At 42.9% G+C, this 120,757-nt stretch overlaps 29 non-coding genes across 29 annotated transcripts; all 29 read right to left on the bottom strand.

Moving 5' to 3' along the window:
• Window positions 1–374: 374 nt before the first annotated feature.
• TRNAL-UAG (transfer RNA leucine (anticodon UAG)) lies at window positions 375–456 on the bottom strand. Its single transcript has one exon. It is a non-coding gene; the product is annotated as a tRNA-Leu (tRNA).
• A 4,120-nt stretch (window positions 457–4,576) lies between these two features.
• TRNAL-UAG (transfer RNA leucine (anticodon UAG)) lies at window positions 4,577–4,658 on the bottom strand. The gene has a single exon. It is a non-coding gene; the product is annotated as a tRNA-Leu (tRNA).
• A 4,122-nt stretch (window positions 4,659–8,780) lies between these two features.
• Window positions 8,781–8,862, bottom strand: TRNAL-UAG (transfer RNA leucine (anticodon UAG)). Its single transcript has one exon. It is a non-coding gene; the product is annotated as a tRNA-Leu (tRNA).
• A 4,120-nt stretch (window positions 8,863–12,982) lies between these two features.
• TRNAL-UAG (transfer RNA leucine (anticodon UAG)) lies at window positions 12,983–13,064 on the bottom strand. The gene has a single exon. It is a non-coding gene; the product is annotated as a tRNA-Leu (tRNA).
• A 4,122-nt stretch (window positions 13,065–17,186) lies between these two features.
• Window positions 17,187–17,268, bottom strand: TRNAL-UAG (transfer RNA leucine (anticodon UAG)). Its single transcript has one exon. It is a non-coding gene; the product is annotated as a tRNA-Leu (tRNA).
• A 4,120-nt stretch (window positions 17,269–21,388) lies between these two features.
• TRNAL-UAG (transfer RNA leucine (anticodon UAG)) lies at window positions 21,389–21,470 on the bottom strand. Its single transcript has one exon. It is a non-coding gene; the product is annotated as a tRNA-Leu (tRNA).
• Window positions 21,471–25,592: 4,122 nt separating this feature from the next.
• Window positions 25,593–25,674, bottom strand: TRNAL-UAG (transfer RNA leucine (anticodon UAG)). The gene has a single exon. It is a non-coding gene; the product is annotated as a tRNA-Leu (tRNA).
• A 4,120-nt stretch (window positions 25,675–29,794) lies between these two features.
• On the bottom strand, window positions 29,795–29,876 carry TRNAL-UAG (transfer RNA leucine (anticodon UAG)). The gene has a single exon. It is a non-coding gene; the product is annotated as a tRNA-Leu (tRNA).
• A 4,122-nt stretch (window positions 29,877–33,998) lies between these two features.
• On the bottom strand, window positions 33,999–34,080 carry TRNAL-UAG (transfer RNA leucine (anticodon UAG)). The gene has a single exon. It is a non-coding gene; the product is annotated as a tRNA-Leu (tRNA).
• A 4,120-nt stretch (window positions 34,081–38,200) lies between these two features.
• Window positions 38,201–38,282, bottom strand: TRNAL-UAG (transfer RNA leucine (anticodon UAG)). The gene has a single exon. It is a non-coding gene; the product is annotated as a tRNA-Leu (tRNA).
• Window positions 38,283–42,404: 4,122 nt separating this feature from the next.
• Window positions 42,405–42,486, bottom strand: TRNAL-UAG (transfer RNA leucine (anticodon UAG)). Its single transcript has one exon. It is a non-coding gene; the product is annotated as a tRNA-Leu (tRNA).
• Window positions 42,487–46,606: 4,120 nt separating this feature from the next.
• Window positions 46,607–46,688, bottom strand: TRNAL-UAG (transfer RNA leucine (anticodon UAG)). Its single transcript has one exon. It is a non-coding gene; the product is annotated as a tRNA-Leu (tRNA).
• A 4,125-nt stretch (window positions 46,689–50,813) lies between these two features.
• Window positions 50,814–50,895, bottom strand: TRNAL-UAG (transfer RNA leucine (anticodon UAG)). Its single transcript has one exon. It is a non-coding gene; the product is annotated as a tRNA-Leu (tRNA).
• A 4,120-nt stretch (window positions 50,896–55,015) lies between these two features.
• On the bottom strand, window positions 55,016–55,097 carry TRNAL-UAG (transfer RNA leucine (anticodon UAG)). Its single transcript has one exon. It is a non-coding gene; the product is annotated as a tRNA-Leu (tRNA).
• Window positions 55,098–59,219: 4,122 nt separating this feature from the next.
• On the bottom strand, window positions 59,220–59,301 carry TRNAL-UAG (transfer RNA leucine (anticodon UAG)). The gene has a single exon. It is a non-coding gene; the product is annotated as a tRNA-Leu (tRNA).
• Window positions 59,302–63,421: 4,120 nt separating this feature from the next.
• TRNAL-UAG (transfer RNA leucine (anticodon UAG)) lies at window positions 63,422–63,503 on the bottom strand. Its single transcript has one exon. It is a non-coding gene; the product is annotated as a tRNA-Leu (tRNA).
• A 4,122-nt stretch (window positions 63,504–67,625) lies between these two features.
• Window positions 67,626–67,707, bottom strand: TRNAL-UAG (transfer RNA leucine (anticodon UAG)). Its single transcript has one exon. It is a non-coding gene; the product is annotated as a tRNA-Leu (tRNA).
• Window positions 67,708–71,826: 4,119 nt separating this feature from the next.
• Window positions 71,827–71,908, bottom strand: TRNAL-UAG (transfer RNA leucine (anticodon UAG)). Its single transcript has one exon. It is a non-coding gene; the product is annotated as a tRNA-Leu (tRNA).
• Window positions 71,909–76,030: 4,122 nt separating this feature from the next.
• TRNAL-UAG (transfer RNA leucine (anticodon UAG)) lies at window positions 76,031–76,112 on the bottom strand. The gene has a single exon. It is a non-coding gene; the product is annotated as a tRNA-Leu (tRNA).
• Window positions 76,113–80,234: 4,122 nt separating this feature from the next.
• Window positions 80,235–80,316, bottom strand: TRNAL-UAG (transfer RNA leucine (anticodon UAG)). Its single transcript has one exon. It is a non-coding gene; the product is annotated as a tRNA-Leu (tRNA).
• A 4,120-nt stretch (window positions 80,317–84,436) lies between these two features.
• Window positions 84,437–84,518, bottom strand: TRNAL-UAG (transfer RNA leucine (anticodon UAG)). The gene has a single exon. It is a non-coding gene; the product is annotated as a tRNA-Leu (tRNA).
• A 4,122-nt stretch (window positions 84,519–88,640) lies between these two features.
• TRNAL-UAG (transfer RNA leucine (anticodon UAG)) lies at window positions 88,641–88,722 on the bottom strand. The gene has a single exon. It is a non-coding gene; the product is annotated as a tRNA-Leu (tRNA).
• A 4,122-nt stretch (window positions 88,723–92,844) lies between these two features.
• On the bottom strand, window positions 92,845–92,926 carry TRNAL-UAG (transfer RNA leucine (anticodon UAG)). The gene has a single exon. It is a non-coding gene; the product is annotated as a tRNA-Leu (tRNA).
• A 4,120-nt stretch (window positions 92,927–97,046) lies between these two features.
• Window positions 97,047–97,128, bottom strand: TRNAL-UAG (transfer RNA leucine (anticodon UAG)). The gene has a single exon. It is a non-coding gene; the product is annotated as a tRNA-Leu (tRNA).
• A 4,120-nt stretch (window positions 97,129–101,248) lies between these two features.
• Window positions 101,249–101,330, bottom strand: TRNAL-UAG (transfer RNA leucine (anticodon UAG)). The gene has a single exon. It is a non-coding gene; the product is annotated as a tRNA-Leu (tRNA).
• Window positions 101,331–105,452: 4,122 nt separating this feature from the next.
• On the bottom strand, window positions 105,453–105,534 carry TRNAL-UAG (transfer RNA leucine (anticodon UAG)). The gene has a single exon. It is a non-coding gene; the product is annotated as a tRNA-Leu (tRNA).
• A 4,120-nt stretch (window positions 105,535–109,654) lies between these two features.
• Window positions 109,655–109,736, bottom strand: TRNAL-UAG (transfer RNA leucine (anticodon UAG)). Its single transcript has one exon. It is a non-coding gene; the product is annotated as a tRNA-Leu (tRNA).
• Window positions 109,737–113,858: 4,122 nt separating this feature from the next.
• TRNAL-UAG (transfer RNA leucine (anticodon UAG)) lies at window positions 113,859–113,940 on the bottom strand. The gene has a single exon. It is a non-coding gene; the product is annotated as a tRNA-Leu (tRNA).
• Window positions 113,941–118,062: 4,122 nt separating this feature from the next.
• On the bottom strand, window positions 118,063–118,144 carry TRNAL-UAG (transfer RNA leucine (anticodon UAG)). The gene has a single exon. It is a non-coding gene; the product is annotated as a tRNA-Leu (tRNA).
• Between the last annotated feature and the right edge of the window lie 2,613 nt (window positions 118,145–120,757).

Consider the following 120,757-nt stretch of genomic DNA (forward strand, 5'->3'; position numbering starts at 1 on the left):
TTATTTTAAACCTGATATTTAAAATAACTGTGAAGAACACATTTACCAACTTTATTTGGGAAGATAGATAATTTGCTTTAAATCTTTATTTAACAGAGGTTCGATTTTATTTTGCAGAGAGAAGAGCGGGGTGACCGCGTGGGGAGAACAAATTATTTGTTAAACCTTCCATTTGAAGGTGATCTAAGCAGAATGAAGGAAAACAACAGCAGCGCCCATCAGCCGATTTCTTGGGAGTCCACGGTTTAGGAGTTTACTTAGAAGGAGACTGTAAAAGAGTTTTAAAATTAGGGACCTATTGGTAGAGTCACTGTGCATGCAAATTGAAGGGGCAGGAGGGAGATGCGTCATTAAGATCTGATAAAATCCATCTCTGGCAGCGGTGGGATTCGAACCCACGCCTCCAAAGAGACTGGAGCCTAAATCCAGCGCCTTAGACCGCTCGGCCACGCTACCTTCAGTTTTCTGTGTGTCTGTGCACTTCATGAGCACCGAAACCCTGCGTCTTGGCACTCAGTGTGGAAAGTCGAGTCGATAAACCGTTTAAAGGACATGATTACAATGTCGGGAGGGTGATGTGGTAATTGAAGGTTATCTCTCTTACTCAGTCACTGCACAAGTCTTCTCCCACCTGCTCGGACCTAGTGCAATCACCTTAAAAGACAACACTCTCCGAGCAATGACTTCCAACCAAGGTATAAGCACCTGCTCTACATAGGCAATGTGACTCCATCATTTTCTAATGAAACAAGTGTTTATACTGGTGGGGTCATTTCTTTGGGTGGGATCTAATGAATGAGCAGTTCATTCAAAAATAACCGAGGAGTTGCACGTATTCATGACATTAGCCCTATTGCCGCACCCAGTATCCCCAACATACTGTTTAGCTTTCCAGTGACGTCATGTCTTGTGTGGCCTATTCACATTCCGCTGTTAATATTTTTTAGCCAACAGAATTCCACACTTCCCGGTCTTTGAGCTCACATTGAAAAGGCACAAGTCCCAAAATGCAACCGGGTGCTGTTTAAAACTCCAGCACTGGTGGGCGGAGCTCCAGGTGACATGGGGCCCACCTGGATGCTCTGACTGCCTTTCACGTGACAGTCACAGACACACACAGGACAGAGGTTCAAAAGCTATTCTGAAAGAAGTAAGCACAACAGGCCCACGTGAAACTAAACTTTTTAAATAGATGATTTTTGTTTCTATTGACCGGGTTCTCACTCGTTCTGCGCGCCAAGTCAAATGTAAATGAGCCTCGCAATAAAAATGCACAGAGGATGGTAAAATTCACTTCACTCTGCGCTCGTTGATGCTGAGAGCATGGTTGTCAGCCCGCACGCTTGTTATTTTGATGTGGAATTACTTGATTGCTTTGTGATAATTTTCATTACTCCGAATTGGAAGCTCCCCTACCCCAGTAATAACGTTTGAGGTATTACCTCCCTACCACACCAACAAGGCCACCCTCTGACCAAGTCCTTTGCCTCTCTTCAGAACTACCATAAGGCCCTCCATGCACTAGGAACTTTTTGCTTGACGACCATGTAGGCGTCCTTGGAATATTGATATTTAGAAGTAACAATGTTTGTTTATTTTAACTTACTGACCTTTTTAGGGTCTCGCTTGATAGACTCTGTAGTATTCAGTAAAGTGCTTGGAGCCCGCATGTCTCTCACCATTTTTTTATTTATGTGGCACTCTTCTTTACAGTTTCTTAATTCATCAAGGCATGTCTTGCATCATTTCCGTTCCTCTCTGTAGAGCAGCGACCAAGCGTTGATTGATTCAGCTTAATCAGTGCCTGACCGCTGCTCCCCACCTGATCAAGGTACTATTTTTTCCTTTTACCTTCTAGTGCCCTGCAAACAGAAGGCTTGTGACTGGCAAAAACATGACCAGCAGGTCAACCAAAACTGTTAAATTTTAAATTTAAATCGAACTTTCTTTTATTTTGCCAAATCGTCTTTTCCCACGTTCCACGCATGTTTTCTTTTGTTTTTGTTCGTGGGCGCTCTTCTCAAAAGATGACGATTAGCTTGTTTAAGATATTGCAAAACAACAGTGTTTCTTTATTATGTGTAAATTCTGAAATTATGCTTTGACACATAATCCTGCGGAATACTTCAATCCACCCCACTCCAATCTGCCCCACTACAATCCACCCCCATCCAGACCACTTCACCCACACTAATCCACCTCACTCCAGTCCAAATCACTCACCCGAATCCAATCCACTCTAACTCATCCCACTCCAACCCTCTCCAGCCACCCCTATCAAATCTGTCTCACTCCAATTTGCCCCACTCTAATAAAAAACAATCTGCACCACTCCAAAACAATCTGTCCTACTCCGATCCAAAACAATCTGACCCACTCCAATCTGCCCGACTCCACTTCAAAACAATCTCCCCTACTCCAATTCAAAACAATCTACCCCACTGCAATCTTCTGCACTCCAATCCAAAACAAACTACCACACTGCAATCCAAAACAATCTGCCATACTGCAATCGAAAACAATCTGTCCCACCCCAGGCAATGGTGGCTGGTGCACTTTGAAAGGAGGGGGTGGGAGGGAACAATAGTTAATCTGAAGCTAAGTGAAGAAATTGGAATAAAATAGTGCATTTTAACCCCTTCGCTGCCAGGCCTTTTCCCCCTCAGGTGCCAGGCATTTTTTTGGCTATTTGGGGCAGGACGCGCTTAGGCCATCATACATTTTTGTCCACATAAGCTACCCACGCCAAATTTGTGTCCTTTTTTTGCAACATCCTAGGGATTCTAGAGGTACCCAGACTTTGTGGGTTCCCCTGAAGGAGACCAAGAAATTAGCCAAAATACAGTAAAAATGTATTTTTAAAAAAATAAATGGAAAAAAGGGCTGGAGAAGAAGGCTTGTGGTTTTTGTCCCTGAAATTGGCATCCACAAAGGGTTTGCAGTGCTAAAATCACCAGCATCCCAGCTTTCAGGGACAGGCAGACTTGAATCAGAAAACCCAATTTTTCAACTCAATTTTGGCATTTTACTGGGACATACCCCATTTTTACGATTTTGTGTGCTTTTAGCCTCCTTCCAGTCAGTGACAGAAATGGGTGTGAAACCAATGCTGGATCCCAGTAACCTAAACATTTGTGAAAAGAAGACAACATTCTGAATTCAGCAATGGGTAACTTGTGTAGATCTTACAACGGTTTCCTACAGAAAATAACAACTGAACTAAAAAAAAATATTGAAATTGAGGTGAAAAAAACAGCCATTTTTCTCTACGTTTTACTCTGTAACTTTTTTCTGCAATGTCAGAATTTTGAAAGCAATATACCGTTACGTCTGCTGGACTCTTCTGGTTGCGGGGATATATTGGGCTTGTAGGTTCATCAAGAACCCTAGGTATCCAGAGAAAATAAATGAGCTGCACCTTGCAGTGGGTTTTCTTTCTATACCGGGTATACAGCAATTAATTTGCCGAAGTATAAAGAGTGAAAAATAGGTATCAAGAAAACCTTTCTATTTCCAAAATGGGCACAAGATAAGGTGTTGAGGAGCAGTGGTTATTTGCACATCTCTGAATTCTGGGGTGCCCACACTAGCATGCGAATTAAAGGGCATTTCTCATGTAGACGTCTTTTTTACACACTGTCTTATATTTGGAAGGAAAAAATGTAGATAAAGACAAGGGGCAGTAACACTTGTTTTGCTATTCTATGTTTCCTCAAGTCTCCCGATAAAAATGGTACCGCACTTGTGTGGGTAGGCCTACCGCCCGCGACAGGAAGTGCCCCAAAACACAACGTGGACACATACAATTTTCCCAAGGAAAACCAAAACCTAGGTAAAAGACATTGTCATTTGCAACGCCAATAGCTCTAACTCTCCCAAATGTGAGACCTTTCGCATTGCAAATGCTTGTTTTTTTGTGCAGACAAGTATTCGTGGAGCCTGCTTTGGTTCTTAAGACCTCAGACCTAAAGCAAAGCTTAGACAGAAACATAGCAATGTGCCCTTTGCACACAGTTAGAGATACAACTACATGGAGTTATATATAGGTGTGCACGGCCATTGTGCACAATTCTGTTGTGATATAAAGTTTCGGTATGGGTTATTGAGAGCTCGTAGTTATGGCCGAGTGGCTAAGGTGATGAGCTTGAAATTCATTGGGGGTTCCTTGCGCAGGTTCGAATCCTGCCGAGTACGTCACTTGTTTATTTTAAACCTGATATTTAAAATAACTGTGAAGAACACATTTACCAACTTTATTTGGGAAGATAGATAATTTGCTTTAAATCTTTATTTAACAGAGGTTCGATTTTATTTTGCAGAGAGAAGAGCGGGGTGACCGCGTGGGGAGAACAAATTATTTGTTAAACCTTCCATTTGAAGGTGATCTAAGCAGAATGAAGGAAAACAACAGCAGCGCCCATCAGCCGATTTCTTGGGAGTCCACGGTTTAGGAGTTTACTTAGAAGGAGACTGTAAAAGAGTTTTAAAATTAGGGACCTATTGGTAGAGTCACTGTGCATGCAAATTGAAGGGGCAGGAGGGAGATGCGTCATTAAGATCTGTTAAAATCCATCTCTGGCAGCGGTGGGATTCGAACCCACGCCTCCAAAGAGACTGGAGCCTAAATCCAGCGCCTTAGACCGCTCGGCCACGCTACCTTCAGCTTTCTGTGTGTCTGTGCACTTCATGAGCACCGAAACCCTGCGTCTTGGCACTCAGTGTGGAAAGTCGAGTCGATAAACCGTTTAAAGGACATGATTACAATGTCGGGAGGGTGATGTGGTAATTGAAGGTTATCTCTCTTACTCAGTCACTGCACAAGTCTTCTCCCACCTGCTCGGACCTAGTGCAATCACCTTAAAAGACAACACTCTCCGAGCAATGACTTCCAACCAAGGTATAAGCACCTGCTCTACATAGGCAATGTGACTCCATCATTTTCTAATGAAACAAGTGTTCATACTGGTGGGCTCATTTCTTAGGGTGGGATCTAATGAATGAGCAGTTCATTCAAAAATAACCGAGGAGTTGCACGTATTCATGACATCAGCGCTATTGCCGCACCCAGTCTCCCCAACATACTGTTTAGCTTTCCAGTGACGTCATGTCTTGTGTGGCCTATTCACATTCCGCTGTTAATATTTTTTAGCCAACAGAATTCCACACTTCCCGGTCTTTGAGCTCACATTGAAAAGGCACAAGTCCCAAAATGCAACCGGGTGCTGTTTAAAACTCCAGCACTGGTGGGCGGTGCCCCAGGTGACATGGGGCCCACCTGGATGCTCTGACTGCCTTTCACGTGACAGTCACAGACACACACAGGACAGAGGTTCAAAAGCTATTCTGAAAGAAGTAAGCACAACAGGCCCACGTGAAACTAAACTTTTTAAATAGATGATTTTTGTTTCTATTGACCGGGTTCTCACTCGTTCTGCGCGCCAAGTCAAATGTAAATGAGCCTCGCAATAAAAATGCACAGAGGATGGTAAAATTCACTTCACTCTGCGCTCGTTGATGCTGAGAGCATGGTTGTCAGCCCGCACGCTTGTTATTTTGATGTGGAATTACTTGATTGCTTTGTGATAATTTTCATTACTCCGAATTGGAAGCTCCCCTACCCCAGTAATAACGTTTGAGGTATTGCCTCCCTACCACACCAACAAGGCCACCCTCTGACCAAGTCCTTTGCCTCTCTTCAGAACTACCATAAGGCCCTCCATGAACTAGGAACTTTTTGCTTGACGACCATGTAAGCGTCCTTGGAATATTGATATTTAGAAGTAACAATGTTTGTTTATTTTAACTAACTGACCTTTTTAGGGTCTCGCTTGATAGACTCTGTAGTATTCAGTAAAGGGCTTGGAGCCCGCATGTCTCTCACCATTTTTTTATTTATGTGGCACTCTTCTTTACAGTTTCCTAATTCATCAAGGCATGTCTTGCATAATTTCCGTTCCTCTCTGTAGAGCAGCGACCAAGCGTTGATTGATTCAGCTTAATCAGTGCCTGACCGCTGCTCCCCACCTGATCAAGGTACTATTTTTTCCTTTTACCTTCTAGTGCCCTGCAAACAGAAGGCTTGTGACTGGCAAAAACATGACCAGCAGGTCAACCAAAACTGTTAAGTTTTAAATTTAAATCGAACTTTCTTTTATTTTGCCAAATCGTCTTTTCCCACGTTCCACGCATGTTTTCTTTTGTTTTTGTTCGTGGGCGCTCTTCTCAAAAGATGACGATTAGCTTGTTTAAAATATTGCAAAACAACAGTGTTTCTTTATTATGTGTAAATTCTGAAATTATGCTTTGACACATAATCCTGCGGTACACTTCAATCCACCCCACTCCAATCTGCCCCACTACAATCCACCCCCATCCAGACCACTTCACCCACACTAATCCACCTCACTCCAGTCCAAATCACTCACCCGAATCCAATCCACTCTAACTCATCCCACTCCAACCCTCTCCAGCCACCCCTATCAAATCTGTCTCACTCCAATTTGCCCCACTCTAATAAAAAACAATCTGCACCACTCCAAAACAATCTGTCCTACTCCGATCCAAAACAATCTGACCCACTCCAATCTGCCCGACTCCACTTCAAAACAATCTCCCCTACTCCAATTCAAAACAATCTACCCCACTGCAATCTTCTGCACTCCAATCCAAAACAAACTACCACACTGCAATGTAAAAAAATCTGCCATACTGCAATCGAAAACAATCTGTCACACCCCAGGCAGTGGTGGCTGGTGCACTTTGAAAGGAGGGGGTGGGAGGGAACAATAGTTCATCTGAAGCTAAGTGAAGAAATTGGAATAAAATAGTGCATTTTAACCCCTTCGCTGCCAGGCCTTTTCCCCCTCAGGTGCCAGGCATTTTTGTTGGCTATTTGGGGCAGGACGCGCTTAGGCCATCATACATTTTTGTCCACATAAGCTACCCACGCCAAATTTGTGTCCTTTTTTTTGCAACATCCTAGGGATTCTAGAGGTACCCAGACTTTGTGGGTTCCCCTGAAGGAGACCAAGAAATTAGCCAAAATACAGTAAAAATTTATTTTTTTAAAAATAAATGGAAAAAAGGGCTGGAGAAGAAGGCTTGTGGTTTTTGTCCCTGAAATTGGCATCCACAAAGGGTTTGCAGTGCTAAAATCACCAGCTTCCCAGCTTTCAGGGACAGGCAGACTTGAATCAGAAAACCCAATTTTTCAACTCAATTTTGGCATTTTACTGGGACATACCCCATTTTTACGATTTTGTGTGCTTTTAGCCTCCTTCCAGTCAGTGACAGAAATGGGTGTGAAACCAATGCTGGATCCCAGTAACCTAAACATTTGTGAAAAGAAGACAACATTCTGAATTCAGCAATGGGTAACTTGTGTAGATCTTACAAGGGTTTCCTACAGAAAATAACAACTGAACTAAAAAAAAATATTGAAATTGAGGTGAAAAAAACAGCCATTTTTCTCTACGTTTTACTCTGTAACTTTTTTCTGCAATGTCAGAATTTTGAAAGCAATATACTGTTACGTCTGCTGGACTCTTCTGGTTGCGGGGATATATTGGGCTTGTAGGTTCATCAAGAACCCTAGGTATCCAGAGAAAATAAATGAGCTGCACCTTGCAGTGGGTTTTCTTTCTATACCGGGTATACAGCAATTAATTTGCCGAAGTATAAAGAGTGAAAAATAGGTATCAAGAAAACCTTTCTATTTCCAAAATGGGCACAAGATAAGGTGTTGAGGAGCAGTGGTTATTTGCACATCTCTGAATTCTGGGGTGCCCACACTAGCATGCGAATTAAAGGGCATTTCTCATGTAGACGTCTTTTTTACACACTGTCTTATATTTGGAAGGAAAAAATGTAGATAAAGACAAGGGGCAGTATCACTTGTTTTGCTATTCTATGTTTCCTCAAGTCTCCCGATAAAAATGGTACCGCACTTGTGTGGGTAGGCCTAGCGCCTGCGACAGGAAGTGCCCCAAAACACAACGTGGACACATACAATTTTCCCAAGGAAAACCAAAACCTATGTAAAAGACATTGTCATTTGCAACGCCAATAGCTCTAACTCTCCCAAATGTGAGACCTTTCGCATTGCAAATGCTTGTTTTTTTGTGCAGACAAGTATTCGTGGAGCCTGCTTTGGTTCTTAAGACCTCAGACCTAAAGCAAAGCTTAGACAGAAACATAGCAATGTGCCCTTTGCACACAGTTAGAGATACAACTACATGGAGTTATATATAGGTGTGCACGGCCATTGTGCACACTTCTGTTGTGATATAAAGTTTCGGTATGGGTTATTGAGAGTTCGTAGTTATGGCCGAGTGGCTACGGTGATGAGCTTGAAATTCATTGGGGGTTCCTTGCGCAGGTTCGAATCCTGCCGAGTACGTCACTTGTTTATTTTAAACCTGATATTTAAAATAACTGTGAAGAACACATTTACCAACTTTATTTGGGAAGATAGATAATTTGCTTTAAATCTTTATTTAACAGAGGTTCGATTTTATTTTGCAGAGAGAAGAGCGGGGTGACCGCGTGGGGAGAACAAATTATTTGTTAAACCTTCCATTTGAAGGTGATCTAAGCAGAATGAAGGAAAACAACAGCAGCGCCCATCAGCCGATTTCTTGGGAGTCCACGGTTTAGGAGTTTACTTAGAAGGAGACTGTAAAAGAGTTTTAAAATTAGGGACCTATTGGTAGAGTCACTGTGCATGCAAATTGAAGGGGCAGGAGGGAGATGCGTCATTAAGATCTGTTAAAATCCATCTCTGGCAGCGGTGGGATTCGAACCCACGCCTCCAAAGAGACTGGAGCCTAAATCCAGCGCCTTAGACCGCTCGGCCACGCTACCTTCAGCTTTCTGTGTGTCTGTGCACTTCATGAGCACCGAAACCCTGCGTCTTGGCACTCAGTGTGGAAAGTCGAGTCGATAAACCGTTTAAAGGACATGATTACAATGTCGGGAGGGTGATGTGGTAATTGAAGGTTATCTCTCTTACTCAGTCACTGCACAAGTCTTCTCCCACCTGCTCGGACCTAGTGCAATCACCTTAAAAGACAACACTCTCCGAGCAATGACTTCCAACCAAGGTATAAGCACCTGCTCTACATAGGCAATGTGACTCCATCATTTTCTAATGAAACAAGTGTTTATACTGGTGGGGTCATTTCTTTGGGTGGGATCTAATGAATGAGCAGTTCATTCAAAAATAACCGAGGAGTTGCACGTATTCATGACATTAGCCCTATTGCCGCACCCAGTATCCCCAACATACTGTTTAGCTTTCCAGTGACGTCATGTCTTGTGTGGCCTATTCACATTCCGCTGTTAATATTTTTTAGCCAACAGAATTCCACACTTCCCGGTCTTTGAGCTCACATTGAAAAGGCACAAGTCCCAAAATGCAACCGGGTGCTGTTTAAAACTCCAGCACTGGTGGGCGGTGCCCCAGGTGACATGGGGCCCACCTGGATGCTCTGACTGCCTTTCACGTGACAGTCACAGACACACACAGGACAGAGGTTCAAAAGCTATTCTGAAAGAAGTAAGCACAACAGGCCCACGTGAAACTAAACTTTTTAAATAGATGATTTTTGTTTCTATTGACCGGGTTCTCACTCGTTCTGCGCGCCAAGTCAAATGTAAATGAGCCTCGCAATAAAAATGCACAGAGGATGGTAAAATTCACTTCACTCTGCGCTCGTTGATGCTGAGAGCATGGTTGTCAGCCCGCACGCTTGTTATTTTGATGTGGAATTACTTGATTGCTTTGTGATAATTTTCATTACTCCGAATTGGAAGCTCCCCTACCCCAGTAATAACGTTTGAGGTATTGCTTCCCTACCACACCAACAAGGCCACCCTCTGACCAAGTCCTTTGCCTCTCTTCAGAACTACCATAAGGCCCTCCATGCACTAGGAACTTTTTGCTTGACGACCATGTAGGCGTCCTTGGAATATTGATATTTAGAAGTAACAATGTTTGTTTATTTTAACTTACTGACCTTTTTAGGGTCTCGCTTGATAGACTCTGTAGTATTCAGTAAAGTGCTTGGAGCCCGCATGTCTCTCACCATTTTTTTATTTATGTGGCACTCTTCTTTACAGTTTCTTAATTCATCAAGGCATGTCTTGCATCATTTCCGTTCCTCTCTGTAGAGCAGCGACCAAGCGTTGATTGATTCAGCTTAATCAGTGCCTGACCGCTGCTCCCCACCTGATCAAGGTACTATTTTTTCCTTTTACCTTCTAGTGCCCTGCAAACAGAAGGCTTGTGACTGGCAAAAACATGACCAGCAGGTCAACCAAAACTGTTAAGTTTTAAATTTAAATCGAACTTTCTTTTATTTTGCCAAATCGTCTTTTCCCACGTTCCACGCATGTTTTCTTTTGTTTTTGTTCGTGGGCGCTCTTCTCAAAAGATGACGATTAGCTTGTTTAAGATATTGCAAAACAACAGTGTTTCTTTATTATGTGTAAATTCTGAAATTATGCTTTGACACATAATCCTGCGGAATACTTCAATCCACCCCACTCCAATCTGCCCCACTACAATCCACCCCCATCCAGACCACTTCACCCACACTAATCCACCTCACTCCAGTCCAAATCACTCACCCGAATCCAATCCACTCTAACTCATCCCACTCCAACCCTCTCCAGCCACCCCTATCAAATCTGTCTCACTCCAATTTGCCCCACTCTAATAAAAAACAATCTGCACCACTCCAAAACAATCTGTCCTACTCCGATCCAAAACAATCTGACCCACTCCAATCTGCCCGACTCCACTTCAAAACAATCTCCCCTACTCCAATTCAAAACAATCTACCCCACTGCAATCTTCTGCACTCCAATCCAAAACAAACTACCACACTGCAATCCAAAACAATCTGCCATACTGCAATCGAAAACAATCTGTCCCACCCCAGGCAATGGTGGCTGGTGCACTTTGAAAGGAGGGGGTGGGAGGGAACAATAGTTAATCTGAAGCTAAGTGAAGAAATTGGAATAAAATAGTGCATTTTAACCCCTTCGCTGCCAGGCCTTTTCCCCCTCAGGTGCCAGGCATTTTTTTGGCTATTTGGGGCAGGACGCGCTTAGGCCATCATACATTTTTGTCCACATAAGCTACCCACGCCAAATTTGTGTCCTTTTTTTGCAACATCCTAGGGATTCTAGAGGTACCCAGACTTTGTGGGTTCCCCTGAAGGAGACCAAGAAATTAGCCAAAATACAGTAAAAATGTATTTTTAAAAAAATAAATGGAAAAAAGGGCTGGAGAAGAAGGCTTGTGGTTTTTGTCCCTGAAATTGGCATCCACAAAGGGTTTGCAGTGCTAAAATCACCAGCATCCCAGCTTTCAGGGACAGGCAGACTTGAATCAGAAAACCCAATTTTTCAACTCAATTTTGGCATTTTACTGGGACATACCCCATTTTTACGATTTTGTGTGCTTTTAGCCTCCTTCCAGTCAGTGACAGAAATGGGTGTGAAACCAATGCTGGATCCCAGTAACCTAAACATTTGTGAAAAGAAGACAACATTCTGAATTCAGCAATGGGTAACTTGTGTAGATCTTACAACGGTTTCCTACAGAAAATAACAACTGAACTAAAAAAAAATATTGAAATTGAGGTGAAAAAAACAGCCATTTTTCTCTACGTTTTACTCTGTAACTTTTTTCTGCAATGTCAGAATTTTGAAAGCAATATACCGTTACGTCTGCTGGACTCTTCTGGTTGCGGGGATATATTGGGCTTGTAGGTTCATCAAGAACCCTAGGTATCCAGAGAAAATAAATGAGCTGCACCTTGCAGTGGGTTTTCTTTCTATACCGGGTATACAGCAATTAATTTGCCGAAGTATAAAGAGTGAAAAATAGGTATCAAGAAAACCTTTCTATTTCCAAAATGGGCACAAGATAAGGTGTTGAGGAGCAGTGGTTATTTGCACATCTCTGAATTCTGGGGTGCCCACACTAGCATGCGAATTAAAGGGCATTTCTCATGTAGACGTCTTTTTTACACACTGTCTTATATTTGGAAGGAAAAAATGTAGATAAAGACAAGGGGCAGTAACACTTGTTTTGCTATTCTATGTTTCCTCAAGTCTCCCGATAAAAATGGTACCGCACTTGTGTGGGTAGGCCTACCGCCCGCGACAGGAAGTGCCCCAAAACACAACGTGGACACATACAATTTTCCCAAGGAAAACCAAAACCTAGGTAAAAGACATTGTCATTTGCAACGCCAATAGCTCTAACTCTCCCAAATGTGAGACCTTTCGCATTGCAAATGCTTGTTTTTTTGTGCAGACAAGTATTCGTGGAGCCTGCTTTGGTTCTTAAGACCTCAGACCTAAAGCAAAGCTTAGACAGAAACATAGCAATGTGCCCTTTGCACACAGTTAGAGATACAACTACATGGAGTTATATATAGGTGTGCACGGCCATTGTGCACAATTCTGTTGTGATATAAAGTTTCGGTATGGGTTATTGAGAGCTCGTAGTTATGGCCGAGTGGCTAAGGTGATGAGCTTGAAATTCATTGGGGGTTCCTTGCGCAGGTTCGAATCCTGCCGAGTACGTCACTTGTTTATTTTAAACCTGATATTTAAAATAACTGTGAAGAACACATTTACCAACTTTATTTGGGAAGATAGATAATTTGCTTTAAATCTTTATTTAACAGAGGTTCGATTTTATTTTGCAGAGAGAAGAGCGGGGTGACCGCGTGGGGAGAACAAATTATTTGTTAAACCTTCCATTTGAAGGTGATCTAAGCAGAATGAAGGAAAACAACAGCAGCGCCCATCAGCCGATTTCTTGGGAGTCCACGGTTTAGGAGTTTACTTAGAAGGAGACTGTAAAAGAGTTTTAAAATTAGGGACCTATTGGTAGAGTCACTGTGCATGCAAATTGAAGGGGCAGGAGGGAGATGCGTCATTAAGATCTGTTAAAATCCATCTCTGGCAGCGGTGGGATTCGAACCCACGCCTCCAAAGAGACTGGAGCCTAAATCCAGCGCCTTAGACCGCTCGGCCACGCTACCTTCAGCTTTCTGTGTGTCTGTGCACTTCATGAGCACCGAAACCCTGCGTCTTGGCACTCAGTGTGGAAAGTCGAGTCGATAAACCGTTTAAAGGACATGATTACAATGTCGGGAGGGTGATGTGGTAATTGAAGGTTATCTCTCTTACTCAGTCACTGCACAAGTCTTCTCCCACCTGCTCGGACCTAGTGCAATCACCTTAAAAGACAACACTCTCCGAGCAATGACTTCCAACCAAGGTATAAGCACCTGCTCTACATAGGCAATGTGACTCCATCATTTTCTAATGAAACAAATGTTCATACTGGTGGGCTCATTTCTTAGGGTGGGATCTAATGAATGAGCAGTTCATTCAAAAATAACCGAGGAGTTGCACGTATTCATGACATCAGCGCTATTGCCGCACCCAGTCTCCCCAACATACTGTTTAGCTTTCCAGTGACGTCATGTCTTGTGTGGCCTATTCACATTCCGCTGTTAATATTTTTTAGCCAACAGAATTCCACACTTCCCGGTCTTTGAGCTCACATTGAAAAGGCACAAGTCCCAAAATGCAACCCGGTGCTGTTTAAAACTCCAGCACTGGTGGGCGGTGCCCCAGGTGACATGGGGCCCACCTGGATGCTCTGACTGCCTTTCACGTGACAGTCACAGACACACACAGGACAGAGGTTCAAAAGCTATTCTGAAAGAAGTAAGCACAACAGGCCCACGTGAAACTAAACTTTTTAAATAGATGATTTTTGTTTCTATTGACCGGGTTCTCACTCGTTCTGCGCGCCAAGTCAAATGTAAATGAGCCTCGCAATAAAAATGCACAGAGGATGGTAAAATTCACTTCACTCTGCGCTCGTTGATGCTGAGAGCATGGTTGTCAGCCCGCACGCTTGTTATTTTGATGTGGAATTACTTGATTGCTTTGTGATAATTTTCATTACTCCGAATTGGAAGCTCCCCTACCCCAGTAATAACGTTTGAGGTATTGCCTCCCTACCACACCAACAAGGCCACCCTCTGACCAAGTCCTTTGCCTCTCTTCAGAACTACCATAAGGCCCTCCATGCACTAGGAACTTTTTGCTTGACGACCATGTAAGCGTCCTTGGAATATTGATATTTAGAAGTAACAATGTTTGTTTATTTTAACTAACTGACCTTTTTAGGGTCTCGCTTGATAGACTCTGTAGTATTCAGTAAAGGGCTTGGAGCCCGCATGTCTCTCACCATTTTTTTATTTATGTGGCACTCTTCTTTACAGTTTCCTAATTCATCAAGGCATGTCTTGCATAATTTCCGTTCCTCTCTGTAGAGCAGCGACCAAGCGTTGATTGATTCAGCTTAATCAGTGCCTGACCGCTGCTCCCCACCTGATCAAGGTACTATTTTTTCCTTTTACCTTCTAGTGCCCTGCAAACAGAAGGCTTGTGACTGGCAAAAACATGACCAGCAGGTCAACCAAAACTGTTAAGTTTTAAATTTAAATCGAACTTTCTTTTATTTTGCCAAATCGTCTTTTCCCACGTTCCACGCATGTTTTCTTTTGTTTTTGTTCGTGGGCGCTCTTCTCAAAAGATGACGATTAGCTTGTTTAAAATATTGCAAAACAACAGTGTTTCTTTATTATGTGTAAATTCTGAAATTATGCTTTGACACATAATCCTGCGGTACACTTCAATCCACCCCACTCCAATGTGCCCCACTACAATCCACCCCCATCCAGACCACTTCACCCACACTAATCCACCTCACTCCAGTCCAAATCACTCACCCGAATCCAATCCACTCTAACTCATCCCACTCCAACCCTCTCCAGCCACCCCTATCAAATCTGTCTCACTCCAATTTGCCCCACTCTAATAAAAAACAATCTGCACCACTCCAAAACAATCTGTCCTACTCCGATCCAAAACAATCTGACCCACTCCAATCTGCCCGACTCCACTTCAAAACAATCTCCCCTACTCCAATTCAAAACAATCTACCCCACTGCAATCTTCTGCACTCCAATCCAAAACAAACTACCACACTGCAATGTAAAAAAATCTGCCATACTGCAATCGAAAACAATCTGTCACACCCCAGGCAGTGGTGGCTGGTGCACTTTGAAAGGAGGGGGTGGGAGGGAACAATAGTTCATCTGAAGCTAAGTGAAGAAACTGGAATAAAATAGTGCATTTTAACCCCTTCGCTGCCAGGCCTTTTCCCCCTCAGGTGCCAGGCATTTTTGTTGGCTATTTGGGGCAGGACGCGCTTAGGCCATCATACATTTTTGTCCACATAAGCTACCCACGCCAAATTTGTGTCCTTTTTTTTGCAACATCCTAGGGATTCTAGAGGTACCCAGACTTTGTGGGTTCCCCTGAAGGAGACCAAGAAATTAGCCAAAATACAGTAAAAATTTATTTTTTTAAAAATAAATGGAAAAAAGGGCTGGAGAAGAAGGCTTGTGGTTTTTGTCCCTGAAATTGGCATCCACAAAGGGTTTGCAGTGCTAAAATCACCAGCTTCCCAGCTTTCAGGGACAGGCAGACTTGAATCAGAAAACCCAATTTTTCAACTCAATTTTGGCATTTTACTGGGACATACCCCATTTTTACGATTTTGTGTGCTTTTAGCCTCCTTCCAGTCAGTGACAGAAATGGGTGTGAAACCAATGCTGGATCCCAGTAACCTAAACATTTGTGAAAAGAAGACAACATTCTGAATTCAGCAATGGGTAACTTGTGTAGATCTTACAAGGGTTTCCTACAGAAAATAACAACTGAACTAAAAAAAAATATTGAAATTGAGGTGAAAAAAACAGCCATTTTTCTCTACGTTTTACTCTGTAACTTTTTTCTGCAATGTCAGAATTTTGAAAGCAATATACTGTTACGTCTGCTGGACTCTTCTGGTTGCGGGGATATATTGGGCTTGTAGGTTCATCAAGAACCCTAGGTATCCAGAGAAAATAAATGAGCTGCACCTTGCAGTGGGTTTTCTTTCTATACCGGGTATACAGCAATTAATTTGCCGAAGTATAAAGAGTGAAAAATAGGTATCAAGAAAACCTTTCTATTTCCAAAATGGGCACAAGATAAGGTGTTGAGGAGCAGTGGTTATTTGCACATCTCTGAATTCTGGGGTGCCCACACTAGCATGCGAATTAAAGGGCATTTCTCATGTAGACGTCTTTTTTACACACTGTCTTATATTTGGAAGGAAAAAATGTAGATAAAGACAAGGGGCAGTATCACTTGTTTTGCTATTCTATGTTTCCTCAAGTCTCCCGATAAAAATGGTACCGCACTTGTGTGGGTAGGCCTAGCGCCTGCGACAGGAAGTGCCCCAAAACACAACGTGGACACATACAATTTTCCCAAGGAAAACCAAAACCTATGTAAAAGACATTGTCATTTGCAACGCCAATAGCTCTAACTCTCCCAAATGTGAGACCTTTCGCATTGCAAATGCTTGTTTTTTTGTGCAGACAAGTATTCGTGGAGCCTGCTTTGGTTCTTAAGACCTCAGACCTAAAGCAAAGCTTAGACAGAAACATAGCAATGTGCCCTTTGCACACAGTTAGAGATACAACTACATGGAGTTATATATAGGTGTGCACGGCCATTGTGCACAATTCTGTTGTGATATAAAGTTTCGGTATGGGTTATTGAGAGTTCGTAGTTATGGCCGAGTGGCTACGGTGATGAGCTTGAAATTCATTGGGGGTTCCTTGCGCAGGTTCGAATCCTGCCGAGTACGTCACTTGTTTATTTTAAACCTGATATTTAAAATAACTGTGAAGAACACATTTACCAACTTTATTTGGGAAGATAGATAATTTGCTTTAAATCTTTATTTAACAGAGGTTCGATTTTATTTTGCAGAGAGAAGAGCGGGGTGACCGCGTGGGGAGAACAAATTATTTGTTAAACCTTCCATTTGAAGGTGATCTAAGCAGAATGAAGGAAAACAACAGCAGCGCCCATCAGCCGATTTCTTGGGAGTCCACGGTTTAGGAGTTTACTTAGAAGGAGACTGTAAAAGAGTTTTAAAATTAGGGACCTATTGGTAGAGTCACTGTGCATGCAAATTGAAGGGGCAGGAGGGAGATGCGTCATTAAGATCTGATAAAATCCATCTCTGGCAGCGGTGGGATTCGAACCCACGCCTCCAAAGAGACTGGAGCCTAAATCCAGCGCCTTAGACCGCTCGGCCACGCTACCTTCAGTTTTCTGTGTGTCTGTGCACTTCATGAGCACCGAAACCCTGCGTCTTGGCACTCAGTGTGGAAAGTCGAGTCGATAAACCGTTTAAAGGACATGATTACAATGTCGGGAGGGTGATGTGGTAATTGAAGGTTATCTCTCTTACTCAGTCACTGCACAAGTCTTCTCCCACCTGCTCGGACCTAGTGCAATCACCTTAAAAGACAACACTCTCCGAGCAATGACTTCCAACCAAGGTATAAGCACCTGCTCTACATAGGCAATGTGACTCCATCATTTTCTAATGAAACAAGTGTTTATACTGGTGGGGTCATTTCTTTGGGTGGGATCTAATGAATGAGCAGTTCATTCAAAAATAACCGAGGAGTTGCACGTATTCATGACATTAGCCCTATTGCCGCACCCAGTATCCCCAACATACTGTTTAGCTTTCCAGTGACGTCATGTCTTGTGTGGCCTATTCACATTCCGCTGTTAATATTTTTTAGCCAACAGAATTCCACACTTCCCGGTCTTTGAGCTCACATTGAAAAGGCACAAGTCCCAAAATGCAACCGGGTGCTGTTTAAAACTCCAGCACTGGTGGGCGGAGCTCCAGGTGACATGGGGCCCACCTGGATGCTCTGACTGCCTTTCACGTGACAGTCACAGACACACACAGGACAGAGGTTCAAAAGCTATTCTGAAAGAAGTAAGCACAACAGGCCCACGTGAAACTAAACTTTTTAAATAGATGATTTTTGTTTCTATTGACCGGGTTCTCACTCGTTCTGCGCGCCAAGTCAAATGTAAATGAGCCTCGCAATAAAAATGCACAGAGGATGGTAAAATTCACTTCACTCTGCGCTCGTTGATGCTGAGAGCATGGTTGTCAGCCCGCACGCTTGTTATTTTGATGTGGAATTACTTGATTGCTTTGTGATAATTTTCATTACTCCGAATTGGAAGCTCCCCTACCCCAGTAATAACGTTTGAGGTATTACCTCCCTACCACACCAACAAGGCCACCCTCTGACCAAGTCCTTTGCCTCTCTTCAGAACTACCATAAGGCCCTCCATGCACTAGGAACTTTTTGCTTGACGACCATGTAGGCGTCCTTGGAATATTGATATTTAGAAGTAACAATGTTTGTTTATTTTAACTTACTGACCTTTTTAGGGTCTCGCTTGATAGACTCTGTAGTATTCAGTAAAGTGCTTGGAGCCCGCATGTCTCTCACCATTTTTTTATTTATGTGGCACTCTTCTTTACAGTTTCTTAATTCATCAAGGCATGTCTTGCATCATTTCCGTTCCTCTCTGTAGAGCAGCGACCAAGCGTTGATTGATTCAGCTTAATCAGTGCCTGACCGCTGCTCCCCACCTGATCAAGGTACTATTTTTTCCTTTTACCTTCTAGTGCCCTGCAAACAGAAGGCTTGTGACTGGCAAAAACATGACCAGCAGGTCAACCAAAACTGTTAAGTTTTAAATTTAAATCGAACTTTCTTTTATTTTGCCAAATCGTCTTTTCCCACGTTCCACGCATGTTTTCTTTTGTTTTTGTTCGTGGGCGCTCTTCTCAAAAGATGACGATTAGCTTGTTTAAGATATTGCAAAACAACAGTGTTTCTTTATTATGTGTAAATTCTGAAATTATGCTTTGACACATAATCCTGCGGAATACTTCAATCCACCCCACTCCAATCTGCCCCACTACAATCCACCCCCATCCAGACCACTTCACCCACACTAATCCACCTCACTCCAGTCCAAATCACTCACCCGAATCCAATCCACTCTAACTCATCCCACTCCAACCCTCTCCAGCCACCCCTATCAAATCTGTCTCACTCCAATTTGCCCCACTCTAATAAAAAACAATCTGCACCACTCCAAAACAATCTGTCCTACTCCGATCCAAAACAATCTGACCCACTCCAATCTGCCCGACTCCACTTCAAAACAATCTCCCCTACTCCAATTCAAAACAATCTACCCCACTGCAATCTTCTGCACTCCAATCCAAAACAAACTACCACACTGCAATCCAAAACAATCTGCCATACTGCAATCGAAAACAATCTGTCCCACCCCAGGCAATGGTGGCTGGTGCACTTTGAAAGGAGGGGGTGGGAGGGAACAATAGTTAATCTGAAGCTAAGTGAAGAAATTGGAATAAAATAGTGCATTTTAACCCCTTCGCTGCCAGGCCTTTTCCCCCTCAGGTGCCAGGCATTTTTTTGGCTATTTGGGGCAGGACGCGCTTAGGCCATCATACATTTTTGTCCACATAAGCTACCCACGCCAAATTTGTGTCCTTTTTTTGCAACATCCTAGGGATTCTAGAGGTACCCAGACTTTGTGGGTTCCCCTGAAGGAGACCAAGAAATTAGCCAAAATACAGTAAAAATTTATTTTTAAAAAAATAAATGGAAAAAAGGGCTGGAGAAGAAGGCTTGTGGTTTTTGTCCCTGAAATTGGCATCCACAAAGGGTTTGCAGTGCTAAAATCACCAGCATCCCAGCTTTCAGGGACAGGCAGACTTGAATCAGAAAACCCAATTTTTCAACTCAATTTTGGCATTTTACTGGGACATACCCCATTTTTACGATTTTGTGTGCTTTTAGCCTCCTTCCAGTCAGTGACAGAAATGGGTGTGAAACCAATGCTGGATCCCAGTAACCTAAACATTTGTGAAAAGAAGACAACATTCTGAATTCAGCAATGGGTAACTTGTGTAGATCTTACAACGGTTTCCTACAGAAAATAACAACTGAACTAAAAAAAAATATTGAAATTGAGGTGAAAAAAACAGCCATTTTTCTCTACGTTTTACTCTGTAACTTTTTTCTGCAATGTCAGAATTTTGAAAGCAATATACCGTTACGTCTGCTGGACTCTTCTGGTTGCGGGGATATATTGGGCTTGTAGGTTCATCAAGAACCCTAGGTATCCAGAGAAAATAAATGAGCTGCACCTTGCAGTGGGTTTTCTTTCTATACCGGGTATACAGCAATTAATTTGCCGAAGTATAAAGAGTGAAAAATAGGTATCAAGAAAACCTTTCTATTTCCAAAATGGGCACAAGATAAGGTGTTGAGGAGCAGTGGTTATTTGCACATCTCTGAATTCTGGGGTGCCCACACTAGCATGCGAATTAAAGGGCATTTCTCATGTAGACGTCTTTTTTACACACTGTCTTATATTTGGAAGGAAAAAATGTAGATAAAGACAAGGGGCAGTAACACTTGTTTTGCTATTCTATGTTTCCTCAAGTCTCCCGATAAAAATGGTACCGCACTTGTGTGGGTAGGCCTACCGCCCGCGACAGGAAGTGCCCCAAAACACAACGTGGACACATACAATTTTCCCAAGGAAAACCAAAACCTAGGTAAAAGACATTGTCATTTGCAACGCCAATAGCTCTAACTCTCCCAAATGTGAGACCTTTCGCATTGCAAATGCTTGTTTTTTTGTGCAGACAAGTATTCGTGGAGCCTGCTTTGGTTCTTAAGACCTCAGACCTAAAGCAAAGCTTAGACAGAAACATAGCAATGTGCCCTTTGCACACAGTTAGAGATACAACTACATGGAGTTATATATAGGTGTGCACGGCCATTGTGCACAATTCTGTTGTGATATAAAGTTTCGGTATGGGTTATTGAGAGCTCGTAGTTATGGCCGAGTGGCTAAGGTGATGAGCTTGAAATTCATTGGGGGTTCCTTGCGCAGGTTCGAATCCTGCCGAGTACGTCACTTGTTTATTTTAAACCTGATATTTAAAATAACTGTGAAGAACACATTTACCAACTTTATTTGGGAAGATAGATAATTTGCTTTAAATCTTTATTTAACAGAGGTTCGATTTTATTTTGCAGAGAGAAGAGCGGGGTGACCGCGTGGGGAGAACAAATTATTTGTTAAACCTTCCATTTGAAGGTGATCTAAGCAGAATGAAGGAAAACAACAGCAGCGCCCATCAGCCGATTTCTTGGGAGTCCACGGTTTAGGAGTTTACTTAGAAGGAGACTGTAAAAGAGTTTTAAAATTAGGGACCTATTGGTAGAGTCACTGTGCATGCAAATTGAAGGGGCAGGAGGGAGATGCGTCATTAAGATCTGTTAAAATCCATCTCTGGCAGCGGTGGGATTCGAACCCACGCCTCCAAAGAGACTGGAGCCTAAATCCAGCGCCTTAGACCGCTCGGCCACGCTACCTTCAGCTTTCTGTGTGTCTGTGCACTTCATGAGCACCGAAACCCTGCGTCTTGGCACTCAGTGTGGAAAGTCGAGTCGATAAACCGTTTAAAGGACATGATTACAATGTCGGGAGGGTGATGTGGTAATTGAAGGTTATCTCTCTTACTCAGTCACTGCACAAGTCTTCTCCCACCTGCTCGGACCTAGTGCAATCACCTTAAAAGACAACACTCTCCGAGCAATGACTTCCAACCAAGGTATAAGCACCTGCTCTACATAGGCAATGTGACTCCATCATTTTCTAATGAAACAAGTGTTCATACTGGTGGGCTCATTTCTTAGGGTGGGATCTAATGAATGAGCAGTTCATTCAAAAATAACCGAGGAGTTGCACGTATTCATGACATCAGCGCTATTGCCGCACCCAGTCTCCCCAACATACTGTTTAGCTTTCCAGTGACGTCATGTCTTGTGTGGCCTATTCACATTCCGCTGTTAATATTTTTTAGCCAACAGAATTCCACACTTCCCGGTCTTTGAGCTCACATTGAAAAGGCACAAGTCCCAAAATGCAACCGGGTGCTGTTTAAAACTCCAGCACTGGTGGGCGGTGCCCCAGGTGACATGGGGCCCACCTGGATGCTCTGACTGCCTTTCACGTGACAGTCACAGACACACACAGGACAGAGGTTCAAAAGCTATTCTGAAAGAAGTAAGCACAACAGGCCCACGTGAAACTAAACTTTTTAAATAGATGATTTTTGTTTCTATTGACCGGGTTCTCACTCGTTCTGCGCGCCAAGTCAAATGTAAATGAGCCTCGCAATAAAAATGCACAGAGGATGGTAAAATTCACTTCACTCTGCGCTCGTTGATGCTGAGAGCATGGTTGTCAGCCCGCACGCTTGTTATTTTGATGTGGAATTACTTGATTGCTTTGTGATAATTTTCATTACTCCGAATTGGAAGCTCCCCTACCCCAGTAATAACGTTTGAGGTATTGCCTCCCTACCACACCAACAAGGCCACCCTCTGACCAAGTCCTTTGCCTCTCTTCAGAACTACCATAAGGCCCTCCATGCACTAGGAACTTTTTGCTTGACGACCATGTAAGCGTCCTTGGAATATTGATATTTAGAAGTAACAATGTTTGTTTATTTTAACTAACTGACCTTTTTAGGGTCTCGCTTGATAGACTCTGTAGTATTCAGTAAAGGGCTTGGAGCCCGCATGTCTCTCACCATTTTTTTATTTATGTGGCACTCTTCTTTACAGTTTCCTAATTCATCAAGGCATGTCTTGCATAATTTCCGTTCCTCTCTGTAGAGCAGCGACCAAGCGTTGATTGATTCAGCTTAATCAGTGCCTGACCGCTGCTCCCCACCTGATCAAGGTACTATTTTTTCCTTTTACCTTCTAGTGCCCTGCAAACAGAAGGCTTGTGACTGGCAAAAACATGACCAGCAGGTCAACCAAAACTGTTAAGTTTTAAATTTAAATCGAACTTTCTTTTATTTTGCCAAATCGTCTTTTCCCACGTTCCACGCATGTTTTCTTTTGTTTTTGTTCGTGGGCGCTCTTCTCAAAAGATGACGATTAGCTTGTTTAAAATATTGCAAAACAACAGTGTTTCTTTATTATGTGTAAATTCTGAAATTATGCTTTGACACATAATCCTGCGGTACACTTCAATCCACCCCACTCCAATCTGCCCCACTACAATCCACCCCCATCCAGACCACTTCACCCACACTAATCCACCTCACTCCAGTCCAAATCACTCACCCGAATCCAATCCACTCTAACTCATCCCACTCCAACCCTCTCCAGCCACCCCTATCAAATCTGTCTCACTCCAATTTGCCCCACTCTAATAAAAAACAATCTGCACCACTCCAAAACAATCTGTCCTACTCCGATCCAAAACAATCTGACCCACTCCAATCTGCCCGACTCCACTTCAAAACAATCTCCCCTACTCCAATTCAAAACAATCTACCCCACTGCAATCTTCTGCACTCCAATCCAAAACAAACTACCACACTGCAATGTAAAAAAATCTGCCATACTGCAATCGAAAACAATCTGTCACACCCCAGGCAGTGGTGGCTGGTGCACTTTGAAAGGAGGGGGTGGGAGGGAACAATAGTTCATCTGAAGCTAAGTGAAGAAATTGGAATAAAATAGTGCATTTTAACCCCTTCGCTGCCAGGCCTTTTCCCCCTCAGGTGCCAGGCATTTTTGTTGGCTATTTGGGGCAGGACGCGCTTAGGCCATCATACATTTTTGTCCACATAAGCTACCCACGCCAAATTTGTGTCCTTTTTTTTGCAACATCCTAGGGATTCTAGAGGTACCCAGACTTTGTGGGTTCCCCTGAAGGAGACCAAGAAATTAGCCAAAATACAGTAAAAATTTATTTTTTAAAAAATAAATGGAAAAAAGGGCTGGAGAAGAAGGCTTGTGGTTTTTGTCCCTGAAATTGGCATCCACAAAGGGTTTGCAGTGCTAAAATCACCAGCTTCCCAGCTTTCAGGGACAGGCAGACTTGAATCAGAAAACCCAATTTTTCAACTCAATTTTGGCATTTTACTGGGACATACCCCATTTTTACGATTTTGTGTGCTTTTAGCCTCCTTCCAGTCAGTGACAGAAATGGGTGTGAAACCAATGCTGGATCCCAGTAACCTAAACATTTGTGAAAAGAAGACAACATTCTGAATTCAGCAATGGGTAACTTGTGTAGATCTTACAAGGGTTTCCTACAGAAAATAACAACTGAACTAAAAAAAAATATTGAAATTGAGGTGAAAAAAACAGCCATTTTTCTCTACGTTTTACTCTGTAACTTTTTTCTGCAATGTCAGAATTTTGAAAGCAATATACTGTTACGTCTGCTGGACTCTTCTGGTTGCGGGGATATATTGGGCTTGTAGGTTCATCAAGAACCCTAGGTATCCAGAGAAAATAAATGAGCTGCACCTTGCAGTGGGTTTTCTTTCTATACCGGGTATACAGCAATTAATTTGCCGAAGTATAAAGAGTGAAAAATAGGTATCAAGAAAACCTTTCTATTTCCAAAATGGGCACAAGATAAGGTGTTGAGGAGCAGTGGTTATTTGCACATCTCTGAATTCTGGGGTGCCCACACTAGCATGCGAATTAAAGGGCATTTCTCATGTAGACGTCTTTTTTACACACTGTCTTATATTTGGAAGGAAAAAATGTAGATAAAGACAAGGGGCAGTATCACTTGTTTTGCTATTCTATGTTTCCTCAAGTCTCCCGATAAAAATGGTACCGCACTTGTGTGGGTAGGCCTAGCGCCTGCGACAGGAAGTGCCCCAAAACACAACGTGGACACATACAATTTTCCCAAGGAAAACCAAAACCTATGTAAAAGACATTGTCATTTGCAACGCCAATAGCTCTAACTCTCCCAAATGTGAGACCTTTCGCATTGCAAATGCTTGTTTTTTTGTGCAGACAAGTATTCGTGGAGCCTGCTTTGGTTCTTAAGACCTCAGACCTAAAGCAAAGCTTAGACAGAAACATAGCAATGTGCCCTTTGCACACAGTTAGAGATACAACTACATGGAGTTATATATAGGTGTGCACGGCCATTGTGCACACTTCTGTTGTGATATAAAGTTTCGGTATGGGTTATTGAGAGTTCGTAGTTATGGCCGAGTGGCTACGGTGATGAGCTTGAAATTCATTGGGGGTTCCTTGCGCAGGTTCGAATCCTGCCGAGTACGTCACTTGTTTATTTTAAACCTGATATTTAAAATAACTGTGAAGAACACATTTACCAACTTTATTTGGGAAGATAGATAATTTGCTTTAAATCTTTATTTAACAGAGGTTCGATTTTATTTTGCAGAGAGAAGAGCGGGGTGACCGCGTGGGGAGAACAAATTATTTGTTAAACCTTCCATTTGAAGGTGATCTAAGCAGAATGAAGGAAAACAACAGCAGCGCCCATCAGCCGATTTCTTGGGAGTCCACGGTTTAGGAGTTTACTTAGAAGGAGACTGTAAAAGAGTTTTAAAATTAGGGACCTATTGGTAGAGTCACTGTGCATGCAAATTGAAGGGGCAGGAGGGAGATGCGTCATTAAGATCTGTTAAAATCCATCTCTGGCAGCGGTGGGATTCGAACCCACGCCTCCAAAGAGACTGGAGCCTAAATCCAGCGCCTTAGACCGCTCGGCCACGCTACCTTCAGCTTTCTGTGTGTCTGTGCACTTCATGAGCACCGAAACCCTGCGTCTTGGCACTCAGTGTGGAAAGTCGAGTCGATAAACCGTTTAAAGGACATGATTACAATGTCGGGAGGGTGATGTGGTAATTGAAGGTTATCTCTCTTACTCAGTCACTGCACAAGTCTTCTCCCACCTGCTCGGACCTAGTGCAATCACCTTAAAAGACAACACTCTCCGAGCAATGACTTCCAACCAAGGTATAAGCACCTGCTCTACATAGGCAATGTGACTCCATCATTTTCTAATGAAACAAGTGTTTATACTGGTGGGGTCATTTCTTTGGGTGGGATCTAATGAATGAGCAGTTCATTCAAAAATAACCGAGGAGTTGCACGTATTCATGACATTAGCCCTATTGCCGCACCCAGTATCCCCAACATACTGTTTAGCTTTCCAGTGACGTCATGTCTTGTGTGGCCTATTCACATTCCGCTGTTAATATTTTTTAGCCAACAGAATTCCACACTTCCCGGTCTTTGAGCTCACATTGAAAAGGCACAAGTCCCAAAATGCAACCGGGTGCTGTTTAAAACTCCAGCACTGGTGGGCGGTGCCCCAGGTGACATGGGGCCCACCTGGATGCTCTGACTGCCTTTCACGTGACAGTCACAGACACACACAGGACAGAGGTTCAAAAGCTATTCTGAAAGAAGTAAGCACAACAGGCCCACGTGAAACTAAACTTTTTAAATAGATGATTTTTGTTTCTATTGACCGGGTTCTCACTCGTTCTGCGCGCCAAGTCAAATGTAAATGAGCCTCGCAATAAAAATGCACAGAGGATGGTAAAATTCACTTCACTCTGCGCTCGTTGATGCTGAGAGCATGGTTGTCAGCCCGCACGCTTGTTATTTTGATGTGGAATTACTTGATTGCTTTGTGATAATTTTCATTACTCCGAATTGGAAGCTCCCCTACCCCAGTAATAACGTTTGAGGTATTGCTTCCCTACCACACCAACAAGGCCACCCTCTGACCAAGTCCTTTGCCTCTCTTCAGAACTACCATAAGGCCCTCCATGCACTAGGAACTTTTTGCTTGACGACCATGTAGGCGTCCTTGGAATATTGATATTTAGAAGTAACAATGTTTGTTTATTTTAACTTACTGACCTTTTTAGGGTCTCGCTTGATAGACTCTGTAGTATTCAGTAAAGTGCTTGGAGCCCGCATGTCTCTCACCATTTTTTTATTTATGTGGCACTCTTCTTTACAGTTTCTTAATTCATCAAGGCATGTCTTGCATCATTTCCGTTCCTCTCTGTAGAGCAGCGACCAAGCGTTGATTGATTCAGCTTAATCAGTGCCTGACCGCTGCTCCCCACCTGATCAAGGTACTATTTTTTCCTTTTACCTTCTAGTGCCCTGCAAACAGAAGGCTTGTGACTGGCAAAAACATGACCAGCAGGTCAACCAAAACTGTTAAGTTTTAAATTTAAATCGAACTTTCTTTTATTTTGCCAAATCGTCTTTTCCCACGTTCCACGCATGTTTTCTTTTGTTTTTGTTCGTGGGCGCTCTTCTCAAAAGATGACGATTAGCTTGTTTAAGATATTGCAAAACAACAGTGTTTCTTTATTATGTGTAAATTCTGAAATTATGCTTTGACACATAATCCTGCGGAATACTTCAATCCACCCCACTCCAATCTGCCCCACTACAATCCACCCCCATCCAGACCACTTCACCCACACTAATCCACCTCACTCCAGTCCAAATCACTCACCCGAATCCAATCCACTCTAACTCATCCCACTCCAACCCTCTCCAGCCACCCCTATCAAATCTGTCTCACTCCAATTTGCCCCACTCTAATAAAAAACAATCTGCACCACTCCAAAACAATCTGTCCTACTCCGATCCAAAACAATCTGACCCACTCCAATCTGCCCGACTCCACTTCAAAACAATCTCCCCTACTCCAATTCAAAACAATCTACCCCACTGCAATCTTCTGCACTCCAACCCAAAACAAACTACCACACTGCAATCCAAAACAATCTGCCATACTGCAATCGAAAACAATCTGTCCCACCCCAGGCAATGGTGGCTGGTGCACTTTGAAAGGAGGGGGTGGGAGGGAACAATAGTTAATCTGAAGCTAAGTGAAGAAATTGGAATAAAATAGTGCATTTTAACCCCTTCGCTGCCAGGCCTTTTCCCCCTCAGGTGCCAGGCATTTTTTTGGCTATTTGGGGCAGGACGCGCTTAGGCCATCATACATTTTTGTCCACATAAGCTACCCACGCCAAATTTGTGTCCTTTTTTTGCAACATCCTAGGGATTCTAGAGGTACCCAGACTTTGTGGGTTCCCCTGAAGGAGACCAAGAAATTAGCCAAAATACAGTAAAAATGTATTTTTAAAAAAATAAATGGAAAAAAGGGCTGGAGAAGAAGGCTTGTGGTTTTTGTCCCTGAAATTGGCATCCACAAAGGGTTTGCAGTGCTAAAATCACCAGCATCCCAGCTTTCAGGGACAGGCAGACTTGAATCAGAAAACCCAATTTTTCAACTCAATTTTGGCATTTTACTGGGACATACCCCATTTTTACGATTTTGTGTGCTTTTAGCCTCCTTCCAGTCAGTGACAGAAATGGGTGTGAAACCAATGCTGGATCCCAGTAACCTAAACATTTGTGAAAAGAAGACAACATTCTGAATTCAGCAATGGGTAACTTGTGTAGATCTTACAACGGTTTCCTACAGAAAATAACAACTGAACTAAAAAAAAATATTGAAATTGAGGTGAAAAAAACAGCCATTTTTCTCTACGTTTTACTCTGTAACTTTTTTCTGCAATGTCAGAATTTTGAAAGCAATATACCGTTACGTCTGCTGGACTCTTCTGGTTGCGGGGATATATTGGGCTTGTAGGTTCATCAAGAACCCTAGGTATCCAGAGAAAATAAATGAGCTGCACCTTGCAGTGGGTTTTCTTTCTATACCGGGTATACAGCAATTAATTTGCCGAAGTATAAAGAGTGAAAAATAGGTATCAAGAAAACCTTTCTATTTCCAAAATGGGCACAAGATAAGGTGTTGAGGAGCAGTGGTTATTTGCACATCTCTGAATTCTGGGGTGCCCACACTAGCATGCGAATTAAAGGGCATTTCTCATGTAGACGTCTTTTTTACACACTGTCTTATATTTGGAAGGAAAAAATGTAGATAAAGACAAGGGGCAGTAACACTTGTTTTGCTATTCTATGTTTCCTCAAGTCTCCCGATAAAAATGGTACCGCACTTGTGTGGGTAGGCCTACCGCCCGCGACAGGAAGTGCCCCAAAACACAACGTGGACACATACAATTTTCCCAAGGAAAACCAAAACCTAGGTAAAAGACATTGTCATTTGCAACGCCAATAGCTCTAACTCTCCCAAATGTGAGACCTTTCGCATTGCAAATGCTTGTTTTTTTGTGCAGACAAGTATTCGTGGAGCCTGCTTTGGTTCTTAAGACCTCAGACCTAAAGCAAAGCTTAGACAGAAACATAGCAATGTGCCCTTTGCACACAGTTAGAGATACAACTACATGGAGTTATATATAGGTGTGCACGGCCATTGTGCACAATTCTGTTGTGATATAAAGTTTCGGTATGGGTTATTGAGAGCTCGTAGTTATGGCCGAGTGGCTAAGGTGATGAGCTTGAAATTCATTGGGGGTTCCTTGCGCAGGTTCGAATCCTGCCGAGTACGTCACTTGTTTATTTTAAACCTGATATTTAAAATAACTGTGAAGAACACATTTACCAACTTTATTTGGGAAGATAGATAATTTGCTTTAAATCTTTATTTAACAGAGGTTCGATTTTATTTTGCAGAGAGAAGAGCGGGGTGACCGCGTGGGGAGAACAAATTATTTGTTAAACCTTCCATTTGAAGGTGATCTAAGCAGAATGAAGGAAAACAACAGCAGCGCCCATCAGCCGATTTCTTGGGAGTCCACGGTTTAGGAGTTTACTTAGAAGGAGACTGTAAAAGAGTTTTAAAATTAGGGACCTATTGGTAGAGTCACTGTGCATGCAAATTGAAGGGGCAGGAGGGAGATGCGTCATTAAGATCTGTTAAAATCCATCTCTGGCAGCGGTGGGATTCGAACCCACGCCTCCAAAGAGACTGGAGCCTAAATCCAGCGCCTTAGACCGCTCGGCCACGCTACCTTCAGCTTTCTGTGTGTCTGTGCACTTCATGAGCACCGAAACCCTGCGTCTTGGCACTCAGTGTGGAAAGTCGAGTCGATAAACCGTTTAAAGGACATGATTACAATGTCGGGAGGGTGATGTGGTAATTGAAGGTTATCTCTCTTACTCAGTCACTGCACAAGTCTTCTCCCACCTGCTCGGACCTAGTGCAATCACCTTAAAAGACAACACTCTCCGAGCAATGACTTCCAACCAAGGTATAAGCACCTGCTCTACATAGGCAATGTGACTCCATCATTTTCTAATGAAACAAGTGTTCATACTGGTGGGCTCATTTCTTAGGGTGGGATCTAATGAATGAGCAGTTCATTCAAAAATAACCGAGGAGTTGCACGTATTCATGACATCAGCGCTATTGCCGCACCCAGTCTCCCCAACATACTGTTTAGCTTTCCAGTGACGTCATGTCTTGTGTGGCCTATTCACATTCCGCTGTTAATATTTTTTAGCCAACAGAATTCCACACTTCCCGGTCTTTGAGCTCACATTGAAAAGGCACAAGTCCCAAAATGCAACCGGGTGCTGTTTAAAACTCCAGCACTGGTGGGCTGTGCCCCAGGTGACATGGGGCCCACCTGGATGCTCTGACTGCCTTTCACGTGACAGTCACAGACACACACAGGACAGAGGTTCAAAAGCTATTCTGAAAGAAGTAAGCACAACAGGCCCACGTGAAACTAAACTTTTTAAATAGATGATTTTTGTTTCTATTGACCGGGTTCTCACTCGTTCTGCGCGCCAAGTCAAATGTAAATGAGCCTCGCAATAAAAATGCACAGAGGATGGTAAAATTCACTTCACTCTGCGCTCGTTGATGCTGAGAGCATGGTTGTCAGCCCGCACGCTTGTTATTTTGATGTGGAATTACTTGATTGCTTTGTGATAATTTTCATTACTCCGAATTGGAAGCTCCCCTACCCCAGTAATAACGTTTGAGGTATTGCCTCCCTACCACACCAACAAGGCCACCCTCTGACCAAGTCCTTTGCCTCTCTTCAGAACTACCATAAGGCCCTCCATGCACTAGGAACTTTTTGCTTGACGACCATGTAAGCGTCCTTGGAATATTGATATTTAGAAGTAACAATGTTTGTTTATTTTAACTAACTGACCTTTTTAGGGTCTCGCTTGATAGACTCTGTAGTATTCAGTAAAGGGCTTGGAGCCCGCATGTCTCTCACCATTTTTTTATTTATGTGGCACTCTTCTTTACAGTTTCCTAATTCATCAAGGCATGTCTTGCATAATTTCCGTTCCTCTCTGTAGAGCAGCGACCAAGCGTTGATTGATTCAGCTTAATCAGTGCCTGACCGCTGCTCCCCACCTGATCAAGGTACTATTTTTTCCTTTTACCTTCTAGTGCCCTGCAAACAGAAGGCTTGTGACTGGCAAAAACATGACCAGCAGGTCAACCAAAACTGTTAAGTTTTAAATTTAAATCGAACTTTCTTTTATTTTGCCAAATCGTCTTTTCCCACGTTCCACGCATGTTTTCTTTTGTTTTTGTTCGTGGGCGCTCTTCTCAAAAGATGACGATTAGCTTGTTTAAAATATTGCAAAACAACAGTGTTTCTTTATTATGTGTAAATTCTGAAATTATGCTTTGACACATAATCCTGCGGTACACTTCAATCCACCCCACTCCAATCTGCCCCACTACAATCCACCCCCATCCAGACCACTTCACCCACACTAATCCACCTCACTCCAGTCCAAATCACTCACCCGAATCCAATCCACTCTAACTCATCCCACTCCAACCCTCTCCAGCCACCCCTATCAAATCTGTCTCACTCCAATTTGCCCCACTCTAATAAAAAACAATCTGCACCACTCCAAAACAATCTGTCCTACTCCGATCCAAAACAATCTGACCCACTCCAATCTGCCCGACTCCACTTCAAAACAATCTCCCCTACTCCAATTCAAAACAATCTACCCCACTGCAATCTTCTGCACTCCAATCCAAAACAAACTACCACACTGCAATGTAAAAAAATCTGCCATACTGCAATCGAAAACAATCTGTCACACCCCAGGCAGTGGTGGCTGGTGCACTTTGAAAGGAGGGGGTGGGAGGGAACAATAGTTCATCTGAAGCTAAGTGAAGAAATTGGAATAAAATAGTGCATTTTAACCCCTTCGCTGCCAGGCCTTTTCCCCCTCAGGTGCCAGGCATTTTTGTTGGCTATTTGGGGCAGGACGCGCTTAGGCCATCATACATTTTTGTCCACATAAGCTACCCACGCCAAATTTGTGTCCTTTTTTTTGCAACATCCTAGGGATTCTAGAGGTACCCAGACTTTGTGGGTTCCCCTGAAGGAGACCAAGAAATTAGCCAAAATACAGTAAAAATTTATTTTTTTAAAAATAAATGGAAAAAAGGGCTGGAGAAGAAGGCTTGTGGTTTTTGTCCCTGAAATTGGCATCCACAAAGGGTTTGCAGTGCTAAAATCACCAGCTTCCCAGCTTTCAGGGACAGGCAGACTTGAATCAGAAAACCCAATTTTTCAACTCAATTTTGGCATTTTACTGGGACATACCCCATTTTTACGATTTTGTGTGCTTTTAGCCTCCTTCCAGTCAGTGACAGAAATGGGTGTGAAACCAATGCTGGATCCCAGTAACCTAAACATTTGTGAAAAGAAGACAACATTCTGAATTCAGCAATGGGTAACTTGTGTAGATCTTACAAGGGTTTCCTACAGAAAATAACAACTGAACTAAAAAAAAATATTGAAATTGAGGTGAAAAAAACAGCCATTTTTCTCTACGTTTTACTCTGTAACTTTTTTCTGCAATGTCAGAATTTTGAAAGCAATATACTGTTACGTCTGCTGGACTCTTCTGGTTGCGGGGATATATTGGGCTTGTAGGTTCATCAAGAACCCTAGGTATCCAGAGAAAATAAATGAGCTGCACCTTGCAGTGGGTTTTCTTTCTATACCGGGTATACAGCAATTAATTTGCCGAAGTATAAAGAGTGAAAAATAGGTATCAAGAAAACCTTTCTATTTCCAAAATGGGCACAAGATAAGGTGTTGAGGAGCAGTGGTTATTTGCACATCTCTGAATTCTGGGGTGCCCACACTAGCATGCGAATTAAAGGGCATTTCTCATGTAGACGTCTTTTTTACACACTGTCTTATATTTGGAAGGAAAAAATGTAGATAAAGACAAGGGGCAGTATCACTTGTTTTGCTATTCTATGTTTCCTCAAGTCTCCCGATAAAAATGGTACCGCACTTGTGTGGGTAGGCCTAGCGCCTGCGACAGGAAGTGCCCCAAAACACAACGTGGACACATACAATTTTCCCAAGGAAAACCAAAACCTATGTAAAAGACATTGTCATTTGCAACGCCAATAGCTCTAACTCTCCCAAATGTGAGACCTTTCGCATTGCAAATGCTTGTTTTTTTGTGCAGACAAGTATTCGTGGAGCCTGCTTTGGTTCTTAAGACCTCAGACCTAAAGCAAAGCTTAGACAGAAACATAGCAATGTGCCCTTTGCACACAGTTAGAGATACAACTACATGGAGTTATATATAGGTGTGCACGGCCATTGTGCACACTTCTGTTGTGATATAAAGTTTCGGTATGGGTTATTGAGAGTTCGTAGTTATGGCCGAGTGGCTACGGTGATGAGCTTGAAATTCATTGGGGGTTCCTTGCGCAGGTTCGAATCCTGCCGAGTACGTCACTTGTTTATTTTAAACCTGATATTTAAAATAACTGTGAAGAACACATTTACCAACTTTATTTGGGAAGATAGATAATTTGCTTTAAATCTTTATTTAACAGAGGTTCGATTTTATTTTGCAGAGAGAAGAGCGGGGTGACCGCGTGGGGAGAACAAATTATTTGTTAAACCTTCCATTTGAAGGTGATCTAAGCAGAATGAAGGAAAACAACAGCAGCGCCCATCAGCCGATTTCTTGGGAGTCCACGGTTTAGGAGTTTACTTAGAAGGAGACTGTAAAAGAGTTTTAAAATTAGGGACCTATTGGTAGAGTCACTGTGCATGCAAATTGAAGGGGCAGGAGGGAGATGCGTCATTAAGATCTGTTAAAATCCATCTCTGGCAGCGGTGGGATTCGAACCCACGCCTCCAAAGAGACTGGAGCCTAAATCCAGCGCCTTAGACCGCTCGGCCACGCTACCTTCAGCTTTCTGTGTGTCTGTGCACTTCATGAGCACCGAAACCCTGCGTCTTGGCACTCAGTGTGGAAAGTCGAGTCGATAAACCGTTTAAAGGACATGATTACAATGTCGGGAGGGTGATGTGGTAATTGAAGGTTATCTCTCTTACTCAGTCACTGCACAAGTCTTCTCCCACCTGCTCGGACCTAGTGCAATCACCTTAAAAGACAACACTCTCCGAGCAATGACTTCCAACCAAGGTATAAGCACCTGCTCTACATAGGCAATGTGACTCCATCATTTTCTAATGAAACAAGTGTTTATACTGGTGGGGTCATTTCTTTGGGTGGGATCTAATGAATGAGCAGTTCATTCAAAAATAACCGAGGAGTTGCACGTATTCATGACATTAGCCCTATTGCCGCACCCAGTATCCCCAACATACTGTTTAGCTTTCCAGTGACGTCATGTCTTGTGTGGCCTATTCACATTCCGCTGTTAATATTTTTTAGCCAACAGAATTCCACACTTCCCGGTCTTTGAGCTCACATTGAAAAGGCACAAGTCCCAAAATGCAACCGGGTGCTGTTTAAAACTCCAGCACTGGTGGGCGGTGCCCCAGGTGACATGGGGCCCACCTGGATGCTCTGACTGCCTTTCACGTGACAGTCACAGACACACACAGGACAGAGGTTCAAAAGCTATTCTGAAAGAAGTAAGCACAACAGGCCCACGTGAAACTAAACTTTTTAAATAGATGATTTTTGTTTCTATTGACCGGGTTCTCACTCGTTCTGCGCGCCAAGTCAAATGTAAATGAGCCTCGCAATAAAAATGCACAGAGGATGGTAAAATTCACTTCACTCTGCGCTCGTTGATGCTGAGAGCATGGTTGTCAGCCCGCACGCTTGTTATTTTGATGTGGAATTACTTGATTGCTTTGTGATAATTTTCATTACTCCGAATTGGAAGCTCCCCTACCCCAGTAATAACGTTTGAGGTATTGCTTCCCTACCACACCAACAAGGCCACCCTCTGACCAAGTCCTTTGCCTCTCTTCAGAACTACCATAAGGCCCTCCATGCACTAGGAACTTTTTGCTTGACGACCATGTAGGCGTCCTTGGAATATTGATATTTAGAAGTAACAATGTTTGTTTATTTTAACTTACTGACCTTTTTAGGGTCTCGCTTGATAGACTCTGTAGTATTCAGTAAAGTGCTTGGAGCCCGCATGTCTCTCACCATTTTTTTATTTATGTGGCACTCTTCTTTACAGTTTCTTAATTCATCAAGGCATGTCTTGCATCATTTCCGTTCCTCTCTGTAGAGCAGCGACCAAGCGTTGATTGATTCAGCTTAATCAGTGCCTGACCGCTGCTCCCCACCTGATCAAGGTACTATTTTTTCCTTTTACCTTCTAGTGCCCTGCAAACAGAAGGCTTGTGACTGGCAAAAACATGACCAGCAGGTCAACCAAAACTGTTAAGTTTTAAATTTAAATCGAACTTTCTTTTATTTTGCCAAATCGTCTTTTCCCACGTTCCACGCATGTTTTCTTTTGTTTTTGTTCGTGGGCGCTCTTCTCAAAAGATGACGATTAGCTTGTTTAAGATATTGCAAAACAACAGTGTTTCTTTATTATGTGTAAATTCTGAAATTATGCTTTGACACATAATCCTGCGGAATACTTCAATCCACCCCACTCCAATCTGCCCCACTACAATCCACCCCCATCCAGACCACTTCACCCACACTAATCCACCTCACTCCAGTCCAAATCACTCACCCGAATCCAATCCACTCTAACTCATCCCACTCCAACCCTCTCCAGCCACCCCTATCAAATCTGTCTCACTCCAATTTGCCCCACTCTAATAAAAAACAATCTGCACCACTCCAAAACAATCTGTCCTACTCCGATCCAAAACAATCTGACCCACTCCAATCTGCCCGACTCCACTTCAAAACAATCTCCCCTACTCCAATTCAAAACAATCTACCCCACTGCAATCTTCTGCACTCCAATCCAAAACAAACTACCACACTGCAATCCAAAACAATCTGCCATACTGCAATCGAAAACAATCTGTCCCACCCCAGGCAATGGTGGCTGGTGCACTTTGAAAGGAGGGGGTGGGAGGGAACAATAGTTAATCTGAAGCTAAGTGAAGAAATTGGAATAAAATAGTGCATTTTAACCCCTTCGCTGCCAGGCCTTTTCCCCCTCAGGTGCCAGGCATTTTTTTGGCTATTTGGGGCAGGACGCGCTTAGGCCATCATACATTTTTGTCCACATAAGCTACCCACGCCAAATTTGTGTCCTTTTTTTGCAACATCCTAGGGATTCTAGAGGTACCCAGACTTTGTGGGTTCCCCTGAAGGAGACCAAGAAATTAGCCAAAATACAGTAAAAATGTATTTTTAAAAAAATAAATGGAAAAAAGGGCTGGAGAAGAAGGCTTGTGGTTTTTGTCCCTGAAATTGGCATCCACAAAGGGTTTGCAGTGCTAAAATCACCAGCATCCCAGCTTTCAGGGACAGGCAGACTTGAATCAGAAAACCCAATTTTTCAACTCAATTTTGGCATTTTACTGGGACATACCCCATTTTTACGATTTTGTGTGCTTTTAGCCTCCTTCCAGTCAGTGACAGAAATGGGTGTGAAACCAATGCTGGATCCCAGTAACCTAAACATTTGTGAAAAGAAGACAACATTCTGAATTCAGCAATGGGTAACTTGTGTAGATCTTACAACGGTTTCCTACAGAAAATAACAACTGAACTAAAAAAAAATATTGAAATTGAGGTGAAAAAAACAGCCATTTTTCTCTACGTTTTACTCTGTAACTTTTTTCTGCAATGTCAGAATTTTGAAAGCAATATACCGTTACGTCTGCTGGACTCTTCTGGTTGCGGGGATATATTGGGCTTGTAGGTTCATCAAGAACCCTAGGTATCCAGAGAAAATAAATGAGCTGCACCTTGCAGTGGGTTTTCTTTCTATACCGGGTATACAGCAATTAATTTGCCGAAGTATAAAGAGTGAAAAATAGGTATCAAGAAAACCTTTCTATTTCCAAAATGGGCACAAGATAAGGTGTTGAGGAGCAGTGGTTATTTGCACATCTCTGAATTCTGGGGTGCCCACACTAGCATGCGAATTAAAGGGCATTTCTCATGTAGACGTCTTTTTTACACACTGTCTTATATTTGGAAGGAAAAAATGTAGATAAAGACAAGGGGCAGTAACACTTGTTTTGCTATTCTATGTTTCCTCAAGTCTCCCGATAAAAATGGTACCGCACTTGTGTGGGTAGGCCTACCGCCCGCGACAGGAAGTGCCCCAAAACACAACGTGGACACATACAATTTTCCCAAGGAAAACCAAAACCTAGGTAAAAGACATTGTCATTTGCAACGCCAATAGCTCTAACTCTCCCAAATGTGAGACCTTTCGCATTGCAAATGCTTGTTTTTTTGTGCAGACAAGTATTCGTGGAGCCTGCTTTGGTTCTTAAGACCTCAGACCTAAAGCAAAGCTTAGACAGAAACATAGCAATGTGCCCTTTGCACACAGTTAGAGATACAACTACATGGAGTTATATATAGGTGTGCACGGCCATTGTGCACAATTCTGTTGTGATATAAAGTTTCGGTATGGGTTATTGAGAGCTCGTAGTTATGGCCGAGTGGCTAAGGTGATGAGCTTGAAATTCATTGGGGGTTCCTTGCGCAGGTTCGAATCCTGCCGAGTACGTCACTTGTTTATTTTAAACCTGATATTTAAAATAACTGTGAAGAACACATTTACCAACTTTATTTGGGAAGATAGATAATTTGCTTTAAATCTTTATTTAACAGAGGTTCGATTTTATTTTGCAGAGAGAAGAGCGGGGTGACCGCGTGGGGAGAACAAATTATTTGTTAAACCTTCCATTTGAAGGTGATCTAAGCAGAATGAAGGAAAACAACAGCAGCGCCCATCAGCCGATTTCTTGGGAGTCCACGGTTTAGGAGTTTACTTAGAAGGAGACTGTAAAAGAGTTTTAAAATTAGGGACCTATTGGTAGAGTCACTGTGCATGCAAATTGAAGGGGCAGGAGGGAGATGCGTCATTAAGATCTGTTAAAATCCATCTCTGGCAGCGGTGGGATTCGAACCCACGCCTCCAAAGAGACTGGAGCCTAAATCCAGCGCCTTAGACCGCTCGGCCACGCTACCTTCAGCTTTCTGTGTGTCTGTGCACTTCATGAGCACCGAAACCCTGCGTCTTGGCACTCAGTGTGGAAAGTCGAGTCGATAAACCGTTTAAAGGACATGATTACAATGTCGGGAGGGTGATGTGGTAATTGAAGGTTATCTCTCTTACTCAGTCACTGCACAAGTCTTCTCCCACCTGCTCGGACCTAGTGCAATCACCTTAAAAGACAACACTCTCCGAGCAATGACTTCCAACCAAGGTATAAGCACCTGCTCTACATAGGCAATGTGACTCCATCATTTTCTAATGAAACAAGTGTTCATACTGGTGGGCTCATTTCTTAGGGTGGGATCTAATGAATGAGCAGTTCATTCAAAAATAACCGAGGAGTTGCACGTATTCATGACATCAGCGCTATTGCCGCACCCAGTCTCCCCAACATACTGTTTAGCTTTCCAGTGACGTCATGTCTTGTGTGGCCTATTCACATTCCGCTGTTAATATTTTTTAGCCAACAGAATTCCACACTTCCCGGTCTTTGAGCTCACATTGAAAAGGCACAAGTCCCAAAATGCAACCCGGTGCTGTTTAAAACTCCAGCACTGGTGGGCGGTGCCCCAGGTGACATGGGGCCCACCTGGATGCTCTGACTGCCTTTCACGTGACAGTCACAGACACACACAGGACAGAGGTTCAAAAGCTATTCTGAAAGAAGTAAGCACAACAGGCCCACGTGAAACTAAACTTTTTAAATAGATGATTTTTGTTTCTATTGACCGGGTTCTCACTCGTTCTGCGCGCCAAGTCAAATGTAAATGAGCCTCGCAATAAAAATGCACAGAGGATGGTAAAATTCACTTCACTCTGCGCTCGTTGATGCTGAGAGCATGGTTGTCAGCCCGCACGCTTGTTATTTTGATGTGGAATTACTTGATTGCTTTGTGATAATTTTCATTACTCCGAATTGGAAGCTCCCCTACCCCAGTAATAACGTTTGAGGTATTGCCTCCCTACCACACCAACAAGGCCACCCTCTGACCAAGTCCTTTGCCTCTCTTCAGAACTACCATAAGGCCCTCCATGCACTAGGAACTTTTTGCTTGACGACCATGTAAGCGTCCTTGGAATATTGATATTTAGAAGTAACAATGTTTGTTTATTTTAACTAACTGACCTTTTTAGGGTCTCGCTTGATAGACTCTGTAGTATTCAGTAAAGGGCTTGGAGCCCGCATGTCTCTCACCATTTTTTTATTTATGTGGCACTCTTCTTTACAGTTTCCTAATTCATCAAGGCATGTCTTGCATAATTTCCGTTCCTCTCTGTAGAGCAGCGACCAAGCGTTGATTGATTCAGCTTAATCAGTGCCTGACCGCTGCTCCCCACCTGATCAAGGTACTATTTTTTCCTTTTACCTTCTAGTGCCCTGCAAACAGAAGGCTTGTGACTGGCAAAAACATGACCAGCAGGTCAACCAAAACTGTTAAGTTTTAAATTTAAATCGAACTTTCTTTTATTTTGCCAAATCGTCTTTTCCCACGTTCCACGCATGTTTTCTTTTGTTTTTGTTCGTGGGCGCTCTTCTCAAAAGATGACGATTAGCTTGTTTAAAATATTGCAAAACAACAGTGTTTCTTTATTATGTGTAAATTCTGAAATTATGCTTTGACACATAATCCTGCGGTACACTTCAATCCACCCCACTCCAATCTGCCCCACTACAATCCACCCCCATCCAGACCACTTCACCCACACTAATCCACCTCACTCCAGTCCAAATCACTCACCCGAATCCAATCCACTCTAACTCATCCCACTCCAACCCTCTCCAGCCACCCCTATCAAATCTGTCTCACTCCAATTTGCCCCACTCTAATAAAAAACAATCTGCACCACTCCAAAACAATCTGTCCTACTCCGATCCAAAACAATCTGACCCACTCCAATCTGCCCGACTCCACTTCAAAACAATCTCCCCTACTCCAATTCAAAACAATCTACCCCACTGCAATCTTCTGCACTCCAATCCAAAACAAACTACCACACTGCAATGTAAAAAAATCTGCCATACTGCAATCGAAAACAATCTGTCACACCCCAGGCAGTGGTGGCTGGTGCACTTTGAAAGGAGGGGGTGGGAGGGAACAATAGTTCATCTGAAGCTAAGTGAAGAAATTGGAATAAAATAGTGCATTTTAACCCCTTCGCTGCCAGGCCTTTTCCCCCTCAGGTGCCAGGCATTTTTGTTGGCTATTTGGGGCAGGACGCGCTTAGGCCATCATACATTTTTGTCCACATAAGCTACCCACGCCAAATTTGTGTCCTTTTTTTTGCAACATCCTAGGGATTCTAGAGGTACCCAGACTTTGTGGGTTCCCCTGAAGGAGACCAAGAAATTAGCCAAAATACAGTAAAAATTTATTTTTTTAAAAATAAATGGAAAAAAGGGCTGGAGAAGAAGGCTTGTGGTTTTTGTCCCTGAAATTGGCATCCACAAAGGGTTTGCAGTGCTAAAATCACCAGCTTCCCAGCTTTCAGGGACAGGCAGACTTGAATCAGAAAACCCAATTTTTCAACTCAATTTTGGCATTTTACTGGGACATACCCCATTTTTACGATTTTGTGTGCTTTTAGCCTCCTTCCAGTCAGTGACAGAAATGGGTGTGAAACCAATGCTGGATCCCAGTAACCTAAACATTTGTGAAAAGAAGACAACATTCTGAATTCAGCAATGGGTAACTTGTGTAGATCTTACAAGGGTTTCCTACAGAAAATAACAACTGAACTAAAAAAAAATATTGAAATTGAGGTGAAAAAAACAGCCATTTTTCTCTACGTTTTACTCTGTAACTTTTTTCTGCAATGTCAGAATTTTGAAAGCAATATACTGTTACGTCTGCTGGACTCTTCTGGTTGCGGGGATATATTGGGCTTGTAGGTTCATCAAGAACCCTAGGTATCCAGAGAAAATAAATGAGCTGCACCTTGCAGTGGGTTTTCTTTCTATACCGGGTATACAGCAATTAATTTGCCGAAGTATAAAGAGTGAAAAATAGGTATCAAGAAAACCTTTCTATTTCCAAAATGGGCACAAGATAAGGTGTTGAGGAGCAGTGGTTATTTGCACATCTCTGAATTCTGGGGTGCCCACACTAGCATGCGAATTAAAGGGCATTTCTCATGTAGACGTCTTTTTTACACACTGTCTTATATTTGGAAGGAAAAAATGTAGATAAAGACAAGGGGCAGTATCACTTGTTTTGCTATTCTATGTTTCCTCAAGTCTCCCGATAAAAATGGTACCGCACTTGTGTGGGTAGGCCTAGCGCCTGCGACAGGAAGTGCCCCAAAACACAACGTGGACACATACAATTTTCCCAAGGAAAACCAAAACCTATGTAAAAGACATTGTCATTTGCAACGCCAATAGCTCTAACTCTCCCAAATGTGAGACCTTTCGCATTGCAAATGCTTGTTTTTTTGTGCAGACAAGTATTCGTGGAGCCTGCTTTGGTTCTTAAGACCTCAGACCTAAAGCAAAGCTTAGACAGAAACATAGCAATGTGCCCTTTGCACACAGTTAGAGATACAACTACATGGAGTTATATATAGGTGTGCACGGCCATTGTGCACACTTCTGTTGTGATATAAAGTTTCGGTATGGGTTATTGAGAGTTCGTAGTTATGGCCGAGTGGCTACGGTGATGAGCTTGAAATTCATTGGGGGTTCCTTGCGCAGGTTCGAATCCTGCCGAGTACGTCACTTGTTTATTTTAAACCTGATATTTAAAATAACTGTGAAGAACACATTTACCAACTTTATTTGGGAAGATAGATAATTTGCTTTAAATCTTTATTTAACAGAGGTTCGATTTTATTTTGCAGAGAGAAGAGCGGGGTGACCGCGTGGGGAGAACAAATTATTTGTTAAACCTTCCATTTGAAGGTGATCTAAGCAGAATGAAGGAAAACAACAGCAGCGCCCATCAGCCGATTTCTTGGGAGTCCACGGTTTAGGAGTTTACTTAGAAGGAGACTGTAAAAGAGTTTTAAAATTAGGGACCTATTGGTAGAGTCACTGTGCATGCAAATTGAAGGGGCAGGAGGGAGATGCGTCATTAAGATCTGTTAAAATCCATCTCTGGCAGCGGTGGGATTCGAACCCACGCCTCCAAAGAGACTGGAGCCTAAATCCAGCGCCTTAGACCGCTCGGCCACGCTACCTTCAGCTTTCTGTGTGTCTGTGCACTTCATGAGCACCGAAACCCTGCGTCTTGGCACTCAGTGTGGAAAGTCGAGTCGATAAACCGTTTAAAGGACATGATTACAATGTCGGGAGGGTGATGTGGTAATTGAAGGTTATCTCTCTTACTCAGTCACTGCACAAGTCTTCTCCCACCTGCTCGGACCTAGTGCAATCACCTTAAAAGACAACACTCTCCGAGCAATGACTTCCAACCAAGGTATAAGCACCTGCTCTACATAGGCAATGTGACTCCATCATTTTCTAATGAAACAAGTGTTTATACTGGTGGGGTCATTTCTTTGGGTGGGATCTAATGAATGAGCAGTTCATTCAAAAATAACCGAGGAGTTGCACGTATTCATGACATTAGCCCTATTGCCGCACCCAGTATCCCCAACATACTGTTTAGCTTTCCAGTGACGTCATGTCTTGTGTGGCCTATTCACATTCCGCTGTTAATATTTTTTAGCCAACAGAATTCCACACTTCCCGGTCTTTGAGCTCACATTGAAAAGGCACAAGTCCCAAAATGCAACCGGGTGCTGTTTAAAACTCCAGCACTGGTGGGCGGTGCCCCAGGTGACATGGGGCCCACCTGGATGCTCTGACTGCCTTTCACGTGACAGTCACAGACACACACAGGACAGAGGTTCAAAAGCTATTCTGAAAGAAGTAAGCACAACAGGCCCACGTGAAACTAAACTTTTTAAATAGATGATTTTTGTTTCTATTGACCGGGTTCTCACTCGTTCTGCGCGCCAAGTCAAATGTAAATGAGCCTCGCAATAAAAATGCACAGAGGATGGTAAAATTCACTTCACTCTGCGCTCGTTGATGCTGAGAGCATGGTTGTCAGCCCGCACGCTTGTTATTTTGATGTGGAATTACTTGATTGCTTTGTGATAATTTTCATTACTCCGAATTGGAAGCTCCCCTACCCCAGTAATAACGTTTGAGGTATTGCTTCCCTACCACACCAACAAGGCCACCCTCTGACCAAGTCCTTTGCCTCTCTTCAGAACTACCATAAGGCCCTCCATGCACTAGGAACTTTTTGCTTGACGACCATGTAGGCGTCCTTGGAATATTGATATTTAGAAGTAACAATGTTTGTTTATTTTAACTTACTGACCTTTTTAGGGTCTCGCTTGATAGACTCTGTAGTATTCAGTAAAGTGCTTGGAGCCCGCATGTCTCTCACCATTTTTTTATTTATGTGGCACTCTTCTTTACAGTTTCTTAATTCATCAAGGCATGTCTTGCATCATTTCCGTTCCTCTCTGTAGAGCAGCGACCAAGCGTTGATTGATTCAGCTTAATCAGTGCCTGACCGCTGCTCCCCACCTGATCAAGGTACTATTTTTTCCTTTTACCTTCTAGTGCCCTGCAAACAGAAGGCTTGTGACTGGCAAAAACATGACCAGCAGGTCAACCAAAACTGTTAAGTTTTAAATTTAAATCGAACTTTCTTTTATTTTGCCAAATCGTCTTTTCCCACGTTCCACGCATGTTTTCTTTTGTTTTTGTTCGTGGGCGCTCTTCTCAAAAGATGACGATTAGCTTGTTTAAGATATTGCAAAACAACAGTGTTTCTTTATTATGTGTAAATTCTGAAATTATGCTTTGACACATAATCCTGCGGAATACTTCAATCCACCCCACTCCAATCTGCCCCACTACAATCCACCCCCATCCAGACCACTTCACCCACACTAATCCACCTCACTCCAGTCCAAATCACTCACCCGAATCCAATCCACTCTAACTCATCCCACTCCAACCCTCTCCAGCCACCCCTATCAAATCTGTCTCACTCCAATTTGCCCCACTCTAATAAAAAACAATCTGCACCACTCCAAAACAATCTGTCCTACTCCGATCCAAAACAATCTGACCCACTCCAATCTGCCCGACTCCACTTCAAAACAATCTCCCCTACTCCAATTCAAAACAATCTACCCCACTGCAATCTTCTGCACTCCAATCCAAAACAAACTACCACACTGCAATCCAAAACAATCTGCCATACTGCAATCGAAAACAATCTGTCCCACCCCAGGCAATGGTGGCTGGTGCACTTTGAAAGGAGGGGGTGGGAGGGAACAATAGTTAATCTGAAGCTAAGTGAAGAAATTGGAATAAAATAGTGCATTTTAACCCCTTCGCTGCCAGGCCTTTTCCCCCTCAGGTGCCAGGCATTTTTTTGGCTATTTGGGGCAGGACGCGCTTAGGCCATCATACATTTTTGTCCACATAAGCTACCCACGCCAAATTTGTGTCCTTTTTTTGCAACATCCTAGGGATTCTAGAGGTACCCAGACTTTGTGGGTTCCCCTGAAGGAGACCAAGAAATTAGCCAAAATACAGTAAAAATGTATTTTTAAAAAAATAAATGGAAAAAAGGGCTGGAGAAGAAGGCTTGTGGTTTTTGTCCCTGAAATTGGCATCCACAAAGGGTTTGCAGTGCTAAAATCACCAGCATCCCAGCTTTCAGGGACAGGCAGACTTGAATCAGAAAACCCAATTTTTCAACTCAATTTTGGCATTTTACTGGGACATACCCCATTTTTACGATTTTGTGTGCTTTTAGCCTCCTTCCAGTCAGTGACAGAAATGGGTGTGAAACCAATGCTGGATCCCAGTAACCTAAACATTTGTGAAAAGAAGACAACATTCTGAATTCAGCAATGGGTAACTTGTGTAGATCTTACAACGGTTTCCTACAGAAAATAACAACTGAACTAAAAAAAAATATTGAAATTGAGGTGAAAAAAACAGCCATTTTTCTCTACGTTTTACTCTGTAACTTTTTTCTGCAATGTCAGAATTTTGAAAGCAATATACCGTTACGTCTGCTGGACTCTTCTGGTTGCGGGGATATATTGGGCTTGTAGGTTCATCAAGAACCCTAGGTATCCAGAGAAAATAAATGAGCTGCACCTTGCAGTGGGTTTTCTTTCTATACCGGGTATACAGCAATTAATTTGCCGAAGTATAAAGAGTGAAAAATAGGTATCAAGAAAACCTTTCTATTTCCAAAATGGGCACAAGATAAGGTGTTGAGGAGCAGTGGTTATTTGCACATCTCTGAATTCTGGGGTGCCCACACTAGCATGCGAATTAAAGGGCATTTCTCATGTAGACGTCTTTTTTACACACTGTCTTATATTTGGAAGGAAAAAATGTAGATAAAGACAAGGGGCAGTAACACTTGTTTTGCTATTCTATGTTTCCTCAAGTCTCCCGATAAAAATGGTACCGCACTTGTGTGGGTAGGCCTACCGCCCGCGACAGGAAGTGCCCCAAAACACAACGTGGACACATACAATTTTCCCAAGGAAAACCAAAACCTAGGTAAAAGACATTGTCATTTGCAACGCCAATAGCTCTAACTCTCCCAAATGTGAGACCTTTCGCATTGCAAATGCTTGTTTTTTTGTGCAGACAAGTATTCGTGGAGCCTGCTTTGGTTCTTAAGACCTCAGACCTAAAGCAAAGCTTAGACAGAAACATAGCAATGTGCCCTTTGCACACAGTTAGAGATACAACTACATGGAGTTATATATAGGTGTGCACGGCCATTGTGCACAATTCTGTTGTGATATAAAGTTTCGGTATGGGTTATTGAGAGCTCGTAGTTATGGCCGAGTGGCTAAGGTGATGAGCTTGAAATTCATTGGGGGTTCCTTGCGCAGGTTCGAATCCTGCCGAGTACGTCACTTGTTTATTTTAAACCTGATATTTAAAATAACTGTGAAGAACACATTTACCAACTTTATTTGGGAAGATAGATAATTTGCTTTAAATCTTTATTTAACAGAGGTTCGATTTTATTTTGCAGAGAGAAGAGCGGGGTGACCGCGTGGGGAGAACAAATTATTTGTTAAACCTTCCATTTGAAGGTGATCTAAGCAGAATGAAGGAAAACAACAGCAGCGCCCATCAGCCGATTTCTTGGGAGTCCACGGTTTAGGAGTTTACTTAGAAGGAGACTGTAAAAGAGTTTTAAAATTAGGGACCTATTGGTAGAGTCACTGTGCATGCAAATTGAAGGGGCAGGAGGGAGATGCGTCATTAAGATCTGTTAAAATCCATCTCTGGCAGCGGTGGGATTCGAACCCACGCCTCCAAAGAGACTGGAGCCTAAATCCAGCGCCTTAGACCGCTCGGCCACGCTACCTTCAGCTTTCTGTGTGTCTGTGCACTTCATGAGCACCGAAACCCTGCGTCTAGGCACTCAGTGTGGAAAGTCGAGTCGATAAACCGTTTAAAGGACATGATTACAATGTCGGGAGGGTGATGTGGTAATTGAAGGTTATCTCTCTTACTCAGTCACTGCACAAGTCTTCTCCCACCTGCTCGGACCTAGTGCAATCACCTTAAAAGACAACACTCTCCGAGCAATGACTTCCAACCAAGGTATAAGCACCTGCTCTACATAGGCAATGTGACTCCATCATTTTCTAATGAAACAAGTGTTCATACTGGTGGGCTCATTTCTTAGGGTGGGATCTAATGAATGAGCAGTTCATTCAAAAATAACCGAGGAGTTGCACGTATTCATGACATCAGCGCTATTGCCGCACCCAGTCTCCCCAACATACTGTTTAGCTTTCCAGTGACGTCATGTCTTGTGTGGCCTATTCACATTCCGCTGTTAATATTTTTTAGCCAACAGAATTCCACACTTCCCGGTCTTTGAGCTCACATTGAAAAGGCACAAGTCCCAAAATGCAACCCGGTGCTGTTTAAAACTCCAGCACTGGTGGGCGGTGCCCCAGGTGACATGGGGCCCACCTGGATGCTCTGACTGCCTTTCACGTGACAGTCACAGACACACACAGGACAGAGGTTCAAAAGCTATTCTGAAAGAAGTAAGCACAACAGGCCCACGTGAAACTAAACTTTTTAAATAGATGATTTTTGTTTCTATTGACCGGGTTCTCACTCGTTCTGCGCGCCAAGTCAAATGTAAATGAGCCTCGCAATAAAAATGCACAGAGGATGGTAAAATTCACTTCACTCTGCGCTCGTTGATGCTGAGAGCATGGTTGTCAGCCCGCACGCTTGTTATTTTGATGTGGAATTACTTGATTGCTTTGTGATAATTTTCATTACTCCGAATTGGAAGCTCCCCTACCCCAGTAATAACGTTTGAGGTATTGCCTCCCTACCACACCAACAAGGCCACCCTCTGACCAAGTCCTTTGCCTCTCTTCAGAACTACCATAAGGCCCTCCATGCACTAGGAACTTTTTGCTTGACGACCATGTAAGCGTCCTTGGAATATTGATATTTAGAAGTAACAATGTTTGTTTATTTTAACTAACTGACCTTTTTAGGGTCTCGCTTGATAGACTCTGTAGTATTCAGTAAAGGGCTTGGAGCCCGCATGTCTCTCACCATTTTTTTATTTATGTGGCACTCTTCTTTACAGTTTCCTAATTCATCAAGGCATGTCTTGCATAATTTCCGTTCCTCTCTGTAGAGCAGCGACCAAGCGTTGATTGATTCAGCTTAATCAGTGCCTGACCGCTGCTCCCCACCTGATCAAGGTACTATTTTTTCCTTTTACCTTCTAGTGCCCTGCAAACAGAAGGCTTGTGACTGGCAAAAACATGACCAGCAGGTCAACCAAAACTGTTAAGTTTTAAATTTAAATCGAACTTTCTTTTATTTTGCCAAATCGTCTTTTCCCACGTTCCACGCATGTTTTCTTTTGTTTTTGTTCGTGGGCGCTCTTCTCAAAAGATGACGATTAGCTTGTTTAAAATATTGCAAAACAACAGTGTTTCTTTATTATGTGTAAATTCTGAAATTATGCTTTGACACATAATCCTGCGGTACACTTCAATCCACCCCACTCCAATCTGCCCCACTACAATCCACCCCCATCCAGACCACTTCACCCACACTAATCCACCTCACTCCAGTCCAAATCACTCACCCGAATCCAATCCACTCTAACTCATCCCACTCCAACCCTCTCCAGCCACCCCTATCAAATCTGTCTCACTCCAATTTGCCCCACTCTAATAAAAAACAATCTGCACCACTCCAAAACAATCTGTCCTACTCCGATCCAAAACAATCTGACCCACTCCAATCTGCCCGACTCCACTTCAAAACAATCTCCCCTACTCCAATTCAAAACAATCTACCCCACTGCAATCTTCTGCACTCCAATCCAAAACAAACTACCACACTGCAATGTAAAAAAATCTGCCATACTGCAATCGAAAACAATCTGTCACACCCCAGGCAGTGGTGGCTGGTGCACTTTGAAAGGAGGGGGTGGGAGGGAACAACAGTTCATCTGAAGCTAAGTGAAGAAATTGGAATAAAATAGTGCATTTTAACCCCTTCGCTGCCAGGCCTTTTCCCCCTCAGGTGCCAGGCATTTTTGTTGGCTATTTGGGGCAGGACGCGCTTAGGCCATCATACATTTTTGTCCACATAAGCTACCCACGCCAAATTTGTGTCCTTTTTTTTGCAACATCCTAGGGATTCTAGAGGTACCCAGACTTTGTGGGTTCCCCTGAAGGAGACCAAGAAATTAGCCAAAATACAGTAAAAATTTATTTTTTTAAAAATAAATGGAAAAAAGGGCTGGAGAAGAAGGCTTGTGGTTTTTGTCCCTGAAATTGGCATCCACAAAGGGTTTGCAGTGCTAAAATCACCAGCTTCCCAGCTTTCAGGGACAGGCAGACTTGAATCAGAAAACCCAATTTTTCAACTCAATTTTGGCATTTTACTGGGACATACCCCATTTTTACGATTTTGTGTGCTTTTAGCCTCCTTCCAGTCAGTGACAGAAATGGGTGTGAAACCAATGCTGGATCCCAGTAACCTAAACATTTGTGAAAAGAAGACAACATTCTGAATTCAGCAATGGGTAACTTGTGTAGATCTTACAAGGGTTTCCTACAGAAAATAACAACTGAACTAAAAAAAAATATTGAAATTGAGGTGAAAAAAACAGCCATTTTTCTCTACGTTTTACTCTGTAACTTTTTTCTGCAATGTCAGAATTTTGAAAGCAATATACTGTTACGTCTGCTGGACTCTTCTGGTTGCGGGGATATATTGGGCTTGTAGGTTCATCAAGAACCCTAGGTATCCAGAGAAAATAAATGAGCTGCACCTTGCAGTGGGTTTTCTTTCTATACCGGGTATACAGCAATTAATTTGCCGAAGTATAAAGAGTGAAAAATAGGTATCAAGAAAACCTTTCTATTTCCAAAATGGGCACAAGATAAGGTGTTGAGGAGCAGTGGTTATTTGCACATCTCTGAATTCTGGGGTGCCCACACTAGCATGCGAATTAAAGGGCATTTCTCATGTAGACGTCTTTTTTACACACTGTCTTATATTTGGAAGGAAAAAATGTAGATAAAGACAAGGGGCAGTATCACTTGTTTTGCTATTCTATGTTTCCTCAAGTCTCCCGATAAAAATGGTACCGCACTTGTGTGGGTAGGCCTAGCGCCTGCGACAGGAAGTGCCCCAAAACACAACGTGGACACATACAATTTTCCCAAGGAAAACCAAAACCTATGTAAAAGACATTGTCATTTGCAACGCCAATAGCTCTAACTCTCCCAAATGTGAGACCTTTCGCATTGCAAATGCTTGTTTTTTTGTGCAGACAAGTATTCGTGGAGCCTGCTTTGGTTCTTAAGACCTCAGACCTAAAGCAAAGCTTAGACAGAAACATAGCAATGTGCCCTTTGCACACAGTTAGAGATACAACTACATGGAGTTATATATAGGTGTGCACGGCCATTGTGCACCATTCTGTTGTGATATAAAGTTTCGGTATGGGTTATTGAGAGTTCGTAGTTATGGCCGAGTGGCTACGGTGATGAGCTTGAAATTCATTGGGGGTTCCTTGCGCAGGTTCGAATCCTGCCGAGTACGTCACTTGTTTATTTTAAACCTGATATTTAAAATAACTGTGAAGAACACATTTACCAACTTTATTTGGGAAGATAGATAATTTGCTTTAAATCTTTATTTAACAGAGGTTCGATTTTATTTTGCAGAGAGAAGAGCGGGGTGACCGCGTGGGGAGAACAAATTATTTGTTAAACCTTCCATTTGAAGGTGATCTAAGCAGAATGAAGGAAAACAACAGCAGCGCCCATCAGCCGATTTCTTGGGAGTCCACGGTTTAGGAGTTTACTTAGAAGGAGACTGCAAAAAAAGAGTTTTAAAATTAGGGACCTATTGGTAGAGTCACTGTGCATGCAAATTGAAGGGGCAGGAGGGAGATGCGTCATTAAGATCTGTTAAAATCCATCTCTGGCAGCGGTGGGATTCGAACCCACGCCTCCAAAGAGACTGGAGCCTAAATCCAGCGCCTTAGACCGCTCGGCCACGCTACCTTCAGTTTTCTGTGTGTCTGTGCACTTCATGAGCACCGAAACCCTGCGTCTTGGCACTCAGTGTGGAAAGTCGAGTCGATAAACCGTTTAAAGGACATGATTACAATGTCGGGAGGGTGATATGGTAATTGAAGGTTATCTCTCTTACTCAGTCACTGCACAAGTCTTCTCCCACCTGCTCGGACCTAGTGCAATCAACTTAAAAGACAACACTCTCCGAGCAATGACTTCCAACCAAGGTATAAGCACCTGCTCTACATAGGCAATGTGACTCCATCATTTTCTAATGAAACAAGTGTTCATACTGGTGGGGTCATTTCTTTGGGTGGGATCTAATGAATGAGCAGTTCATTCAAAAATAACCGAGGAGTTGCACGTATTCATGACATTAGCCCTATTGCCGCACCCAGTATCCCCAACATACTGTTTAGCTTTCCAGTGACGTCATGTCTTGTGTGGCCTATTCACATTCCGCTGTTAATATTTTTTAGCCAACAGAATTCCACACTTCCCGGTCTTTGAGCTCACATTGAAAAGGCACAAGTCCCAAAATGCAACCGGGTGCTGTTTAAAACTCCAGCACTGGTGGGCGGTGCCCCAGGTGACATGGGGCCCACCTGGATGCTCTGACTGCCTTTCACGTGACAGTCACAGACACACACAGGACAGAGGTTCAAAAGCTATTCTGAAAGAAGTAAGGACAACAGGCCCACGTGAAACTAAACTTTTTAAATAGATGATTTTTGTTTCTATTGACCGGGTTCTCACTCGTTCTGCGCGCCAAGTCAAATGTAAATGAGTCCCGCAATAAAAATGCACAGAGGATGGTAAAATTCACTTCACTCTGCGCTCGTTGATGCTGAGAGCATGGTTGTCAGCCCGCACGCTTGTTATTTTGATGTGGAATTACTTGATTGCTTTGTGATAATTTTCATTACTCCGAATTGTAAGCTCCCCTACCCCAGTAATAACGTTTGAGGTATTACCTCCCTACCACACCAACAAGGCCACCCTCTGACCAAGTCCTTTGCCTCTCTTCAGAACTACCATAAGGCCCTCCATGCACTAGGAACTTTTTGCTTGACGACCATGTAGGCGTCCTTGGAATATTGATATTTAGAAGTAACAATGTTTGTTTATTTTAACTTACTGACCTTTTTAGGGTCTCGCTTGATAGACTCTGTAGTATTCAGTAAAGTGCTTGGAGCCCGCATGTCTCTCACCATTTTTTTATTTATGTGGCACTCTTCTTTACAGTTTCTTAATTCATCAAGGCATGTCTTGCATCATTTCCGTTCCTCTCTGTAGAGCAGCGACCAAGCGTTGATTGATTCAGCTTAATCAGTGCCTGACCGCTGCTCCCCACCTGATCAAGGTACTATTTTTTCCTTTTACCTTCTAGTGCCCTGCAAACAGAAGGCTTGTGACTGGCAAAAACATGACCAGCAGGTCAACCAAAACTGTTAAGTTTTAAATTTAAATCGAACTTTCTTTTATTTTGCCAAATCGTCTTTTCCCACGTTCCACGCATGTTTTCTTTTGTTTTTGTTCGTGGGCGCTCTTCTCAAAAGATGACGATTAGCTTGTTTAAGATATTGCAAAACAACAGTGTTTCTTTATTATGTGTAAATTCTGAAATTATGCTTTGACACATAATCCTGCGGAATACTTCAATCCACCCCACTCCAATCTGCCCCACTACAATCCACCCCCATCCAGACCACTTCACCCACACTAATCCACCTCACTCCAGTCCAAATCACTCACCCGAATCCAATCCACTCTAACTCATCCCACTCCAACCCTCTCCAGCCACCCCTATCAAATCTGTCTCACTCCAATTTGCCCCACTCTAATAAAAAACAATCTGCACCACTCCAAAACAATCTGTCCTACTCCGATCCAAAACAATCTGACCCACTCCAATCTGCCCGACTCCACTTCAAAACAATCTCCCCTACTCCAATTCAAAACAATCTACCCCACTGCAATCTTCTGCACTCCAATCCAAAACAAACTACCACACTGCAATCCAAAACAATCTGCCATACTGCAATCGAAAACAATCTGTCCCACCCCAGGCAATGGTGGCTGGTGCACTTTGAAAGGAGGGGGTGGGAGGGAACAATAGTTAATCTGAAGCTAAGTGAAGAAATTGGAATAAAATAGTGCATTTTAACCCCTTCGCTGCCAGGCCTTTTCCCCCTCAGGTGCCAGGCATTTTTTTGGCTATTTGGGGCAGGACGCGCTTAGGCCATCATACATTTTTGTCCACATAAGCTACCCACGCCAAATTTGTGTCCTTTTTTTGCAACATCCTAGGGATTCTAGAGGTACCCAGACTTTGTGGGTTCCCCTGAAGGAGACCAAGAAATTAGCCAAAATACAGTAAAAATGTATTTTTAAAAAAATAAATGGAAAAAAGGGCTGGAGAAGAAGGCTTGTGGTTTTTGTCCCTGAAATTGGCATCCACAAAGGGTTTGCAGTGCTAAAATCACCAGCATCCCAGCTTTCAGGGACAGGCAGACTTGAATCAGAAAACCCAATTTTTCAACTCAATTTTGGCATTTTACTGGGACATACCCCATTTTTACGATTTTGTGTGCTTTTAGCCTCCTTCCAGTCAGTGACAGAAATGGGTGTGAAACCAATGCTGGATCCCAGTAACCTAAACATTTGTGAAAAGAAGACAACATTCTGAATTCAGCAATGGGTAACTTGTGTAGATCTTACAACGGTTTCCTACAGAAAATAACAACTGAACTAAAAAAAAATATTGAAATTGAGGTGAAAAAAACAGCCATTTTTCTCTACGTTTTACTCTGTAACTTTTTTCTGCAATGTCAGAATTTTGAAAGCAATATACCGTTACGTCTGCTGGACTCTTCTGGTTGCGGGGATATATTGGGCTTGTAGGTTCATCAAGAACCCTAGGTATCCAGAGAAAATAAATGAGCTGCACCTTGCAGTGGGTTTTCTTTCTATACCGGGTATACAGCAATTAATTTGCCGAAGTATAAAGAGTGAAAAATAGGTATCAAGAAAACCTTTCTATTTCCAAAATGGGCACAAGATAAGGTGTTGAGGAGCAGTGGTTATTTGCACATCTCTGAATTCTGGGGTGCCCACACTAGCATGCGAATTAAAGGGCATTTCTCATGTAGACGTCTTTTTTACACACTGTCTTATATTTGGAAGGAAAAAATGTAGATAAAGACAAGGGGCAGTAACACTTGTTTTGCTATTCTATGTTTCCTCAAGTCTCCCGATAAAAATGGTACCGCACTTGTGTGGGTAGGCCTACCGCCCGCGACAGGAAGTGCCCCAAAACACAACGTGGACACATACAATTTTCCCAAGGAAAACCAAAACCTAGGTAAAAGACATTGTCATTTGCAACGCCAATAGCTCTAACTCTCCCAAATGTGAGACCTTTCGCATTGCAAATGCTTGTTTTTTTGTGCAGACAAGTATTCGTGGAGCCTGCTTTGGTTCTTAAGACCTCAGACCTAAAGCAAAGCTTAGACAGAAACATAGCAATGTGCCCTTTGCACACAGTTAGAGATACAACTACATGGAGTTATATATAGGTGTGCACGGCCATTGTGCACAATTCTGTTGTGATATAAAGTTTCGGTATGGGTTATTGAGAGCTCGTAGTTATGGCCGAGTGGCTAAGGTGATGAGCTTGAAATTCATTGGGGGTTCCTTGCGCAGGTTCGAATCCTGCCGAGTACGTCACTTGTTTATTTTAAACCTGATATTTAAAATAACTGTGAAGAACACATTTACCAACTTTATTTGGGAAGATAGATAATTTGCTTTAAATCTTTATTTAACAGAGGTTCGATTTTATTTTGCAGAGAGAAGAGCGGGGTGACCGCGTGGGGAGAACAAATTATTTGTTAAACCTTCCATTTGAAGGTGATCTAAGCAGAATGAAGGAAAACAACAGCAGCGCCCATCAGCCGATTTCTTGGGAGTCCACGGTTTAGGAGTTTACTTAGAAGGAGACTGTAAAAGAGTTTTAAAATTAGGGACCTATTGGTAGAGTCACTGTGCATGCAAATTGAAGGGGCAGGAGGGAGATGCGTCATTAAGATCTGTTAAAATCCATCTCTGGCAGCGGTGGGATTCGAACCCACGCCTCCAAAGAGACTGGAGCCTAAATCCAGCGCCTTAGACCGCTCGGCCACGCTACCTTCAGCTTTCTGTGTGTCTGTGCACTTCATGAGCACCGAAACCCTGCGTCTTGGCACTCAGTGTGGAAAGTCGAGTCGATAAACCGTTTAAAGGACATGATTACAATGTCGGGAGGGTGATGTGGTAATTGAAGGTTATCTCTCTTACTCAGTCACTGCACAAGTCTTCTCCCACCTGCTCGGACCTAGTGCAATCACCTTAAAAGACAACACTCTCCGAGCAATGACTTCCAACCAAGGTATAAGCACCTGCTCTACATAGGCAATGTGACTCCATCATTTTCTAATGAAACAAGTGTTCATACTGGTGGGCTCATTTCTTAGGGTGGGATCTAATGAATGAGCAGTTCATTCAAAAATAACCGAGGAGTTGCACGTATTCATGACATCAGCGCTATTGCCGCACCCAGTCTCCCCAACATACTGTTTAGCTTTCCAGTGACGTCATGTCTTGTGTGGCCTATTCACATTCCGCTGTTAATATTTTTTAGCCAACAGAATTCCACACTTCCCGGTCTTTGAGCTCACATTGAAAAGGCACAAGTCCCAAAATGCAACCGGGTGCTGTTTAAAACTCCAGCACTGGTGGGCGGTGCCCCAGGTGACATGGGGCCCACCTGGATGCTCTGACTGCCTTTCACGTGACAGTCACAGACACACACAGGACAGAGGTTCAAAAGCTATTCTGAAAGAAGTAAGCACAACAGGCCCACGTGAAACTAAACTTTTTAAATAGATGATTTTTGTTTCTATTGACCGGGTTCTCACTCGTTCTGCGCGCCAAGTCAAATGTAAATGAGCCTCGCAATAAAAATGCACAGAGGATGGTAAAATTCACTTCACTCTGCGCTCGTTGATGCTGAGAGCATGGTTGTCAGCCCGCACGCTTGTTATTTTGATGTGGAATTACTTGATTGCTTTGTGATAATTTTCATTACTCCGAATTGGAAGCTCCCCTCCCCCAGTAATAACGTTTGAGGTATTGCCTCCCTACCACACCAACAAGGCCACCCTCTGACCAAGTCCTTTGCCTCTCTTCAGAACTACCATAAGGCCCTCCATGCACTAGGAACTTTTTGCTTGACGACCATGTAAGCGTCCTTGGAATATTGATATTTAGAAGTAACAATGTTTGTTTATTTTAACTAACTGACCTTTTTAGGGTCTCGCTTGATAGACTCTGTAGTATTCAGTAAAGGGCTTGGAGCCCGCATGTCTCTCACCATTTTTTTATTTATGTGGCACTCTTCTTTACAGTTTCCTAATTCATCAAGGCATGTCTTGCATAATTTCCGTTCCTCTCTGTAGAGCAGCGACCAAGCGTTGATTGATTCAGCTTAATCAGTGCCTGACCGCTGCTCCCCACCTGATCAAGGTACTATTTTTTCCTTTTACCTTCTAGTGCCCTGCAAACAGAAGGCTTGTGACTGGCAAAAACATGACCAGCAGGTCAACCAAAACTGTTAAGTTTTAAATTTAAATCGAACTTTCTTTTATTTTGCCAAATCGTCTTTTCCCACGTTCCACGCATGTTTTCTTTTGTTTTTGTTCGTGGGCGCTCTTCTCAAAAGATGACGATTAGCTTGTTTAAAATATTGCAAAACAACAGTGTTTCTTTATTATGTGTAAATTCTGAAATTATGCTTTGACACATAATCCTGCGGTACACTTCAATCCACCCCACTCCAATCTGCCCCACTACAATCCACCCCCATCCAGACCACTTCACCCACACTAATCCACCTCACTCCAGTCCAAATCACTCACCCGAATCCAATCCACTCTAACTCATCCCACTCCAACCCTCTCCAGCCACCCCTATCAAATCTGTCTCACTCCAATTTGCCCCACTCTAATAAAAAACAATCTGCACCACTCCAAAACAATCTGTCCTACTCCGATCCAAAACAATCTGACCCACTCCAATCTGCCCGACTCCACTTCAAAACAATCTCCCCTACTCCAATTCAAAACAATCTACCCCACTGCAATCTTCTGCACTCCAATCCAAAACAAACTACCACACTGCAATGTAAAAAAATCTGCCATACTGCAATCGAAAACAATCTGTCACACCCCAGGCAGTGGTGGCTGGTGCACTTTGAAAGGAGGGGGTGGGAGGGAACAATAGTTCATCTGAAGCTAAGTGAAGAAATTGGAATAAAATAGTGCATTTTAACCCCTTCGCTGCCAGGCCTTTTCCCCCTCAGGTGCCAGGCATTTTTGTTGGCTATTTGGGGCAGGACGCGCTTAGGCCATCATACATTTTTGTCCACATAAGCTACCCACGCCAAATTTGTGTCCTTTTTTTTGCAACATCCTAGGGATTCTAGAGGTACCCAGACTTTGTGGGTTCCCCTGAAGGAGACCAAGAAATTAGCCAAAATACAGTAAAAATTTATTTTTTTAAAAATAAATGGAAAAAAGGGCTGGAGAAGAAGGCTTGTGGTTTTTGTCCCTGAAATTGGCATCCACAAAGGGTTTGCAGTGCTAAAATCACCAGCTTCCCAGCTTTCAGGGACAGGCAGACTTGAATCAGAAAACCCAATTTTTCAACTCAATTTTGGCATTTTACTGGGACATACCCCATTTTTACGATTTTGTGTGCTTTTAGCCTCCTTCCAGTCAGTGACAGAAATGGGTGTGAAACCAATGCTGGATCCCAGTAACCTAAACATTTGTGAAAAGAAGACAACATTCTGAATTCAGCAATGGGTAACTTGTGTAGATCTTACAAGGGTTTCCTACAGAAAATAACAACTGAACTAAAAAAAAATATTGAAATTGAGGTGAAAAAAACAGCCATTTTTCTCTACGTTTTACTCTGTAACTTTTTTCTGCAATGTCAGAATTTTGAAAGCAATATACTGTTACGTCTGCTGGACTCTTCTGGTTGCGGGGATATATTGGGCTTGTAGGTTCATCAAGAACCCTAGGTATCCAGAGAAAATAAATGAGCTGCACCTTGCAGTGGGTTTTCTTTCTATACCGGGTATACAGCAATTAATTTGCCGAAGTATAAAGAGTGAAAAATAGGTATCAAGAAAACCTTTCTATTTCCAAAATGGGCACAAGATAAGGTGTTGAGGAGCAGTGGTTATTTGCACATCTCTGAATTCTGGGGTGCCCACACTAGCATGCGAATTAAAGGGCATTTCTCATGTAGACGTCTTTTTTACACACTGTCTTATATTTGGAAGGAAAAAATGTAGATAAAGACAAGGGGCAGTATCACTTGTTTTGCTATTCTATGTTTCCTCAAGTCTCCCGATAAAAATGGTACCGCACTTGTGTGGGTAGGCCTAGCGCCTGCGACAGGAAGTGCCCCAAAACACAACGTGGACACATACAATTTTCCCAAGGAAAACCAAAACCTATGTAAAAGACATTGTCATTTGCAACGCCAATAGCTCTAACTCTCCCAAATGTGAGACCTTTCGCATTGCAAATGCTTGTTTTTTTGTGCAGACAAGTATTCGTGGAGCCTGCTTTGGTTCTTAAGACCTCAGACCTAAAGCAAAGCTTAGACAGAAACATAGCAATGTGCCCTTTGCACACAGTTAGAGATACAACTACATGGAGTTATATATAGGTGTGCACGGCCATTGTGCACACTTCTGTTGTGATATAAAGTTTCGGTATGGGTTATTGAGAGTTCGTAGTTATGGCCGAGTGGCTACGGTGATGAGCTTGAAATTCATTGGGGGTTCCTTGCGCAGGTTCGAATCCTGCCGAGTACGTCACTTGTTTATTTTAAACCTGATATTTAAAATAACTGTGAAGAACACATTTACCAACTTTATTTGGGAAGATAGATAATTTGCTTTAAATCTTTATTTAACAGAGGTTCGATTTTATTTTGCAGAGAGAAGAGCGGGGTGACCGCGTGGGGAGAACAAATTATTTGTTAAACCTTCCATTTGAAGGTGATCTAAGCAGAATGAAGGAAAACAACAGCAGCGCCCATCAGCCGATTTCTTGGGAGTCCACGGTTTAGGAGTTTACTTAGAAGGAGACTGTAAAAGAGTTTTAAAATTAGGGACCTATTGGTAGAGTCACTGTGCATGCAAATTGAAGGGGCAGGAGGGAGATGCGTCATTAAGATCTGTTAAAATCCATCTCTGGCAGCGGTGGGATTCGAACCCACGCCTCCAAAGAGACTGGAGCCTAAATCCAGCGCCTTAGACCGCTCGGCCACGCTACCTTCAGCTTTCTGTGTGTCTGTGCACTTCATGAGCACCGAAACCCTGCGTCTTGGCACTCAGTGTGGAAAGTCGAGTCGATAAACCGTTTAAAGGACATGATTACAATGTCGGGAGGGTGATGTGGTAATTGAAGGTTATCTCTCTTACTCAGTCACTGCACAAGTCTTCTCCCACCTGCTCGGACCTAGTGCAATCACCTTAAAAGACAACACTCTCCGAGCAATGACTTCCAACCAAGGTATAAGCACCTGCTCTACATAGGCAATGTGACTCCATCATTTTCTAATGAAACAAGTGTTTATACTGGTGGGGTCATTTCTTTGGGTGGGATCTAATGAATGAGCAGTTCATTCAAAAATAACCGAGGAGTTGCACGTATTCATGACATTAGCCCTATTGCCGCACCCAGTATCCCCAACATACTGTTTAGCTTTCCAGTGACGTCATGTCTTGTGTGGCCTATTCACATTCCGCTGTTAATATTTTTTAGCCAACAGAATTCCACACTTCCCGGTCTTTGAGCTCACATTGAAAAGGCACAAGTCCCAAAATGCAACCGGGTGCTGTTTAAAACTCCAGCACTGGTGGGCGGTGCCCCAGGTGACATGGGGCCCACCTGGATGCTCTGACTGCCTTTCACGTGACAGTCACAGACACACACAGGACAGAGGTTCAAAAGCTATTCTGAAAGAAGTAAGCACAACAGGCCCACGTGAAACTAAACTTTTTAAATAGATGATTTTTGTTTCTATTGACCGGGTTCTCACTCGTTCTGCGCGCCAAGTCAAATGTAAATGAGCCTCGCAATAAAAATGCACAGAGGATGGTAAAATTCACTTCACTCTGCGCTCGTTGATGCTGAGAGCATGGTTGTCAGCCCGCACGCTTGTTATTTTGATGTGGAATTACTTGATTGCTTTGTGATAATTTTCATTACTCCGAATTGGAAGCTCCCCTACCCCAGTAATAACGTTTGAGGTATTGCTTCCCTACCACACCAACAAGGCCACCCTCTGACCAAGTCCTTTGCCTCTCTTCAGAACTACCATAAGGCCCTCCATGCACTAGGAACTTTTTGCTTGACGACCATGTAGGCGTCCTTGGAATATTGATATTTAGAAGTAACAATGTTTGTTTATTTTAACTTACTGACCTTTTTAGGGTCTCGCTTGATAGACTCTGTAGTATTCAGTAAAGTGCTTGGAGCCCGCATGTCTCTCACCATTTTTTTATTTATGTGGCACTCTTCTTTACAGTTTCTTAATTCATCAAGGCATGTCTTGCATCATTTCCGTTCCTCTCTGTAGAGCAGCGACCAAGCGTTGATTGATTCAGCTTAATCAGTGCCTGACCGCTGCTCCCCACCTGATCAAGGTACTATTTTTTCCTTTTACCTTCTAGTGCCCTGCAAACAGAAGGCTTGTGACTGGCAAAAACATGACCAGCAGGTCAACCAAAACTGTTAAGTTTTAAATTTAAATCGAACTTTCTTTTATTTTGCCAAATCGTCTTTTCCCACGTTCCACGCATGTTTTCTTTTGTTTTTGTTCGTGGGCGCTCTTCTCAAAAGATGACGATTAGCTTGTTTAAGATATTGCAAAACAACAGTGTTTCTTTATTATGTGTAAATTCTGAAATTATGCTTTGACACATAATCCTGCGGAATACTTCAATCCACCCCACTCCAATCTGCCCCACTACAATCCACCCCCATCCAGACCACTTCACCCACACTAATCCACCTCACTCCAGTCCAAATCACTCACCCGAATCCAATCCACTCTAACTCATCCCACTCCAACCCTCTCCAGCCACCCCTATCAAATCTGTCTCACTCCAATTTGCCCCACTCTAATAAAAAACAATCTGCACCACTCCAAAACAATCTGTCCTACTCCGATCCAAAACAATCTGACCCACTCCAATCTGCCCGACTCCACTTCAAAACAATCTCCCCTACTCCAATTCAAAACAATCTACCCCACTGCAATCTTCTGCACTCCAATCCAAAACAAACTACCACACTGCAATCCAAAACAATCTGCCATACTGCAATCGAAAACAATCTGTCCCACCCCAGGCAATGGTGGCTGGTGCACTTTGAAAGGAGGGGGTGGGAGGGAACAATAGTTAATCTGAAGCTAAGTGAAGAAATTGGAATAAAATAGTGCATTTTAACCCCTTCGCTGCCAGGCCTTTTCCCCCTCAGGTGCCAGGCATTTTTTTGGCTATTTGGGGCAGGACGCGCTTAGGCCATCATACATTTTTGTCCACATAAGCTACCCACGCCAAATTTGTGTCCTTTTTTTGCAACATCCTAGGGATTCTAGAGGTACCCAGACTTTGTGGGTTCCCCTGAAGGAGACCAAGAAATTAGCCAAAATACAGTAAAAATGTATTTTTAAAAAAATAAATGGAAAAAAGGGCTGGAGAAGAAGGCTTGTGGTTTTTGTCCCTGAAATTGGCATCCACAAAGGGTTTGCAGTGCTAAAATCACCAGCATCCCAGCTTTCAGGGACAGGCAGACTTGAATCAGAAAACCCAATTTTTCAACTCAATTTTGGCATTTTACTGGGACATACCCCATTTTTACGATTTTGTGTGCTTTTAGCCTCCTTCCAGTCAGTGACAGAAATGGGTGTGAAACCAATGCTGGATCCCAGTAACCTAAACATTTGTGAAAAGAAGACAACATTCTGAATTCAGCAATGGGTAACTTGTGTAGATCTTACAACGGTTTCCTACAGAAAATAACAACTGAACTAAAAAAAAATATTGAAATTGAGGTGAAAAAAACAGCCATTTTTCTCTACGTTTTACTCTGTAACTTTTTTCTGCAATGTCAGAATTTTGAAAGCAATATACCGTTACGTCTGCTGGACTCTTCTGGTTGCGGGGATATATTGGGCTTGTAGGTTCATCAAGAACCCTAGGTATCCAGAGAAAATAAATGAGCTGCACCTTGCAGTGGGTTTTCTTTCTATACCGGGTATACAGCAATTAATTTGCCGAAGTATAAAGAGTGAAAAATAGGTATCAAGAAAACCTTTCTATTTCCAAAATGGGCACAAGATAAGGTGTTGAGGAGCAGTGGTTATTTGCACATCTCTGAATTCTGGGGTGCCCACACTAGCATGCGAATTAAAGGGCATTTCTCATGTAGACGTCTTTTTTACACACTGTCTTATATTTGGAAGGAAAAAATGTAGATAAAGACAAGGGGCAGTAACACTTGTTTTGCTATTCTATGTTTCCTCAAGTCTCCCGATAAAAATGGTACCGCACTTGTGTGGGTAGGCCTACCGCCCGCGACAGGAAGTGCCCCAAAACACAACGTGGACACATACAATTTTCCCAAGGAAAACCAAAACCTAGGTAAAAGACATTGTCATTTGCAACGCCAATAGCTCTAACTCTCCCAAATGTGAGACCTTTCGCATTGCAAATGCTTGTTTTTTTGTGCAGACAAGTATTCGTGGAGCCTGCTTTGGTTCTTAAGACCTCAGACCTAAAGCAAAGCTTAGACAGAAACATAGCAATGTGCCCTTTGCACACAGTTAGAGATACAACTACATGGAGTTATATATAGGTGTGCACGGCCATTGTGCACAATTCTGTTGTGATATAAAGTTTCGGTATGGGTTATTGAGAGCTCATAGTTATGGCCGAGTGGCTAAGGTGATGAGCTTGAAATTCATTGGGGGTTCCTTGCGCAGGTTCGAATCCTGCCGAGTACGTCACTTGTTTATTTTAAACCTGATATTTAAAATAACTGTGAAGAACACATTTACCAACTTTATTTGGGAAGATAGATAATTTGCTTTAAATCTTTATTTAACAGAGGTTCGATTTTATTTTGCAGAGAGAAGAGCGGGGTGACCGCGTGGGGAGAACAAATTATTTGTTAAACCTTCCATTTGAAGGTGATCTAAGCAGAATGAAGGAAAACAACAGCAGCGCCCATCAGCCGATTTCTTGGGAGTCCACGGTTTAGGAGTTTACTTAGAAGGAGACTGTAAAAGAGTTTTAAAATTAGGGACCTATTGGTAGAGTCACTGTGCATGCAAATTGAAGGGGCAGGAGGGAGATGCGTCATTAAGATCTGTTAAAATCCATCTCTGGCAGCGGTGGGATTCGAACCCACGCCTCCAAAGAGACTGGAGCCTAAATCCAGCGCCTTAGACCGCTCGGCCACGCTACCTTCAGCTTTCTGTGTGTCTGTGCACTTCATGAGCACCGAAACCCTGCGTCTTGGCACTCAGTGTGGAAAGTCGAGTCGATAAACCGTTTAAAGGACATGATTACAATGTCGGGAGGGTGATGTGGTAATTGAAGGTTATCTCTCTTACTCAGTCACTGCACAAGTCTTCTCCCACCTGCTCGGACCTAGTGCAATCACCTTAAAAGACAACACTCTCCGAGCAATGACTTCCAACCAAGGTATAAGCACCTGCTCTACATAGGCAATGTGACTCCATCATTTTCTAATGAAACAAGTGTTCATACTGGTGGGCTCATTTCTTAGGGTGGGATCTAATGAATGAGCAGTTCATTCAAAAATAACCGAGGAGTTGCACGTATTCATGACATCAGCGCTATTGCCGCACCCAGTCTCCCCAACATACTGTTTAGCTTTCCAGTGACGTCATGTCTTGTGTGGCCTATTCACATTCCGCTGTTAATATTTTTTAGCCAACAGAATTCCACACTTCCCGGTCTTTGAGCTCACATTGAAAAGGCACAAGTCCCAAAATGCAACCCGGTGCTGTTTAAAACTCCAGCACTGGTGGGCGGTGCCCCAGGTGACATGGGGCCCACCTGGATGCTCTGACTGCCTTTCACGTGACAGTCACAGACACACACAGGACAGAGGTTCAAAAGCTATTCTGAAAGAAGTAAGCACAACAGGCCCACGTGAAACTAAACTTTTTAAATAGATGATTTTTGTTTCTATTGACCGGGTTCTCACTCGTTCTGCGCGCCAAGTCAAATGTAAATGAGCCTCGCAATAAAAATGCACAGAGGATGGTAAAATTCACTTCACTCTGCGCTCGTTGATGCTGAGAGCATGGTTGTCAGCCCGCACGCTTGTTATTTTGATGTGGAATTACTTGATTGCTTTGTGATAATTTTCATTACTCCGAATTGGAAGCTCCCCTACCCCAGTAATAACGTTTGAGGTATTGCCTCCCTACCACACCAACAAGGCCACCCTCTGACCAAGTCCTTTGCCTCTCTTCAGAACTACCATAAGGCCCTCCATGCACTAGGAACTTTTTGCTTGACGACCATGTAAGCGTCCTTGGAATATTGATATTTAGAAGTAACAATGTTTGTTTATTTTAACTAACTGACCTTTTTAGGGTCTCGCTTGATAGACTCTGTAGTATTCAGTAAAGGGCTTGGAGCCCGCATGTCTCTCACCATTTTTTTATTTATGTGGCACTCTTCTTTACAGTTTCCTAATTCATCAAGGCATGTCTTGCATAATTTCCGTTCCTCTCTGTAGAGCAGCGACCAAGCGTTGATTGATTCAGCTTAATCAGTGCCTGACCGCTGCTCCCCACCTGATCAAGGTACTATTTTTTCCTTTTACCTTCTAGTGCCCTGCAAACAGAAGGCTTGTGACTGGCAAAAACATGACCAGCAGGTCAACCAAAACTGTTAAGTTTTAAATTTAAATCGAACTTTCTTTTATTTTGCCAAATCGTCTTTTCCCACGTTCCACGCATGTTTTCTTTTGTTTTTGTTCGTGGGCGCTCTTCTCAAAAGATGACGATTAGCTTGTTTAAAATATTGCAAAACAACAGTGTTTCTTTATTATGTGTAAATTCTGAAATTATGCTTTGACACATAATCCTGCGGTACACTTCAATCCACCCCACTCCAATCTGCCCCACTACAATCCACCCCCATCCAGACCACTTCACCCACACTAATCCACCTCACTCCAGTCCAAATCACTCACCCGAATCCAATCCACTCTAACTCATCCCACTCCAACCCTCTCCAGCCACCCCTATCAAATCTGTCTCACTCCAATTTGCCCCACTCTAATAAAAAACAATCTGCACCACTCCAAAACAATCTGTCCTACTCCGATCCAAAACAATCTGACCCACTCCAATCTGCCCGACTCCACTTCAAAACAATCTCCCCTACTCCAATTCAAAACAATCTACCCCACTGCAATCTTCTGCACTCCAATCCAAAACAAACTACCACACTGCAATGTAAAAAAATCTGCCATACTGCAATCGAAAACAATCTGTCACACCCCAGGCAGTGGTGGCTGGTGCACTTTGAAAGGAGGGGGTGGGAGGGAACAACAGTTCATCTGAAGCTAAGTGAAGAAATTGGAATAAAATAGTGCATTTTAACCCCTTCGCTGCCAGGCCTTTTCCCCCTCAGGTGCCAGGCATTTTTGTTGGCTATTTGGGGCAGGACGCGCTTAGGCCATCATACATTTTTGTCCACATAAGCTACCCACGCCAAATTTGTGTCCTTTTTTTTGCAACATCCTAGGGATTCTAGAGGTACCCAGACTTTGTGGGTTCCCCTGAAGGAGACCAAGAAATTAGCCAAAATACAGTAAAAATTTATTTTTTTAAAAATAAATGGAAAAAAGGGCTGGAGAAGAAGGCTTGTGGTTTTTGTCCCTGAAATTGGCATCCACAAAGGGTTTGCAGTGCTAAAATCACCAGCTTCCCAGCTTTCAGGGACAGGCAGACTTGAATCAGAAAACCCAATTTTTCAACTCAATTTTGGCATTTTACTGGGACATACCCCATTTTTACGATTTTGTGTGCTTTTAGCCTCCTTCCAGTCAGTGACAGAAATGGGTGTGAAACCAATGCTGGATCCCAGTAACCTAAACATTTGTGAAAAGAAGACAACATTCTGAATTCAGCAATGGGTAACTTGTGTAGATCTTACAAGGGTTTCCTACAGAAAATAACAACTGAACTAAAAAAAAATATTGAAATTGAGGTGAAAAAAACAGCCATTTTTCTCTACGTTTTACTCTGTAACTTTTTTCTGCAATGTCAGAATTTTGAAAGCAATATACTGTTACGTCTGCTGGACTCTTCTGGTTGCGGGGATATATTGGGCTTGTAGGTTCATCAAGAACCCTAGGTATCCAGAGAAAATAAATGAGCTGCACCTTGCAGTGGGTTTTCTTTCTATACCGGGTATACAGCAATTAATTTGCCGAAGTATAAAGAGTGAAAAATAGGTATCAAGAAAACCTTTCTATTTCCAAAATGGGCACAAGATAAGGTGTTGAGGAGCAGTGGTTATTTGCACATCTCTGAATTCTGGGGTGCCCACACTAGCATGCGAATTAAAGGGCATTTCTCATGTAGACGTCTTTTTTACACACTGTCTTATATTTGGAAGGAAAAAATGTAGATAAAGACAAGGGGCAGTATCACTTGTTTTGCTATTCTATGTTTCCTCAAGTCTCCCGATAAAAATGGTACCGCACTTGTGTGGGTAGGCCTAGCGCCTGCGACAGGAAGTGCCCCAAAACACAACGTGGACACATACAATTTTCCCAAGGAAAACCAAAACCTATGTAAAAGACATTGTCATTTGCAACGCCAATAGCTCTAACTCTCCCAAATGTGAGACCTTTCGCATTGCAAATGCTTGTTTTTTTGTGCAGACAAGTATTCGTGGAGCCTGCTTTGGTTCTTAAGACCTCAGACCTAAAGCAAAGCTTAGACAGAAACATAGCAATGTGCCCTTTGCACACAGTTAGAGATACAACTACATGGAGTTATATATAGGTGTGCACGGCCATTGTGCACCATTCTGTTGTGATATAAAGTTTCGGTATGGGTTATTGAGAGTTCGTAGTTATGGCCGAGTGGCTACGGTGATGAGCTTGAAATTCATTGGGGGTTCCTTGCGCAGGTTCGAATCCTGCCGAGTACGTCACTTGTTTATTTTAAACCTGATATTTAAAATAACTGTGAAGAACACATTTACCAACTTTATTTGGGAAGATAGATAATTTGCTTTAAATCTTTATTTAACAGAGGTTCGATTTTATTTTGCAGAGAGAAGAGCGGGGTGACCGCGTGGGGAGAACAAATTATTTGTTAAACCTTCCATTTGAAGGTGATCTAAGCAGAATGAAGGAAAACAACAGCAGCGCCCATCAGCCGATTTCTTGGGAGTCCACGGTTTAGGAGTTTACTTAGAAGGAGACTGTAAAAGAGTTTTAAAATTAGGGACCTATTGGTAGAGTCACTGTGCATGCAAATTGAAGGGGCAGGAGGGAGATGCGTCATTAAGATCTGTTAAAATCCATCTCTGGCAGCGGTGGGATTCGAACCCACGCCTCCAAAGAGACTGGAGCCTAAATCCAGCGCCTTAGACCGCTCGGCCACGCTACCTTCAGTTTTCTGTGTGCCTGTGCACTTCATCAGCACCGAAACCCTGCGTCTTGGCACTCAGTGTGGAAAGTCGAGTCGATAAACCGTTTAAAGGACATGATTACAATGTCGGGAGGGTGATATGGTAATTGAAGGTTATCTCTCTTACTCAGTCACTGCACAAGTCTTCTCCCACCTGCTCGGACCTAGTGCAATCACCTTAAAAGACAACACTCTCCGAGCAATGACTTCCAACCAAGGTATAAGCACCTGCTCTACATAGGCAATGTGACTCCATCATTTTCTAATGAAACAAGTGTTCATACTGGTGGGGTCATTTCTTTGGGTGGGATCTAATGAATGAGCAGTTCATTCAAAAATAACCGAGGAGTTGCACGTATTCATGACATTAGCCCTATTGCCGCACCCAGTATCCCCAACATACTGTTTAGCTTTCCAGTGACGTCATGTCTTGTGTGGCCTATTCACATTCCGCTGTTAATATTTTTTAGCCAACAGAATTCCACACTTCCCGGTCTTTGAGCTCACATTGAAAAGGCACAAGTCCCAAAATGCAACCGGGTGCTGTTTAAAACTCCAGCACTGGTGGGCGGTGCCCCAGGTGACATGGGGCCCACCTGGATGCTCTGACTGCCTTTCACGTGACAGTCACAGACACACACAGGACAGAGGTTCAAAAGCTATTCTGAAAGAAGTAAGGACAACAGGCCCACGTGAAACTAAACTTTTTAAATAGATGATTTTTGTTTCTATTGACCGGGTTCTCACTCGTTCTGCGCGCCAAGTCAAATGTAAATGAGTCCCGCAATAAAAATGCACAGAGGATGGTAAAATTCACTTCACTCTGCGCTCGTTGATGCTGAGAGCATGGTTGTCAGCCCGCACGCTTGTTATTTTGATGTGGAATTACTTGATTGCTTTGTGATAATTTTCATTACTCCGAATTGGAAGCTCCCCTACCCCAGTAATAACGTTTGAGGTATTACCTCCCTACCACACCAACAAGGCCACCCTCTGACCAAGTCCTTTGCCTCTCTTCAGAACTACCATAAGGCCCTCCATGCACTAGGAACTTTTTGCTTGACGACCATGTAGGCGTCCTTGGAATATTGATATTTAGAAGTAACAATGTTTGTTTATTTTAACTTACTGACCTTTTTAGGGTCTCGCTTGATAGACTCTGTAGTATTCAGTAAAGTGCTTGGAGCCCGCATGTCTCTCACCATTTTTTTATTTATGTGGCACTCTTCTTTACAGTTTCTTAATTCATCAAGGCATGTCTTGCATCATTTCCGTTCCTCTCTGTAGAGCAGCGACCAAGCGTTGATTGATTCAGCTTAATCAGTGCCTGACCGCTGCTCCCCACCTGATCAAGGTACTATTTTTTCCTTTTACCTTCTAGTGCCCTGCAAACAGAAGGCTTGTGACTGGCAAAAACATGACCAGCAGGTCAACCAAAACTGTTAAGTTTTAAATTTAAATCGAACTTTCTTTTATTTTGCCAAATCGTCTTTTCCCACGTTCCACGCATGTTTTCTTTTGTTTTTGTTCGTGGGCGCTCTTCTCAAAAGATGACGATTAGCTTGTTTAAGATATTGCAAAACAACAGTGTTTCTTTATTATGTGTAAATTCTGAAATTATGCTTTGACACATAATCCTGCGGAATACTTCAATCCACCCCACTCCAATCTGCCCCACTACAATCCACCCCCATCCAGACCACTTCACCCACACTAATCCACCTCACTCCAGTCCAAATCACTCACCCGAATCCAATCCACTCTAACTCATCCCACTCCAACCCTCTCCAGCCACCCCTATCAAATCTGTCTCACTCCAATTTGCCCCACTCTAATAAAAAACAATCTGCACCACTCCAAAACAATCTGTCCTACTCCGATCCAAAACAATCTGACCCACTCCAATCTGCCCGACTCCACTTCAAAACAATCTCCCCTACTCCAATTCAAAACAATCTACCCCACTGCAATCTTCTGCACTCCAATCCAAAACAAACTACCACACTGCAATCCAAAACAATCTGCCATACTGCAATCGAAAACAATCTGTCCCACCCCAGGCAATGGTGGCTGGTGCACTTTGAAAGGAGGGGGTGGGAGGGAACAATAGTTAATCTGAAGCTAAGTGAAGAAATTGGAATAAAATAGTGCATTTTAACCCCTTCGCTGCCAGGCCTTTTCCCCCTCAGGTGCCAGGCATTTTTTTGGCTATTTGGGGCAGGACGCGCTTAGGCCATCATACATTTTTGTCCACATAAGCTACCCACGCCAAATTTGTGTCCTTTTTTTGCAACATCCTAGGGATTCTAGAGGTACCCAGACTTTGTGGGTTCCCCTGAAGGAGACCAAGAAATTAGCCAAAATACAGTAAAAATGTATTTTTAAAAAAATAAATGGAAAAAAGGGCTGGAGAAGAAGGCTTGTGGTTTTTGTCCCTGAAATTGGCATCCACAAAGGGTTTGCAGTGCTAAAATCACCAGCATCCCAGCTTTCAGGGACAGGCAGACTTGAATCAGAAAACCCAATTTTTCAACTCAATTTTGGCATTTTACTGGGACATACCCCATTTTTACGATTTTGTGTGCTTTTAGCCTCCTTCCAGTCAGTGACAGAAATGGGTGTGAAACCAATGCTGGATCCCAGTAACCTAAACATTTGTGAAAAGAAGACAACATTCTGAATTCAGCAATGGGTAACTTGTGTAGATCTTACAACGGTTTCCTACAGAAAATAACAACTGAACTAAAAAAAAATATTGAAATTGAGGTGAAAAAAACAGCCATTTTTCTCTACGTTTTACTCTGTAACTTTTTTCTGCAATGTCAGAATTTTGAAAGCAATATACCGTTACGTCTGCTGGACTCTTCTGGTTGCGGGGATATATTGGGCTTGTAGGTTCATCAAGAACCCTAGGTATCCAGAGAAAATAAATGAGCTGCACCTTGCAGTGGGTTTTCTTTCTATACCGGGTATACAGCAATTAATTTGCCGAAGTATAAAGAGTGAAAAATAGGTATCAAGAAAACCTTTCTATTTCCAAAATGGGCACAAGATAAGGTGTTGAGGAGCAGTGGTTATTTGCACATCTCTGAATTCTGGGGTGCCCACACTAGCATGCGAATTAAAGGGCATTTCTCATGTAGACGTCTTTTTTACACACTGTCTTATATTTGGAAGGAAAAAATGTAGATAAAGACAAGGGGCAGTAACACTTGTTTTGCTATTCTATGTTTCCTCAAGTCTCCCGATAAAAATGGTACCGCACTTGTGTGGGTAGGCCTACCGCCCGCGACAGGAAGTGCCCCAAAACACAACGTGGACACATACAATTTTCCCAAGGAAAACCAAAACCTAGGTAAAAGACATTGTCATTTGCAACGCCAATAGCTCTAACTCTCCCAAATGTGAGACCTTTCGCATTGCAAATGCTTGTTTTTTTGTGCAGACAAGTATTCGTGGAGCCTGCTTTGGTTCTTAAGACCTCAGACCTAAAGCAAAGCTTAGACAGAAACATAGCAATGTGCCCTTTGCACACAGTTAGAGATACAACTACATGGAGTTATATATAGGTGTGCACGGCCATTGTGCACAATTCTGTTGTGATATAAAGTTTCGGTATGGGTTATTGAGGGCTCGTAGTTATGGCCGAGTGGCTAAGGTGATGAGCTTGAAATTCATTGGGGTTCCTTGCGCAGGTTCGAATCCTGCCGAGTACGTCACTTGTTTATTTTAAACCTGATATTTAAAATAACTGTGAAGAACACATTTACCAACTTTATTTGGGAAGATAGATAATTTGCTTTAAATCTTTATTTAACAGAGGTTCGATTTTATTTTGCAGAGAGAAGAGCGGGGTGACCGCGTGGGGAGAACAAATTATTTGTTAAACCTTCCATTTGAAGGTGATCTAAGCAGAATGAAGGAAAACAACAGCAGCGCCCATCAGCCGATTTCTTGGGAGTCCACGGTTTAGGAGTTTACTTAGAAGGAGACTGTAAAAGAGTTTTAAAATTAGGGACCTATTGGTAGAGTCACTGTGCATGCAAATTGAAGGGGCAGGAGGGAGATGCGTCATTAAGATCTGTTAAAATCCATCTCTGGCAGCGGTGGGATTCGAACCCACGCCTCCAAAGAGACTGGAGCCTAAATCCAGCGCCTTAGACCGCTCGGCCACGCTACCTTCAGCTTTCTGTGTGTCTGTGCACTTCATGAGCACCGAAACCCTGCGTCTTGGCACTCAGTGTGGAAAGTCGAGTCGATAAACCGTTTAAAGGACATGATTACAATGTCGGGAGGGTGATGTGGTAATTGAAGGTTATCTCTCTTACTCAGTCACTGCACAAGTCTTCTCCCACCTGCTCGGACCTAGTGCAATCACCTTAAAAGACAACACTCTCCGAGCAATGACTTCCAACCAAGGTATAAGCACCTGCTCTACATAGGCAATGTGACTCCATCATTTTCTAATGAAACAAGTGTTCATACTGGTGGGCTCATTTCTTAGGGTGGGATCTAATGAATGAGCAGTTCATTCAAAAATAACCGAGGAGTTGCACGTATTCATGACATCAGCGCTATTGCCGCACCCAGTCTCCCCAACATACTGTTTAGCTTTCCAGTGACGTCATGTCTTGTGTGGCCTATTCACATTCCGCTGTTAATATTTTTTAGCCAACAGAATTCCACACTTCCCGGTCTTTGAGCTCACATTGAAAAGGCACAAGTCCCAAAATGCAACCCGGTGCTGTTTAAAACTCCAGCACTGGTGGGCGGTGCCCCAGGTGACATGGGGCCCACCTGGATGCTCTGACTGCCTTTCACGTGACAGTCACAGACACACACAGGACAGAGGTTCAAAAGCTATTCTGAAAGAAGTAAGGACAACAGGCCCACGTGAAACTAAACTTTTTAAATAGATGATTTTTGTTTCTATTGACCGGGTTCTCACTCGTTCTGCGCGCCAAGTCAAATGTAAATGAGCCTCGCAATAAAAATGCACAGAGGATGGTAAAATTCACTTCACTCTGCGCTCGTTGATGCTGAGAGCATGGTTGTCAGCCCGCACGCTTGTTATTTTGATGTGGAATTACTTGATTGCTTTGTGATAATTTTCATTACTCCGAATTGGAAGCTCCCCTACCCCAGTAATAACGTTTGAGGTATTGCCTCCCTACCACACCAACAAGGCCACCCTCTGACCAAGTCCTTTGCCTCTCTTCAGAACTACCATAAGGCCCTCCATGCACTAGGAACTTTTTGCTTGACGACCATGTAAGCGTCCTTGGAATATTGATATTTAGAAGTAACAATGTTTGTTTATTTTAACTAACTGACCTTTTTAGGGTCTCGCTTGATAGACTCTGTAGTATTCAGTAAAGGGCTTGGAGCCCGCATGTCTCTCACCATTTTTTTATTTATGTGGCACTCTTCTTTACAGTTTCCTAATTCATCAAGGCATGTCTTGCATAATTTCCGTTCCTCTCTGTAGAGCAGCGACCAAGCGTTGATTGATTCAGCTTAATCAGTGCCTGACCGCTGCTCCCCACCTGATCAAGGTACTATTTTTTCCTTTTACCTTCTAGTGCCCTGCAAACAGAAGGCTTGTGACTGGCAAAAACATGACCAGCAGGTCAACCAAAACTGTTAAGTTTTAAATTTAAATCGAACTTTCTTTTATTTTGCCAAATCGTCTTTTCCCACGTTCCACGCATGTTTTCTTTTGTTTTTGTTCGTGGGCGCTCTTCTCAAAAGATGACGATTAGCTTGTTTAAAATATTGCAAAACAACAGTGTTTCTTTATTATGTGTAAATTCTGAAATTATGCTTTGACACATAATCCTGCGGTACACTTCAATCCACCCCACTCCAATCTGCCCCACTACAATCCACCCCCATCCAGACCACTTCACCCACACTAATCCACCTCACTCCAGTCCAAATCACTCACCCGAATCCAATCCACTCTAACTCATCCCACTCCAACCCTCTCCAGCCACCCCTATCAAATCTGTCTCACTCCAATTTGCCCCACTCTAATAAAAAACAATCTGCACCACTCCAAAACAATCTGTCCTACTCCGATCCAAAACAATCTGACCCACTCCAATCTGCCCGACTCCACTTCAAAACAATCTCCCCTACTCCAATTCAAAACAATCTACCCCACTGCAATCTTCTGCACTCCAATCCAAAACAAACTACCACACTGCAATGTAAAAAAATCTGCCATACTGCAATCGAAAACAATCTGTCACACCCCAGGCAGTGGTGGCTGGTGCACTTTGAAAGGAGGGGGTGGGAGGGAACAATAGTTCATCTGAAGCTAAGTGAAGAAATTGGAATAAAATAGTGCATTTTAACCCCTTCGCTGCCAGGCCTTTTCCCCCTCAGGTGCCAGGCATTTTTGTTGGCTATTTGGGGCAGGACGCGCTTAGGCCATCATACATTTTTGTCCACATAAGCTACCCACGCCAAATTTGTGTCCTTTTTTTTGCAACATCCTAGGGATTCTAGAGGTACCCAGACTTTGTGGGTTCCCCTGAAGGAGACCAAGAAATTAGCCAAAATACAGTAAAAATTTATTTTTTTAAAAATAAATGGAAAAAAGGGCTGGAGAAGAAGGCTTGTGGTTTTTGTCCCTGAAATTGGCATCCACAAAGGGTTTGCAGTGCTAAAATCACCAGCTTCCCAGCTTTCAGGGACAGGCAGACTTGAATCAGAAAACCCAATTTTTCAACTCAATTTTGGCATTTTACTGGGACATACCCCATTTTTACGATTTTGTGTGCTTTTAGCCTCCTTCCAGTCAGTGACAGAAATGGGTGTGAAACCAATGCTGGATCCCAGTAACCTAAACATTTGTGAAAAGAAGACAACATTCTGAATTCAGCAATGGGTAACTTGTGTAGATCTTACAAGGGTTTCCTACAGAAAATAACAACTGAACTAAAAAAAAATATTGAAATTGAGGTGAAAAAAACAGCCATTTTTCTCTACGTTTTACTCTGTAACTTTTTTCTGCAATGTCAGAATTTTGAAAGCAATATACTGTTACGTCTGCTGGACTCTTCTGGTTGCGGGGATATATTGGGCTTGTAGGTTCATCAAGAACCCTAGGTATCCAGAGAAAATAAATGAGCTGCACCTTGCAGTGGGTTTTCTTTCTATACCGGGTATACAGCAATTAATTTGCCGAAGTATAAAGAGTGAAAAATAGGTATCAAGAAAACCTTTCTATTTCCAAAATGGGCACAAGATAAGGTGTTGAGGAGCAGTGGTTATTTGCACATCTCTGAATTCTGGGGTGCCCACACTAGCATGCGAATTAAAGGGCATTTCTCATGTAGACGTCTTTTTTACACACTGTCTTATATTTGGAAGGAAAAAATGTAGATAAAGACAAGGGGCAGTATCACTTGTTTTGCTATTCTATGTTTCCTCAAGTCTCCCGATAAAAATGGTACCGCTCTTGTGTGGGTAGGCCTAGCGCCTGCGACAGGAAGTGCCCCAAAACACAACGTGGACACATACAATTTTCCCAAGGAAAACCAAAACCTATGTAAAAGACATTGTCATTTGCAACGCCAATAGCTCTAACTCTCCCAAATGTGAGACCTTTCGCATTGCAAATGCTTGTTTTTTTGTGCAGACAAGTATTCGTGGAGCCTGCTTTGGTTCTTAAGACCTCAGACCTAAAGCAAAGCTTAGACAGAAACATAGCAATGTGCCCTTTGCACACAGTTAGAGATACAACTACATGGAGTTATATATAGGTGTGCACGGCCATTGTGCACAATTCTGTTGTGATATAAAGTTTCGGTATGGGTTATTGAGAGTTCGTAGTTATGGCCGAGTGGCTACGGTGATGAGCTTGAAATTCATTGGGGGTTCCTTGCGCAGGTTCGAATCCTGCCGAGTACGTCACTTGTTTATTTTAAACCTGATATTTAAAATAACTGTGAAGAACACATTTACCAACTTTATTTGGGAAGATAGATAATTTGCTTTAAATCTTTATTTAACAGAGGTTCGATTTTATTTTGCAGAGAGAAGAGCGGGGTGACCGCGTGGGGAGAACAAATTATTTGTTAAACCTTCCATTTGAAGGTGATCTAAGCAGAATGAAGGAAAACAACAGCAGCGCCCATCAGCCGATTTCTTGGGAGTCCACGGTTTAGGAGTTTACTTAGAAGGAGACTGTAAAAGAGTTTTAAAATTAGGGACCTATTGGTAGAGTCACTGTGCATGCAAATTGAAGGGGCAGGAGGGAGATGCGTCATTAAGATCTGTTAAAATCCATCTCTGGCAGCGGTGGGATTCGAACCCACGCCTCCAAAGAGACTGGAGCCTAAATCCAGCGCCTTAGACCGCTCGGCCACGCTACCTTCAGCTTTCTGTGTGTCTGTGCACTTCATGAGCACCGAAACCCTGCGTCTTGGCACTCAGTGTGGAAAGTCGAGTCGATAAACCGTTTAAAGGACATGATTACAATGTCGGGAGGGTGATGTGGTAATTGAAGGTTATCTCTCTTACTCAGTCACTGCACAAGTCTTCTCCCACCTGCTCGGACCTAGTGCAATCACCTTAAAAGACAACACTCTCCGAGCAATGACTTCCAACCAAGGTATAAGCACCTGCTCTACATAGGCAATGTGACTCCATCATTTTCTAATGAAACAAGTGTTCATACTGGTGGGCTCATTTCTTAGGGTGGGATCTAATGAATGAGCAGTTCATTCAAAAATAACCGAGGAGTTGCACGTATTCATGACATCAGCGCTATTGCCGCACCCAGTCTCCCCAACATACTGTTTAGCTTTCCAGTGACGTCATGTCTTGTGTGGCCTATTCACATTCCGCTGTTAATATTTTTTAGCCAACAGAATTCCACACTTCCCGGTCTTTGAGCTCACATTGAAAAGGCACAAGTCCCAAAATGCAACCCGGTGCTGTTTAAAACTCCAGCACTGGTGGGCGGTGCCCCAGGTGACATGGGGCCCACCTGGATGCTCTGACTGCCTTTCACGTGACAGTCACAGACACACACAGGACAGAGGTTCAAAAGCTATTCTGAAAGAAGTAAGGACAACAGGCCCACGTGAAACTAAACTTTTTAAATAGATGATTTTTGTTTCTATTGACCGGGTTCTCACTCGTTCTGCGCGCCAAGTCAAATGTAAATGAGCCTCGCAATAAAAATGCACAGAGGATGGTAAAATTCACTTCACTCTGCGCTCGTTGATGCTGAGAGCATGGTTGTCAGCCCGCACGCTTGTTATTTTGATGTGGAATTACTTGATTGCTTTGTGATAATTTTCATTACTCCGAATTGGAAGCTCCCCTACCCCAGTAATAACGTTTGAGGTATTGCCTCCCTACCACACCAACAAGGCCACCCTCTGACCAAGTCCTTTGCCTCTCTTCAGAACTACCATAAGGCCCTCCATGCACTAGGAACTTTTTGCTTGACGACCATGTAAGCGTCCTTGGAATATTGATATTTAGAAGTAACAATGTTTGTTTATTTTAACTAACTGACCTTTTTAGGGTCTCGCTTGATAGACTCTGTAGTATTCAGTAAAGGGCTTGGAGCCCGCATGTCTCTCACCATTTTTTTATTTATGTGGCACTCTTCTTTACAGTTTCCTAATTCATCAAGGCATGTCTTGCATAATTTCCGTTCCTCTCTGTAGAGCAGCGACCAAGCGTTGATTGATTCAGCTTAATCAGTGCCTGACCGCTGCTCCCCACCTGATCAAGGTACTATTTTTTCCTTTTACCTTCTAGTGCCCTGCAAACAGAAGGCTTGTGACTGGCAAAAACATGACCAGCAGGTCAACCAAAACTGTTAAGTTTTAAATTTAAATCGAACTTTCTTTTATTTTGCCAAATCGTCTTTTCCCACGTTCCACGCATGTTTTCTTTTGTTTTTGTTCGTGGGCGCTCTTCTCAAAAGATGACGATTAGCTTGTTTAAAATATTGCAAAACAACAGTGTTTCTTTATTATGTGTAAATTCTGAAATTATGCTTTGACACATAATCCTGCGGTACACTTCAATCCACCCCACTCCAATCTGCCCCACTACAATCCACCCCCATCCAGACCACTTCACCCACACTAATCCACCTCACTCCAGTCCAAATCACTCACCCGAATCCAATCCACTCTAACTCATCCCACTCCAACCCTCTCCAGCCACCCCTATCAAATCTGTCTCACTCCAATTTGCCCCACTCTAATAAAAAACAATCTGCACCACTCCAAAACAATCTGTCCTACTCCGATCCAAAACAATCTGACCCACTCCAATCTGCCCGACTCCACTTCAAAACAATCTCCCCTACTCCAATTCAAAACAATCTACCCCACTGCAATCTTCTGCACTCCAATCCAAAACAAACTACCACACTGCAATGTAAAAAAATCTGCCATACTGCAATCGAAAACAATCTGTCACACCCCAGGCAGTGGTGGCTGGTGCACTTTGAAAGGAGGGGGTGGGAGGGAACAATAGTTCATCTGAAGCTAAGTGAAGAAATTGGAATAAAATAGTGCATTTTAACCCCTTCGCTGCCAGGCCTTTTCCCCCTCAGGTGCCAGGCATTTTTGTTGGCTATTTGGGGCAGGACGCGCTTAGGCCATCATACATTTTTGTCCACATAAGCTACCCACGCCAAATTTGTGTCCTTTTTTTTGCAACATCCTAGGGATTCTAGAGGTACCCAGACTTTGTGGGTTCCCCTGAAGGAGACCAAGAAATTAGCCAAAATACAGTAAAAATTTATTTTTTTAAAAATAAATGGAAAAAAGGGCTGGAGAAGAAGGCTTGTGGTTTTTGTCCCTGAAATTGGCATCCACAAAGGGTTTGCAGTGCTAAAATCACCAGCTTCCCAGCTTTCAGGGACAGGCAGACTTGAATCAGAAAACCCAATTTTTCAACTCAATTTTGGCATTTTACTGGGACATACCCCATTTTTACGATTTTGTGTGCTTTTAGCCTCCTTCCAGTCAGTGACAGAAATGGGTGTGAAACCAATGCTGGATCCCAGTAACCTAAACATTTGTGAAAAGAAGACAACATTCTGAATTCAGCAATGGGTAACTTGTGTAGATCTTACAAGGGTTTCCTACAGAAAATAACAACTGAACTAAAAAAAAATATTGAAATTGAGGTGAAAAAAACAGCCATTTTTCTCTACGTTTTACTCTGTAACTTTTTTCTGCAATGTCAGAATTTTGAAAGCAATATACTGTTACGTCTGCTGGACTCTTCTGGTTGCGGGGATATATTGGGCTTGTAGGTTCATCAAGAACCCTAGGTATCCAGAGAAAATAAATGAGCTGCACCTTGCAGTGGGTTTTCTTTCTATACCGGGTATACAGCAATTAATTTGCCGAAGTATAAAGAGTGAAAAATAGGTATCAAGAAAACCTTTCTATTTCCAAAATGGGCACAAGATAAGGTGTTGAGGAGCAGTGGTTATTTGCACATCTCTGAATTCTGGGGTGCCCACACTAGCATGCGAATTAAAGGGCATTTCTCATGTAGACGTCTTTTTTACACACTGTCTTATATTTGGAAGGAAAAAATGTAGATAAAGACAAGGGGCAGTATCACTTGTTTTGCTATTCTATGTTTCCTCAAGTCTCCCGATAAAAATGGTACCGCACTTGTGTGGGTAGGCCTAGCGCCTGCGACAGGAAGTGCCCCAAAACACAACGTGGACACATACAATTTTCCCAAGGAAAACCAAAACCTATGTAAAAGACATTGTCATTTGCAACGCCAATAGCTCTAACTCTCCCAAATGTGAGACCTTTCGCATTGCAAATGCTTGTTTTTTTGTGCAGACAAGTATTCGGGGAGCCTGCTTTGGTTCTTAAGACCTCAGACCTAAAGCAAAGCTTAGACAGAAACATAGCAATGTGCCCTTTGCACACAGTTAGAGATACAACTACATGGAGTTATATATAGGTGTGCACGGCCATTGTGCACCATTCTGTTGTGATATAAAGTTTCGGTATGGGTTATTGAGAGTTCGTAGTTATGGCCGAGTGGCTACGGTGATGAGCTTGAAATTCATTGGGGGTTCCTTGCGCAGGTTCGAATCCTGCCGAGTACGTCACTTGTTTATTTTAAACCTGATATTTAAAATAACTGTGAAGAACACATTTACCAACTTTATTTGGGAAGATAGATAATTTGCTTTAAATCTTTATTTAACAGAGGTTCGATTTTATTTTGCAGAGAGAAGAGCGGGGTGACCGCGTGGGGAGAACAAATTATTTGTTAAACCTTCCATTTGAAGGTGATCTAAGCAGAATGAAGGAAAACAACAGCAGCGCCCATCAGCCGATTTCTTGGGAGTCCACGGTTTAGGAGTTTACTTAGAAGGAGACTGTAAAAGAGTTTTAAAATTAGGGACCTATTGGTAGAGTCACTGTGCATGCAAATTGAAGGGGCAGGAGGGAGATGCGTCATTAAGATCTGTTAAAATCCATCTCTGGCAGCGGTGGGATTCGAACCCACGCCTCCAAAGAGACTGGAGCCTAAATCCAGCGCCTTAGACCGCTCGGCCACGCTACCTTCAGTTTTCTGTGTGTCTGTGCACTTCATGAGCACCGAAACCCTGCGTCTTGGCACTCAGTGTGGAAAGTCGAGTCGATAAACCGTTTAAAGGACATGATTACAATGTCGGGAGGGTGATATGGTAATTGAAGGTTATCTCTCTTACTCAGTCACTGCACAAGTCTTCTCCCACCTGCTCGGACCTAGTGCAATCACCTTAAAAGACAACACTCTCCGAGCAATGACTTCCAACCAAGGTATAAGCACCTGCTCTACATAGGCAATGTGACTCCATCATTTTCTAATGAAACAAGTGTTCATACTGGTGGGGTCATTTCTTTGGGTGGGATCTAATGAATGAGCAGTTCATTCAAAAATAACCGAGGAGTTGCACGTATTCATGACATTAGCCCTATTGCCGCACCCAGTATCCCCAACATACTGTTTAGCTTTCCAGTGACGTCATGTCTTGTGTGGCCTATTCACATTCCGCTGTTAATATTTTTTAGCCAACAGAATTCCACACTTCCCGGTCTTTGAGCTCACATTGAAAAGGCACAAGTCCCAAAATGCAACCGGGTGCTGTTTAAAACTCCAGCACTGGTGGGCGGTGCCCCAGGTGACATGGGGCCCACCTGGATGCTCTGACTGCCTTTCACGTGACAGTCACAGACACACACAGGACAGAGGTTCAAAAGCTATTCTGAAAGAAGTAAGGACAACAGGCCCACGTGAAACTAAACTTTTTAAATAGATGATTTTTGTTTCTATTGACCGGGTTCTCACTCGTTCTGCGCGCCAAGTCAAATGTAAATGAGTCCCGCAATAAAAATGCACAGAGGATGGTAAAATTCACTTCACTCTGCGCTCGTTGATGCTGAGAGCATGGTTGTCAGCCCGCACGCTTGTTATTTTGATGTGGAATTACTTGATTGCTTTGTGATAATTTTCATTACTCCGAATTGGAAGCTCCCCTACCCCAGTAATAACGTTTGAGGTATTACCTCCCTACCACACCAACAAGGCCACCCTCTGACCAAGTCCTTTGCCTCTCTTCAGAACTACCATAAGGCCCTCCATGCACTAGGAACTTTTTGCTTGACGACCATGTAGGCGTCCTTGGAATATTGATATTTAGAAGTAACAATGTTTGTTTATTTTAACTTACTGACCTTTTTAGGGTCTCGCTTGATAGACTCTGTAGTATTCAGTAAAGTGCTTGGAGCCCGCATGTCTCTCACCATTTTTTTATTTATGTGGCACTCTTCTTTACAGTTTCTTAATTCATCAAGGCATGTCTTGCATCATTTCCGTTCCTCTCTGTAGAGCAGCGACCAAGCGTTGATTGATTCAGCTTAATCAGTGCCTGACCGCTGCTCCCCACCTGATCAAGGTACTATTTTTTCCTTTTACCTTCTAGTGCCCTGCAAACAGAAGGCTTGTGACTGGCAAAAACATGACCAGCAGGTCAACCAAAACTGTTAAGTTTTAAATTTAAATCGAACTTTCTTTTATTTTGCCAAATCGTCTTTTCCCACGTTCCACGCATGTTTTCTTTTGTTTTTGTTCGTGGGCGCTCTTCTCAAAAGATGACGATTAGCTTGTTTAAGATATTGCAAAACAACAGTGTTTCTTTATTATGTGTAAATTCTGAAATTATGCTTTGACACATAATCCTGCGGAATACTTCAATCCACCCCACTCCAATCTGCCCCACTACAATCCACCCCCATCCAGACCACTTCACCCACACTAATCCACCTCACTCCAGTCCAAATCACTCACCCGAATCCAATCCACTCTAACTCATCCCACTCCAACCCTCTCCAGCCACCCCTATCAAATCTGTCTCACTCCAATTTGCCCCACTCTAATAAAAAACAATCTGCACCACTCCAAAACAATCTGTCCTACTCCGATCCAAAACAATCTGACCCACTCCAATCTGCCCGACTCCACTTCAAAACAATCTCCCCTACTCCAATTCAAAACAATCTACCCCACTGCAATCTTCTGCACTCCAATCCAAAACAAACTACCACACTGCAATCCAAAACAATCTGCCATACTGCAATCGAAAACAATCTGTCCCACCCCAGGCAATGGTGGCTGGTGCACTTTGAAAGGAGGGGGTGGGAGGGAACAATAGTTAATCTGAAGCTAAGTGAAGAAATTGGAATAAAATAGTGCATTTTAACCCCTTCGCTGCCAGGCCTTTTCCCCCTCAGGTGCCAGGCATTTTTTTGGCTATTTGGGGCAGGACGCGCTTAGGCCATCATACATTTTTGTCCACATAAGCTACCCACGCCAAATTTGTGTCCTTTTTTTGCAACATCCTAGGGATTCTAGAGGTACCCAGACTTTGTGGGTTCCCCTGAAGGAGACCAAGAAATTAGCCAAAATACAGTAAAAATGTATTTTTAAAAAAATAAATGGAAAAAAGGGCTGGAGAAGAAGGCTTGTGGTTTTTGTCCCTGAAATTGGCATCCACAAAGGGTTTGCAGTGCTAAAATCACCAGCATCCCAGCTTTCAGGGACAGGCAGACTTGAATCAGAAAACCCAATTTTTCAACTCAATTTTGGCATTTTACTGGGACATACCCCATTTTTACGATTTTGTGTGCTTTTAGCCTCCTTCCAGTCAGTGACAGAAATGGGTGTGAAACCAATGCTGGATCCCAGTAACCTAAACATTTGTGAAAAGAAGACAACATTCTGAATTCAGCAATGGGTAACTTGTGTAGATCTTACAACGGTTTCCTACAGAAAATAACAACTGAACTAAAAAAAAATATTGAAATTGAGGTGAAAAAAACAGCCATTTTTCTCTACGTTTTACTCTGTAACTTTTTTCTGCAATGTCAGAATTTTGAAAGCAATATACCGTTACGTCTGCTGGACTCTTCTGGTTGCGGGGATATATTGGGCTTGTAGGTTCATCAAGAACCCTAGGTATCCAGAGAAAATAAATGAGCTGCACCTTGCAGTGGGTTTTCTTTCTATACCGGGTATACAGCAATTAATTTGCCGAAGTATAAAGAGTGAAAAATAGGTATCAAGAAAACCTTTCTATTTCCAAAATGGGCACAAGATAAGGTGTTGAGGAGCAGTGGTTATTTGCACATCTCTGAATTCTGGGGTGCCCACACTAGCATGCGAATTAAAGGGCATTTCTCATGTAGACGTCTTTTTTACACACTGTCTTATATTTGGAAGGAAAAAATGTAGATAAAGACAAGGGGCAGTAACACTTGTTTTGCTATTCTATGTTTCCTCAAGTCTCCCGATAAAAATGGTACCGCACTTGTGTGGGTAGGCCTACCGCCCGCGACAGGAAGTGCCCCAAAACACAACGTGGACACATACAATTTTCCCAAGGAAAACCAAAACCTAGGTAAAAGACATTGTCATTTGCAACGCCAATAGCTCTAACTCTCCCAAATGTGAGACCTTTCGCATTGCAAATGCTTGTTTTTTTGTGCAGACAAGTATTCGTGGAGCCTGCTTTGGTTCTTAAGACCTCAGACCTAAAGCAAAGCTTAGACAGAAACATAGCAATGTGCCCTTTGCACACAGTTAGAGATACAACTACATGGAGTTATATATAGGTGTGCACGGCCATTGTGCACAATTCTGTTGTGATATAAAGTTTCGGTATGGGTTATTGAGGGCTCGTAGTTATGGCCGAGTGGCTAAGGTGATGAGCTTGAAATTCATTGGGGGTTCCTTGCGCAGGTTCGAATCCTGCCGAGTACGTCACTTGTTTATTTTAAACCTGATATTTAAAATAACTGTGAAGAACACATTTACCAACTTTATTTGGGAAGATAGATAATTTGCTTTAAATCTTTATTTAACAGAGGTTCGATTTTATTTTGCAGAGAGAAGAGCGGGGTGACCGCGTGGGGAGAACAAATTATTTGTTAAACCTTCCATTTGAAGGTGATCTAAGCAGAATGAAGGAAAACAACAGCAGCGCCCATCAGCCGATTTCTTGGGAGTCCACGGTTTAGGAGTTTACTTAGAAGGAGACTGTAAAAGAGTTTTAAAATTAGGGACCTATTGGTAGAGTCACTGTGCATGCAAATTGAAGGGGCAGGAGGGAGATGCGTCATTAAGATCTGTTAAAATCCATCTCTGGCAGCGGTGGGATTCGAACCCACGCCTCCAAAGAGACTGGAGCCTAAATCCAGCGCCTTAGACCGCTCGGCCACGCTACCTTCAGCTTTCTGTGTGTCTGTGCACTTCATGAGCACCGAAACCCTGCGTCTTGGCACTCAGTGTGGAAAGTCGAGTCGATAAACCGTTTAAAGGACATGATTACAATGTCGGGAGGGTGATGTGGTAATTGAAGGTTATCTCTCTTACTCAGTCACTGCACAAGTCTTCTCCCACCTGCTCGGACCTAGTGCAATCACCTTAAAAGACAACACTCTCCGAGCAATGACTTCCAACCAAGGTATAAGCACCTGCTCTACATAGGCAATGTGACTCCATCATTTTCTAATGAAACAAGTGTTCATACTGGTGGGCTCATTTCTTAGGGTGGGATCTAATGAATGAGCAGTTCATTCAAAAATAACCGAGGAGTTGCACGTATTCATGACATCAGCGCTATTGCCGCACCCAGTCTCCCCAACATACTGTTTAGCTTTCCAGTGACGTCATGTCTTGTGTGGCCTATTCACATTCCGCTGTTAATATTTTTTAGCCAACAGAATTCCACACTTCCCGGTCTTTGAGCTCACATTGAAAAGGCACAAGTCCCAAAATGCAACCCGGTGCTGTTTAAAACTCCAGCACTGGTGGGCGGTGCCCCAGGTGACATGGGGCCCACCTGGATGCTCTGACTGCCTTTCACGTGACAGTCACAGACACACACAGGACAGAGGTTCAAAAGCTATTCTGAAAGAAGTAAGGACAACAGGCCCACGTGAAACTAAACTTTTTAAATAGATGATTTTTGTTTCTATTGACCGGGTTCTCACTCGTTCTGCGCGCCAAGTCAAATGTAAATGAGCCTCGCAATAAAAATGCACAGAGGATGGTAAAATTCACTTCACTCTGCGCTCGTTGATGCTGAGAGCATGGTTGTCAGCCCGCACGCTTGTTATTTTGATGTGGAATTACTTGATTGCTTTGTGATAATTTTCATTACTCCGAATTGGAAGCTCCCCTACCCCAGTAATAACGTTTGAGGTATTGCCTCCCTACCACACCAACAAGGCCACCCTCTGACCAAGTCCTTTGCCTCTCTTCAGAACTACCATAAGGCCCTCCATGCACTAGGAACTTTTTGCTTGACGACCATGTAAGCGTCCTTGGAATATTGATATTTAGAAGTAACAATGTTTGTTTATTTTAACTAACTGACCTTTTTAGGGTCTCGCTTGATAGACTCTGTAGTATTCAGTAAAGGGCTTGGAGCCCGCATGTCTCTCACCATTTTTTTATTTATGTGGCACTCTTCTTTACAGTTTCCTAATTCATCAAGGCATGTCTTGCATAATTTCCGTTCCTCTCTGTAGAGCAGCGACCAAGCGTTGATTGATTCAGCTTAATCAGTGCCTGACCGCTGCTCCCCACCTGATCAAGGTACTATTTTTTCCTTTTACCTTCTAGTGCCCTGCAAACAGAAGGCTTGTGACTGGCAAAAACATGACCAGCAGGTCAACCAAAACTGTTAAGTTTTAAATTTAAATCGAACTTTCTTTTATTTTGCCAAATCGTCTTTTCCCACGTTCCACGCATGTTTTCTTTTGTTTTTGTTCGTGGGCGCTCTTCTCAAAAGATGACGATTAGCTTGTTTAAAATATTGCAAAACAACAGTGTTTCTTTATTATGTGTAAATTCTGAAATTATGCTTTGACACATAATCCTGCGGTACACTTCAATCCACCCCACTCCAATCTGCCCCACTACAATCCACCCCCATCCAGACCACTTCACCCACACTAATCCACCTCACTCCAGTCCAAATCACTCACCCGAATCCAATCCACTCTAACTCATCCCACTCCAACCCTCTCCAGCCACCCCTATCAAATCTGTCTCACTCCAATTTGCCCCACTCTAATAAAAAACAATCTGCACCACTCCAAAACAATCTGTCCTACTCCGATCCAAAACAATCTGACCCACTCCAATCTGCCCGACTCCACTTCAAAACAATCTCCCCTACTCCAATTCAAAACAATCTACCCCACTGCAATCTTCTGCACTCCAATCCAAAACAAACTACCACACTGCAATGTAAAAAAATCTGCCATACTGCAATCGAAAACAATCTGTCACACCCCAGGCAGTGGTGGCTGGTGCACTTTGAAAGGAGGGGGTGGGAGGGAACAATAGTTCATCTGAAGCTAAGTGAAGAAATTGGAATAAAATAGTGCATTTTAACCCCTTCGCTGCCAGGCCTTTTCCCCCTCAGGTGCCAGGCATTTTTGTTGGCTATTTGGGGCAGGACGCGCTTAGGCCATCATACATTTTTGTCCACATAAGCTACCCACGCCAAATTTGTGTCCTTTTTTTTGCAACATCCTAGGGATTCTAGAGGTACCCAGACTTTGTGGGTTCCCCTGAAGGAGACCAAGAAATTAGCCAAAATACAGTAAAAATTTATTTTTTTAAAAATAAATGGAAAAAAGGGCTGGAGAAGAAGGCTTGTGGTTTTTGTCCCTGAAATTGGCATCCACAAAGGGTTTGCAGTGCTAAAATCACCAGCTTCCCAGCTTTCAGGGACAGGCAGACTTGAATCAGAAAACCCAATTTTTCAACTCAATTTTGGCATTTTACTGGGACATACCCCATTTTTACGATTTTGTGTGCTTTTAGCCTCCTTCCAGTCAGTGACAGAAATGGGTGTGAAACCAATGCTGGATCCCAGTAACCTAAACATTTGTGAAAAGAAGACAACATTCTGAATTCAGCAATGGGTAACTTGTGTAGATCTTACAAGGGTTTCCTACAGAAAATAACAACTGAACTAAAAAAAAATATTGAAATTGAGGTGAAAAAAACAGCCATTTTTCTCTACGTTTTACTCTGTAACTTTTTTCTGCAATGTCAGAATTTTGAAAGCAATATACTGTTACGTCTGCTGGACTCTTCTGGTTGCGGGGATATATTGGGCTTGTAGGTTCATCAAGAACCCTAGGTATCCAGAGAAAATAAATGAGCTGCACCTTGCAGTGGGTTTTCTTTCTATACCGGGTATACAGCAATTAATTTGCCGAAGTATAAAGAGTGAAAAATAGGTATCAAGAAAACCTTTCTATTTCCAAAATGGGCACAAGATAAGGTGTTGAGGAGCAGTGGTTATTTGCACATCTCTGAATTCTGGGGTGCCCACACTAGCATGCGAATTAAAGGGCATTTCTCATGTAGACGTCTTTTTTACACACTGTCTTATATTTGGAAGGAAAAAATGTAGATAAAGACAAGGGGCAGTATCACTTGTTTTGCTATTCTATGTTTCCTCAAGTCTCCCGATAAAAATGGTACCGCTCTTGTGTGGGTAGGCCTAGCGCCTGCGACAGGAAGTGCCCCAAAACACAACGTGGACACATACAATTTTCCCAAGGAAAACCAAAACCTATGTAAAAGACATTGTCATTTGCAACGCCAATAGCTCTAACTCTCCCAAATGTGAGACCTTTCGCATTGCAAATGCTTGTTTTTTTGTGCAGACAAGTATTCGTGGAGCCTGCTTTGGTTCTTAAGACCTCAGACCTAAAGCAAAGCTTAGACAGAAACATAGCAATGTGCCCTTTGCACACAGTTAGAGATACAACTACATGGAGTTATATATAGGTGTGCACGGCCATTGTGCACAATTCTGTTGTGATATAAAGTTTCGGTATGGGTTATTGAGAGTTCGTAGTTATGGCCGAGTGGCTACGGTGATGAGCTTGAAATTCATTGGGGGTTCCTTGCGCAGGTTCGAATCCTGCCGAGTACGTCACTTGTTTATTTTAAACCTGATATTTAAAATAACTGTGAAGAACACATTTACCAACTTTATTTGGGAAGATAGATAATTTGCTTTAAATCTTTATTTAACAGAGGTTCGATTTTATTTTGCAGAGAGAAGAGCGGGGTGACCGCGTGGGGAGAACAAATTATTTGTTAAACCTTCCATTTGAAGGTGATCTAAGCAGAATGAAGGAAAACAACAGCAGCGCCCATCAGCCGATTTCTTGGGAGTCCACGGTTTAGGAGTTTACTTAGAAGGAGACTGTAAAAGAGTTTTAAAATTAGGGACCTATTGGTAGAGTCACTGTGCATGCAAATTGAAGGGGCAGGAGGGAGATGCGTCATTAAGATCTGTTAAAATCCATCTCTGGCAGCGGTGGGATTCGAACCCACGCCTCCAAAGAGACTGGAGCCTAAATCCAGCGCCTTAGACCGCTCGGCCACGCTACCTTCAGCTTTCTGTGTGTCTGTGCACTTCATGAGCACCGAAACCCTGCGTCTTGGCACTCAGTGTGGAAAGTCGAGTCGATAAACCGTTTAAAGGACATGATTACAATGTCGGGAGGGTGATGTGGTAATTGAAGGTTATCTCTCTTACTCAGTCACTGCACAAGTCTTCTCCCACCTGCTCGGACCTAGTGCAATCACCTTAAAAGACAACACTCTCCGAGCAATGACTTCCAACCAAGGTATAAGCACCTGCTCTACATAGGCAATGTGACTCCATCATTTTCTAATGAAACAAGTGTTCATACTGGTGGGCTCATTTCTTAGGGTGGGATCTAATGAATGAGCAGTTCATTCAAAAATAACCGAGGAGTTGCACGTATTCATGACATCAGCGCTATTGCCGCACCCAGTCTCCCCAACATACTGTTTAGCTTTCCAGTGACGTCATGTCTTGTGTGGCCTATTCACATTCCGCTGTTAATATTTTTTAGCCAACAGAATTCCACACTTCCCGGTCTTTGAGCTCACATTGAAAAGGCACAAGTCCCAAAATGCAACCCGGTGCTGTTTAAAACTCCAGCACTGGTGGGCGGTGCCCCAGGTGACATGGGGCCCACCTGGATGCTCTGACTGCCTTTCACGTGACAGTCACAGACACACACAGGACAGAGGTTCAAAAGCTATTCTGAAAGAAGTAAGGACAACAGGCCCACGTGAAACTAAACTTTTTAAATAGATGATTTTTGTTTCTATTGACCGGGTTCTCACTCGTTCTGCGCGCCAAGTCAAATGTAAATGAGCCTCGCAATAAAAATGCACAGAGGATGGTAAAATTCACTTCACTCTGCGCTCGTTGATGCTGAGAGCATGGTTGTCAGCCCGCACGCTTGTTATTTTGATGTGGAATTACTTGATTGCTTTGTGATAATTTTCATTACTCCGAATTGGAAGCTCCCCTACCCCAGTAATAACGTTTGAGGTATTGCCTCCCTACCACACCAACAAGGCCACCCTCTGACCAAGTCCTTTGCCTCTCTTCAGAACTACCATAAGGCCCTCCATGCACTAGGAACTTTTTGCTTGACGACCATGTAAGCGTCCTTGGAATATTGATATTTAGAAGTAACAATGTTTGTTTATTTTAACTAACTGACCTTTTTAGGGTCTCGCTTGATAGACTCTGTAGTATTCAGTAAAGGGCTTGGAGCCCGCATGTCTCTCACCATTTTTTTATTTATGTGGCACTCTTCTTTACAGTTTCCTAATTCATCAAGGCATGTCTTGCATAATTTCCGTTCCTCTCTGTAGAGCAGCGACCAAGCGTTGATTGATTCAGCTTAATCAGTGCCTGACCGCTGCTCCCCACCTGATCAAGGTACTATTTTTTCCTTTTACCTTCTAGTGCCCTGCAAACAGAAGGCTTGTGACTGGCAAAAACATGACCAGCAGGTCAACCAAAACTGTTAAGTTTTAAATTTAAATCGAACTTTCTTTTATTTTGCCAAATCGTCTTTTCCCACGTTCCACGCATGTTTTCTTTTGTTTTTGTTCGTGGGCGCTCTTCTCAAAAGATGACGATTAGCTTGTTTAAAATATTGCAAAACAACAGTGTTTCTTTATTATGTGTAAATTCTGAAATTATGCTTTGACACATAATCCTGCGGTACACTTCAATCCACCCCACTCCAATCTGCCCCACTACAATCCACCCCCATCCAGACCACTTCACCCACACTAATCCACCTCACTCCAGTCCAAATCACTCACCCGAATCCAATCCACTCTAACTCATCCCACTCCAACCCTCTCCAGCCACCCCTATCAAATCTGTCTCACTCCAATTTGCCCCACTCTAATAAAAAACAATCTGCACCACTCCAAAACAATCTGTCCTACTCCGATCCAAAACAATCTGACCCACTCCAATCTGCCCGACTCCACTTCAAAACAATCTCCCCTACTCCAATTCAAAACAATCTACCCCACTGCAATCTTCTGCACTCCAATCCAAAACAAACTACCACACTGCAATGTAAAAAAATCTGCCATACTGCAATCGAAAACAATCTGTCACACCCCAGGCAGTGGTGGCTGGTGCACTTTGAAAGGAGGGGGTGGGAGGGAACAATAGTTCATCTGAAGCTAAGTGAAGAAATTGGAATAAAATAGTGCATTTTAACCCCTTCGCTGCCAGGCCTTTTCCCCCTCAGGTGCCAGGCATTTTTGTTGGCTATTTGGGGCAGGACGCGCTTAGGCCATCATACATTTTTGTCCACATAAGCTACCCACGCCAAATTTGTGTCCTTTTTTTTGCAACATCCTAGGGATTCTAGAGGTACCCAGACTTTGTGGGTTCCCCTGAAGGAGACCAAGAAATTAGCCAAAATACAGTAAAAATTTATTTTTTTAAAAATAAATGGAAAAAAGGGCTGGAGAAGAAGGCTTGTGGTTTTTGTCCCTGAAATTGGCATCCACAAAGGGTTTGCAGTGCTAAAATCACCAGCTTCCCAGCTTTCAGGGACAGGCAGACTTGAATCAGAAAACCCAATTTTTCAACTCAATTTTGGCATTTTACTGGGACATACCCCATTTTTACGATTTTGTGTGCTTTTAGCCTCCTTCCAGTCAGTGACAGAAATGGGTGTGAAACCAATGCTGGATCCCAGTAACCTAAACATTTGTGAAAAGAAGACAACATTCTGAATTCAGCAATGGGTAACTTGTGTAGATCTTACAAGGGTTTCCTACAGAAAATAACAACTGAACTAAAAAAAAATATTGAAATTGAGGTGAAAAAAACAGCCATTTTTCTCTACGTTTTACTCTGTAACTTTTTTCTGCAATGTCAGAATTTTGAAAGCAATATACTGTTACGTCTGCTGGACTCTTCTGGTTGCGGGGATATATTGGGCTTGTAGGTTCATCAAGAACCCTAGGTATCCAGAGAAAATAAATGAGCTGCACCTTGCAGTGGGTTTTCTTTCTATACCGGGTATACAGCAATTAATTTGCCGAAGTATAAAGAGTGAAAAATAGGTATCAAGAAAACCTTTCTATTTCCAAAATGGGCACAAGATAAGGTGTTGAGGAGCAGTGGTTATTTGCACATCTCTGAATTCTGGGGTGCCCACACTAGCATGCGAATTAAAGGGCATTTCTCATGTAGACGTCTTTTTTACACACTGTCTTATATTTGGAAGGAAAAAATGTAGATAAAGACAAGGGGCAGTATCACTTGTTTTGCTATTCTATGTTTCCTCAAGTCTCCCGATAAAAATGGTACCGCTCTTGTGTGGGTAGGCCTAGCGCCTGCGACAGGAAGTGCCCCAAAACACAACGTGGACACATACAATTTTCCCAAGGAAAACCAAAACCTATGTAAAAGACATTGTCATTTGCAACGCCAATAGCTCTAACTCTCCCAAATGTGAGACCTTTCGCATTGCAAATGCTTGTTTTTTTGTGCAGACAAGTATTCGTGGAGCCTGCTTTGGTTCTTAAGACCTCAGACCTAAAGCAAAGCTTAGACAGAAACATAGCAATGTGCCCTTTGCACACAGTTAGAGATACAACTACATGGAGTTATATATAGGTGTGCACGGCCATTGTGCACAATTCTGTTGTGATATAAAGTTTCGGTATGGGTTATTGAGAGTTCGTAGTTATGGCCGAGTGGCTACGGTGATGAGCTTGAAATTCATTGGGGGTTCCTTGCGCAGGTTCGAATCCTGCCGAGTACGTCACTTGTTTATTTTAAACCTGATATTTAAAATAACTGTGAAGAACACATTTACCAACTTTATTTGGGAAGATAGATAATTTGCTTTAAATCTTTATTTAACAGAGGTTCGATTTTATTTTGCAGAGAGAAGAGCGGGGTGACCGCGTGGGGAGAACAAATTATTTGTTAAACCTTCCATTTGAAGGTGATCTAAGCAGAATGAAGGAAAACAACAGCAGCGCCCATCAGCCGATTTCTTGGGAGTCCACGGTTTAGGAGTTTACTTAGAAGGAGACTGTAAAAGAGTTTTAAAATTAGGGACCTATTGGTAGAGTCACTGTGCATGCAAATTGAAGGGGCAGGAGGGAGATGCGTCATTAAGATCTGTTAAAATCCATCTCTGGCAGCGGTGGGATTCGAACCCACGCCTCCAAAGAGACTGGAGCCTAAATCCAGCGCCTTAGACCGCTCGGCCACGCTACCTTCAGTTTTCTGTGTGTCTGTGCACTTCATGAGCACCGAAACCCTGCGTCTTGGCACTCTGTGTGGAAAGTCGAGTCGATAAACCGTTTAAAGGACATGATTACAATGTCGGGAGGGTGATGTGGTAATTGAAGGTTATCTCTCTTACTCAGTCACTGCACAAGTCTTCTCCCACCTGCTCGGACCTAGTGCAATCACCTTAAAAGACAACACTCTCCGAGCAATGACTTCCAACCAAGGTATAAGCACCTGCTCTACATAGGCAATGTGACTCCATCATTTTCTAATGAAACAAGTGTTTATACTGGTGGGGTCATTTCTTTGGGTGGGATCTAATGAATGAGCAGTTCATTCAAAAATAACCGAGGAGTTGCACGTATTCATGACATTAGCCCTATTGCCGCACCCAGTATCCCCAACATACTGTTTAGCTTTCCAGTGACGTCATGTCTGGTGTGGCCTATTCACATTCCGCTGTTAATATTTTTTAGCCAACAGAATTCCACACTTCCCGGTCTTTGAGCTCACATTGAAAAGGCACAAGTCCCAAAATGCAACCGGGTGCTGTTTAAAACTCCAGCACTGGTGGGCGGTGCCCCAGGTGACATGGGGTCCACCTGGATGCTCTGACTGCCTTTCACGTGACAGTCACAGACACACACAGGACAGAGGATCAAAAGCTATTCTGAAAGAAGTAAGCACAACAGGCCCACGTGAAACTAAACTTTTTAAATAGATGATTTTTGTTTCTATTGACCGGGTTCTCACTCGTTCTGCGCGCCAAGTCAAATGTAAATGAGCCTCGCAATAAAAATGCACAGAGGATGGTAAAATTCACTTCACTCTGCGCTCGTTGATGCTGAGAGCATGGTTGTCAGCCCGCACGCTTGTTATTTTGATGTGGAATTACTTGATTGCTTTGTGATAATTTTCCTTACTCCGAATTGGAAGCTCCCCTACCCCAGTAATAACGTTTGAGTTATTACCTCCCTACCACACCAACAAGGCCACCCTCTGACCAAGTCCTTTGCCTCTCTTCAGAACTACCATAAGGCCCTCCATGCACTAGGAACTTTTTGCTTGACGACCATGTAGGCGTCCTTGGAATATTGATATTTAGAAGTAACAATGTTTGTTTATTTTAACTTACTGACCTTTTTAGGGTCTCGCTTGATAGACTCTGTAGTATTCAGTAAAGTGCTTGGAGCCCGCATGTCTCTCACCATTTTTTTATTTATGTGGCACTCTTCTTTACAGTTTCTTAATTCATCAAGGCATGTCTTGCATCATTTCCGTTCCTCTCTGTAGAGCAGCGACCAAGCGTTGATTGATTCAGCTTAATCAGTGCCTGACCGCTGCTCCCCACCTGATCAAGGTACTATTTTTTCCTTTTACCTTCTAGTGCCCTGCAAACAGAAGGCTTGTGACTGGCAAAAACATGACCAGCAGGTCAACCAAAACTGTTAAGTTTTAAATTTAAATCGAACTTTCTTTTATTTTGCCAAATCGTCTTTTCCCACGTTCCACGCATGTTTTCTTTTGTTTTTGTTCGTGGGCGCTCTTCTCAAAAGATGACGATTAGCTTGTTTAAGATATTGCAAAACAACAGTGTTTCTTTATTATGTGTAAAGTCTGAAATTATGCTTTGACACATAATCCTGCGGAATACTTCAATCCACCCCACTCCAATCTGCCCCACTACAATCCACCCCCATCCAGACCACTTCACCCACACTAATCCACCTCACTCCAGTCCAAATCACTCACCCGAATCCAATCCACTCTAACTCATCCCACTCCAACCCTCTCCAGCCACCCCTATCAAATCTGTCTCACTCCAATTTGCCCCACTCTAATAAAAAACAATCTGCACCACTCCAAAACAATCTGTCCTACTCCGATCCAAAACAATCTGACCCACTCCAATCTGCCCGACTCCACTTCAAAACAATCTCCCCTACTCCAATTCAAAACAATCTACCCCACTGCAATCTTCTGCACTCCAATCCAAAACAAACTACCACACTGCAATCCAAAACAATCTGCCATACTGCAATCGAAAACAATCTGTCCCACCCCAGGCAATGGTGGCTGGTGCACTTTGAAAGGAGGGGGTGGGAGGGAACAATAGTTAATCTGAAGCTAAGTGAAGAAATTGGAATAAAATAGTGCATTTTAACCCCTTCGCTGCCAGGCCTTTTCCCCCTCAGGTGCCAGGCATTTTTTTGGCTATTTGGGGCAGGACGCGCTTAGGCCATCATACATTTTTGTCCACATAAGCTACCCACGCCAAATTTGTGTCCTTTTTTTGCAACATCCTAGGGATTCTAGAGGTACCCAGACTTTGTGGGTTCCCCTGAAGGAGACCAAGAAATTAGCCAAAATACAGTAAAAATGTATTTTTAAAAAAATAAATGGAAAAAAGGGCTGGAGAAGAAGGCTTGTGGTTTTTGTCCCTGAAATTGGCATCCACAAAGGGTTTGCAGTGCTAAAATCACCAGCATCCCAGCTTTCAGGGACAGGCAGACTTGAATCAGAAAACCCAATTTTTCAACTCAATTTTGGCATTTTACTGGGACATACCCCATTTTTACGATTTTGTGTGCTTTTAGCCTCCTTCCAGTCAGTGACAGAAATGGGTGTGAAACCAATGCTGGATCCCAGTAACCTAAACATTTGTGAAAAGAAGACAACATTCTGAATTCAGCAATGGGTAACTTGTGTAGATCTTACAAGGGTTTCCTACAGAAAATAACAACTGAACTAAAAAAAAATATTGAAATTGAGGTGAAAAAAACAGCCATTTTTCTCTACGTTTTACTCTGTAACTTTTTTCTGCAATGTCAGAATTTTGAAAGCAATATACTGTTACGTCTGCTGGACTCTTCTGGTTGCGGGGATATATTGGGCTTGTAGGTTCATCAAGAACCCTAGGTATCCAGAGAAAATAAATGAGCTGCACCTTGCAGTGGGTTTTCTTTCTATACCGGGTATACAGCAATTAATTTGCCGAAGTATAAAGAGTGAAAAATAGGTATCAAGAAAACCTTTCTATTTCCAAAATGGGCACAAGATAAGGTGTTGAGGAGCAGTGGTTATTTGCACATCTCTGAATTCTGGGGTGCCCACACTAGCATGCGAATTAAAGGGCATTTCTCATGTAGACGTCTTTTTTACACACTGTCTTATATTTGGAAGGAAAAAATGTAGATAAAGACAAGGGGCAGTATCACTTGTTTTGCTATTCTATGTTTCCTCAAGTCTCCCGATAAAAATGGTACCGCACTTGTGTGGGTAGGCCTAGCGCCTGCGACAGGAAGTGCCCCAAAACACAACGTGGACACATACAATTTTCCCAAGGAAAACCAAAACCTATGTAAAAGACATTGTCATTTGCAACGCCAATAGCTCTAACTCTCCCAAATGTGAGACCTTTCGCATTGCAAATGCTTGTTTTTTTGTGCAGACAAGTATTCGTGGAGCCTGCTTTGGTTCTTAAGACCTCAGACCTAAAGCAAAGCTTAGACAGAAACATAGCAATGTGCCCTTTGCACACAGTTAGAGATACAACTACATGGAGTTATATATAGGTGTGCACGGCCATTGTGCACAATTCTGTTGTGATATAAAGTTTCGGTATGGGTTATTGAGAGTTCGTAGTTATGGCCGAGTGGCTACGGTGATGAGCTTGAAATTCAGTGGGGGTTCCTTGCGCAGGTTCGAATCCTGCCGAGTACGTCACTTGTTTATTTTAAACCTGATATTTAAAATAACTGTGAAGAACACATTTACCAACTTTATTTGGGAAGATAGATAATTTGCTTTAAATCTTTATTTAACAGAGGTTCGATTTTATTTTGCAGAGAGAAGAGCGGGGTGACCGCGTGGGGAGAACAAATTATTTGTTAAACCTTCCATTTGAAGGTGATCTAAGCAGAATGAAGGAAAACAACAGCAGCGCCCATCAGCCGATTTCTTGGGAGTCCACGGTTTAGGAGTTTACTTAGAAGGAGACTGTAAAAGAGTTTTAAAATTAGGGACCTATTGGTAGAGTCACTGTGCATGCAAATTGAAGGGGCAGGAGGGAGATGCGTCATTAAGATCTGTTAAAATCCATCTCTGGCAGCGGTGGGATTCGAACCCACGCCTCCAAAGAGACTGGAGCCTAAATCCAGCGCCTTAGACCGCTCGGCCACGCTACCTTCAGTTTTCTGTGTGTCTGTGCACTTCATGAGCACCGAAACCCTGCGTCTTGGCACTCAGTGTGGAAAGTCGAGTCGATAAACCGTTTAAAGGACATGATTACAATGTCGGGAGGGTGATGTGGTAATTGAAGGTTATCTCTCTTACTCAGTCACTGCACAAGTCTTCTCCCACCTGCTCGGACCTAGTGCAATCACCTTAAAAGACAACACTCTCCGAGCAATGACTTCCAACCAAGGTATAAGCACCTGCTCTACATAGGCAATGTGACTCCATCATTTTCTAATGAAACAAGTGTTTATACTGGTGGGGTCATTTCTTTGGGTGGGATCTAATGAATGAGCAGTTCATTCAAAAATAACCGAGGAGTTGCACGTATTCATGACATTAGCCCTATTGCCGCACCCAGTATCCCCAACATACTGTTTAGCTTTCCAGTGACGTCATGTCTTGTGTGGCCTATTCACATTCCGCTGTTAATATTTTTTAGCCAACAGAATTCCACACTTCCCGGTCTTTGAGCTCACATTGAAAAGGCACAAGTCCCAAAATGCAACCGGGTGCTGTTTAAAACTCCAGCACTGGTGGGCGGTGCCCCAGGTGACATGGGGCCCACCTGGATGCTCTGACTGCCTTTCACGTGACAGTCACAGACACACACAGGACAGAGGTTCAAAAGCTATTCTGAAAGAAGTAAGCACAACAGGCCCACGTGAAACTAAACTTTTTAAATAGATGATTTTTGTTTCTATTGACCGGGTTCTCACTCGTTCTGCGCGCCAAGTCAAATGTAAATGAGCCTCGCAATAAAAATGCACAGAGGATGGTAAAATTCACTTCACTCTGCGCTCGTTGATGCTGAGAGCATGGTTGTCAGCCCGCACGCTTGTTATTTTGATGTGGAATTACTTGATTGCTTTGTGATAATTTTCATTACTCCGAATTGGAAGCTCCCCTACCCCAGTAATAACGTTTGAGGTATTACCTCCCTACCACACCAACAAGGCCACCCTCTGACCAAGTCCTTTGCCTCTCTTCAGAACTACCATAAGGCCCTCCATGCACTAGGAACTTTTTGCTTGACGACCATGTAGGCGCCCTTGGAATATTGATATTTAGAAGTAACAATGTTTGTTTATTTTAACCTACTGACCTTTTTAGGGTCTCGCTTGATAGACTCTGTAGTATTCAGTAAAGTGCTTGGAGCCCGCATGTCTCTCACCATTTTTTTATTTATGTGGCACTCTTCTTTACAGTTTCTTAATTCATCAAGGCATGTCTTGCATCATTTCCGTTCCTCTCTGTAGAGCAGCGACCAAGCGTTGATTGATTCAGCTTAATCAGTGCCTGACCGCTGCTCCCCACCTGATCAAGGTACTATTTTTTCCTTTTACCTTCTAGTGCCCTGCAAACAGAAGGCTTGTGACTGGCAAAAACATGACCAGCAGGTCAACCAAAACTGTTAAGTTTTAAATTTAAATCGAACTTTCTTTTATTTTGCCAAATCGTCTTTTCCCACGTTCCACGCATGTTTTCTTTTGTTTTTGTTCGTGGGCGCTCTTCTCAAAAGATGACGATTAGCTTGTTTAAGATATTGCAAAACAACAGTGTTTCTTTATTATGTGTAAATTCTGAAATTATGCTTTGACACATAATCCTGCGGAATACTTCAATCCACCCCACTCCAATCTGCCCCACTACAATCCACCCCCATCCAGACCACTTCACCCACACTAATCCACCTCACTCCAGTCCAAATCACTCACCCGAATCCAATCCACTCTAACTCATCCCACTCCAACCCTCTCCAGCCACCCCTATCAAATCTGTCTCACTCCAATTTGCCCCACTCTAATAAAAAACAATCTGCACCACTCCAAAACAATCTGTCCTACTCCGATCCAAAACAATCTGACCCACTCCAATCTGCCCGACTCCACTTCAAAACAATCTCCCCTACTCCAATTCAAAACAATCTACCCCACTGCAATCTTCTGCACTCCAATCCAAAACAAACTACCACACTGCAATCCAAAACAATCTGCCATACTGCAATCGAAAACAATCTGTCCCACCCCAGGCAATGGTGGCTGGTGCACTTTGAAAGGAGGGGGTGGGAGGGAACAATAGTTAATCTGAAGCTAAGTGAAGAAATTGGAATAAAATAGTGCATTTTAACCCCTTCGCTGCCAGGCCTTTTCCCCCTCAGGTGCCAGGCATTTTTTTGGCTATTTGGGGCAGGAGGCGCTTAGGCCATCATACATTTTTGTCCACATAAGCTACCCACGCCAAATTTGTGTCCTTTTTTTGCAACATCCTAGGGATTCTAGAGGTACCCAGACTTTGTGGGTTCCCCTGAAGGAGACCAAGAAATTAGCCAAAATACAGTAAAAATGTATTTTTAAAAAAATAAATGGAAAAAAGGGCTGGAGAAGAAGGCTTGTGGTTTTTGTCCCTGAAATTGGCATCCACAAAGGGTTTGCAGTGCTAAAATCACCAGCATCCCAGCTTTCAGGGACAGGCAGACTTGAATCAGAAAACCCAATTTTTCAACTCAATTTTGGCATTTTACTGGGACATACCCCATTTTTACGATTTTGTGTGCTTTTAGCCTCCTTCCAGTCAGTGACAGAAATGGGTGTGAAACCAATGCTGGATCCCAGTAACCTAAACATTTGTGAAAAGAAGACAACATTCTGAATTCAGCAATGGGTAACTTGTGTAGATCTTACAACGGTTTCCTACAGAAAATAACAACTGAACTAAAAAAAAATATTGAAATTGAGGTGAAAAAAACAGCCATTTTTCTCTACGTTTTACTCTGTAACTTTTTTCTGCAATGTCAGAATTTTGAAAGCAATATACCGTTACGTCTGCTGGACTCTTCTGGTTGCGGGGATATATTGGGCTTGTAGGTTCATCAAGAACCCTAGGTATCCAGAGAAAATAAATGAGCTGCACCTTGCAGTGGGTTTTCTTTCTATACCGGGTATACAGCAATTAATTTGCCGAAGTATAAAGAGTGAAAAATAGGTATCAAGAAAACCTTTCTATTTCCAAAATGGGCACAAGATAAGGTGTTGAGGAGCAGTGGTTATTTGCACATCTCTGAATTCTGGGGTGCCCACACTAGCATGCGAATTAAAGGGCATTTCTCATGTAGACGTCTTTTTTACACACTGTCTTATATTTGGAAGGAAAAAATGTAGATAAAGACAAGGGGCAGTAACACTTGTTTTGCTATTCTATGTTTCCTCAAGTCTCCCGATAAAAATGGTACCGCACTTGTGTGGGTAGGCCTACCGCCCGCGACAGGAAGTGCCCCAAAACACAACGTGGACACATACAATTTTCCCAAGGAAAACCAAAACCTAGGTAAAAGACATTGTCATTTGCAACGCCAATAGCTCTAACTCTCCCAAATGTGAGACCTTTCGCATTGCAAATGCTTGTTTTTTTGTGCAGACAAGTATTCGTGGAGCCTGCTTTGGTTCTTAAGACCTCAGACCTAAAGCAAAGCTTAGACAGAAACATAGCAATGTGCCCTTTGCACACAGTTAGAGATACAACTACATGGAGTTATATATAGGTGTGCACGGCCATTGTGCACAATTCTGTTGTGATATAAAGTTTCGGTATGGGTTATTGAGAGCTCGTAGTTATGGCCGAGTGGCTAAGGTGATGAGCTTGAAATTCATTGGGGGTTCCTTGCGCAGGTTCGAATCCTGCCGAGTACGTCACTTGTTTATTTTAAACCTGATATTTAAAATAACTGTGAAGAACACATTTACCAACTTTATTTGGGAAGATAGATAATTTGCTTTAAATCTTTATTTAACAGAGGTTCGATTTTATTTTGCAGAGAGAAGAGCGGGGTGACCGCGTGGGGAGAACAAATTATTTGTTAAACCTTCCATTTGAAGGTGATCTAAGCAGAATGAAGGAAAACAACAGCAGCGCCCATCAGCCGATTTCTTGGGAGTCCACGGTTTAGGAGTTTACTTAGAAGGAGACTGTAAAAGAGTTTTAAAATTAGGGACCTATTGGTAGAGTCACTGTGCATGCAAATTGAAGGGGCAGGAGGGAGATGCGTCATTAAGATCTGTTAAAATCCATCTCTGGCAGCGGTGGGATTCGAACCCACGCCTCCAAAGAGACTGGAGCCTAAATCCAGCGCCTTAGACCGCTCGGCCACGCTACCTTCAGCTTTCTGTGTGTCTGTGCACTTCATGAGCACCGAAACCCTGCGTCTTGGCACTCAGTGTGGAAAGTCGAGTCGATAAACCGTTTAAAGGACATGATTACAATGTCGGGAGGGTGATGTGGTAATTGAAGGTTATCTCTCTTACTCAGTCACTGCACAAGTCTTCTCCCACCTGCTCGGACCTAGTGCAATCACCTTAAAAGACAACACTCTCCGAGCAATGACTTCCAACCAAGGTATAAGCACCTGCTCTACATAGGCAATGTGACTCCATCATTTTCTAATGAAACAAGTGTTCATACTGGTGGGCTCATTTCTTAGGGTGGGATCTAATGAATGAGCAGTTCATTCAAAAATAACCGAGGAGTTGCACGTATTCATGACATCAGCGCTATTGCCGCACCCAGTCTCCCCAACATACTGTTTAGCTTTCCAGTGACGTCATGTCTTGTGTGGCCTATTCACATTCCGCTGTTAATATTTTTTAGCCAACAGAATTCCACACTTCCCGGTCTTTGAGCTCACATTGAAAAGGCACAAGTCCCAAAATGCAACCCGGTGCTGTTTAAAACTCCAGCACTGGTGGGCGGTGCCCCAGGTGACATGGGGCCCACCTGGATGCTCTGACTGCCTTTCACGTGACAGTCACAGACACACACAGGACAGAGGTTCAAAAGCTATTCTGAAAGAAGTAAGGACAACAGGCCCACGTGAAACTAAACTTTTTAAATAGATGATTTTTGTTTCTATTGACCGGGTTCTCACTCGTTCTGCGCGCCAAGTCAAATGTAAATGAGCCCCGCAATAAAAATGCACAGAGGATGGTAAAATTCACTTCACTCTGCGCTCGTTGATGCTGAGAGCATGGTTGTCAGCCCGCACGCTTGTTATTTTGATGTGGAATTACTTGATTGCTTTGTGATAATTTTCATTACTCCGAATTGGAAGCTCCCCTACCCCAGTAATAACGTTTGAGGTATTGCCTCCCTACCACACCAACAAGGCCACCCTCTGACCAAGTCCTTTGCCTCTCTTCAGAACTACCATAAGGCCCTCCATGCACTAGGAACTTTTTGCTTGACGACCATGTAAGCGTCCTTGGAATATTGATATTTAGAAGTAACAATGTTTGTTTATTTTAACTAACTGACCTTTTTAGGGTCTCGCTTGATAGACTCTGTAGTATTCAGTAAAGGGCTTGGAGCCCGCATGTCTCTCACCATTTTTTTATTTATGTGGCACTCTTCTTTACAGTTTCCTAATTCATCAAGGCATGTCTTGCATAATTTCCGTTCCTCTCTGTAGAGCAGCGACCAAGCGTTGATTGATTCAGCTTAATCAGTGCCTGACCGCTGCTCCCCACCTGATCAAGGTACTATTTTTTCCTTTTACCTTCTAGTGCCCTGCAAACAGAAGGCTTGTGACTGGCAAAAACATGACCAGCAGGTCAACCAAAACTGTTAAGTTTTAAATTTAAATCGAACTTTCTTTTATTTTGCCAAATCGTCTTTTCCCACGTTCCACGCATGTTTTCTTTTGTTTTTGTTCGTGGGCGCTCTTCTCAAAAGATGACGATTAGCTTGTTTAAAATATTGCAAAACAACAGTGTTTCTTTATTATGTGTAAATTCTGAAATTATGCTTTGACACATAATCCTGCGGTACACTTCAATCCACCCCACTCCAATCTGCCCCACTACAATCCACCCCCATCCAGACCACTTCACCCACACTAATCCACCTCACTCCAGTCCAAATCACTCACCCGAATCCAATCCACTCTAACTCATCCCACTCCAACCCTCTCCAGCCACCCCTATCAAATCTGTCTCACTCCAATTTGCCCCACTCTAATAAAAAACAATCTGCACCACTCCAAAACAATCTGTCCTACTCCGATCCAAAACAATCTGACCCACTCCAATCTGCCCGACTCCACTTCAAAACAATCTCCCCTACTCCAATTCAAAACAATCTACCCCACTGCAATCTTCTGCACTCCAATCCAAAACAAACTACCACACTGCAATGTAAAAAAATCTGCCATACTGCAATCGAAAACAATCTGTCACACCCCAGGCAGTGGTGGCTGGTGCACTTTGAAAGGAGGGGGTGGGAGGGAACAATAGTTCATCTGAAGCTAAGTGAAGAAATTGGAATAAAATAGTGCATTTTAACCCCTTCGCTGCCAGGCCTTTTCCCCCTCAGGTGCCAGGCATTTTTGTTGGCTATTTGGGGCAGGACGCGCTTAGGCCATCATACATTTTTGTCCACATAAGCTACCCACGCCAAATTTGTGTCCTTTTTTTTGCAACATCCTAGGGATTCTAGAGGTACCCAGACTTTGTGGGTTCCCCTGAAGGAGACCAAGAAATTAGCCAAAATACAGTAAAAATTTATTTTTTTAAAAATAAATGGAAAAAAGGGCTGGAGAAGAAGGCTTGTGGTTTTTGTCCCTGAAATTGGCATCCACAAAGGGTTTGCAGTGCTAAAATCACCAGCTTCCCAGCTTTCAGGGACAGGCAGACTTGAATCAGAAAACCCAATTTTTCAACTCAATTTTGGCATTTTACTGGGACATACCCCATTTTTACGATTTTGTGTGCTTTTAGCCTCCTTCCAGTCAGTGACAGAAATGGGTGTGAAACCAATGCTGGATCCCAGTAACCTAAACATTTGTGAAAAGAAGACAACATTCTGAATTCAGCAATGGGTAACTTGTGTAGATCTTACAAGGGTTTCCTACAGAAAATAACAACTGAACTAAAAAAAAATATTGAAATTGAGGTGAAAAAAACAGCCATTTTTCTCTACGTTTTACTCTGTAACTTTTTTCTGCAATGTCAGAATTTTGAAAGCAATATACTGTTACGTCTGCTGGACTCTTCTGGTTGCGGGGATATATTGGGCTTGTAGGTTCATCAAGAACCCTAGGTATCCAGAGAAAATAAATGAGCTGCACCTTGCAGTGGGTTTTCTTTCTATACCGGGTATACAGCAATTAATTTGCCGAAGTATAAAGAGTGAAAAATAGGTATCAAGAAAACCTTTCTATTTCCAAAATGGGCACAAGATAAGGTGTTGAGGAGCAGTGGTTATTTGCACATCTCTGAATTCTGGGGTGCCCACACTAGCATGCGAATTAAAGGGCATTTCTCATGTAGACGTCTTTTTTACACACTGTCTTATATTTGGAAGGAAAAAATGTAGATAAAGACAAGGGGCAGTATCACTTGTTTTGCTATTCTATGTTTCCTCAAGTCTCCCGATAAAAATGGTACCGCACTTGTGTGGGTAGGCCTAGCGCCTGCGACAGGAAGTGCCCCAAAACACAACGTGGACACATACAATTTTCCCAAGGAAAACCAAAACCTATGTAAAAGACATTGTCATTTGCAACGCCAATAGCTCTAACTCTCCCAAATGTGAGACCTTTCGCATTGCAAATGCTTGTTTTTTTGTGCAGACAAGTATTCGTGGAGCCTGCTTTGGTTCTTAAGACCTCAGACCTAAAGCAAAGCTTAGACAGAAACATAGCAATGTGCCCTTTGCACACAGTTAGAGATACAACTACATGGAGTTATATATAGGTGTGCACGGCCATTGTGCACAATTCTGTTGTGATATAAAGTTTCGGTATGGGTTATTGAGAGTTCGTAGTTATGGCCGAGTGGCTACGGTGATGAGCTTGAAATTCATTGGGGGTTCCTTGCGCAGGTTCGAATCCTGCCGAGTACGTCACTTGTTTATTTTAAACCTGATATTTAAAATAACTGTGAAGAACACATTTACCAACTTTATTTGGGAAGATAGATAATTTGCTTTAAATCTTTATTTAACAGAGGTTCGATTTTATTTTGCAGAGAGAAGAGCGGGGTGACCGCGTGGGGAGAACAAATTATTTGTTAAACCTTCCATTTGAAGGTGATCTAAGCAGAATGAAGGAAAACAACAGCAGCGCCCATCAGCCGATTTCTTGGGAGTCCACGGTTTAGGAGTTTACTTAGAAGGAGACTGTAAAAGAGTTTTAAAATTAGGGACCTATTGGTAGAGTCACTGTGCATGCAAATTGAAGGGGCAGGAGGGAGATGCGTCATTAAGATCTGTTAAAATCCATCTCTGGCAGCGGTGGGATTCGAACCCACGCCTCCAAAGAGACTGGAGCCTAAATCCAGCGCCTTAGACCGCTCGGCCACGCTACCTTCAGTTTTCTGTGTGTCTGTGCACTTCATGAGCACCGAAACCCTGCGTCTTGGCACTCTGTGTGGAAAGTCGAGTCGATAAACCGTTTAAAGGACATGATTACAATGTCGGGAGGGTGATGTGGTAATTGAAGGTTATCTCTCTTACTCAGTCACTGCACAAGTCTTCTCCCACCTGCTCGGACCTAGTGCAATCACCTTAAAAGACAACACTCTCCGAGCAATGACTTCCAACCAAGGTATAAGCACCTGCTCTACATAGGCAATGTGACTCCATCATTTTCTAATGAAACAAGTGTTTATACTGGTGGGGTCATTTCTTTGGGTGGGATCTAATGAATGAGCAGTTCATTCAAAAATAACCGAGGAGTTGCACGTATTCATGACATTAGCCCTATTGCCGCACCCAGTATCCCCAACATACTGTTTAGCTTTCCAGTGACGTCATGTCTGGTGTGGCCTATTCACATTCCGCTGTTAATATTTTTTAGCCAACAGAATTCCACACTTCCCGGTCTTTGAGCTCACATTGAAAAGGCACAAGTCCCAAAATGCAACCGGGTGCTGTTTAAAACTCCAGCACTGGTGGGCGGTGCCCCAGGTGACATGGGGTCCACCTGGATGCTCTGACTGCCTTTCACGTGACAGTCACAGACACACACAGGACAGAGGATCAAAAGCTATTCTGAAAGAAGTAAGCACAACAGGCCCACGTGAAACTAAACTTTTTAAATAGATGATTTTTGTTTCTATTGACCGGGTTCTCACTCGTTCTGCGCGCCAAGTCAAATGTAAATGAGCCTCGCAATAAAAATGCACAGAGGATGGTAAAATTCACTTCACTCTGCGCTCGTTGATGCTGAGAGCATGGTTGTCAGCCCGCACGCTTGTTATTTTGATGTGGAATTACTTGATTGCTTTGTGATAATTTTCATTACTCCGAATTGGAAGCTCCCCTACCCCAGTAATAACGTTTGAGTTATTACCTCCCTACCACACCAACAAGGCCACCCTCTGACCAAGTCCTTTGCCTCTCTTCAGAACTACCATAAGGCCCTCCATGCACTAGGAACTTTTTGCTTGACGACCATGTAGGCGTCCTTGGAATATTGATATTTAGAAGTAACAATGTTTGTTTATTTTAACTTACTGACCTTTTTAGGGTCTCGCTTGATAGACTCTGTAGTATTCAGTAAAGTGCTTGGAGCCCGCATGTCTCTCACCATTTTTTTATTTATGTGGCACTCTTCTTTACAGTTTCTTAATTCATCAAGGCATGTCTTGCATCATTTCCGTTCCTCTCTGTAGAGCAGCGACCAAGCGTTGATTGATTCAGCTTAATCAGTGCCTGACCGCTGCTCCCCACCTGATCAAGGTACTATTTTTTCCTTTTACCTTCTAGTGCCCTGCAAACAGAAGGCTTGTGACTGGCAAAAACATGACCAGCAGGTCAACCAAAACTGTTAAGTTTTAAATTTAAATCGAACTTTCTTTTATTTTGCCAAATCGTCTTTTCCCACGTTCCACGCATGTTTTCTTTTGTTTTTGTTCGTGGGCGCTCTTCTCAAAAGATGACGATTAGCTTGTTTAAGATATTGCAAAACAACAGTGTTTCTTTATTATGTGTAAATTCTGAAATTATGCTTTGACACATAATCCTGCGGAATACTTCAATCCACCCCACTCCAATCTGCCCCACTACAATCCACCCCCATCCAGACCACTTCACCCACACTAATCCACCTCACTCCAGTCCAAATCACTCACCCGAATCCAATCCACTCTAACTCATCCCACTCCAACCCTCTCCAGCCACCCCTATCAAATCTGTCTCACTCCAATTTGCCCCACTCTAATAAAAAACAATCTGCACCACTCCAAAACAATCTGTCCTACTCCGATCCAAAACAATCTGACCCACTCCAATCTGCCCGACTCCACTTCAAAACAATCTCCCCTACTCCAATTCAAAACAATCTACCCCACTGCAATCTGCTGCACTCCAATCCAAAACAAACTACCACACTGCAATCCAAAACAATCTGCCATACTGCAATCGAAAACAATCTGTCCCACCCCAGGCAATGGTGGCTGGTGCACTTTGAAAGGAGGGGGTGGGAGGGAACAATAGTTAATCTGAAGCTAAGTGAAGAAATTGGAATAAAATAGTGCATTTTAACCCCTTCGCTGCCAGGCCTTTTCCCCCTCAGGTGCCAGGCATTTTTTTGGCTATTTGGGGCAGGACGCGCTTAGGCCATCATACATTTTTGTCCACATAAGCTACCCACGCCAAATTTGTGTCCTTTTTTTGCAACATCCTAGGGATTCTAGAGGTACCCAGACTTTGTGGGTTCCCCTGAAGGAGACCAAGAAATTAGCCAAAATACAGTAAAAATGTATTTTTAAAAAAATAAATGGAAAAAAGGGCTGGAGAAGAAGGCTTGTGGTTTTTGTCCCTGAAATTGGCATCCACAAAGGGTTTGCAGTGCTAAAATCACCAGCATCCCAGCTTTCAGGGACAGGCAGACTTGAATCAGAAAACCCAATTTTTCAACTCAATTTTGGCATTTTACTGGGACATACCCCATTTTTACGATTTTGTGTGCTTTTAGCCTCCTTCCAGTCAGTGACAGAAATGGGTGTGAAACCAATGCTGGATCCCAGTAACCTAAACATTTGTGAAAAGAAGACAACATTCTGAATTCAGCAATGGGTAACTTGTGTAGATCTTACAACGGTTTCCTACAGAAAATAACAACTGAACTAAAAAAAAATATTGAAATTGAGGTGAAAAAAACAGCCATTTTTCTCTACGTTTTACTCTGTAACTTTTTTCTGCAATGTCAGAATTTTGAAAGCAATATACTGTTACGTCTGCTGGACTCTTCTGGTTGCGGGGATATATTGGGCTTGTAGGTTCATCAAGAACCCTAGGTATCCAGAGAAAATAAATGAGCTGCACCTTGCAGTGGGTTTTCTTTCTATACCGGGTATACAGCAATTAATTTGCCGAAGTATAAAGAGTGAAAAATAGGTATCAAGAAAACCTTTCTATTTCCAAAATGGGCACAAGATAAGGTGTTGAGGAGCAGTGGTTATTTGCACATCTCTGAATTCTGGGGTGCCCACACTAGCATGCGAATTAAAGGGCATTTCTCATGTAGACGTCTTTTTTACACACTGTCTTATATTTGGAAGGAAAAAATGTAGATAAAGACAAGGGGCAGTATCACTTGTTTTGCTATTCTATGTTTCCTCAAGTCTCCCGATAAAAATGGTACCGCACTTGTGTGGGTAGGCCTAGCGCCTGCGACAGGAAGTGCCCCAAAACACAACGTGGACACATACAATTTTCCCAAGGAAAACCAAAACCTATGTAAAAGACATTGTCATTTGCAACGCCAATAGCTCTAACTCTCCCAAATGTGAGACCTTTCGCATTGCAAATGCTTGTTTTTTTGTGCAGACAAGTATTCGTGGAGCCTGCTTTGGTTCTTAAGACCTCAGACCTAAAGCAAAGCTTAGACAGAAACATAGCAATGTGCCCTTTGCACACAGTTAGAGATACAACTACATGGAGTTATATATAGGTGTGCACGGCCATTGTGCACAATTCTGTTGTGATATAAAGTTTCGGTATGGGTTATTGAGAGTTCGTAGTTATGGCCGAGTGGCTACGGTGATGAGCTTGAAATTCAGTGGGGGTTCCTTGCGCAGGTTCGAATCCTGCCGAGTACGTCACTTGTTTATTTTAAACCTGATATTTAAAATAACTGTGAAGAACACATTTACCAACTTTATTTGGGAAGATAGATAATTTGCTTTAAATCTTTATTTAACAGAGGTTCGATTTTATTTTGCAGAGAGAAGAGCGGGGTGACCGCGTGGGGAGAACAAATTATTTGTTAAACCTTCCATTTGAAGGTGATCTAAGCAGAATGAAGGAAAACAACAGCAGCGCCCATCAGCCGATTTCTTGGGAGTCCACGGTTTAGGAGTTTACTTAGAAGGAGACTGTAAAAGAGTTTTAAAATTAGGGACCTATTGGTAGAGTCACTGTGCATGCAAATTGAAGGGGCAGGAGGGAGATGCGTCATTAAGATCTGTTAAAATCCATCTCTGGCAGCGGTGGGATTCGAACCCACGCCTCCAAAGAGACTGGAGCCTAAATCCAGCGCCTTAGACCGCTCGGCCACGTTACCTTCAGTTTTCTGTGTGTCTGTGCACTTCATGAGCACCGAAACCCTGCGTCTTGGCACTCAGTGTGGAAAGTCGAGTCGATAAACCGTTTAAAGGACATGATTACAATGTCGGGAGGGTGATGTGGTAATTGAAGGTTATCTCTCTTACTCAGTCACTGCACAAGTCTTCTCCCACCTGCTCGGACCTAGTGCAATCACCTTAAAAGACAACACTCTCCGAGCAATGACTTCCAACCAAGGTATAAAAGCACCTGCTCTACATAGGCAATGTGACTCCATCATTTTCTAATGAAACAAGTGTTTATACTGGTGGGGTCATTTCTTTGGGTGGGATCTAATGAATGAGCAGTTCATTCAAAAATAACCGAGGAGTTGCACGTATTCATGACATTAGCCCTATTGCCGCACCCAGTATCCCCAACATACTGTTTAGCTTTCCAGTGACGTCATGTCTTGTGTGGCCTATTCACATTCCGCTGTTAATATTTTTTAGCCAACAGAATTCCACACTTCCCGGTCTTTGAGCTCACATTGAAAAGGCACAAGTCCCAAAATGCAACCGGGTGCTGTTTAAAACTCCAGCACTGGTGGGCGGTGCCCCAGGTGACATGGGGCCCACCTGGATGCTCTGACTGCCTTTCACGTGACAGTCACAGACACACACAGGACAGAGGTTCAAAAGCTATTCTGAAAGAAGTAAGCACAACAGGCCCACGTGAAACTAAACTTTTTAAATAGATGATTTTTGTTTCTATTGACCGGGTTCTCACTCGTTCTGCGCGCCAAGTCAAATGTAAATGAGCCTCGCAATAAAAATGCACAGAGGATGGTAAAATTCACTTCACTCTGCGCTCGTTGATGCTGAGAGCATGGTTGTCAGCCCGCACGCTTGTTATTTTGATGTGGAATTACTTGATTGCTTTGTGATAATTTTCATTACTCCGAATTGGAAGCTCCCCTACCCCAGTAATAACGTTTGAGGTATTACCTCCCTACCACACCAACAAGGCCACCCTCTGACCAAGTCCTTTGCCTCTCTTCAGAACTACCATAAGGCCCTCCATGCACTAGGAACTTTTTGCTTGACGACCATGTAGGCGTCCTTGGAATATTGATATTTAGAAGTAACAATGTTTGTTTATTTTAACTTACTGACCTTTTTAGGGTCTCGCTTGATAGACTCTGTAGTATTCAGTAAAGTGCTTGGAGCCCGCATGTCTCTCACCATTTTTTTATTTATGTGGCACTCTTCTTTACAGTTTCTTAATTCATCAAGGCATGTCTTGCATCATTTCCGTTCCTCTCTGTAGAGCAGCGACCAAGCGTTGATTGATTCAGCTTAATCAGTGCCTGACCGCTGCTCCCCACCTGATCAAGGTACTATTTTTTCCTTTTACCTTCTAGTGCCCTGCAAACAGAAGGCTTGTGACTGGCAAAAACATGACCAGCAGGTCAACCAAAACTGTTAAGTTTTAAATTTAAATCGAACTTTCTTTTATTTTGCCAAATCGTCTTTTCCCACGTTCCACGCATGTTTTCTTTTGTTTTTGTTCGTGGGCGCTCTTCTCAAAAGATGACGATTAGCTTGTTTAAGATATTGCAAAACAACAGTGTTTCTTTATTATGTGTAAATTCTGAAATTATGCTTTGACACATAATCCTGCGGAATACTTCAATCCACCCCACTCCAATCTGCCCCACTACAATCCACCCCCATCCAGACCACTTCACCCACACTAATCCACCTCACTCCAGTCCAAATCACTCACCCGAATCCAATCCACTCTAACTCATCCCACTCCAACCCTCTCCAGCCACCCCTATCAAATCTGTCTCACTCCAATTTGCCCCACTCTAATAAAAAACAATCTGCACCACTCCAAAACAATCTGTCCTACTCCGATCCAAAACAATCTGACCCACTCCAATCTGCCCGACTCCACTTCAAAACAATCTCCCCTACTCCAATTCAAAACAATCTACCCCACTGCAATCTTCTGCACTCCAATCCAAAACAAACTACCACACTGCAATCCAAAACAATCTGCCATACTGCAATCGAAAACAATCTGTCCCACCCCAGGCAATGGTGGCTGGTGCACTTTGAAAGGAGGGGGTGGGAGGGAACAATAGTTAATCTGAAGCTAAGTGAAGAAATTGGAATAAAATAGTGCATTTTAACCCCTTCGCTGCCAGGCCTTTTCCCCCTCAGGTGCCAGGCATTTTTTTGGCTATTTGGGGCAGGAGGCGCTTAGGCCATCATACATTTTTGTCCACATAAGCTACCCACGCCAAATTTGTGTCCTTTTTTTGCAACATCCTAGGGATTCTAGAGGTACCCAGACTTTGTGGGTTCCCCTGAAGGAGACCAAGAAATTAGCCAAAATACAGTAAAAATGTATTTTTAAAAAAATAAATGGAAAAAAGGGCTGGAGAAGAAGGCTTGTGGTTTTTGTCCCTGAAATTGGCATCCACAAAGGGTTTGCAGTGCTAAAATCACCAGCATCCCAGCTTTCAGGGACAGGCAGACTTGAATCAGAAAACCCAATTTTTCAACTCAATTTTGGCATTTTACTGGGACATACCCCATTTTTACGATTTTGTGTGCTTTTAGCCTCCTTCCAGTCAGTGACAGAAATGGGTGTGAAACCAATGCTGGATCCCAGTAACCTAAACATTTGTGAAAAGAAGACAACATTCTGAATTCAGCAATGGGTAACTTGTGTAGATCTTACAACGGTTTCCTACAGAAAATAACAACTGAACTAAAAAAAAATATTGAAATTGAGGTGAAAAAAACAGCCATTTTTCTCTACGTTTTACTCTGTAACTTTTTTCTGCAATGTCAGAATTTTGAAAGCAATATACCGTTACGTCTGCTGGACTCTTCTGGTTGCGGGGATATATTGGGCTTGTAGGTTCATCAAGAACCCTAGGTATCCAGAGAAAATAAATGAGCTGCACCTTGCAGTGGGTTTTCTTTCTATACCGGGTATACAGCAATTAATTTGCCGAAGTATAAAGAGTGAAAAATAGGTATCAAGAAAACCTTTCTATTTCCAAAATGGGCACAAGATAAGGTGTTGAGGAGCAGTGGTTATTTGCACATCTCTGAATTCTGGGGTGCCCACACTAGCATGCGAATTAAAGGGCATTTCTCATGTAGACGTCTTTTTTACACACTGTCTTATATTTGGAAGGAAAAAATGTAGATAAAGACAAGGGGCAGTAACACTTGTTTTGCTATTCTATGTTTCCTCAAGTCTCCCGATAAAAATGGTACCGCACTTGTGTGGGTAGGCCTACCGCCCGCGACAGGAAGTGCCCCAAAACACAACGTGGACACATACAATTTTCCCAAGGAAAACCAAAACCTAGGTAAAAGACATTGTCATTTGCAACGCCAATAGCTCTAACTCTCCCAAATGTGAGACCTTTCGCATTGCAAATGCTTGTTTTTTTGTGCAGACAAGTATTCGCGGAGCCTGCTTTGGTTCTTAAGACCTCAGACCTAAAGCAAAGCTTAGACAGAAACATAGCAATGTGCCCTTTGCACACAGTTAGAGATACAACTACATGGAGTTATATATAGGTGTGCACGGCCATTGTGCACAATTCTGTTGTGATATAAAGTTTCGGTATGGGTTATTGAGAGCTCGTAGTTATGGCCGAGTGGCTAAGGTGATGAGCTTGAAATTCATTGGGGGTTCCTTGCGCAGGTTCGAATCCTGCCGAGTACGTCACTTGTTTATTTTAAACCTGATATTTAAAATAACTGTGAAGAACACATTTACCAACTTTATTTGGGAAGATAGATAATTTGCTTTAAATCTTTATTTAACAGAGGTTCGATTTTATTTTGCAGAGAGAAGAGCGGGGTGACCGCGTGGGGAGAACAAATTATTTGTTAAACCTTCCATTTGAAGGTGATCTAAGCAGAATGAAGGAAAACAACAGCAGCGCCCATCAGCCGATTTCTTGGGAGTCCACGGTTTAGGAGTTTACTTAGAAGGAGACTGTAAAAGAGTTTTAAAATTAGGGACCTATTGGTAGAGTCACTGTGCATGCAAATTGAAGGGGCAGGAGGGAGATGCGTCATTAAGATCTGTTAAAATCCATCTCTGGCAGCGGTGGGATTCGAACCCACGCCTCCAAAGAGACTGGAGCCTAAATCCAGCGCCTTAGACCGCTCGGCCACGCTACCTTCAGCTTTCTGTGTGTCTGTGCACTTCATGAGCACCGAAACCCTGCGTCTTGGCACTCAGTGTGGAAAGTCGAGTCGATAAACCGTTTAAAGGACATGATTACAATGTCGGGAGGGTGATGTGGTAATTGAAGGTTATCTCTCTTACTCAGTCACTGCACAAGTCTTCTCCCACCTGCTCGGACCTAGTGCAATCACCTTAAAAGACAACACTCTCCGAGCAATGACTTCCAACCAAGGTATAAGCACCTGCTCTACATAGGCAATGTGACTCCATCATTTTCTAATGAAACAAGTGTTCATACTGGTGGGCTCATTTCTTAGGGTGGGATCTAATGAATGAGCAGTTCATTCAAAAATAACCGAGGAGTTGCACGTATTCATGACATCAGCGCTATTGCCGCACCCAGTCTCCCCAACATACTGTTTAGCTTTCCAGTGACGTCATGTCTTGTGTGGCCTATTCACATTCCGCTGTTAATATTTTTTAGCCAACAGAATTCCACACTTCCCGGTCTTTGAGCTCACATTGAAAAGGCACAAGTCCCAAAATGCAACCCGGTGCTGTTTAAAACTCCAGCACTGGTGGGCGGTGCCCCAGGTGACATGGGGCCCACCTGGATGCTCTGACTGCCTTTCACGTGACAGTCACAGACACACACAGGACAGAGGTTCAAAAGCTATTCTGAAAGAAGTAAGCACAACAGGCCCACGTGAAACTAAACTTTTTAAATAGATGATTTTTGTTTCTATTGACCGGGTTCTCACTCGTTCTGCGCGCCAAGTCAAATGTAAATGAGCCCCGCAATAAAAATGCACAGAGGATGGTAAAATTCACTTCACTCTGCGCTCGTTGATGCTGAGAGCATGGTTGTCAGCCCGCACGCTTGTTATTTTGATGTGGAATTACTTGATTGCTTTGTGATAATTTTCATTACTCCGAATTGGAAGCTCCCCTACCCCAGTAATAACGTTTGAGGTATTGCCTCCCTACCACACCAACAAGGCCACCCTCTGACCAAGTCCTTTGCCTCTCTTCAGAACTACCATAAGGCCCTCCATGCACTAGGAACTTTTTGCTTGACGACCATGTAAGCGTCCTTGGAATATTGATATTTAGAAGTAACAATGTTTGTTTATTTTAACTAACTGACCTTTTTAGGGTCTCGCTTGATAGACTCTGTAGTATTCAGTAAAGGGCTTGGAGCCCGCATGTCTCTCACCATTTTTTTATTTATGTGGCACTCTTCATTACAGTTTCCTAATTCATCAAGGCATGTCTTGCATAATTTCCGTTCCTCTCTGTAGAGCAGCGACCAAGCGTTGATTGATTCAGCTTAATCAGTGCCTGACCGCTGCTCCCCACCTGATCAAGGTACTATTTTTTCCTTTTACCTTCTAGTGCCCTGCAAACAGAAGGCTTGTGACTGGCAAAAACATGACCAGCAGGTCAACCAAAACTGTTAAGTTTTAAATTTAAATCGAACTTTCTTTTATTTTGCCAAATCGTCTTTTCCCACGTTCCACGCATGTTTTCTTTTGTTTTTGTTCGTGGGCGCTCTTCTCAAAAGATGACGATTAGCTTGTTTAAAATATTGCAAAACAACAGTGTTTCTTTATTATGTGTAAATTCTGAAATTATGCTTTGACACATAATCCTGCGGTACACTTCAATCCACCCCACTCCAATCTGCCCCACTACAATCCACCCCCATCCAGACCACTTCACCCACACTAATCCACCTCACTCCAGTCCAAATCACTCACCCGAATCCAATCCACTCTAACTCATCCCACTCCAACCCTCTCCAGCCACCCCTATCAAATCTGTCTCACTCCAATTTGCCCCACTCTAATAAAAAACAATCTGCACCACTCCAAAACAATCTGTCCTACTCCGATCCAAAACAATCTGACCCACTCCAATCTGCCCGACTCCACTTCAAAACAATCTCCCCTACTCCAATTCAAAACAATCTACCCCACTGCAATCTTCTGCACTCCAATCCAAAACAAACTACCACACTGCAATGTAAAAAAATCTGCCATACTGCAATCGAAAACAATCTGTCACACCCCAGGCAGTGGTGGCTGGTGCACTTTGAAAGGAGGGGGTGGGAGGGAACAATAGTTCATCTGAAGCTAAGTGAAGAAATTGGAATAAAATAGTGCATTTTAACCCCTTCGCTGCCAGGCCTTTTCCCCCTCAGGTGCCAGGCATTTTTGTTGGCTATTTGGGGCAGGACGCGCTTAGGCCATCATACATTTTTGTCCACATAAGCTACCCACGCCAAATTTGTGTCCTTTTTTTTGCAACATCCTAGGGATTCTAGAGGTACCCAGACTTTGTGGGTTCCCCTGAAGGAGACCAAGAAATTAGCCAAAATACAGTAAAAATTTATTTTTTAAAAAATAAATGGAAAAAAGGGCTGGAGAAGAAGGCTTGTGGTTTTTGTCCCTGAAATTGGCATCCACAAAGGGTTTGCAGTGCTAAAATCACCAGCTTCCCAGCTTTCAGGGACAGGCAGACTTGAATCAGAAAACCCAATTTTTCAACTCAATTTTGGCATTTTACTGGGACATACCCCATTTTTACGATTTTGTGTGCTTTTAGCCTCCTTCCAGTCAGTGACAGAAATGGGTGTGAAACCAATGCTGGATCCCAGTAACCTAAACATTTGTGAAAAGAAGACAACATTCTGAATTCAGCAATGGGTAACTTGTGTAGATCTTACAAGGGTTTCCTACAGAAAATAACAACTGAACTAAAAAAAAATATTGAAATTGAGGTGAAAAAAACAGCCATTTTTCTCTACGTTTTACTCTGTAACTTTTTTCTGCAATGTCAGAATTTTGAAAGCAATATACTGTTACGTCTGCTGGACTCTTCTGGTTGCGGGGATATATTGGGCTTGTAGGTTCATCAAGAACCCTAGGTATCCAGAGAAAATAAATGAGCTGCACCTTGCAGTGGGTTTTCTTTCTATACCGGGTATACAGCAATTAATTTGCCGAAGTATAAAGAGTGAAAAATAGGTATCAAGAAAACCTTTCTATTTCCAAAATGGGCACAAGATAAGGTGTTGAGGAGCAGTGGTTATTTGCACATCTCTGAATTCTGGGGTGCCCACACTAGCATGCGAATTAAAGGGCATTTCTCATGTAGACGTCTTTTTTACACACTGTCTTATATTTGGAAGGAAAAAATGTAGATAAAGACAAGGGGCAGTATCACTTGTTTTGCTATTCTATGTTTCCTCAAGTCTCCCGATAAAAATGGTACCGCACTTGTGTGGGTAGGCCTAGCGCCTGCGACAGGAAGTGCCCCAAAACACAACGTGGACACATACAATTTTCCCAAGGAAAACCAAAACCTATGTAAAAGACATTGTCATTTGCAACGCCAATAGCTCTAACTCTCCCAAATGTGAGACCTTTCGCATTGCAAATGCTTGTTTTTTTGTGCAGACAAGTATTCGTGGAGCCTGCTTTGGTTCTTAAGACCTCAGACCTAAAGCAAAGCTTAGACAGAAACATAGCAATGTGCCCTTTGCACACAGTTAGAGATACAACTACATGGAGTTATATATAGGTGTGCACGGCCATTGTGCACAATTCTGTTGTGATATAAAGTTTCGGTATGGGTTATTGAGAGTTCGTAGTTATGGCCGAGTGGCTACGGTGATGAGCTTGAAATTCATTGGGGGTTCCTTGCGCAGGTTCGAATCCTGCCGAGTACGTCACTTGTTTATTTTAAACCTGATATTTAAAATAACTGTGAAGAACACATTTACCAACTTTATTTGGGAAGATAGATAATTTGCTTTAAATCTTTATTTAACAGAGGTTCGATTTTATTTTGCAGAGAGAAGAGCGGGGTGACCGCGTGGGGAGAACAAATTATTTGTTAAACCTTCCATTTGAAGGTGATCTAAGCAGAATGAAGGAAAACAACAGCAGCGCCCATCAGCCGATTTCTTGGGAGTCCACGGTTTAGGAGTTTACTTAGAAGGAGACTGTAAAAGAGTTTTAAAATTAGGGACCTATTGGTAGAGTCACTGTGCATGCAAATTGAAGGGGCAGGAGGGAGATGCGTCATTAAGATCTGTTAAAATCCATCTCTGGCAGCGGTGGGATTCGAACCCACGCCTCCAAAGAGACTGGAGCCTAAATCCAGCGCCTTAGACCGCTCGGCCACGCTACCTTCAGTTTTCTGTGTGTCTGTGCACTTCATGAGCACCGAAACCGTGCGTCTTGGCACTCAGTGTGGAAAGTCGAGTCGATAAACCGTTTAAAGGACATGATTACAATGTCGGGAGGGTGATGTGGTAATTGAAGGTTATCTCTCTTACTCAGTCACTGCACAAGTCTTCTCCCACCTGCTCGGACCTAGTGCAATCACCTTAAAAGACAACACTCTCCGAGCAATGACTTCCAACCAAGGTATAAGCACCTGCTCTACATAGGCAATGTGACTCCATCATTTTCTAATGAAACAAGTGTTTATACTGGTGGGGTCATTTCTTTGGGTGGGATCTAATGAATGAGCAGTTCATTCAAAAATAACCGAGGAGTTGCACGTATTCATGACATTAGCCCTATTGCCGCACCCAGTATCCCCAACATACTGTTTAGCTTTCCAGTGACGTCATGTCTGGTGTGGCCTATTCACATTCCGCTGTTAATATTTTTTAGCCAACAGAATTCCACACTTCCCGGTCTTTGAGCTCACATTGAAAAGGCACAAGTCCCAAAATGCAACCGGGTGCTGTTTAAAACTCCAGCACTGGTGGGCGGTGCCCCAGGTGACATGGGGCCTACCTGGATGCTCTGACTGCCTTTCACGTGACAGTCACAGACACACACAGGACAGAGGTTCAAAAGCTATTCTGAAAGAAGTAAGCACAACAGGCCCACGTGAAACTAAACTTTTTAAATAGATGATTTTTGTTTCTATTGACCGGGTTCTCACTCGTTCTGCGCGCCAAGTCAAATGTAAATGAGCCTCGCAATAAAAATGCACAGAGGATGGTAAAATTCACTTCACTCTGCGCTCGTTGATGCTGAGAGCATGGTTGTCAGCCCGCACGCTTGTTATTTTGATGTGGAATTACTTGATTGCTTTGTGATAATTTTCATTACTCCGAATTGGAAGCTCCCCTACCCCAGTAATAACGTTTGAGGTATTACCTCCCTACCACACCAACAAGGCCACCCTCTGACCAAGTCCTTTGCCTCTCTTCAGAACTACCATAAGGCCCTCCATGCACTAGGAACTTTTTGCTTGACGACCATGTAGGCGTCCTTGGAATATTGATATTTAGAAGTAACAATGTTTGTTTATTTTAACTTACTGACCTTTTTAGGGTCTCGCTTGATAGACTCTGTAGTATTCAGTAAAGTGCTTGGAGCCCGCATGTCTCTCACCATTTTTTTATTTATGTGGCACTCTTCTTTACAGTTTCTTAATTCATCAAGGCATGTCTTGCATCATTTCCGTTCCTCTCTGTAGAGCAGCGACCAAGCGTTGATTGATTCAGCTTAATCAGTGCCTGACCGCTGCTCCCCACCTGATCAAGGTACTATTTTTTCCTTTTACCTTCTAGTGCCCTGCAAACAGAAGGCTTGTGACTGGCAAAAACATGACCAGCAGGTCAACCAAAACTGTTAAGTTTTAAATTTAAATCGAACTTTCTTTTATTTTGCCAAATCGTCTTTTCCCACGTTCCACGCATGTTTTCTTTTGTTTTTGTTCGTGGGCGCTCTTCTCAAAAGATGACGATTAGCTTGTTTAAGATATTGCAAAACAACAGTGTTTCTTTATTATGTGTAAATTCTGAAATTATGCTTTGACACATAATCCTGCGGAATACTTCAATCCACCCCACTCCAATCTGCCCCACTACAATCCACCCCCATCCAGACCACTTCACCCACACTAATCCACCTCACTCCAGTCCAAATCACTCACCCGAATCCAATCCACTCTAACTCATCCCACTCCAACCCTCTCCAGCCACCCCTATCAAATCTGTCTCACTCCAATTTGCCCCACTCTAATAAAAAACAATCTGCACCACTCCAAAACAATCTGTCCTACTCCGATCCAAAACAATCTGACCCACTCCAATCTGCCCGACTCCACTTCAAAACAATCTCCCCTACTCCAATTCAAAACAATCTACCCCACTGCAATCTTCTGCACTCCAATCCAAAACAAACTACCACACTGCAATCCAAAACAATCTGCCATACTGCAATCGAAAACAATCTGTCCCACCCCAGGCAATGGTGGCTGGTGCACTTTGAAAGGAGGGGGTGGGAGGGAACAATAGTTAATCTGAAGCTAAGTGAAGAAATTGGAATAAAATAGTGCATTTTAACCCCTTCGCTGCCAGGCCTTTTCCCCCTCAGGTGCCAGGCATTTTTTTGGCTATTTGGGGCAGGACGCGCTTAGGCCATCATACATTTTTGTCCACATAAGCTACCCACGCCAAATTTGTGTCCTTTTTTTGCAACATCCTAGGGATTCTAGAGGTACCCAGACTTTGTGGGTTCCCCTGAAGGAGACCAAGAAATTAGCCAAAATACAGTAAAAATGTATTTTTAAAAAAATAAATGGAAAAAAGGGCTGGAGAAGAAGGCTTGTGGTTTTTGTCCCTGAAATTGGCATCCACAAAGGGTTTGCAGTGCTAAAATCACCAGCATCCCAGCTTTCAGGGACAGGCAGACTTGAATCAGAAAACCCAATTTTTCAACTCAATTTTGGCATTTTACTGGGACATACCCCATTTTTACGATTTTGTGTGCTTTTAGC

The sequence above is a fragment of the Pleurodeles waltl genome, chromosome 12, assembly GCF_031143425.1.
Source record: "Pleurodeles waltl isolate 20211129_DDA chromosome 12, aPleWal1.hap1.20221129, whole genome shotgun sequence".
Lineage (NCBI taxonomy): Eukaryota > Metazoa > Chordata > Amphibia > Caudata > Salamandridae > Pleurodeles > Pleurodeles waltl.